Source organism: Sipha flava, unplaced genomic scaffold (genome assembly GCF_003268045.1).
Source record: "Sipha flava isolate LNK unplaced genomic scaffold, YSA_version1 127_pilon_pilon, whole genome shotgun sequence".
Classification (NCBI taxonomy): domain Eukaryota; kingdom Metazoa; phylum Arthropoda; class Insecta; order Hemiptera; family Aphididae; genus Sipha; species Sipha flava.
In genome coordinates, this window is record NW_020271753.1 from 1,076,080 (window position 1) to 1,220,258 (window position 144,179).

The 144,179-nt window shown below is 28.6% G+C and overlaps 8 protein-coding genes and 1 long non-coding RNA gene across 20 annotated transcripts in view; 3 read left to right on the forward strand and 6 right to left on the reverse strand.

Annotated features, from left to right (window-relative positions):
• Nucleotides 1-9,167, forward strand: part of LOC112694354 (L-asparaginase-like) — a 13,000-nt gene extending 3,833 nt beyond the window's left edge. For both annotated transcript variants that reach the window (XM_025569793.1, XM_025569794.1), the window contains exons 3-14: nucleotides 2,437-2,578; nucleotides 2,666-2,777; nucleotides 3,427-3,552; nucleotides 3,724-3,934; nucleotides 4,641-4,753; nucleotides 4,846-5,031; nucleotides 5,352-5,465; nucleotides 5,559-5,786; nucleotides 6,521-6,645; nucleotides 7,158-7,280; nucleotides 7,733-7,835; nucleotides 8,817-9,167. In XM_025569793.1, the coding sequence (XP_025425578.1) occupies nucleotides 2,437-2,578; nucleotides 2,666-2,777; nucleotides 3,427-3,552; nucleotides 3,724-3,934; nucleotides 4,641-4,753; nucleotides 4,846-5,031; nucleotides 5,352-5,465; nucleotides 5,559-5,786; nucleotides 6,521-6,645; nucleotides 7,158-7,280; nucleotides 7,733-7,835; nucleotides 8,817-9,059 (1,826 nt within the window). In that variant the 3' untranslated portion in view covers nucleotides 9,060-9,167. The remainder of the gene's footprint in view (nucleotides 1-2,436; nucleotides 2,579-2,665; nucleotides 2,778-3,426; nucleotides 3,553-3,723; nucleotides 3,935-4,640; nucleotides 4,754-4,845; nucleotides 5,032-5,351; nucleotides 5,466-5,558; nucleotides 5,787-6,520; nucleotides 6,646-7,157; nucleotides 7,281-7,732; nucleotides 7,836-8,816) is intronic.
• Nucleotides 9,168-20,789: 11,622 nt separating this feature from the next.
• Nucleotides 20,790-32,021, reverse strand: LOC112694317 (prostatic acid phosphatase-like). Of its 4 annotated transcripts, none has more exons than XM_025569750.1 (10): nucleotides 31,869-32,021; nucleotides 30,354-30,629; nucleotides 30,109-30,210; nucleotides 29,509-29,754; nucleotides 29,145-29,333; nucleotides 28,854-28,977; nucleotides 23,438-23,655; nucleotides 23,202-23,373; nucleotides 22,849-22,941; nucleotides 20,790-21,045 (listed from the first exon to the last, which is right to left on the reverse strand). In XM_025569750.1, exons 2-10 carry the CDS (start codon nucleotides 30,459-30,461, stop codon nucleotides 20,927-20,929), a joined length of 1,371 nt encoding a protein of 456 aa, XP_025425535.1. In that variant the 5' UTR covers nucleotides 30,462-30,629; nucleotides 31,869-32,021; the 3' UTR covers nucleotides 20,790-20,926. The 4 variants fall into 4 exon arrangements, with proteins under 4 accessions (XP_025425535.1, XP_025425536.1, XP_025425533.1 ...); XM_025569751.1 differs by lacking the exon at nucleotides 31,869-32,021 and adding an exon at nucleotides 30,804-31,726; XM_025569748.1 differs by lacking the exon at nucleotides 31,869-32,021 and adding an exon at nucleotides 30,691-31,726.
• Nucleotides 32,022-34,942: 2,921 nt separating this feature from the next.
• Nucleotides 34,943-51,144, reverse strand: LOC112694308 (putative fatty acyl-CoA reductase CG5065). The gene is made up of 9 exons (XM_025569737.1): nucleotides 51,003-51,144; nucleotides 50,218-50,414; nucleotides 45,591-45,842; nucleotides 44,434-44,579; nucleotides 43,978-44,087; nucleotides 36,960-37,152; nucleotides 36,191-36,439; nucleotides 35,288-35,548; nucleotides 34,943-35,193 (listed from the first exon to the last, which is right to left on the reverse strand). Exons 2-9 carry the CDS (start codon nucleotides 50,404-50,406, stop codon nucleotides 35,055-35,057), a joined length of 1,539 nt encoding a protein of 512 aa, XP_025425522.1. The 5' UTR covers nucleotides 50,407-50,414; nucleotides 51,003-51,144; the 3' UTR covers nucleotides 34,943-35,054.
• Nucleotides 46,779-87,614, forward strand: LOC112694310. 5 transcript variants are annotated; one of them, XM_025569740.1, is made up of 5 exons: nucleotides 46,779-47,191; nucleotides 76,475-76,587; nucleotides 76,696-76,765; nucleotides 78,583-78,898; nucleotides 80,515-81,967. In XM_025569740.1, exons 4-5 carry the CDS (start codon nucleotides 78,703-78,705, stop codon nucleotides 81,330-81,332), a joined length of 1,014 nt encoding a protein of 337 aa, XP_025425525.1. In that variant the 5' UTR covers nucleotides 46,779-47,191; nucleotides 76,475-76,587; nucleotides 76,696-76,765; nucleotides 78,583-78,702; the 3' UTR covers nucleotides 81,333-81,967. The 5 variants fall into 5 exon arrangements, 4 of the variants coding, with proteins under 4 accessions (XP_025425525.1, XP_025425526.1, XP_025425528.1 ...); XM_025569741.1 differs by lacking the exon at nucleotides 76,475-76,587; XM_025569743.1 differs by lacking the exons at nucleotides 76,475-76,587; nucleotides 78,583-78,898 and having other exon boundaries at nucleotides 46,784-47,191.
• LOC112694311 lies at nucleotides 53,172-57,765 on the reverse strand. Its single transcript, XR_003149561.1, has 3 exons — nucleotides 57,533-57,765; nucleotides 56,710-56,964; nucleotides 53,172-53,481 (listed from the first exon to the last, which is right to left on the reverse strand). It is a non-coding gene; the product is annotated as an uncharacterized LOC112694311 (long non-coding RNA).
• Nucleotides 59,370-72,206, reverse strand: LOC112694309 (putative fatty acyl-CoA reductase CG5065). The gene is made up of 9 exons (XM_025569739.1): nucleotides 72,021-72,206; nucleotides 70,701-70,892; nucleotides 69,128-69,379; nucleotides 68,378-68,523; nucleotides 67,617-67,738; nucleotides 67,156-67,348; nucleotides 66,367-66,615; nucleotides 59,668-59,928; nucleotides 59,370-59,598 (listed from the first exon to the last, which is right to left on the reverse strand). Exons 2-9 carry the CDS (start codon nucleotides 70,887-70,889, stop codon nucleotides 59,502-59,504), a joined length of 1,509 nt encoding a protein of 502 aa, XP_025425524.1. The 5' UTR covers nucleotides 70,890-70,892; nucleotides 72,021-72,206; the 3' UTR covers nucleotides 59,370-59,501.
• A 6,438-nt stretch (nucleotides 87,615-94,052) lies between the features above and the next one.
• LOC112694358 (protein MON2 homolog) lies at nucleotides 94,053-106,377 on the forward strand. Of its 2 annotated transcripts, none has more exons than XM_025569798.1 (27): nucleotides 94,053-94,659; nucleotides 94,765-94,938; nucleotides 95,046-95,228; nucleotides 95,329-95,709; nucleotides 95,793-95,918; nucleotides 96,805-97,104; nucleotides 97,423-97,696; nucleotides 97,805-97,961; nucleotides 99,014-99,379; nucleotides 99,477-99,862; nucleotides 99,968-100,104; nucleotides 100,217-100,573; nucleotides 100,670-100,882; nucleotides 101,139-101,314; nucleotides 101,447-101,609; nucleotides 102,023-102,275; nucleotides 102,339-102,460; nucleotides 102,540-102,737; nucleotides 102,878-103,012; nucleotides 103,109-103,611; nucleotides 103,727-104,258; nucleotides 104,314-104,451; nucleotides 104,526-104,842; nucleotides 104,960-105,192; nucleotides 105,373-105,724; nucleotides 105,905-105,984; nucleotides 106,107-106,377. In XM_025569798.1, exons 1-27 carry the CDS (start codon nucleotides 94,519-94,521, stop codon nucleotides 106,286-106,288), a joined length of 6,579 nt encoding a protein of 2,192 aa, XP_025425583.1. In that variant the 5' UTR covers nucleotides 94,053-94,518; the 3' UTR covers nucleotides 106,289-106,377. The 2 variants fall into 2 exon arrangements, with proteins under 2 accessions (XP_025425583.1, XP_025425582.1); XM_025569797.1 differs by having other exon boundaries at nucleotides 94,519-94,659; nucleotides 97,802-97,961.
• A 1,647-nt stretch (nucleotides 106,378-108,024) lies between these two features.
• On the reverse strand, nucleotides 108,025-117,172 carry LOC112694340. The gene is made up of 4 exons (XM_025569779.1): nucleotides 116,747-117,172; nucleotides 115,320-115,959; nucleotides 111,615-111,999; nucleotides 108,025-108,721 (listed from the first exon to the last, which is right to left on the reverse strand). Exons 1-4 carry the CDS (start codon nucleotides 116,843-116,845, stop codon nucleotides 108,154-108,156), a joined length of 1,692 nt encoding a protein of 563 aa, XP_025425564.1. The 5' UTR covers nucleotides 116,846-117,172; the 3' UTR covers nucleotides 108,025-108,153.
• A 10,937-nt stretch (nucleotides 117,173-128,109) lies between these two features.
• The window catches only part of LOC112694307 (venom dipeptidyl peptidase 4-like), a 27,733-nt gene continuing 11,663 nt past the window's right edge, over nucleotides 128,110-144,179 (reverse strand). For 2 of the 3 annotated variants that reach the window (XM_025569735.1, XM_025569736.1), the window contains 15 exons: nucleotides 138,710-138,914; nucleotides 138,459-138,553; nucleotides 138,304-138,378; nucleotides 138,124-138,176; nucleotides 136,781-136,983; nucleotides 136,058-136,227; nucleotides 135,904-135,998; nucleotides 134,702-134,843; nucleotides 134,301-134,521; nucleotides 134,041-134,239; nucleotides 129,944-130,134; nucleotides 129,681-129,875; nucleotides 128,841-129,001; nucleotides 128,570-128,775; nucleotides 128,248-128,346 (listed from right to left, as the gene is read on the reverse strand). In XM_025569735.1, the coding sequence (XP_025425520.1) occupies nucleotides 128,248-128,346; nucleotides 128,570-128,775; nucleotides 128,841-129,001; nucleotides 129,681-129,875; nucleotides 129,944-130,134; nucleotides 134,041-134,239; nucleotides 134,301-134,521; nucleotides 134,702-134,843; nucleotides 135,904-135,998; nucleotides 136,058-136,227; nucleotides 136,781-136,983; nucleotides 138,124-138,176; nucleotides 138,304-138,378; nucleotides 138,459-138,553; nucleotides 138,710-138,914 (2,310 nt within the window). Of the gene's footprint in view, nucleotides 128,347-128,569; nucleotides 128,776-128,840; nucleotides 129,002-129,680; nucleotides 129,876-129,943; nucleotides 130,135-134,040; nucleotides 134,240-134,300; nucleotides 134,522-134,701; nucleotides 134,844-135,903; nucleotides 135,999-136,057; nucleotides 136,228-136,780; nucleotides 136,984-138,123; nucleotides 138,177-138,303; nucleotides 138,379-138,458; nucleotides 138,554-138,709; nucleotides 138,915-143,882 lie in introns of all 3 variants that reach the window. The other variant, XM_025569734.1, reaches the window with a different exon arrangement.

A 144,179-nucleotide genomic window follows, 5' to 3' on the forward strand; every position in this document is an offset into this window, starting at 1 on the left:
TAATTGCCTTGGGGCCCACAAATGTTTAATCCGTCACTGATGTCCATCGCCGGGTGCCTGCTAACAGTATTTCCTTTATCGTCTTCCGCCGTCATAGGGCCTTGAACACGTACCAACGAGACCGTAACGCAGCCGATACGCACGGTGCGAACACGTGCTCGGGTTCGCGTTCGAATCGTAATCGTTACTCGTTTGTCCAACATGCGCGTGTATGCTTTCGTTGTGCGATTATTACTCAACTGTTGTGTTGCGAAACGCGTTACTGTCCCGCTAATTATAACCATTCATTGACCGCGGTGAGTGTTCAAGCGCATCCGTTTTCGACGGCGAAATCAACAGTAATTGCAACGTCGTTTGGAACGAAAGTTGCCTTTTTCACCGCGACAACGTAGCCCGTAGGCACCCCGTGCGTACATACATCTGTTACAGCGACACGCTGTACACTACGAATCGGCGACCCTCGCGGACTATTATGTCGTTACAATATACGTTCAGTGGCTGATCCAGATTAAAAAACTAGGGGGTCCTTAGCTCCTTTAAAACATTATCGAAGCAAATAAATAAATATTCAAAAATACTTTCTTAAAGTACATATTACGTTATAGTTTTTTTGTCATTTGATATTTTCTTGATTACGTTCATAATGCATTTATTTTACAAATTGATTTTTCTATTTTTTTTTTTTTTTTAGAAAATGTATCTATTAATTAATTCTTATCTATTTCTGAAGAAATTAATTGAAGGGTTGTTAAAATCAATTTAGAGGGTGCTTAGCATCCCCAAGCACTACCCTTGGTCCGCCACTGTATACATTTATGCTAAACACAATACGTTATAGTTTAACATTAATCGTTGATATTTTATAGTACACAAATACGCCATCCTATTGTTGAGATAGATAGCGGATACGTTTAATAAATAATTTGCATTCAGTTCGATGAAGACTGGTTTCCAACAATAAAATTATTTAAACGTTTTTTTCGTATTAACTGAGTTTTATAATTACATGGATAATCAGAGTTGATAAAAAATCATGGTTTTTTCTCGTATACTGGTATAAGAAAACAAATATTTGTCAACATGGTTGAGTGGAAAAAAATCTTATTAGATATACATAAGTATATATATTTATTGTCATCACAATATTCTTTTTAATTGGTATTATAAGACACTCAATGACCGATTCATAACAATAGTCGTAGCGATAATTATTCAATAAAATAAAATATAAATAATAGATACAATTAAATATTTATTGTTTATCTATCTGACTGAAGTACGCATCGATTACTAGGTGACCAGTGGTCTTCAACCTTTCATCTCGATTCGCAGTTCATATCGGCGACTGTATATTTTCATGACCCAGGTCGGACTTCATGAGCAAAAAAAAAAAAAAAATGCAATTGTAAGTACCTACGTAGAATAAAATTGGATAAATTAAAATGTTAATTCATGACATTCAGACACGAAGTATTTTTTTTAAAATCTGGACCTATATTACCCAATTATAAAGTTTATAATTAATTATATTTAATTATAAAGATTATCATTATACTGTGACATTGTATGCAGTGAAACGTATTGACGTACACCATAAACCTTACACATTTTGTCTTGTGAACATCTTAAAAGATTTCGTCAAAAAAACGCTTATGTACGTTTTATTCTCTAAGTTTAAAATTTTTTCCGTCAATAAAGGTCTCGCTAATGTTATAGACTTGTTAAATATGAGTTACAGTCGTCGATTAAATATCGAACTCATCACGCTGTCGACATAATCGATATTCCAAAACCATATAACGCTACTTGTTCCGAGTAATTTGAACTAATAAGACTAGATTCATTTATACCTATCAAAACGTGTATAAATGTTAATTCCGAATGTATCTACGTTTTGAAAAACATTACATTAAACATCAACTCGATATAACATTTGGCGAAATAAACTTGTATATTTTTAATCAATATATTCTAAATAGTTATTTAAAATGTGTGAAACAAAAAAAAAAAATTAATAATACTTACGTGTTTTCATTTCCACCTACGTGCAGTTTTATGAATGCCGTTTAATTTCCGTATATGCATACGAACCAGGTCTTCACCGAATCGGTCCGGATTTATAAAATCCCACGGATGAACTCAAAGACAACCGGTATTGTTCCTTTTACCTGCTTACCGAATAATTGTTTTTACTCCAACAGTAGAAAATATAAAAATTGTTTTCATACGAAGTATGTGTTTATAAAACGCGACTATTATCATATTGTCCCTTTATGGTTAAGTACATCATCAGCTTCCGAATTCAACGTCGTTCAGAACGTCGTAGTGCATTTTTATAAAATGACATCTGTATGTTTTTTTGGATTTTCCAGGGGGGGCTCTTATATTATTACCAATCGATTTTTATTTTTTATTTATTTTTTTTTCCTAATGCAGTGCTTGTGCCCACGTCCAGCAACGGCAACGTAACGGACTTCTTGATGGAGCACAAAATGCGTCGCGATCCCCGGCTCTACGACGCTGTGTACGCCCAGAATAAGTACGGGCAATCCATGAACTGCAGCCCGCTAGTGTTGCCGTTAGTATTACACGAGCAGTGTGTTGTCCATGAGTTTTAACATCATCGAGTGCTGATTGTAACGATTTTTCGTGCATCTTGTTACAGCTATGTCAAGGGATTCCGGCGAATCGTCTATTCGGTGTACCAGTACCCGGAGCTGTTGGACTCGAGCAACATGTGTATGCGTGACTGGCGAAGCATAGCAGAGGACATTTGGGTACGTGTTACAATATTATAATGATTCCAATCAGGAGACCTGATTTAGGCATTTTGAGGCCGCCCCAAAAAAATGTGTCATTTCCCGATGATTTTTTTGCTTTTTAATGTTATATTTTGCTTATAATCATTTTATACGATAAAAGTCTTATTCTAAAAACAAAAAAGGTTCATAAAAATCCTAATAACAGAGATCATAGGCAGTTTCTTATCTTGCCTAATGTTAAATATGACCTCGATTCCAACGTAGGTATTTAGCCGTAATCGTATTGGTGTGCAAATTGCGCAGATCCCCGTTTTTTGGTTTGAGTTCCAATGTTCGAGTTTTATTCTACCGTTGCGGATTTTACGAGTATTTTTTACTATTTACTAATTTTACTTTTTATTTCCTCGGATTGCATTCGACGTTCACGCATTTTATTACACAAACCGTTCAACAGTGACTTAAGGAACGCATCGAGTCGTTTTTCTTATACGCTTGGCGTTTACAAACCAAATCGAACGCTTTGTTTGTTTTCCATATGTGGACCGGTAAACGTAAAATATGTTCCACGATGACTTACGTTTGACACGATCACACGTGTCATACCGGTCCGCGAGATACGCACGAACCGACCCATCTTTACTGCAGTTGCTTTGTCGTTTTACAGCAAGCATACGAACTGTACGATGGCTTCGTCGTGCTGCACGGGACTGACACGTTGGCATACACCGCGTCCGCCTTATCGTTCATGTTCGAGAACCTTGGCAAGACGGTCATCATCACGGGAGCACAGGTATGAAACACGTACTGGTACCTGTTGGTTACCTGTTGGTATCTATCTATTAGTAGTACTGTTGGTAACATGTTCGTCCCGTCAACCACTCCGCGTTCGCCTTTGACCGAACGCGCACGATACGGCGGCGGACGTGTGATGTTCATCGTGATAATCGCCGCATTCTTCCAGTTGCCCGTGTTCGATTTGCGAAGCGACGGCAGTGACAATTTCGTCACCAGTCTGCTGATGGCCGGCAACTACTGCATCCCCGAGGTGACGATTCTGTTCCATAACAAGCTGTTGCGCGGCAACCGTACCGTCAAAGTCGACTGCGAGAGCTTCGCGGCATTCGACTCGCCTAACATGCCACCACTAGCAGTCGTCGGTATCGACATCAACGGTACGTACACGATTAATGTACCTGAGAAATATATAGCAACCGAAGTAGCAACGCGCGGTCGTAACTCTTCTTCTTTTCTTCTCCCTCGCCTCTCTCCAAACTATTTGTGGTCGTCGGTCACTTTTGTCCTAAGCCTCCTTCGTCTCGGTTTTCTACATTCCCTACGCACACACCAACATTAGCTTTCGTATCAATCGTATCAAACCATCTCTATCTTGGTCTTGCTCTTCCTATTTTCCCTTCAACGTTAATTTGAATAATCACTCTTACTGCTTTTGTTTCCTCTTGCCTCATGAATAACACACAAATACGTGGTTATAACTAAATCATGATTTAGAACAAAAAGTGTTTAAAACTATTTCATCTGATGTGTTCAATGTTACGTGTTAAAAATATCCTATAAATTATAAATAATAACATTGCCTGCACACATTTCTAAAACGTCGCATGTTCGCTAGACATTTTTCTTTAATATTAATTCTTTTTTTTCTTTCTTTTTTTCATTATAAAATATAAATAAAATTATTTTATGAATGACATTGTCACTGGTAGCCGTTAACTACCCAATTGACACCATCACCATTTAAATAATTTTACGTCTTTTGACTTACATTTAAAGCGCGTAAATAATTGTAATCCTATATCCGGTGTTTCATGTCATCGTCACCTGCAATCCTTGTGTCTACTGCGTTGTCATTGCATACAGTATCGTTCAGACAAATCTTCCGTCCGAGGTCGATTGAAAAGTTCACGGTTCACTTGCAACTCGACGAGAACGTCAGCTTGCTGCGCATTTTCCCGAACATAACCGCCGACACGGTACAGTATTAATTTTATTTCGTTCCAACGATTGATAAATATTATGTAATTCGCGGGGATCCCATTGTTCATGCGTATGTATGTGGTTATAGGTTCGGACATTCTTGCAACCGCCCATACGTGGAGTGGTGCTCCAGACTTACGGGGCCGGCAACTTACCGGGCAACCGGTCTGACATCATGGCCGAGCTGAAGGCGGCCACGGACCGAGGAGTCATCGTTTTCAACTGCAGCCAGTGCTTCAAGGGTTCGGTGACGGCCGTGTACCAGACGGGTCACGTAAGTGCACGCCCATATAATATATTATATGATATCATAACTTTACCAATGGAAAACAGGGTTTCCGAATGATCGAACGGACTTGTGTTTCCGTTTCATATTTCTATATCGAAGTTAATCTAGATTTTTTTACGAACACGTCTATATTATTGATTAAATATTACGATGTATTTTCGCTATAAAATTTCAACATAACTTTCGACTAGGTGTATTTAATACTAGAAAAACTCCGTCGATGGCTCTGATTACCACATTATATATTATTATGCCGATATGTTTATTACAGTTATAAAATAATTTTTGTGCGTATACACAAACAGGTGCTAAGCCAAGTCGGTGTCATTTCGGGCAACGATATCACACCCGAGGCGGCCCTAGCTAAGCTCTCATACGTATTGTCCAAGGACGACTGGGACCTCAGCACCAAGAGGATGGTAAGAATATGCGCAAACAGCACTGTCTATATGTATTATACAATAATTCGTTTGTTGAATTATACCATAAACGTGTGTGTGTCATATGTATAGATGCTTGGTGCAAACTTGAGGGGCGAAATGAGCAGTGGACCACCAAAGCCACCTCGGAAGAACCGTGCTGCGGACGAATGGGATCTGGTAGACGCCGTAGCCCGTACTTTACTGCATGTCAACGGTTCACAAGAGTTAACAGCTCTCGGGGGTATACTCTTCCCTGCTATGTTGGGCAATGCCGTTGTTCGGTCGGACTTGAATAAACTGGATGAGCTCAAAGGCTTCGTATGTATAAACTATACTTAATGAATCGATTTCCATGACTGCTTTAGTTATATTCATCGTAATATATATAATATACTATATTGTCACGTACAGTCAAAATTACTTGTATAGATTTTTTTTAAATGGTTATTTTACTACTTATACCAATAAAAAAGTTATTTGGTTAAAATATGAACTAAAAGTTCCTTATTAATTTATATATTTTTTCTCGTTATATCATATATTTCACAGTTTTCAGTATTGATAAAAATGTTTATTTTTGTCCATGATCAATGTGTCAGTGATTTTTAACTTTTTCTGAGTCATAAATCTTTTTAAAATATTTAGTATATCATCATAAATGAAAAAAAAAAAAAAGAAAAAAACCATTGGTTTTAGTTGTTCAATATTTTTACGGCAATTTGAAAGAATGTAACTATCTTTATGTAACAATTATAAATTACAGATTGTGACTAAATAGTAATTTGAAAAAATATATTATTTTCTTTTAATAAATTACTCAGACCGTTTAATGGTACCTTGAATTCCCATCTACGGGTACACGGACCACTGGTTGAGAAACCCCGCTTCTTGTACTAGTATAAAACAAATGTCATTTATTACATCATTCTTTTATGTTTTATTGCGAAATTATATATATCTATACATATATTTATTAAACAATGAATATAACGCGTCACTACAATAATATAACATTACACAACATGTATTCATATAGCCTGTTATGTTTTAAGGGTGCTGATTTTTCCGCACAAAACGCCGACGGCCGCACAGCTCTACACCTCGCGTGTGCTCTGGGCGATGTTCGTATTGTCCGATATCTATTGTTGAACGGCGCCAGCGTACACATTAAAGACCGGTAAATATATAAAAATAAACAATAATTCTAGATACTATTCGAATGCACTACCTACTGTCACTTGCCACACTATATTAAATAGTACATACCCATTGACAAAACTAGAGGCTGGGGCTAGAGTTCTAAAACTAAATTGTTTATGAGTAAAAAAAAAATAATAATAATTTTGAAGAAAATACCGTACGACTATTAATAAAAAAACTTTTTTTACAACACTATTTCAGCAAAATTATTAATATTATCGATATTTTTCATAAACCATTAAAATAATGAAGGATTGATGGTAATATATCGGAAACATATGTTTACTTATATGTTCTTATAGATAAATTTGTTTTATACGCTGAAAAAAAATGTGGTGGGTAAACATATAAAACGTTTTTGTGAGCTTTTAGAAAATAAAAAAGTAAATTTAGAGCTTCCCGAGTCCCCTAGACATGTCTTTATAATGTTTTTATGTATATATGTATGATGTAAGTATTCTTCTATATTTTACACGTGCAATTTTCTAGCTTTGACAGAACGCCGCTGATTGAGGCTGTAGAAAATGATCGAAAGGACGTGGTGGCATTGTTGCGAAGGTGTGGTGCCCATCTAAACTCACCCGCTAAACACGTAGCTCAGCAATTGTGCAAGTGAGTATAATGATTTCCATGACGATTTATTTAAGCCAAGGCTGAACTGATCTAGAATTTAATAAATTTATACCACGAACCCGTAGTTAAGACTAAATTTTTAAATAAAAACTACTGTAGTATAACAATCATATTACGGAAATAATGCTTATTAATTTTTCAACGGAAAATGTAATTGGAAAATTATTATATTATTGATCCGGATCAACTTAAAAGTACGAATTTATTAAATTTTTATAACCAAACTGTAGCTGTTTATAACATAATTTTGGTACCGATTGTCCGAATATTAGTTATCTTTATTAGTCTGGTGAATTAATTATTCACAATCGTATGGACCAATATGTATCAAATTAATAATGCTCTGACGATTTCATGACCGATAGAAGTTATTATTTATCTAATTGCAATTATTAGCAAGTAATCAATTAATTATTTTGTTTCTGGAATAGTTCCGCAGCTAAAGGAAACGTGCTTCGTCTTAAATCGTATGCATCTGCTGGGGCTGATCCGACTACAGCCAAGGACATGTATGGCAGAACACCATTGCACGCAGTACGTAGTGAATTTATTTATTTTTCTTTTTTTATTTATATATCATTATAACTACCTACCGATTGTGACTGTTTTCGCTGCACGTGAATTGCGTCTCGACAAAGTTTAATGACTACACGAATCGCGTACCAACGTAAAAAACATTATTTTTCTTTTCACTAACTTTGTTAATTCTAAAAAAATTTCAAAAATCACGTTTGATTACGTCTACGTTTCTACACGAATAAAAATTATAAAGAATACAAGTTTCCTTTCCACTTTATTTAAACTTAGGATTTATTTGTTTTAAGTTGTATTCTAATATTTTTTTATAAAATTTTGTTTATTTAATTTATTTTTTGAGGTCTATTGATATACGATGTACTTATTTTAATGTATGTATTTGTTTGAAATATTTTTAAAAATTCTATTATTTCAAATATATTAGGTTGAAAATGACAATTTGAGTTGAATTTGGAGAGAAAATGTTCTTAATACTTGTACTAGAAATAACACTAGTCCAAATACTGGTGGAAGTATTATTTTCCTTCATGTAATTTTTCACTAAATAATAGTAATGTTCGTTTATATTATTGTTTTCTGATATTTCAACTATGAAACATATATTTTGGTTTGTGTAGGAACTTACGTACCGGTATATTCTTTTTCATGTAGAAACTAACATATGTAAACGTTTATCTGTTATGCTTCGTGTGGAAAGTCACATTTTCTGTTGGAATGCCTACGAAATTCTTTTTCTGGTGTAAAACGTAATGGTAATCACATGGAAAAATAATTCACGTAGGTACAAGACCTTTGAACGATGGTAAAGATGAAAATAAATCGAAACTAATCGTAGGTTCCTTCGAATGACGTATTTTAAATCGTCCACACATTAGGACTTATCCGTTTCCCGTCAGGTTTCAGTTATTGCGTCTCAAATGCAATTTATTACAATACATTATTATTATTATTATTATTATCATCATCATCATCATATAGGCTGCGCTTACCAACCAATTGGACGTGGCCGAATACTTGCTATCGCTGCAAACGACCGTTAGCACGCTTGGACTCGCCGAGATTACGCCGCCGATTGATCTTATGGGAGCCACCCCGATAGACGTTGCCAGGGCGGCCGGACACACGTCCCTTGCTGACATGCTGCACCGGCACTTTTATGGCGACGAGCGGTTGCAAAACCACCACAAGAAGCCGGAACCACCGCAGCCGGATGATCTGTAAACAACTCGACTGCACACCACTATCACTCGATACCATCGATTATTATAAAATTAATGATATTATTATTATTATTACTATTATATTTATCAATATCAATCGTGTTCTGTATGTATTGTTATTTTATTTCATTGCATACAACGAGTGCCCACACATGTTGTTTTATACGCACGCGACTGTACAGGTCGATCGCGGCGCGACTGCGTACAGATGTCGGCCGACAACAAGATCAAACGAGATTCGAGTTGAAAGTTCTGTCGCGAGAAAATAGTAAACGCGTAGTACATGAACTAAAGAAAAAACGAACCTTGTATTCGTATTTGTTCGCCAACTACTCCGAGTCGTACTGATACATAATTACATGTATTTGTATAAAACTTTGTTATTTCAATTGTAAACATGCATGTATAAGTGCGTTAGATATGCGACTCAGCGGTACGCAATAACTATATTTAACCACGTACATTATCACAAGTTATAATGGGTTGCAATATTTTTCTTGAGACATGTGAAGTACATTACATAATGACAATTGAAATTCGGTGCAGTCATACTCGTGTGTACTCATAAGACAATCGATAATATTAATATATACAGTAAAAATAAGCTATAGATCATCATGTTTAGCATTTTAAATTAAATTAACACATAAGAAAATATTAAAAAAAATTAAGGTGAAATTAAAATAAGACTAAGGTAAGATTATATTATTCTATAGTAATTATTATTTAGCGTAAAATTAATGAAATTAGTTCAAAACATTTGTACATAGTTTTACGAGTATATTATTATTATATTAATTGTTGTCAGTTTTGCGATGGAGAAAGTGTTAAATCATCAAGAGATCTCCTTAGAATCCCATTGTGTTGGTTTATGTTTTAATGATATTCTATTTACGTGATAAATGAAAAAGGTGAAAAGTACTGGGAGTTAACAACTTTACTATAGAATTCAGAAAAAAATGCTCGATTCGTCTTGTTTATAATAATTATATGCATAGTACCAAATTAAGGGGGGGGGGGGCAATGGGGAAATTTCTCCCGGCGGCAATTTCTTAACGGTGAAAACGAAAATTTTCTAATGTATTAAAATTTTTAAGAAGAATTATTAATCATTAAAAAATGTTTATAACAAATAGTAATTATATCACTCGCCGCAGAGTTTTATTAGATGAATAAGCGTTCAGAATATGATAAGTAAGACTACCATATTGTGCTCGAACCGACGCATTTATATTTTTGTTCGTATTATTTTCGAGTGTAAATTGCAGCGTCAGGTTTACCTTCTAACAAAACAAGCAAGTGATTGGGGCGACAAATTTTCCACAATTGAAAAAAAAATAGGAAAATGTGTGTCTTTTATGACTTATCATTTAACACGTTGATTGCCGTGGCCAACGAGATAAAATATTGATATTTTATTTATTCATCTTGATTGCCATAATAGCATAATCAACGAGTATTTTATTGTTGTTTATATTAGCATTTATCAACTATTTAATTTCGGTGTTAATACCACTACCTATAAAATGAGTTATGAAAGATGTCGATAAAGTGGTGCAAAATATAAACAATTGTAAGAAGAGCGAGAAGAAAAAACGAAAGATCTTAAAAAAACAACGAAACTTGAGAATTTTTTTACTACGTTAAGGTCGAAAACAGATATAACAATTTTATTGTATTTTTATTAAATAATATAAATGGTTTAAGGAAATTTTAGTTTTTATCCGTTATCTATTATTTGAACAATTATGTTTTTTTATATAGGTAAATAAAACATTTGTTTTTAAATTTATTCACCTATCTGGTTTATTCCTCACAATATGTAATATTATCACCACAAAATAATTGTTTCAGTCAGTTAAAAATAAATTAACTTATTATTTCCAGTGACAGCTCGTTAGAGGGGATTATGAAACTGAGTCTGCCTTAAAAAAACTAAAAACTTGTAAAAATAACAATTAGTAGGAATATTTTTATAAGAATTGAAAAATATAATTTTTCATTATTTATTGACAACTTTAAAATATAAATCTGTAAATAAGTGGTTTAACTGGAAAATTATTTTCATGTCATCGAATTAGATTTAGTGTTAATAATTGATTTCCAAAACATAACTGACGAATTCGACTTTTGAGCCCCGTAGGCGTAGTCGTAATCTCGTGAACTTCCAAGTTATATTGACTGAAAAACAAACGGGCTTGATATTTTCCAACTAAAATATTTCTTCAATTAAATATTACATAGTACTGGTGCCCTAAATCATTGTTATTTTTCATTATATTTCAGTTTCTACAATAAAATTAAATAAATAGTATGCTTACATTTTTGTTGTAATAAATAAACAAAAATATTTAGGCAACTCAAGATTTTATTTTATTGCTTATGAAATATTTAATTACATAGATTTTCGTACATTAGTATATAACTTAATTTTTCTACAGTTAATAATTAATGATAAATTCCAATCATATGTACAATTTTATGTTATTTTATTATATCTAAGAGTTTTTAAATTGCAAATGCTAGTTTTACTCTTAAAGAAACGATAAATCACTTTTTCAATATTAAAGTCTATGTCTCTAAGAATGTGATTACGATGTTAACGTGAATTGCCTAAAACGTGGTAATTAGAAATTATAGAACTATAAATACGAAAGTTTACCGAAAATCAATATAATTTTTAAAGAAAATTATATCTTTGATATGGAAATATGTTATAAAAATAGTTTAATGTTTTTCTTATGTAAGTTTTGATTTTACCCTGTTGATGATAAAGTTAAATAAAATAATATTATAATTTATATATTATATAAGTATTATATATAGTAGCTATTATAATCATTTTCAGCACTCTTTTTTTTTTTTTTTTTTTGTTGTTGTCCTGGAACATGCGATTACATTTCACTTTTGATGAACGGAAAAAAATCGTAAAGATTTAAAATCCATTCCGAAAATATCCAAAAATAAAAAATTTTGAATCATAATTTTCCTGGCTATGAAGTGGGTGTTTCAAAAATAAAAAAATAGTTTAAAATCGTAGCATATAGCAGCTTCGTAATGAGGAAAGACTTTTTAAGCCTTAAATCATGCGGAAATATTTCGCTATTTATTGCGCCATTGCTCCCTGGCCTTCCCCTTGTATCCACGCGTGAGCAATTTCATCGTCAAACCATCACAAACCAGCATGATAGTAACGAAAAAATTATTCGATGGTGTACTTCTGTCATTAAAATTCTTATTGAATTATTAAATTATTTTTAAACATAAAATTGTATAATATATTCATTATTTCTATTCCCAGTGTCATTTTTAACATTATTATAACACTATAATAATTATTATAACATGTTGGTTTTTGATTTGATTGTAAGCAAACAGTTCGTTATACCTACTAGGTACCTATATTTAAATACAGGTAACAAGTTAACAGGTATAACTCGTATAATTTTCTATGAGTAATACAACCAACAACGTGCAATTATTGCAGTAATTTTTGTTAAAATTATTGAAACTAGGTGACTAACAGCTATTTACATGCGATAACAGAGCTGATTGGCTTAGAGGAATTAATTAACCATACAATTTATAAATCTTTATCGAATTATTATAAGTATTTTCATAAATATGGATTGAATAGGTTACAAATATTAAGTTTGAAGATTTGCTATTGTTAAGTTATGGAATTATTGAAATTGTACTATTTTTCTTATTTGATTTGACTCTTCTATAAAAAATGTTTGTCAATTTCACTCGTTGAACAACGAATCAAATAAATAGTTAATTTATCAAAAGTTTCTCGTCCATAATTGATAGTCTTACCGACGCAATGAAAGACTTGAACAAAGAGAAATTATAGTATTTCGGAAGTGATTCCAATTTGTTCAAAATGGGTATATACAGACCCGGCTCGAGGGTTAGGCGACATAGGCCCTAGCCTAGGGTGGCATTAATCATTTTTATACTGCAGATAATTTTTAAAAAAAGATTACAATTTCTAGTACCTACTCGTATCAAATTATGTGTAAAAAATGACTATAAATTGTTTTGTTTTATTTAAACCAGTAGTGGTTTATTTGTCTACAAATGTATTGATTAGATCAATACAGTAATATTTTAATAAATATAATGAACTCAGAGTTAAATATATTTTAGTATTGCTTAAGTAAAAAAAAAAAATTTAATGTACTATTTATGTGTAAGGCTGTAGCAAAAACTTAAGTTTACCTAGGTGTGAGTAAACATTTAAGCCGGGCCAGAGTAAATAAATTATATTTGAACTTATTATGCGATGCGAGTCGATATCGTGTTATTGCGGAGAACCATGACCTTGGTTTTAGTTTATAAATAACTAAAAAAAAAAGGTTTAAAAATACGCTACTGCTTATCACGCGCGCGCGTACCAATTCCATATCATCAACATAACGATAAAGTAAAATTATGTTAAGGCGCATAAAATTCACAAATGTATACAAATCTTGGTGCGCACGTTATACGAATAGGACATGTTACAGTAACAGTTCTAACCTAAAATATTATATAACGTTGATTATTATTTGTAATTATTTATCGTTATGGATTTATCGGAGATCAAGGAGACAAGGTCTGAGGTGAAAAAGGTCGCAGCGTTAGGAAATGCGTTATAGTAATCTAAACCGTGATCCGAACACGTAGCAGAGGCGTGGATACGAATCGTTGTTGTTGTTGTTGTTATTATTACTATTATTACTTCAATTCCGCTTCCTGAAAACCGTCGTTTACATTTGTGTAGATACGTCGTGTTTAATCCGACTCTGCACTGTTCTGTTGTTTCGTTCGTCGACACTGAGACCTCGAAGTATTGGAGAAAGCTTTTGTGATCTGGAAACCATTTTTCGCAGCAAATTCCTCCGTTTTTTATCCTATTTCTATTATATTGTTGAACAATCAATAGCGTACTACGTCTAAATAATCGCAACGATAGGTATTGCTCGCAATGTTCTATAACAATCTCTGCGGAAACGAACTTTTGGGTTTCGTGAACCTACAGTGAAAATCGAAATCGAAATCACACTCCTCGAAATATCACCGCGTCTTGGCTGTTCTACGCAAACGTAAAACGACGACTGGCGACCAATTATAACGATGATCGAATACGGGATCGCGTGATTTGAGAACTGCGACGGACTTGCACACATTTGAGCCCTTACGAATGCCATTACTATACGGGGGAACCATACATCACATAAATAATAAGCGTTAGTTAACTCGTATTGTGACGATCATACTTAGGCACCAGTAATACGTTGGTGACGGCTAAAAGATCGCGGGACAGACAAATACGTCTAATATACGTCACACAACGTTACTATTATTTATATGTGGTTTTTTTAATATTTTCATATTTTTCTGTTTTAAATTATTTTTAAAGATACGTTATTTATATTATGAATTATTATGGGGTGTTAAATATTTTCCTAAGCTATTAATTAATTTTGGTCATAATTATTATTATTATTATTACTATTATTAAATTCTATATAAGCGTATATTGTATTATTTTCCCAAAATAATTTATTTTAACAATAGACTATTTTATATAATAAAGTATATATTTTGATTTCAGTATTAATAGCAGGGATCAGAACCGGAACCTTTATTTCCAAAAATGAAAAACAGTAACCGTAACCATAACCTTAATTATAAAAAGGTTAATTTAGGTCAGTTATTTAGACTAGTAAAACTATGCTAATGACTATTTTGTTTGTCCATTTATCGGTCCAGAAAAATAAAAGTCAAATCTTTTTATATTTTTATTATTTTGTGTCATAAACTGTAATAGTGTAATGCATATAATAAGTAAATTTGTATTGTTATTATTATTTTTGTATGTTTATTAATATATTACAATTTACAATGAGTATATCATCCATCTTGTCTATTATGTATTAAATATAATAATGTTTATAAATAATTTGTAGCTAAAATAGTAGTCAGTATTAACTCTAATTCCTAATTAAAATTAAATTTTAAATTAAAACTATTTATTTCGTCAAATCATAGTATTTCACAATATTACAAAATATTTTACAAATTCTTACTATGAGTTGGAATAAAATAACTTAACCTAACTCAAGAAAATATAATAGGCTGATATAATATATATATTTAATATACTTATAATTATTTTTTTTAACTATTCATAATACCTTCTATTTCCATGAAATGAAACAATTACAATTTAAACAGGAATAAATAAATAATTTCATATTATTTTTTAATAAATCTCTAATAATTAGAATTAACCGAAATTAACCGATTCTAGAACCCTTACTCTTTTAAAAAACGGAAAACTTAAACCGGGACCCTCAAAAAAATTAATTGAACAACCATAGCCGAAACCGAAACCGAAAAAACCTATAGGTTCCAGTCCCTGATTAATAGCATGTTAACTATGTTTGATGTTGTTACATAAAAATAACAACTTTATATTGATAATCGCTTTCATTTTAGTCGTGATTAGTGAAAGAACTATTATTTGCTTAAAATGTCCTGATGATGTTCTATTTGTTGATGAATTGATCAATGAAAATTAAAATATTGAAAGTTGAAAAAAAATCAACTAATAAAAAGAAAATACGGTTTAACCCAAATCCTCATCTTAGACACCTTAAAATAAATAATCTAAAAAACCTGAAGACTTTACCCATAATAAAAAACGGTTTTTAGGCTGAGGAATTAAAGAGTTGTTTGATTAAGAACTTAGGAAAAACAATAATAAGTAAGTATCACTTATGCGTTTGATTCAGCTGCACCGATATTAATAGTTGCATATTGCGATTGTGTTAATTATAAAACTGCAGTCGATAGCATAAATACTATGTTTCTTAATTTCATTGCTAAAATAATAAAAAATGAAAATTTAGCAATGACATATTCGAACAGAACAGAAATACTTATTTAGTATACGAGTATAGTTTTGATATTAAGCTCTAAAATATACACTTGATTTAATATAAATTTCTTAAAAAAAAAAAAAAATCAATTCTTTGAAACATAAATAAACACTTAAATTTATTTGCAAATTAATATTTACAAATTCATTTTTATATGTAGTACAACCTTTTGTTATACTTAAAATTAAATTTATAAAATTGTATTTTGTTTATAGATACAATAGTATATTGTTATATAAAGTTATTGTTCAAATTTTAATAACTGTTGTACAAATTCATACATTTTAAATACCTACTAATATAGCATTGAAAAAAAATATACTTGACGGACAGTTACAATCAATTGAATACCATTAATTTTGTTTTAATATCGTGAAAGATTCAAAAATCACGGCAATTAACCTGCTTACAATTAACCTGTTACACACGGGTGACGTTCATTTAAGATCGCATAAGAGCTAATATAGTTGTTCCATGTTTAAATATCTGTCGTTTATAATTATATTTATTAGTTTATTATTATTGAAACCATACACAAGAAAAGACCAACAGGCAGACCACGAATGAGATGGAAAGATGCAGTAGAGAAAGATATCAAGATTTTGGGAAGAAATGCATCATTAGATATGGCATTGAGCAAAGAAAAGTGGAGAGGATTAGGTACTTGTGGCAGCTCAGGTTCTATAAGGACCGTTAAGCTAAGAATGAAGAAGAAATAGAAGAAGTTTATGATTATATTGTTTTTTACCATATTAAATATCATAATGACGACCAATCGTATAGTTTTATTCAGTTATATTCAGTGGCGCCTCAGACTTATTTTCGAGGAATAGCAAGATATTATTATAACCACACTCCAAAAAACTCAAAATTTAAAGAGAATTATTTTTTAATATTTTAGGTATTATACATATAAAAGCACAGAAATAATATGAAGCATGAATGATACAATATTATTAATATTAAAATTAACAATAATAATAATAAATAAATCACAAGTTTATTATTTTAACTTACATTTTATAGTACCCACCCAATTCTTATTTTCTAGGTGTAGCAGCTACTACAACTAGCAATAGAGTTAGGCGCCATTGGTTATATGTAGTGCTTTAGAAACGTAAGTACCTATCATATTATTGATAAACTTCAATATTTCCTTAAATATGATGTTTTATAAGAATTTTCGTTTCAACAACATAAATTGCACGACAATATTATATTAGGTAAGTTATTAAACAATAAAAACATTAAAATATCGTATACACGTTTAAATTTACAACATATTTCATAATTGTACATTAAAAATATAGTAGTTGGTTTGTTACATTTTAATTTCAATTCGAATTATGAGAATATAAATAAATTATAAATTCGTATTTTGTTTTTATATGATGAATATATATATATATATAATAGAAGTGCGTAAAAAACAATAACTATGAAATGAATGAAATTGGTGACATTATTCCAAATGTATGTATTCTTAAATTGGTTACAGATTTTAGAAAAAATAATATTACAGTAGGATAATAATAATATAAAAATAAATTAAATTAAAAATAACTCTAATATAAATTATGGTCAGGAAATATAATTAATATTCATAAGTATTATTATATTTTTGATGAATAAAAAGTATAAAATAAAAATCAACATTATATTAAAAACAATTTAATCATTGTTAAAAAATATTTAATCAATTATTTTCAAGAGTTTATTTTCAAGTACACGCACTTAGCGTTGACTATAAGTAATCGAGATGTAGATTAATAATACCTATGATTACAAAATAAACATAATTTTATAATCAATGATAGGTATTACGTTTTATTTCATTAAGTTAGTATTTAAGATTAAGAAATGAATTAGTGTAATAAAGTTTTCTGATATATGGTGATCGAAATTATGGTTTAACAGGAGTATTAGGCATTATTTTATTTATTCTACATTAAAATAGTTGATTATGTTCTAATTCCATTAATATATGATTTTTATAATATTATAATTAACACATGGAATATTTAACTTAATTCATTAACATTATTATTGAAAGGTAAATTATTTTAAGTTTATAATATAATATAATATATGTATAATATAATCTGTAAGTATTATAACTTAAATTAATAACTAATAAGTCGTAATAAACATTATGATAAAATGTTTGTATTTAATAAAAGTAATGTAGATAGGTACCTATAATATGTTTATGTATACAATAATTTTTGATATATTTACTCTCAAAAAATGATATAATAATCCATCAATATAAAATGTTTTACGACTGATTAGATACCTACTATTCAGTAGTTTATTATGTTTTTATTTTTTCAGAGAAGTATTAATAATAATTTAGAACTTTAATCAAGAGATGTGTAATAAAACGTGACTGACATACATTCATTAAATTGATTATCTTAAATTTTTTCAATTCAAAAATTCCCAATTTAAAATGAAATAATAAAACAGTAGAAAAAAATAATATTTTCTAAAAAAAAATTTATGATAATGTAAGTATATAATTTATATAATATAATTTAATAAACTATATTGACAACTTTAACATTTCATATTATTCCTATATGTTATATTTCATTAATAAATAACCGCTTAAATATAAACATATAAATACACACACACACACACACACACACACACACACACACACACATATATATATAAACCATTTACATATAGCAATATTTTACAATTGTGTTAGTACATAATTTAACATCAAATTGTGTGGTTATATAGATATTCGATATTAATATCGATTGTCAATTTGTATTAATAGCATAGGTATCACCAATACAATAATTACTTAGATATAAGTAGGTAATGAAAATAATAAATTCAACATGTTTAATGAGATTGATTTAAGTGGGCGAGATAACATATTTTGGCACCTATGCAAAAATAAAAATATTTCTTTAATGTATAAAAATCATTTGTACATTTACTGGAATAATACCTACCCATACTGTTTACTAAAAAATAAATATATTATCAAGCTACCTTCTTAAAATATATCTACTCATAAACAGTTGATAATTCCATTAATCTAGAACTCGAACCTTTTAGCTTTGTTATGCTCATACATTGACTGATATAAATTATCTCATAATTTAAAAAACGTAAGCAAAATTATAAGCAATGTTAAAACACATGTTTGTAACTAAATTTTAAGAATTATATTCATACCTACAGGCTACAACGCATAATATATGAGTACAACTATATATAGTCTCTTAAATAGTTCCTCGTATGGATTTATGAACATATATTTAGCATAAATAATATTTGATGAAAAAATTAAAACTCTTACACTTGCATTAATTAATTAATAGGACAAAAAGTAATATTAGTACCTATACATTTTGACGATACAATCAATCAGATTTGTCAAGATATCGATGTCAGTCAAACCAGAGTTATATAATACATTGGCATATATCACAACTTGCAATAAATATAAACAATTCATCTCATCATATTTACTTATTATATAAATTGTACATAGATAGTAAATTTTTCTTAAATAAAAAAAAAAATATATAAACAACAAAAATATCGTGTTATTCAATAACAAAAAAATATCGCCAGAAAGAATACTCAGAAAACTTAAGTTAGAATATCAAATACTTAGTTAGTTACCTAATCATTATTTAAGCTATAAATGCTTTATAAAATATAATTTAATACTTATTCTTAATACTTAATACTTATTCAAATAATAAATATATAGAAATAATAATTTTCATGTACTCATTATTGATGTATGAATTACAACATTAGCTAAAATTAGTGTATGCGTGGTCGTATAATAATAAATAATGGTTGTAGATGATTACAATCGTGATTCGGTGCTAAGAATATTGATATCGCGTGCTCTCACTTATCATATTATTCTAAACGGAACAATCAAACTTTTGCCTAATGATTTTACAATATTGTCTGTAGTGTGTATGTAGTTAATAACATAACAATTGGGTTTACGAAAACCAAGTGATAGTTATGAAGATTGATAAATTGATTAGAAACATTTTACAAGTCGCTTTCGAAATATGTTCCTGATATTTTGAGAAAACCACGAAAACGTAAATATAACTAAACGATAAGTTTTTGTTAAGCCAAACTCTTAAGAAATAGTACAATGATCTCGTTTAAATTAAAAATAAAATCATCGAATATAGTTTATTCTCTGACGAATTAAATAAGTGTAATTACTATAGAATTTGTTATCAGATTATTTTTTGTTAAATACGACAAGCTAGACGACTTATGATTAAAAATGTAAAGAAATAATAATTGTTTGTTGTTTAGTGGTCAACAATGGCGTATCTATATAAAATATATAATAAGTGATAGATTCTTTCAATGCACTTGTTTGTATTGTTTATTAACAAATTAATTATTGAAAGAATCTATCACTTATGCGTGTTCAAATAAAAGTGGAAATAAAACGTAAAAAATAAGACCTTTGGCCTATTATATTGGTTATTTTCGTTACTAGTATGAATTGAATCAGTTACACTAATAAAATTTTGTACCAGTGCCTTCTTATTAAATACTGATGTAAGTATAACAATATATATATTTAGTTAAGTCGGATGTATTTTTATTTATAAAGAACTTTAATTATGCTTAGCATTGTTGGAATTATTTGCTTAGTCTTAGTGTTTACCACATATAAGTACTATATCATGAATACAGCCTTTGAAGTTTTTATAATTTTAGTTTAACATGGTTTTACTTCTATAGATTTTTATTTTGCCTATAAACCAATATTAAAATTATTAATTATTATATTAATACAGGAGATCGGCCATTTGTACATTTTTTTTTCATATTATACATAAATAATGCTGAAGATTTTCTTAAACTTTGTTCAAACATTTTAAATCCTTACTGCTATGTTTTATGTAGCACGTATTATTTACACATCTGCAGAGGTTGATTCGACACCATTCATGCGAAATGAGACAGCAACACGGCTTCTTCCATCTTGATCGAAGTCGACTGTTTCTGTCTCTTCGCGAGGTACAGCATGGTACACTGAAACATTTATATCATCCATATGGGAGAAAAAAAAATAAATCATTTGAACAATAATACGTTGGAGATATTATGTTATTACAAGACATCTGAAATGTGCAGTATATACCATTAACTGACTCGTCACATTGTGTTGAAGTGTATAAAATTAATAGAAAAAAAGATAATTAACCATCTTATTTATAAATATAATGGAATGTCCAAAATTATAAGCTAATATTTATTAAGATTATTCACCTTGGTTAATTGCTACATTATTTTTCGGTATACTATCTGGGGAGCTGCATGTATCATTTTTTTTGGTACATTCCGTTTTTGCTAATAAGGTTAAGTGCACTATAATTGGTACAGTCTTAACTTATTTCAATTAGATAATTATAAAAAATAATTATTTTATAATTAATCAATAATTCTCAATTCTCAACTGTCTAGTGTTAAAATAACTGGTTATTTTAGTAACCTGATGAAAAATATTTTAAATGTTATAAATGCAATTTAACATTTATCATGTGAATGTTTAAAATCTTAACTTTTGGATATAATATTAATACTTATTCAAAATATGTATGTTTTTACAAACTATTAAATAATTTACTAATAGATTAAAATGTATCTCATACATTTACAAAACAGAACTAAATATAAAGTAACTCAAGATTATAATCTATACATTTATTGATAATCAATATAAATAAGATGATTTGTAATAAATGTACACAAGTTATATTACAAGACAAGTGTATTCTAATTAATTATATTTATATAGTAATAAAAAAAAAAAACTAACGCTATAATCACACTAATTAATTAAATAATTCTAATCTAAGATATTATATTACATTAATTATGGCACACATAAAATAAAAACTAAACTACCCATAAAATAATATAAAACTAATTTTTCATATTACCATGCTTAATATGTAAAACAAAATAAATTTTTTCTCATTACATATTTTGAGTCAATAATTTTAACATGATGCATTAAAAAATTTCACTTCATGCCAATAAAACTGAAATTAAAAATAAATTAAAAAAATAAATAATAACTACCTATACTTAATAAAATAAAAATATTTATTGATAACACATTCTTTAAAAATAATTTAAATTTAATTGAGATATTAGAAATAGATATTTTAAGTATAAAATAGATCTTTCATTTTACATTATTTTAAAAAATTTTAATTTAATAGGTGTTAAGTCTCAGTATTTTATTTTTAAAATATCAGCTTTAAAGGACCTTATACAACCTTTAAAAAAAATAAAAATTTAATAATTTACAAAATAATATGTTTTTATCAATACTATGAGATAGTTAAATTAATGAAAATGGACAAACTTATAGGTACGCAACTCATTAAACTCATTAAAATTATATAAGAATATATATTTAATAGTTAAATTAAATTTTACAGTGTTTTAAACTTAATATTATAAAGCAAGGAAAAAATTATTATTTCAATATTATTTTTTAGGAACAAAATGTATGATAAATATTTTAAATGAACTATCAATTAAATTAGTTTAGTTGATCCTATGAATTTGAAATTAACCAATCATTTAAATTTAATTACTTATTATAAACTGAAGTTACAAAGGTATTGATTTTAAAATATGTCAAATGTTTAAACTACAAAAAATAAAATAAATTTAAATAATAATAAAATACTACGTTTTTAAGTACGTAAATAAACAAGTAAGCTTTTGTAAACAATTCAATATAAATTCACACTGGTAAGATATATGGTCTTAAAAAACGTTCGTATTGGTCTTAGAAAATTGTGATCTTTTTGTACATACGTTTTTGATAATCTCTGCCACAATAACAAATAAAATATTTTTTGTTGAAAATGAAAAATATTATAGAAACAGCTACTAAAACTGAAATAATACCTAAAACAAAATAAAATTATATTAATATACATTAATACGGAATAATAAAATTAAACCATTAGCATTAGCAAACAAATTAGATGACCTGTTTAAATAATCAGGTATATTATATATAATGTATCACAATCAAAGAAAATTACATTTTCGAATTATAATTTTAAATAACTTGAACATAGATTTTAAATGTAGATACAGTAGAATAATATAACTAAATAAGCCATGTTTAAAAAATAATTATAAAATAATTTATAATATCTTACTAATATAAATGAAGAAATTATTTTCAGGGTCTTTTTGACATTCTTCATACCAATTAGTAACTAGAAGTGGTTTCACTACACTAATGAATTGGTCTAAATCACATGCTACTGAATCACATCCAGGAACATGAAGTAAATAGGGATCATGAGTACTACTATTTCTGTATGATACCTTTAAGACCATAATTAATCAATATAAGATCACTAACCTAATTAAAAATATAATATTGACTTACAGTAACAACATAAGTATCATTTGGATTTTCAATTTTTCTAAGTTCTAAAAACACTGCAGCGGTATATGGAGGTAATTTTTTATCATAAATATTTAAAGAATTTAATAATCCAGCTACATTGGTATCATGAGCCGAATATACCCATAATTTTACATTAGGGTTCAAAGTACCATTTCGTTTTCCATTCATATTCTCAACAATTTCATTCAGCAACACCCCTAAAAATTAAAAATAATAAATCAATTATTAAATTATCGTAGAAATATTTTATAAATTAGGTGTAATTTTAATAAATTGAGTAATTATTACCTAAATAAAAAAATAAATTACAAAATTATTAATTATTAATTATTTTCTAAGCAAGATTTATATGGTATTATTTAAGTAATTTTATTTTTTATTATATAAGATAACACCCTCGAAGGGTAATATAGTACAGATACTAAATATATAATATATACAATTAAAATTAACAGTAATATCGGAATATACATTTAAAGATATGTTAGACAATATTAAAAGAAGATGAATTTAAATAATTATAATAAAGATACATCGTTAAAATAATTATTATTAGCTAATATACATTTTAATTTGTTGGCGTAGTCATGAAAAAAATCAAAATTAGAAATATCATTACAAGATATTAACATCCGGTTAAGTGGGCTATACTTCATGAAATTATTTATTCCTCGGGAGTATATAACAATTGTTGGTGACGGGCGTTATCAACTGATATTTTGAAATCAATTTTGTAAATGATTTATTTCATCGATTGAATTAATAGTGACGTATAATTTTAGATGATTGAGTTGAATCTAGTTTAAAAGCACTAATGAGATAAATTAAAAAAAAAAAAATTGAGTTGAATTTAGTTTAAAAGTACTATTGAGAATATTTTGAAACGTCACACGCCCCCTTGTGTTAAATAAGAATTAAAAGAAGTATAATAATTGAGTTGAATGAGTATATAAAATAAATAAATAAATAATTAAAAAATAATTATAGTTGAGAATGAAAAGAAAATATAATACGAGAGTATTGAATTAAAATGAATAATAAATGGAAATAAAATATTGAGAATATTATATGAGATAAATTGAATTAAAAGAAATAGATATAATATGAGAAAAAATATGAGAATAATTGAAATAATAGATTTATATGAATAGAAATAGTGAAAGAGAAACACTGTCTCCTTCGGAAGTAGCTACTCCGCCGAAAAAAAATAAAATAAAAGAATAAAAAGTTATTAGAGAAAATATTAAAAAATATAGATAAAGAAATAAAATAATAATAATAATAATAATTACAAACGTTACAATAAACAAAATTCATAACAAAATAATAATAACGGAATGGTAGGAGGAAATAATAATATTAATGATTATAATAAAAATATTAAACGTTGTTTCATATGTAACCGAACAAATCATTTAGCAAATTAATGTTGTGTTAAATCAAATAACAGCTATAATAATAGACCGTCGAATAGAAATAATTTCACGCGGTCGGTAACTAACTATAACTCCAGAATAAAAACTTGTAATTTCTGTAAGAAAAACGGGCATATCGAAAGTGAATGTTTCACGAAACAAAATAGGAACAAACGTAATAATGAAAATAATCAGAATAATTCGGGAAACGAGTTGGGATCGAATGTGGTTCGAGGAGCACATTCGATAAACCAAATAATAGCCGCGGAACCACCTATTAACGTTGCTTCCACATCGTCGTCTCAGATATAAAAAATAATCACATAATAAAAATAAAATAATCAACCGCTAGTAAAACAAATTCCTTAAAATTACTAATATATACTGGAAGTCAAGTTAACGTAATAAAATAAAATTGTTTAAAAGGGGAATTAATGGTAAATGAAAATGAAAAAATAAATTTATGAAAGATAAATGAAAAATTAATAGAAATAGTAGGAAAAATAACAATTCCAATTAATATAAATAATAAAAATTTCGACATAGAATTTAACGTAGTATATCCAGATTTTCCAATACCAAATGACGGTATTTTAGGATATTCATTTTTATTATAGGATATTAATTAAAATAATTTTATCATTATATATATATGTAAAAAAAGAAATAATGTAATAATGTAAGAAATAATAAATATACAAATTATATTTGTATTAATATTTAAAGTTTAAAGAGCATAATATACTCAATAGAATAAGATACATATAAATTAATCTTGTAATCAATTATATTGTTATCAATTATATTATATAGTAACACTAACCATATATTGAAATATTATATAACTAATATAGAAATTATACTTATTAATATTGTAAACAATTATAATGTAACAAAACTTATATTCAAATGTTATATGAATAATTTAATCGTATTATATTCAAAAAATATTAATGAAATATTATAGACTGTTAATCAACTATTTATTGTATTAATAAAAAAAAAAAAATGATTATTAAATATTGTAAAATCACATAAATTTTGTAAACTTTGAAATATTGTAAATCATATCATATCATGTTAAAATGAAATTGTAAAACATAATATTAAAACTTAGGGAAAATGTAATAGATTTCCATTTAAGGCTGGAAATCTTTCTTTTTGTGCGGAGGTGTTATGGGCATACATATCATAATGTCACGAGCATACATTCTACTATATAATATTACAGATATATATATAAATGCTATAAAGATTTGCATTATAATAATACAATTGTTGCGTAGTTAGATAATAACAATAACATAATTTCAAATGAATATCAAAACCACATCCGTTGATAAGTTAAATATTATAGTTACTTATGGAATCATAAGTAGATCACATAGTCATTTTACACAGGAAATCTAAAATAAGAAATAGACAATCAAAGCAATAGTGACCACATCCTTGCGTCATTAATTATGGGCTGGACGGGAAATAGTACACACACACACATATACAATCGATAAGAAATTATTGATTTGTATTATTGTTTTTCATATTTACACACACACTTGCGTCCATCGGATATATAAGGTGTCCCGAACAGGCCCTAGAGTAGATATGTTTTAGTTCGACTTTAGCAAGCACCTTCACGCTAGTTTAATTGTCAATTTAATTAAATACTTATACTTAGAAATATTTCAATAAAAAGTTTAACTTAGTTTGAGTACTTTTATTGGAATTATCCTAACAAATGTGAACTGTTGAATTGACTGCACGCAAAATACCTAACAAGTTAAAAAAAGTCAGTAAATTTGTATCTGTAGATTTATTTTTGCGAAATCCATGTTGTTCATTGATTAAAGTATGTTTCAATATATCTGATAGTTTGGGTTCAATTAGTTTTTCGAAAAGTTTAGGCAGAACACTTAGTTTAGAAATAGGTCTATAATTACTAATAATAGATCGACCTCCTGCTTTCCAAATTGGTAAAACATAACTAGATTTCCATAAACTTGGGAAAATACCTGTCTTAAGAGATAGTGAGAATAGTTTGTGCACTGGATAAGTTAGTGGATAAGTTAAAAAATAACGGCATAAATTTAAAAATAAAGCAGGGATAGAATCCGTGCCAGATGTAGGGTCTAGTTTTAGTTGTGTTAATCCATCAAATACATCACTAATAGATATTGGACAATAGGTTATTGTTGGACGATATTGGACAATATCTACTAAATTTACTCTATTCAAAGGTATTTTTATATTATTACCAGAAATGTTGTGTATTATAAACTGATGAGAAATAAGATCTAAACATGCTTTCTATTGATGAGTCATTATCGAACACTTTATTATTATAATGCATTACACTAAAAATGATATTGTCAGATTTAAATTTTTTTACATAACTCCAGAAGTATTTTGGATTGAGAAATAACTGATTTTGTGTGTAGGAAAGATAATTATGGTAACACTCTTTTATTAATATTTTACATTTTTTCCTGACATCAGAGAATAACTGATAATCATTTTGATTATTTGAAATTTGAAATTTTTTGTGAAGAGATTTTTTAGAAAAGATACATTGTTTTAGTTCAGTATTGAACCATATAGGAAATTTTAATTTTCTTTTATTTACAAATTTAGGTACATATTTATTAATTATTACAAATATTATTTATAGAATGAATTAATATCCTTATTTATGCATTCCCCATTGATTAAATTATCCCAATTAATGTTGTTTAACTCACGACAAATTAACGAATAGTTGGCTATTTTAAAATTAAAACCAGTAATATGGATAGAATTTATTTTTGCGTAAAAATAAAACTAAAAAAATTAATTTAAATAAATAAACTATATTAAATTTCAACTATTTAATTCAAGAACTGTTATTAAAGCTGGGTGATAATTATCAATAGGAACTAGGACGTCGTTAGTTGTGGTTACCGGGGTGTTTAAAATATTGTTAAAAATCAAGTCAAAAAGTGATCCAGAGTTATTAAAGTTGTTGTTATATTGACGAAGATCATTCAATTGGCAATAATCAAAAATTACGTCAACTTTATCAGAATGCACTCCGTTAAATATAATACCGTCGCTATCATTACTGAAGGAAACATTAGGTAAATTATAATCGCCTGTAAGAATGAATTTTATATTATGGTTATTTGATAAGATTTCTTCCATTGTATCAACGTGTTTATATAGTATAAACAGATAATGGGCTATTAGGATTGATAAGTAATGAATTCATACTAATCTTATTAAAGTATTTTATGTGTTTATACTCTATAATAACTTATAAACGAAACATTAATAGATAATAAAATTGAAAAAGATTTTAATATGTATACATATAATACCTACTGTGATGAAAAATGAATATTGATTTCAAACATTTTTTCAGTTGGTTTTTTTATGATTACAGGATAATATTTTGTATTATTAAGTATAACGATTAAGCATATACAATTAATAATCATACATATTGTAAAGTAGTTTTATTACACAATTTAAGTTATTAATAATATTCAAAGATTAGCATTAATTATAACCAGCTTTTAACCTTGTATGAAAAATTGAATAATTAAATAAGTTAATTAAATAGATAGGTACCTATAATTACAAATAAGTAAATGTTAAAAAATAAAAAAATAAAAAGGTAAATTATCAATAGTGTACATAACCTATGATGGTTGATCATTAAGATTCATAAGATCCTTTTTTTTTTTTAATTCTGTGTTTAAGATTATAAATTTTAAAAAATTATATGTTAAATCAGTAATTAAAATTGAATGTATAATTTTAATACAACCATAGCTGTTAAATTATTCATTAGATATAATACTGTTTTTTTTTTTCATTCAGTTATTTAATTTCTATTATAAAATTGTGTGAAATTGTTTTTAATAATGAGTACACAAACCGAAATGCTTTTATTATTATATAAGTTTCTTCAGAAAAAATATATATTTTATAAGAATACATACCACAACTAAGTTTTTTCAGTAATGGAGTAGATGTTGGCATTAAAAATGAGAATTCTGCAACTTCTTTCAACTTTTGAGGAAATATGGTACTTGTCCAATTCGGTAGTGTATAATTGAACTGTGTCTAAGCATGGATTTAAAATTTATAAACAATTTATAAATAATTCTTATAAATACAATTTATGTAGTTATTCAAATTTAAAAAATTAATGTTAATTAGTAACTTTCTATAACTATGAATATTTGTGAGGAATAAACATTAATGGATTAATGTTATTATATTTTTATTACCTCAACTAATAAGATGTCATATAAAGTTGATGTATCAACAATTTCATTAGTTAAATTCAGTCCAGTATGTTCTCTTATATAATTGTATAATTCTTGATGATTTTCATTAAACTTTTGAATGTACGGTAAATCTTTAAGGCTGTTAAATTCTTCTACAAATCGTGGACAATTATTACCAAAAGACAGAGACTAAAAAATAATTTTATCTTTATTAATTTATATACTAAAAAGCATCACCATCAAAAATTATTAAAATATTAAATTTAGATTTAAAAGTTAAATAATAAGACACAAAAATAATACCAAATTCAAGTAAAATATATCTTTAAAGTTAAATAAAATACATTTCAGAAAATAATTTTACCGTATCAATATCTCGTGGGATTGAATGTATAGGAATAGGTTGCCATAAGTTTCCTACATTATTATTCCATTGTTGAACTTTGTTTGGTGGGTATAATCCTGCTAAATTGGAGGCAGCACTCATTAAAGCACGGTCTACACTGGTACTACGTATGTATATATCGTTGTTTGAATATTCTACAGGCAAAAAATCACTGTATCTATTTCTTATCCACTGTCCAAATTCATAATGTCTTTCTTTTCCTTGCTAAAAATGTAAAACATATTAAATATTCAAGTAAAATAAAAATTTTATATTCTTGAGTTAGAAAATGTAAAAGGTAATACTATAGAAATTAGTAATACAATAACTAAATATTTTATATAATTTTATAAATTTAATACATTGATGCCCAAAGGGGAAATAATTAAACAAAATGAATAACTCATATAGTACAAGTTATATACAAAGTACAAATAAAATGTATCGTAACATTACATTTTAAAACCAGTACTCTTTACAATGGTTGATAACTTGAAAAAAAAATAAATATTTTGAACCTTTATTTCATTATTTTTTGAGATCATTGTATAATGTTTTACTTGAAGATAAACAACTTACATTTGTTAACTGTCCATATCCCATGGGCCAGTAGGATTTATTTAAATATGGATCATTAGGGTAAGATTGATCAGTAATTGCTCGATCACCATGTCTATAAAGCTGAAATTAAAATTAAATATTAAAAATTATAATTATAAGAAAGCAAATAAACAATATTATATGAGAAACTATGATATTGCCAAGATAAGTAACCAGTAGACATAGTAAATTAAATGTTAAGAAAAATGTATTCAGTAACTCACCAACGAAGAGAATACTAATTTGCCATACTGTCGGGCTAGTGGATCGGTAGCTGAACATATTAAATCGTTGGGTACAAGCAAGATGGTTGCGAATACAATCAATAGCATTTTGTCTGGGTGTGCGCGTGTGTAGAGAAACGCACGGAAAACTAAAAAAAAGTTATGCCTTTCCTTCGAAGAGCGTTCGACAGGATTTCACGCGCACAAATAGGACGCGGTGTATCGATATTCACCTAATTGACGATTGTCGTAGTCGTCATCGTCGTTGCTCGTAACCTGTGGGGGAAAACATAATAATAATAATAATAATAATAATAATAATAATAAATAAACAAACGGTTTATGCGTTCGAGCGTGGCGGGCACCACGGGCATTCCGCGAGTGTCGTCGACCAAACGAGTTACATGGATGTCGCGCAGAACAAACGCTGAACAATTCAATCCCTCGTACCTAAAGCGTTTTTGAAATTCTACCCGTCGACACGGCGTGTCATGTCGCGGAGTCGGTGACCGGTGCAGCAAAACGACCGTTCGGGAATCCGATGGTAGACATCGAATAAACGAACGACATAATTTTAATGAGATATTAACATTAACAATAATAACGATCAGTTGTGGCCGTGATGATCGCTACGATCGTTAACAACATAAGTGTAATTATCGAAATCACAGTCGCTCTTATCAGTGCGGTGAACCCCGCAGACCATAAGCCGTGGCGAAGTGCTGTGACCCGTGGGCCGAGCGCGGCGGGAGGGCGTCGGCAATCGCACAAATTCCTCCATACAAAACACGTCGTACCTGTTTATTTTTTTTTTTTCATATTCGTCTCGAAATCGGTTCGAATAACGATGACCCGCAACTGATTAAACTACTCGCAAGCTGCGTAACCGTTCTCGATCGATAATTATTGACAATGCTTATGTCCCCTTGATGCTACAGAGTACTACCGTTGTTAATACTCGACGAGCGTGGTAATGATATAAAATGATTACATTGTTACAAGCCCATTGGCGTGTCAGCGGAAGTATTGATGTTTCACACCGAAGGCGCACAAGACGCTTGCCAGAGCGAATAAAATATATTAAGCGTCTAGTGCGTGCGTTTCGAGAGAGAAATATTGTTATCAAGAGCATTTCCATGTCGGCTCTCGGTTCCAAGGGAAAAATACAAAAACCAATGTCGTCTCTCGTGTTAAACGGATTACACCGCGTCGGCGTCGAGTTTCTTAAGGAATCGCGAGGTGTTCGTTCATAAACATGTTTTTAACCTACTGATTTCGTACCTTTTTTATTTGAATAATTAGTGTTGCGTTCGTTATAATGTATTATAATATTATCCCGGTACCTACAACATTAACGGGGAATAACAACTGTTTTTTTTTCTTTCCGAATGCACGTAACACATGTTATGTTTTTTAAATTACGTTTTGTAAAACAATAAAATGATAAAAATTAATGGGTCGCGTCACGTGCGTACTATATATGTATAAATATTGCTAGTATGATGTTATACTTACGCGCAGTGGCGGAGACGTGCAGTCGCTGCGGAGCCGGGAAGCTGTGTGCGCGCTTTGGTTGTCGTCAAAGGAAAAAAAAGAAAACGCTCTCTGGCGTTCGGACGACGGTAAACTCCGCACGTACTCGAAAACGTCACTCGAGTGAACACCGACCTTTTAATTCCTCCTTCCTTCGCACCCCTTCTCACCGGCAAACCCGCAGACGAACGATACGCGCGTTGTAAATAGTTATGAGAATAATGTGAATACAATACAACAACACTACGGCACGGTGGGAACGCGGAGCAAAGGTCGAACGGGGGAGCGCGATTGCCCACAGGAAATGTGTACATAGTGTCACAATGATTTTTCAACTAAAATAATGGTTGAAAAAAATCAAGAGGTGAAAAAAAAATGTTCAGAAACGAAGTAACGTAAGTATTACAGGAACCAAACGTTCGGTTTTTATTAATTTAACTCGAACGGTTGAAAATAAAATATATTTTACTATGGTTGGATATTCAAAAGATATATTCCTATGTATATATGTGTATACATGAATTTCGTTCATGCATAGATTTAAATAATGAATATCTACATTAAATTATATTTTATACAGTGGTTTTGTTTTTCGCGTGTGATTTGGGATGAAAGAAAGTAGGTATTTTTCGTTTTGTTCACATTTTACAGTAGGAATAGTTTTCCATTGACAATGGAAAAAACTGTTAGCAAAGTGATAAACATTTTACGATTCGTTTTTTTTATGTTTCTTACAATATAATATTTAATTAACTGTATAGTAAAAATGTAAAATTTCTTTTGCTAATTTCGAAAACCAGTATCCAGTATAGAAATCGTCGACCTGATCATTATTTTTTTCTTACTGTTGATATTTTCAATTCTACCAAATACAGATAGGTTTACGTTTCTAATACGTTTCTAGCAATTAAGTATTTTAGATTTTATTCTTTCTCGGTATGATTACAATTTTCCCTAGAACTTTATGACCAAATATAAATATTACTCTTTACTATAGTCTATATATAGACTTGTATGTTTTAGCTAAATAAAGGTATTTATAATGAATCTTCTTGCATCCAATCGTTTCAGTAAACTATTAAGAGGACTTTTTAATCGCGTCACAGGTTTGAGCAAGTAACAATAGATTCCTCCGAAAATTTAGTATTTTATACAACCACGAGTAGATAGTTTCTAATACCTATATATATATATATATAATCGATTAGTATTCAGAGGAAATATATAAGACTTAAGTATAAGTATAGACATTAAAAAAGCTCTCATCAAGGAAAAATACATGAAGATGGTTTATCTCTTCGTCTTTCTTTCTTTCTCTCTTTCTCCCACTTATTCTTTCACTCACTTGCTGCAATTCCTTATTTTCTTAAAGTTAAAATTCAGTAAAATAAATCTTATATCAATACGTATTAGTATATATTTTTGATTTTTATATTCATCAAAAACAATATTTGTGTCATTAATTAAGTTAAATTAAATTAAATTAATTAATTAAAACATTTAAAAGTATGAGTAAATTTTTAAAATCTTAAATAATCAAAAACTTTTTATATTGATAAATAATAAATAAATATCCAATCCTAATGATTTAGTTTAATAAACCAAGAAAGACAATCAAGTAATTTGTTATTGTATTAATTATACACGATTCAAAAATTCATATTAAAATAATAATTATTGATTTACACTGTACAAATCATCTTTTAATGATGTCACGTCAAATTATCAGAATGGGCTATGAATAAATTATTAGTATTTTGATGACATTAATGACTATTGTATAATTTCCAATATTGTATCATATAATTATTGAAATATAGTGGTTATTCATGAATGTAGCTTGGCCCGTGCGCAAGGAAGACCCCCATTCGAGGATATTTTTGAATACATTTTTACTAAGAATATTCTTAGTCTTCATTCTATAAAAATTTAACTGATTTGAAAATGCATACATAGTTGTCTATTTTCACTGGCAAGTGAGCTGTTCAAGCTGTTAAGACATATGTTGATAATTATTGATTTTCGATCCTGATATTTTTGATCATAGATTTCTAACGTATATTTTTTTATTGAATTTTTACCTAATATAACATAAATCATTTTGAAACCATCTTTAGACGATTCCTGCGCATAGGCTTGAATGCAGCATTACGCAGGTATTCGTACACTGATTTAAAACTATTATTTCAATTAATTTTTTTTATCTTTATTATCTATGTATTTTTTTCTTATTATGTATATTGAATATAAATGGTAGTTATATATTCCATATATGTATCTAACCATGAACCAACGGTTCTTTATACAAATTTGAGGTAGGTAAGTACAATTATGTATAGAAATAATAAAAGATTTGTAAGGAGAAAATAACCAATTTTCTTAACAATTTATTTATTTTATTTTGTAAATAATTGTAGAGACATACATTATAAAAACCCTGGGTCTATTTAAGATCATGGCGAATCGGACATATGCCCAGGACCTTCATAGAGGCTCGAAAACTAAGACATAGTTTGACATTTTTGACTTTTGATTTCCCTGTAAGTATATATTTTATGTGCAAATATTTCATATTAAATTTTCTTACCGTTAAATATCACCTTTCAAATTGTTGTATAAAATGGCATGATATAATTTTATTTTTCAATTATTTATCACTCTCAAATTTTATAAGCTAAAATATTTAATCATTAGATCAATAAATACTAGTATATTATTTTTTTTGTTCTTACTGTAAAATTTGTACCTGAAAATATTAATCATGCTTATTATTTAAACAGTATATTTATTCATAACTAATCATTATTTATCGTATACTTAATGTCATATATTGTACATAACATTTATGAATAAGAATACACAAAAAAAAAATACTTTAAATGTAATATAAATAGGTATACATATATTTTGTATTCATTTTCAATTACATTCATATTTTATTTTAAATAAAACGTGTGCATTATTAATATATAATATTGTTTAGGTATACGTTTTTCAAATATTATTTGTATGATTGATAAGAAAAAGTTTTTGTTAATATTAGATAAGTTGAATGAAAAAAAAACCAAATTTACTTATAATATAATTATACAAAATAGTTTGCTGTATTAATAAAAAAGTGACATTTCCCCACAAGTAAATACTCGTAATGCTTAGAATTGGTTTTCATTAAATCCATTTTAAACAACAACCCATGCTGTGTACCAATGTGCTTGGTATTATATTGAATTGTATTAACAAATGTACTAATAACAATGCAAATATTGAGTAGCCGATTACTGTAAACACTTTATCCAGCCATACAAATCTGAAAACAAGTTATCAATTTTATTCTATGAAATCGAACCAATTCTTAAATAGTTTTTAATTTTCAAACAAAATTCTATTAAAATTCTTCTTACCTTCTATATACACGTCTTGCAATTGGAAGTCTTTTCATATCTACATTAAACAGATATTTCTGTGAGCCAATGGTTGCATCTTCGAAAAACTTGAAAACGTCTAAATCTTTAAAATCGTAATCAAATTCTTTACGGTCAATATCTGGAATTTTATCAATTAATCCCAAAAAGTTTTTGTTTTCAAACTTCCATGTTTTCGTAGTAAAGTAAGATAGAGCTATCTGGATTACATAGATTTTTTGTTGTAAGAGTAGCAAACGTCTAAATAAAATAAACATCGAAGTTAATAAAAGATACTTAAATCTAAATTTATTTTTGTTATAAAATAATAAATGAACAAAAATATAAGTTTTAAATGCATATTATTGTAAAAATATGTTAAAATTTGAATTAAGAATGTTTGGCTAACTATATATATTTATTTTGAAGATATCTAATTAATAATTTATCATAGTCAATTCAGTTAGATAATGTTATCATCGTATTAATATAGTTAATAAAATGGTGATTAATGTATTGTCACATCGATATTAATTATTTTATTATTTACTTAAAAATAACAAATAAACAATTAAATAACAGATTAAAAATTCAAAAAAAATATTTTAAGCACATCTAATTAAGAAAAGAAAAAATCTGGGACTTTTTAAATTTATTATACCAATCAAAGTTCAGAGATCATACCTATTATTAAATATTTTATTAACTCTTGTACTCATAGAAATAATAAATGTATACAGTAAAATAAGTGACGATAAATCATAAATGTATAAATTATAAATGTAATAATCTAATACAGGTAACTAGTATTAAAGTGTTAAAGGCTAATAAAATGGATATTGAAACGAATAACGAAACATTCATATTTTCTAATTTTATAGAGATAAATAAATATAATCATACTTAGGTGGCTTTCCAATGATATACAAAATCATATCTAAAAAAATAGCTGGCAAGACTTGCTTGATTATAGTCGTTAAATAATAGTAGTAAATACATGTTGTGTAAATAACACCTGGAAGCCATAACATTTCTTCGAACGGGTATTTTTTAATAATTTTCATACCAAAATCCAATATTTCTACATTCGTCGCGGTTTTCGTTGATGATGATGCACTGTTGTAGATAGGAATCGGATTATCCTCCGGCAAACTATTTATCATAAAACAATTTATAACAATGTGAAAATAATAATTACATAGCTATATAACAATTATTATAAAAGTTAAACGGTTAATTAAAAATAACTAATATAAATTAGTTTTTAAGCAGTTATTTTAAAAAAATAACTCAAACAATAAAAAAACATTAATTAACATGCTAGGGCACAAATAAATAAAAATGTTTGTAGTTAAAATTTGAAATTCAAATGCAAATAATTTATAAACATATATAAACATAAAAGTGTACTTATCATAATATGTATCCACGTCACATTATTAACAATTTATAATCGAGTTGTAATATATTATCGTTGAGTGGGAGGGGAGCGTATACGAATTTTGAATAGGTACCTACTTATGTGTGCAAGAAAGTATCTTTTTAAACTTTTCCATAAATAACTCGCTTTCAAATAAATCAAACCAAACTTCTTTTATATTTCATTCTATTAAACTTAATATATATATATATATATATAATATAAATTGTAAGCTATTATAATTATTTATACTTTGATTGTGACCGATGCCAAGCTGCTACAATCATTGATTTTATGGAAATGTCAACAGGTATATAATCGGCAATAAGCATTTTATCACTATATGCAACTCGAACGACTCCTTTACCCACAGCTACCATAAGTCCAATTGGCCCATTAAAATTGTCAATCCATCCTTTAATAGGATCATTGATCGTTGATATAACTGCAAGTATAAAAATGTGCACAACATTAATTTAAATTATACATTATACCTACATATTATTATACGTATTATATTAAAACTCTAAAATATAGTTTTAATTATAAAATTTCTGTTTACAGTTTCAACTTTTACAAATATTACATTACAATATTCAACTATTACAAATAAATTTGTATGTTATATGATTAAAGTTAATAATAATATATAATATTCAACACGTTTTGATCCTTTCGATATTGTAATTATAAACATAAACGATTATGTAATAAATATATAGCTCATAATAATAATAATATAAGATTTCGTATTTTGTCTTGGATTTAGTCAGCTATAAATTAGTCATATTTGTTCATAAATTTTGCAAACAATGATGATGTTGATTAACAAACTTATTGTTGTTGTAAAATATTATATTATATGCTGGGGTGATAGCGATAAGGGCTTTTCGCTCACGGGTTTGTGAGTTCTTCACAATTTGTGCATCCTAAAAAATATTAGTTTAGTTATGTTGGTTGCATATTAGTTGCTTTCCAAAGATAACTACGAAAAAAGGTCTAACCCGAAGTGTGGCTTGGATTTTTATTATTCAGCTCGATTAATATTTGTTATATCTATCATACCTATATAATATTATTGTTTCCATTCAATAATAACGGCAGTCAGCAATTATGTAATATAGGTTTATAACCAGTGCCGTTCCTAGGTTCTGCGAGGCCCTGGGCATCATTAGAATTTGAGGCCCTACAATATTATATCGAAAACCAAGTACACCAGAATAGCGGTCCTCGATCCATATATCTATAATCTATTTATACATGGTATGTTGTATGTTGTATATATATTATTGTATAAACACGAGGCCCTTGGAGGCGCGAGGCCCTGGGCAAGTGCCCCGTTCGCCCTGCCCTCGGGACGGCACTGTTTATAACATTATAACCAGTAGCGGTACACCATGTAGCGGAGGTTGTAATTTTTGTAGTATATAATCTATTATTGACTACTAGTTTGATACTTTTAATTTCTTGACTGATAATCTGTTTAAAAATCAATAAGTATGTAGGTGTGATTATTCTTAGAAAAAAATTGTTGAGAAGGGTATTTTATTCTTGGTCTATGATAGGGCCAGTGGCGTATTTGAGGGGGGGCGATGGGGGCAATTGCTCCCCCGAGAATTTTTAGACTAAGACAATTTTTATATAAGTAATGGGTATTTTATTAAGAAACAAAAATTATAATTTATTTTATAGTATTACTACATTTGAAAACGTTTCAAATTTCACACTAATTTAAATAATGCAAAATGCTAAATTTTTCATAACGTTTTAATTGTCAATAACGGTAAATGGAAAATTTTTTAAACGTTTACATTTTTATAATGTTTAAACGCTTAAATTAAATAACGTTAAAATTATTTTTAGCGTTAAACGCTCAATTGCTTATAATGTTAATATGTCCCATAACGATAAATATTATATATTATTTTGATTAAAGATCCAGTCCATACTTAGTGAAAAATTAGATAAAACACAAGCGAAATTTTCAAAACACAGATAAGTGTTAAAAAAGAACTACACAAAAGATCATTCTAAGTGGATCCGGCATTAGATTAAAAAAAAAAAAACCACAAATATTAAGGACTCACCTGATATAAATATTACCAAAAATTTTACTTGTAAATTTTGAGGCTGAATTAAAGAAAACATTTGAGTCCCCCCCCCCCCTAGAAGTAAGTTTAAATACGTCCCTATATAGGGCGTAATTTAAACATTTACCTCTGGCATAAAAATTCCTAATTCTGCCTCTGAATACAACATGCTGATTTTTATTATTTCAAGAAGGTTTTCAATCTTGAATGATAAAATATAATGACAGTATAATTTTAGTACTAAAATGCACTTAATACCTTTTTCGCTTTACTACCGCCAAGAACATTTCGTCACTTTTTTTATTTTTCTGTACTAAAAACACTCGTAAATCATATAGCATATATTTAATTAAATAAAAACCTGCCTGTAGTACTGATGCTACTGTTAGTCCTAAGTTCATAAAAAAGTGAGAAGAAAAATGAAGTTTAGAATTAATAATTTTATACTAAAAAAACGGTAAATTAATATGTACTCGGGTCGCAATTCGGAAAAATTGTTACCGTGGAACGCAACTAGTAACCATCTGTTGTTTCCTATGGTGGGTACAAGCATTATCACCTTGAAAAAGCGATTCATAGTGGTCATTGGTTTAATATATTTTATGAAGTTATTTTACATCAAATATGTTTCGAAGTAAATTCATTGTTCATATCTAGGGCTAGAAATTTATAGTATTTTAACTTTTTTATAGTATCTACTTCAGGATAGGGCTAATTAAGAATACAATTCAATTCATACTTCAGACTATAAAGTTCATAGAATTCATATAAAAAAAGATTATGCTGCAATTTTATTTTTTCCATTTTTTTATGATTTTATGATAATATATTTTCTTTTGTATGTAGTTTTAATAACTATATACATATTAGACATTTTTAGCAAATTTGGGTACACCATACATTTATCTAATTATAGTAAAATGATCTCTTCATAAAGTTATTATAGATAAAAGAAATGCAAGTACATAGTGAAATATTATCTCTTCTTCTGTATATATAAAACAGTAAGCTGATTGACTGCTATCGACGCACAGCTCAAACCATTGGACGGATCTGGCTGAAATTTGGCATACAGATAGCTATTATGATGTAGACGTGCGCTAAGAAAGGATTTTTCGAAATTTTGAATTTAAAGGGTTGAAATCGGTTTAATATTTTTTGACCAGGTCAATAACTGCGCTATTGAAAATGAATTATATTAAATAAAACTATTAAAAAATTATTAAAAAACTATTAAAAACTATTTAAAAACAATTAATTTTATTTTTGGTAGTAAATGACGGGTATTACATAAATATTAAACAAAAAGATCCCGCAACAGGTGCCAAAACAAATAAGAATGTTAGTTTAAAAAATTATTATGCATATCGATTGATGATTAGACGCGATCAGGACTAAGTTATTTTACGATGCATAAGCTTTATCAACAATTCATGGTCGAAATATATATAAAGATAGATAGCGAACGATTTAGATACTTCGATTTCGATTCAATCAAAAGAAGCTGCGTGCAAAAGATTCTCAAAACAATTGTTAGATATTGGAGATGGGAAAGTTACTACAGATGAAACGGGATGTATAAAATTACCGAACGATTTCTGCACAATCATTTATTCGCAAGATGCTCTCATTGACCAGATATGTCCCAGTGTACACAGACAATACACAAATCATGAGTGACTGGCAGAAAGAGCAATTTTAGTAGCAAAAAATGTGGAGGTCAACGAATTGAATCTCAAGATACAAAATTTGTTACCAGAAAACTTGGTGTCATACAAATCTAGATACAGTTTGCGATGCTACTGAAGTTTTAAATTATCCAACAGAGTTTTTAAACTCATTGGATTTACTAGGCATGCCACCGCATAATTTAAAATTGATCATTACAATTTACCATCGATAAAATACCTTCTCCAGAGTCATTTAAAGTTGTAATACATGCAAATAAAAAACCACCAGAAGAACATAGAGGCAGGTATAATGCACCAACGGCAAATTAAGTTGCTTTAGTGTTAGTAGATCAGCAGTTTGATCGAAAAGACATCATCCTCGAAAACCGAAGTAACTCACTTCACCGTATCAGTGCATACGAAGCACTGCAGCATCCTTTAATGTTTTGTTGGGGGGATGATGGGTATGCAATCAATATACCACAATGCGATCCAAAAACCAAGTTACCGCTTAAAAAAACTGTCTCTGCATCAAGTTTTTACTCATATAGAATAATGGTCAGAGAAGGGAAAGACAACTATTTAGTTAATTATCGTTCGCTTTTCAGTCAATATTTGGTAGATGAATACGCCAAAATTGAAACTGAAAGACTAAATTACATCAAAAACAACCAAGCCAAATTGCGTGCAGATAGTTATATTCATTTAAAAGATGCGATTGGACGACGAGACATAGAAGCTAATCAGTGGTCAAAGGCCAATCGAGGCCAAGTGGTTATACTCTCGTCAACTTTTACTGGTGGGCCAAGGTACATGCACGAAAGAACACAAAATGCTATGACCTACGTTAGACATTACGGTCGTCCTGACCTTTTTATTACTTTTACATGTAATCCTCGCTGGGACGAGATAAAAGAGCTCTTACTTCCCGGTCAAAGATCATATGATCGACATGATATAATTGCAAGAGTGTTTCGGTTAAAAGTTAAAAAGACCATGAACTTATTGACAAAAGGTAAAATATTCGGAGAAGTGAGATGCTATATGTATTCAACAGAATACCAAACTGTAGAGAGGTTCAGGTAGTTGTAAGCTATAACTTATCGAATAGGTTATGATAATAATCATTATATTAAAAACTAAATTAATATGTATAAAATATTATTTCAAAAATCTTAACTAATTTAAATTTCAATAGATTTAACAAAATTTAATCTAGGCAGGTTACATACATTTATATACTTAAACCCGGCAATGACGGGTAATTCAGCTAGTCCGTAAATATTGTTAAAAATTATTTCAAAAATACATTTTTATATATAATCTGAGTGGCGATAAATTGAGGATTTAAATATGAAATAATAAAATCAACAGATACTTACAATTTAATAAAAAAAAATTGTATTTATGTGTTTAGGAGTTTTAAGAATGAATTTGTTTAAATGTATGAAAATGTATTCACAAGAAGGTTATATTTTGGTAATAAAAATAATTTTTAGTTTAACTTTAACATTTTCATGTTTAAAGATAATTATTTTATAGCATTATTCGTTACTTTTTTTATGTCTTTACTAAAGAATTTTTGTGCATAGTTTTCCTAACTCGAGTCATATTTGTGCTAAAATTACAATATTTAAAGTAAAAAATCGTCGTAATGATTGAGTGATGAATTGAAAATGCTGTTTATTTTATTTTTATTAAGGAGCTGAAATGATTTTGTCAACGAATAAAATGTACGCACTTAGACTATTAAGACAATTTTTCTCCTGGGAATTTATCATTGTTATTACGCCACTATAGAACATTTTAGTCGACAATCGGCTCTGTCATTATGAATTAATGCAATAAACACGTTTGATTATGTTGTCGATATCATTTACCCACGAAATAAAATGTGTTTAACTGTTAAGTCACCTACTGATTTCATAACTAAACATATATTATGCGTATTTATTACTGCACACCTGTCTAATTTGAATATACATATGTAATATAGCAGTATTAAAATACAAATATTTGTACACGAATGACCCTCTACCAATAAATTATACTAACGTTACATCGAATTACACACACATACACACATACATATCGTATATATACTAGCTGATTTACCCAACTTCGCTCAGGTTAATATTTAATAATTTTTAAAAATTTAATTTATCATTTGTTTGTTCTCGAGATATTTGTGCACAAGGCCGTATCTAGAAATTTTTTTCGGTAGGGGTCCAAAACATGTATATTGTAATTTTATTGAATTTTGATTTTAACTTTTAATATTTGGTTAAAAATAAGACAGAAAAAGATTTAATCTTCTTTTATTAAAATTAATATCATATTTTCATATGACATTATGATATAAAACTAAAAACAGTCAATGGTTAGTCGGATCTTAAGTCTATTTTGACTGAAAATATTTATGTTGGTATTAAAATAAATAATTATTTTAAACATTCGTAAAATATTGAAGAAATTTCGGGGGGGGGGGAGGTCCAGAAATCCTGGATCCCCCAGATACGGCCTTGCTTGTGCACAAATCTCTTTTATGTTGATTCTGAGCTGTGTTTCTTGTCTAGATTTAATCGGCCGATTGACGTTCTTTTTCAACACGTTTGCACCGTGCTTCTCTTGTTAGAGTAGTAGTAAACAACAAAAAAACAACTGCCCATTCGGGCCTTATCAGGTTTACTGATACATCCCTTTCCTTTTTTCACGACAAAAGGTCCTTTTCCAATGTCTAATCTATTTCTGTACCAAATTTCATCAAAATCGATTAAGTAGTTTTGGAGTCCATCTGACATAGACCGTCGAACACGTAATGTTTTTTATACATAAGATACATATAAATCCAAATAATTTACATTACAAGAAAACTTGTATTATAATGGTTCCTTATTTAACCTTAACCAAGAGTAAATTTTAGAACATTCATTTTTTTATTGTGGACACCTTCTTGTTGTTTAATTGGTCTTTTTATGATGTTCTAAATACATATATAACACAATCCATTTTTTATTTAATAATCTTTTAAAATTAAAATATTAATTTTCATGTAATTTTATAAAGTATAATATTATATTTATCTTTCTTAAAATGACTAACACACGGTGTTCTGACTAAAGTGTGTTCTGTTTGCGATTTCATTTTCAGTATTAGTATAAAACGTCTATAGGTGTTTATAACAAATATTTAAATCAGCAATAGTATCATATGAATATTTAGAGTTTCAAGTTTTAATACCTACTCAATACAAATTAAAAATTGTAGAGCTCTTTATAATTTTTCAAATATGATTTTATATAGGTAACATGACAGTTGTAATAATAATACTAATAGTGGCTTACGTCGGTAGACATGCAAAGCAAACATTAACTAAAACCTATTTATTTGATTATTATTATAATTATGTGTCGTAGCAAATATATTTTAAATTGTATTTTGTACTTATTCGTAAAATAGAACAATATTCTATTTGAATTAAAATTAAATAAAAATATATTTATAACTCACCAATTGTTGGTCTGAATATTACCATCGGCATATTTTTCGCTTCTTCGTTAATTATTTGTTCGGCTAGTAATTTTGTCAGTGTGTAAGTATTTGGATATTTTCCTAATAACCTATAATAGAAATAAATGTATTTAAATAGAATGAATGCACTATAGAATCAAATAATAATCATTAATTCTGCACTATGAATTATTTAATTATACAATATATAAAATAACAAAATACGGTTTTATTGACTAAAAATAATGAGTTTTTGATTTTTTATTATTTTTTAAACTATTGAAAATATAAAACCGAAAAAATCATGAACTATAAAAATTAGTATTTTACAATTTTACACTCTCAGCTTTTAAAAGTTATTATTGAAATTTTAGACATACATCTATTAAAAGAAAACTAATTAGTTTTCATGAAAACTATTTATTAAAGTAAATATTATTATTTTTTAAATTTTACTTTTTTGTTAAAATACTGCTCATAGTGGAGTCAATATTTTCTGCAATCGAAATCGCTTCTCTCCATCCAAAAGGAGCTTCATAAATTTTTTCTTCGATATGTTCTCTTATACAATTACAATAGGCAGTTGATACGTGTAGAAATACCTAAAAAATTATATAGCAGTTAGTATTTTAAAGTAAAGTAATTTTTTTTTTTTTTTTAATTTTTATTAATCCCAAAAAATCAATGATTTGTTGTCAAAAAAAAAAAAAAAAAGTTAAATATAATTGTTATTAAAATATTCATGTATATTGTATGTTTTTTTTTCCAGATATAATTTATACCTATTTGAAATTGAACTTAAGGTAAATTGTTATAAATAAACTTGAACAAAATTGTATTATTTTGTTCGTCAGATGCCATTTTGAATAGTAAGATTCTAAATTGTTCATAGACGTTAAATTATTAGATAGTTATATCAGCAAAGTTTATAAAAATTAGTTGTATAATTATATTTTAAAACTTTTCAAGCTCATATTTAAAACCATAATTAATCCAGGGGAATATTTAGACTTATTTCTAGGGGGGGGGGGGGGGGTTGACTCAAATTGTTTCTTTAATTCAGGCTCAAAATTTACAAATTTATAAGTCAAATTTTGGTAATATTTAAATCAGGTGAATTCTTAATATTTGTGGTATTTTTTTAATCTAATGTCGGATCCACTTAGAATCAACTTTTATGTAGTTATTTTTTAAAACCTATCTGTGTTTTGAAAGTGACAATTGTGTTTTATTTGATTTTTCACTAAGTATGGACCCGACAAAAAGTCCTATCCAGTAGTCACAGCCACGCGTAATTTGATTTCGTTATAAAATGATCCACATTAAAAAAAATTGAAATGTGTATCTCGCATACTCGTATAATCGATTCCTTAAATACGGATTCAGAGGGGGTGATTTCCCCCTTTGTCCTCCTTAAATACGCTCTTGAATTACTCTATAATAGGAACTATAATATCTAAAAAAAAATTTCCTTTCTATATGTAGTAGCTATTTACGGCAAATTTTATTTATTACGGCTATTTTCGTTTCATTGAAAAACATATAGATGTCCTAAATACTTCTGTACCATTATACTAACTCTTAAAAACGTATTTCCACATTTCCGCACTTACTTTTAAGTTTTTCATTTGCTTAGACAACTGTACAACTTCACGCGTTCCCCTTACATTCATTAAAGTTGCGTCTCTTATTGGTTCGTCAAACCGGACACTAGCAGCAACATGAAACACGACCGATACATTTTCAACTAAAAAATTATAATCAATATCCGATAATCCGAGCCGTAATTCAGTCATGTCGCCTAATATGGGAAATAGTTTTTCTTCCATCAATCCAGGTCTCTGTTCTTTTATCGTATCAAATAACTGCGAACAAATAAATTAAATATACAACTTTTAATTGAGTTAGCGATTAAAGTTCATTAATAAAAAAAATTAAAAATAAAGTACTGCAAAAAAAAAAAAAAAAACTAACACAAAAACGTATTGATTTTTCTCGATATTATATTCTTATTGATTTGTTTTGTGTGATAGAAATTATTAACAGTTATGTATATGTTACGGATAAAGTCCGAAACATGGCTAAAGTAAACAAATAACATTTAAAATCATAGTTTTGTACACATTACCCGGTTAAAGCAACTAAAGTCATCGTGTTATGGCATATAAGTTAAATATTAAATATTAATTAACTACATTTGATGCAATATTAAATTTATTTTTATCAGATATTATTAATACTATTTATTAAATAATGTTTTTTTATTTATTATTTATTTAACACGGTAAACTTTAATGACATTTTGAATTGCATAGAACACTCAATGCTTTGCATTTACATTTATTTGTTTTGCAATTTGATTTACACGCACAATACTGAATTTATTATTATTTAATTGTTAACTTATATCATTGATTATATATTACAATATTTGATATTATACTATGAATGCTTATATTAATTATTTTAATTGAAATAAAATATAATTATGAATTTATTGATAATATTTTACATTAGCCATAACATTATGGCTTAAGTTGCTTTAACCGGGTAATATGTACAACACTATGATTTTAAATGTTAATTGTTTACTTTATCCAACCGGTGTTGTTAGAGTGCACTATTTCCGAATAATGTGCACCTTAGCCATGTTTCGGACTTTAACTGTAACATATACAAAAATATTATACCTGTATTTACACATTTTAATGTTCAAATATGTAATGATGTGCATCATTCGATTGTAAAATATTGCACAAATCTTTTATAATAATGTATACCATATGATCTTAAACCATTTTAAAAAATAATAAATGATGGTTCTTTTGATACCCGCACGGACAACACAGATCAAACAATAAAGGCCTAACCCTACAATACTCCACTGACATCATAAGTAGGTCACATCTTGAAACGATCAATCCAAGATACATCCGGCCATACCCCTATATAACATAATACCCTTTTCCGAGGCTCTTGCTCTTAGGTCGTCAGTGCGTGCGCACGGACCGTCAGATTAGTAAAATAATCTTCTGTGACAAGTGACCACTGTGTACGAATATTTAACTTTAATAATTAATTTGTTTGATTTTCTGCGCGTATGTTGAAAAGTGTTCCACAAAATCCTGTGTTTGTCATATTACAAGCTCATTGCACTCCTGCAATAGTAGTTAGTGCACATCTCGTCGACATTTGAATAATTGCTACAATATAAGTAAGTGCTATTTTATTTGGCTTGCCATACTATGTAGTTGCGTTGTTTGGCTCTCGGACCTTTGCGACCCCGAGAGTCCTCCCTTAAACAAGGAGGAAGATAATCAATCACATACATTATACATATAATACTATACACCATATCTCCCCACATTTATAATTATTTTCGTTTTATTTTTTACTTTAGTATTTTCGGGTTATTACAAATAATATAATAGTAGTGCTTAAACAATGAAACGAAATAAATGTTTAAATTATATTTGGTACAATCAGTAGGTTATTTATCTTCTTACAAGAATTAGTTTACAATAAATTTAAGTTAAACCGATGAAGATATAATTTGAAATCGTCCAGAGTGTATTATTTATGTTAAGACGTGTCATAATATTAACAACAAGTAGTAATTTTTGATTTGTAATTTTATGAAGGTAAAACTGTATGATAGGCGGGAAGAGTGGTAGCAGTTATTCAATGATCGATATCGATGTAATCAAATTTAAATTAATATAATTATCAAGTAAATAAAGTATCAAAACTGTAAGCTAATATTGATTCTAACTATTAAATACAATATGGTTTAAATTGGGTATCACAATTGAAAACGTTACAAATGAGTTATTTAATGTTAGATAATATCAGATTTTCTTCAGTGAGGCACTCGAGTCACTATGTTATGCTTATCAATGATAATAGTTGTTAGCATATTTATTAAAAGTATTTATATTACCATAAAAATTAAAGTTTATAGTGTTAATTTAGTCATTTAAATAAGGAAAAATGAGTCGTAGATAATAAAAAAAAAATTGATTTTTAAAATCAATACAATTGACGTGATAAGGATAGTCGGCACCTCCTCGAAGCAACTAGAAAAGCCACAATAGGGTAACCGCATTGCGTTCTACCCTTTTATATATTTATGGTATTATTTAATTTATTTTTCGAGCGTGTATTAAATTTAAGCCTGTCATTTCCAATTCCCAAAGGTTGTTTTTAAAATTAAACAATGCGTTATATTACGGTTATATACGGTTTATTGACCATGTCGACTGATATCGATTGAAATAAATCATTCGAATAACTTAAAGCTAATAGTAGCTGGCTACTCTAATAATGAAAAGCCAATAAAATATTTAAGCAAAAAAAAAAAAACGATTGTTTGTAAAATATATGTGTAATGAAGTAAATTATTACTGACAGAAGCATAAATCTACTTCAAAATCTAGCTCTAAGGATTGATTGAGTATTAATGAAAAAATTGTTGTTTGTAATCGACATATATCTCTACATTTTCAAGCGAAAAAAATCAACAAATTGAGCAAGTACTATAGTATATTTAAATATTTTGCTGATGAAGTTTGATTGTTGAAAAATAAAAATATGGAACCAGCAAAAATATATAGGTCAGACGTTTTTTAATAAAACTGTACAAATCAAAAATACGTTTATACGACGGATTAAGTAATATAAAATACGAATTTAGAAGAAAATGTTCAGTCATCTAATAACTATATATTTTAAATTTTACAAGTTTTTTTTTAAATATTAGTTGATATTTTTTCAATAACATATTTGTTTTCATAACATATTTTATTTTGATAATCCTTTAGTATTTATTTTATTTATTAAAATATAAATAAATAATTAACAAATTAACCTCAATGGTCAGGTTAAATTATATGGGTAATTCAAGTATGAAGTGTATTCACACTAGTAGGTATTAAAGAAAATTAAATGTAGGAATATGTTATCAAAAATAAAATTAAAATATAAACAATTTTTACAAATACTAATAATTTTTCTAAATGAATACATTTTGAAGGTTTCGTGAGAATTGAGTAAGTAGTATTAAAAACAATAAACGAATTTTCATTTATTTAAATTTTAAATAAATATAATTATAATCATAAATTCAATATTTTTTGTTATTTTATTGACTGTTTTCGAATTCTATTACTATTTTATTGTTATTTAAGTTTTATTTAGTTGATACTTGAATATTTATTTAGAAGTATTATTTTCGTCATTTTACCAATTGCATTTAAAATGACCTTTTCATATACCAAATGCACTCTAAACATTTTAGATTGATATAACAATTGTGCTCTAAACACTTTAGAGTCGATTGTTCAATTTCGTTCAAAATTTCTTAATATACCCAAGGAAAACTTATTACCTAGTTAGTTATAAATGAATATATTAACCGATTTTTGTTCGATTATATATACTTAATATAATATAAATAAATAATTTATTTCTTCACTTTTAACAAGTTACTTTTTGATCGTCAATTATTCAAAATTAAGTTATAATTATAAGTGTAATAAAAATAAATAATACACTAACTAATTATTTTATGCGACTATTAATACATGATATAATATAAATGAATTAATTAAAATTTAAAGTTATAAGAGTTACATTATAATTCACATTTAAACTTTTTTTAAATAATAAATCAACTTTATTAACAACATTTTCATAATTAAAGGTAAGCAAATTTGAATAGCGCAATTGGTATATTGATCATAATTATATGGAGCGCAATTAGTACATCGACTCTCAACAAAAACTCTTTTTTTAGGTGCAATTGGTCCATATATTTATTTTCATACCTATTATCATAATCTTATAAAATATAATTGGGTAAAATCCATCCTTGCTATTTTTTATACAGATTATAGGTTAAAAATAAAAATTTTTAATTTTCCAGGTTGGTTAACTATTTTTCCAACTTTTTTTTAATATCTCTATCAACATTGACACAACAATATATCATTACGCCTGTTACCCTCATTGTTTCTAAATAGTTTTAAAATTTAAATTGTAATATGTATTTATATTGTATTTCAATATAATTAAAAAAATATTAAATTAATGTTATTTTTAATATACAATTACATATAAAACTAATACACCCACACACACGCATACACAAGCGCGCGTGCATATGAATAATATGTACATAAGAGTATACTAATATTATATTTAAAAAACAACGTTAGTACACTTATATTAATTAAATCATACTTTAGCGTTCAAGATTTCTTTAATTCTTGCATCTGTATCCTTTCCTTTTTTTTGTCTCACCAATATGCAAATTTTACCAATGTCTGGACATGACCGTACTAGTTTTTCAATTAAAACTTTGCCCATAAATCCTGTTGCACCGGTTACAAAGACATTTCGTCCCTTAAAGAACTCCACTATGGTACTCATTTTCTAAACTGAAAATTTAACATTTCAATAAATCTATGGAAAAGTAAAAATAGTTATCTTAATTACAACTAAGCTATACGCAACGGCGTGAATTAAAAATTCTAATACGTTTTTAATTATTCTGAAAATATTACCTTTGCAAGTGGTTAGTCAATTATTCAATAATAATGCTCGTAGATATTGCATTTTAATATTTAGCTTATGATAATTTATTTTGTATGAAAATTATATGGAAACTTTTGAAGAATATACAATGAGATTATGTTTTTATAAACTGTGTGGAACTCCAGTCATCAATTCGTAGTTTAAAGAATACATTTTTTTCAAAACTAGATTCATAACATTGTAGGTAAAGTATTTAAATAGAATCATAGTTAATCTTATAAAAATATGGAATTATAAAAAGTTATTATACTCATGAGCTTTTAGCAAAGAAATAAATTATACGACGAGATTTTTAGAATTAAGATTTAAAAAAAAAAAATTTCTGGTACAAAATATTAATTAATATTTAAAAACATAGTATTATAAAGTGTTATTATTAAAAACAATTTTGTAGTTATATTTTTAAATAATTATTAATAAACTTATATTACCTTTATTGTATCGAACAACAGCAGCGTCAACAAAATAGTTTCTTCAAACTATTACTGTCTGAAAGCAGTGCAATAATGGTAATGCGGTATCAATATTATAACTACTCGGGCACAATGTAATTTTTCAACAATCTATTGTGTCGAACATTAGGTTTCCTTAATTAAAATGCAGGGCAACAAATGTTTCTTCTAATGTGAATCGTACCGGCTGGTGTCAAATGGATTTAATTGTTACAGTATTGTTTACGAACATGATACAAAATATATTCTTATCATATTAATTAAAAATGAATAATAAAGCAATCAATAATTTAAATTTATATATATACATGAATTTTTTAAAAGAACGGAGATTTTTGTGAAGTTTTTAGTTTTATTATTTGTATGTTTGATTAAATTATTATTATCTTAAAAGCGATTAAAATAAACTTAAATGTAATTGTATTACATTTTATATAGACAAGACAAAAATCAATTTTAAAATAAGATATATAAAACACATTTCTGGAATAAAACTAAAAAATACTGTCCATAATAAAATTTCTTAACATAATTATACGTTAATTTACATAATTCAGTTTTAGAAGAGTTACACATACATAATAAAATAAAGAAAAATAATTTTAATAATATTTTAAATATACCAACACATTTTAAAAATAATATCTTATATCAATACATTTTAGATATTAATAAATAATAATAACTAACGTATTTATAGTTTCGAAGATTTCAAGGTCTAATAAGAACTCATTTTACATAATCTCTCTTATTAAAATGAATTATCTCTATGTAAAATGATCAATTTTTCTTAATACATATTTCCCTGAATTTGTTCATACTCAGTCACAATTTTATTGAATTTGTACTCATACATATCTGATGATGAATTTTTAATTTTAAATTGGTCGTACTTTACAAATACAGTGGATTCTACTTATTTTGGATACGTTGTGATTAAACCATATAAGCTGAACTTAGTTTAAAAATATTAACATTTTTAAGATCCAAAATTTTTTATTTTGCACACGTAAGTCATAAAATTGAGGAAAAAAAGTGTTTAATTAGATTAATAGAAAAATAAATATACCAAATAATAGTGAATAATATAATATTGGGACGAGTAATATAATCATAAAAATATAAGTGGTTTTACGTTATTTTTGTTAATATCATTGATTAATCATAATAACAAAAAATAAGGGATCTTTCCCTCTAGAACTTCATTTTAATGTTCATCTTTAATCATGTCATCCTTCATTATAATATAACACAAAGAAGGGTTGGTAAGAAAAAGTCCATTAAAAAAAAACCAAGTGACTTTTCTTCGTTAAACCTACTCAAAATTTAAAAAATTTGTCTTCACTTCATTTAAATCATCAAATCGTAATGAATACGTAAACTTAACAATTTATTTCTTTAATTTTTAAGTAACTTCCTTGTTAACAATATAATCATCGTAGTTATATGGTATAATATTAAAAAATATAAGTAACTTCATGTTACAAGGCATTGTAGGTAAATATACATAAATTAATAAATAAAAATCAATAAAAATTAAAAATTAAATATTCAACTACGCCAAATAAAATACTTAGTTCAAGGAATTTCCAGATTTGAGTCTTTTCAGAAAATATTATTAGGTTTATTAATATAAAAAAACTTAAAAAATGTCATAATTTACTATCTTTAAAATGTTTAACATGTATCATATAATTAATAATTATTACATTATGAATTCTTAATTTAATTACTTTAATGTTAATCATCTAATAGTAAATATTGATTATTTTATTTAAACAAAATAAATATATGTAGAAATTTGAGTATTTGAGTATAATAAATACCTATGAATATTTAATATGGAACGTGATTAAATTATAATTATTAATATTATCCATATGTACATTTTATTTAAAATATAATTAAAATGCTAGTTTTAAAGTAAATTTTTTCTTTGTAATATGTGTTAGTAAAGTATTTCATTAGATGTTTGTACTGATCATCCAAAACGTGACATATACATTTTCCCAAAATTTCCAAAAAGTTCTATTTCTTTCGGATGAATTAAAAAAGTATTATTTTTATTGTAAAATGTTCCTAAAATTTTCAATATTATTTCCTATGTGTATCTTATGTATAATAATTTTCTTATACCATAAGGGGAAACATATTATTTTATAAATATGAACAAACTTTCATTGAGGCACAGTAGTGCTGAACTTCTTAAATTTTACTCAGGTCAAATAAAAATACAACGACTTCAAGTGCCATAGTGGCCATAAGCCTACATTTTTACTTTGCATAGAAAAATAATTTGTGCTCTCAAATTACAATTATTAAAAATTTTTCATACTATCGACAGATACCGTACCATCCGTTCCGTAAAATATTTTATTATGTGTTTTAATTTAAATAATTCACATTTGAACGTTTCCGTTCTGTTCATACACGTACTGATCTGACAGATTCCTTTTTTCTAGGAATAATAATATAAATAATTATTAATATTATAATATTAACTAAATTTTTTCACCTTAATGTCGCTTTGAATTATTACTTATAGTATCATTATTTATTTGTTCAATATTTATAGATTATTAATACCTATAAGAAATGTTCTTTTATTTTTACATTTAATTAAATTGTATTTAGATTTAAAAGATTTAAAAGTATTTAGATTTAAATTTGAAATGCAAACATCATCTAGTCGAAAACGTTCACGGTCGCGCTGTAATATTCACGATAATATTGAAATGATAAAATTATTATTATCGAGTTAAGGAAAGAAAACTACAAGTTTATCGCTTTTTTTTCATGTATTTGATATATTTATTTATATATATTTCATATATTTTTCCCTTGATAACATTTAATAGAGATTAGCCGTTACGTCATAATCTATAACGATAACGCGTCTGGTTCCAAACAAACCATTATCATGGTTAATTTTATAAGAAAAGCACTGCCCATTTATTTTTTTTTGATTCATTCAGTTTTTTAATCCTTTTAAATCGTTTTTTTATTTTTTTAATTGATCTGTTAGTTTTATATGCATATTGAAATATATATTTAACCAATATTTATGTAGATAAATTCACTTTTATATTTAAAACTTATGACCTAAACCAGGCATGTCAAACGCCGCGTGGATTCATTTTTTCTTCAATTGCGATTTACATAGTATTATGTTCGATATTTTTGGCCCAGTTGATAGATACTTAATATTTGGCATGCTTGGTCGAAAGTTAGGTATAGCATATAATAAATAATTATATTTAACTGGTATACATTTTATTATATGTTCAGTAGAGCGTTTAAATTATTGATTATTTATCACAATAAAAATTAAATTTTACTTATTTATTTACTGTTTAGTGTTAAAATTCACACTAAACTATGTTGTGGAAATTGTTTTATTATATATACCTATTTTAATTATTACATTATAACAGAAATTAATCATTAGAAATATGTATGTAGTCTATTTATTTTATTAAAGGATTTCTAAAATTGCACATAATTGAAAAACAATTGAAGCTTTTACATAAAAATATTTAGGATAGGGGACAAAATATGGTACTCTTATAATCTTTGTATTGGACATTTCATGTGAATCCTAGCTCTTGCAATATTTTTGGTTTTTACAACTTCACTCGAGGTAAATTGAGGTGACGCTAAAAAAGGTGGAATATTCAAGTTAACTCCACTAGAAAGAAGATGAGAAATAAGGAAGCCTTTAATCTGCAAGAATCAGATCACTTGGTTTAAATATATTTAAAAATCCACAATCAGCTACAATATTTTTATCTGAAATAGATCCCGGATAAAGTTTATTCACAAAAGTTATGACGCCATTAGGTGTTATACCACTTAATCCTTTAAGAGTATATCTATGTTTGTAATTACTGTAAGTCAACTTTTGTTGATCTAATTGTTTAGGTATATCACACGATACCTCAGTGCAGTTAATAATCATACGACAATTTTGGAAACTTTAAAAATAATTAGGTAAACAAAGTTGATTTTTAAGTTGAGATGGAACATTATCCATGAGATACTTGAATAATATATCACGTAATAAAATTATAAACGTCATAGTAACATTAGTTACAGTTGATGAACTGGTATTAAATCTAAAAGCTAAGTATTTATGGCCTAAGTTTAATTTTAATTTCATTAGAGTTATAAGTATTTGATATTTTAATGAAAAGCAAGCGACATTTCAACCTAAGAAATAATTAAATGTAACATTTGAAGGTACTGGTTTAGTTAATGACCGTCAACTCGCATATTCTCCCATTACTAGGTATTTAAAAATAATAATAATAACAAAAAATAAAAAAGTACGAACAATTATATTAAATATTTTATTCATGAATAATATTATAAACGTTAAAATTAAAAATAAATAAACTTATGCAGGTGGCTAAAATTCGGATACATCTTTCAGTATTTCCTCAAACGGATCACGTCCGTTTAATTTGTTTAATTTAGTGCGCCACATAAATTCTGTCGAATATGAATCAAGCAAGTTTCTCTTAGTCCCTCTTTGCTTGTTGTTTTCCATTTAGCACTTCCCTACATCCTCTCAACATTATGGTATGAACTCCACTTATAGGGTCCACAAAATTATATTTGTGGTTTACTGTTGTGTGATTATAATCTCCAATTTTTTGGATATTATTATAGGCTCACCAGGTAACTGATAAAATAGTCGATCCAACTCGTATACGTTCATAAATTATTGGCAATAACGTATTTTTCGACTGATCAGTTACATAAATACATACGACGAAGCACTCCTTGTTCTCACGACATATGCCACTAAAAATCCATTGCTGCGGCAGTATTTGACCTGCATTATTTTTACGTCTGACAAACTTTCGTCAATTTCAACAATGCAACCAGCACCTCCTATTTTTGAATCGCCGCAAGACATTTTCCATACACATACTTCTCTATTATAATTGTTCCAATCTACTACAGTAGCTTTGCTCAGTCCAAATTCACGTTTACAAAAGTCACTGATGTAAGTTCATGAGTCCAACCATAAATAAAGTGAACAATAGTTGGTAACTTTACCTTTGTACTTTGTAACCAATTATTAATCTTAACACCTTTGTCTTTTCGACATGATCTTAAATGACATCACCACCGGTATCTAAAACAATTTCGTGTCCATTGTCACAAGTCCAAGTTGTATGAATAATATTTGCATTTCATAAAAAAATTATGACCGATGAATCATCATGCATTTCACTATAAATTTGTCAAAAATGCATGTTAAGTTTTAGTACTGCGGTATTACATATATGATATAGGTACTTCAGAATATTTCAGTATGACGACGACTGCATAACTAAAGTAGGTACTCTATAATATTATGCACAGTACCACTGTTATTACGTCTATATTATTAATTTTATTTGAAAGATTTTACCAAACATTATTTTTAAAATATCTAATAATTGAATTTCTGACGTATATATATATATAAAGATAATACCGCGGTTTTTCGTACCTTTTTTTTATCTGCAGTATAATAGAAAATACAAGAAATATTAGTGGCGGACATTAACTAAACCTGAGTGTCGGGAAAATACGTGGGTTAGCGGGCGTCAACTAAACCAGTACCAATTTGAACATAGTGTAACAATTATATCAAACATGTCTTCACTTAATCCAGTGTAATATTGAAACATACTATCATTTTTTGAAATTTAATGATGACCAAATGGATGTCTTTTTAAGATCTCAATTTCTTTTTTCGAGTCTTCATTTTCCTTTTCCAGAAAATAACATTCAAAATTTTTCTCCAGAGAAATTGTGTCTCCAGAGAATTGTGTTTTTCTCGAAAATTAAATCTGCACTATCAGTATTGGGTTCTTCATTAATAATTGGATCAATTTTAGCAGTTTTATCACATTCTTCGTCTACATTACATCTTAATGTTTTGGTTCTAAATCATAAGTTAATTTGAATTATTATTTATATTATTATTATTATTAGCCAATATAAATATTAGAGTAGGTAAATATAATGAGTAAAGTTACCAACTATTTAAATGTAAAATGTAGGACAGTATTTTTCTTAAAATGATTACAAAGCCCTGGTCAGTGGGTATTTACCCCTACCCCCCTTTTTTCCTGCTGGCTCTGGGTAAAAGAAATATTTTAGAAAGTTTGGAAAACACTGACATATACAGTGTACGTTTGAAAGTAAAATGAAATGATCGATGAGCAATTTTTCTATAAACTTGAATTTTTAAATTAGATATAGTATATGTTACAATAAAATTTAATTTTTACGTTTTTCGGCGGAAACATATGATAATACATTATTTTGTTTTCATTCCAAGCAAATGTAGACGGACCATTCTCTTTTAAACCATCTTTAAAATGACAACTACATAATCGGCTATTATTTGATGGAATAGAATATGCTCTCCTTATAAAACAATTATAATTATATGATTATAGTGTTAATTATATAAATAACACAATAATATATCAAACAATAAATCTTACCTAACTATATTCGTCCAAGAATTTCATAATTTCACATTTGTCGGAAAACGAAAAAACTACACGATTCTTTAACATAATTGTGTGAACACAAGGGTGCTCACCAGTTAACCATAATTAAAAATTATAATTACAGTATTTTAAAGTTAGTTAAAGTTATATTAAATGTAACTTTATATAAAACTGGGAAAATCATTGACTAATAATAATACAACAATTTAAAACATCTTTCAATGGATTTTCTTTGATCAGCGAATTTGACGAGGCCTTAGTTGCGACCAGGCTTTAGCACCACAGACTAGTTCGGTTACCTAGTAACCACTAATAATCAATAACGCTTTTATTGTAAACATTTTTTCAGTATATTTGTCCAATTTTCAATCGTAAAAGTTTAAAATGTGTTGCAATAATATTTATTTTGGGCATCTGCTGAGATTTTTAATGCCTATGTTTGTCCTTTGCTCTCAAAATCATTACATATTTATACTACTACGAATGAATCATAATAGAAAAATCCATCGAAACTTTCAGTGTTTTCTATATTGATTTCTTATACAATTTTTTTTTGGATTATAATAAGCATAGTAAACTAATGTAAATAATACGTAAACGTACATATTACTATTATACATATTATTATTCACTGAAATATTCAGCAGTATACCTCTTAACAACTTTTTAATTAATGTATTTCGTCTCCAACATTCGTGTTTAATTATAGGCTTCTTATTGTCTGCTGTAATGCATTTTTTATTAACATGGTACTTAGTCACATTGACGTATCAAGTTTGTCATATCAAATTCCACATTTTGAATCAAATTCTTTGAAATATAGTATTTATATTTATATCAACATAATTTCGTGGTAATAAATTCCAAGAAAAATATTGCCTGAAATAGTTCAAATTATATCATAAATTTGATAATCGAATAACAAAATAATTATTTTCCAAGAAATATTTTTATTATTTTAAATAGCTGCTTCAACAAAAACCTAATAAGCTCGTGAGTGTTAAAAATGCTTATTTTAAAAATATTTCAACGGTGTTTGTCCACCAAATATAGCTATACTAAATTAGCAATATGATGGTTGTAGCTTTCACTATAACTTTTGATACAGGTAGTTTAATAATTGAAAACTTCCTGTACCAAATTGCGTTTTCAGATCAAACTTGAAAGTGCCCACGTAACAAATAGACAGTAGAGTCTAGATCTTTAAGGCGATAATTAGCTAGAATAAATCTAACAACAAAAGAATCGAAAGCCCGACTGATGTCCAATGGAGATCGTGAATTATTTTTTTATAGATAGAAGATTTGGCAAATTTAAGTGGAAGCGTAATCTATATTAAACTAGGAAAAATCAAATACCTTAATTTGATCTAGATATGACCAAATGCCAAATAAATTAAACTTAAATAGAGTAAAATATTTAATATTTCCCATCTTGCTAATTTATTTGACTATTTGGGTAATATTTGTTATATTTAATGTTCTACAGGTATGTATAATTTATTTTTGTTCTAAAGGACTAAATTTATATACGATAAATTAACAAAACCAAACGTGAAAAGTATTTTAGAAAAGTTGTCTATAACTTGATTACTATTATTTTATCAAATTACTGGTTATATTAAATAATTCTAAATATGCTTAAAAATATACAATTTTTTTTTTTCAAAAAAACTAATTTATATTTCTATATATTTTTTTTTATACAATACCCATTCACAACAGTAATTTTTGCATTTACATCTATACATGTTAAAGATTTTGTTAAAAAACAGATATTTATTTTTTTTTATATATTTATAATATATTAGAATATAATATAATGTCGTTTCACCGATAATTTATTTGTTAAAAAATATTTGCAGAATTTAAAATTATTAAAAAAAAATTTTATTTAAAGCTTATGTATTAATCCTACTATATTTGCTTAATTAAACAAATTGAGGAAAATATAGTAGATTTTAAATATTAAAAAAAAGAACGAGAATTAACTTCAAAAAGCACCAAGCTAGTAAAGCAAAAAATAAAGTCCTTAAAATTCGATCCATCCAAATTAATCTGAAAAATATATACAAATAGTGTAAGTTTATTATTTAATTATAATATGTGTTTCATTATCTTGCTAACTTTTGCATCTTTTTTTTTGCATTCATCGTTTTTTTAGAATTTGTGTTTAATAAATATTTTTGGCATCCAATAACCACATTTTTGAACGTTTCTTCTGCATTGATGTTTTCAAAATTGAAATCAAAATCTTCTTTTTCGGAATCTGGTATGTGTTTAAGTAGACCTAAGAAATTTTCATTCGTGAACACCCATGTCTGTAAAGTGAAAGTCGACAGCGCTATTGTTGCTAAATATATTTTTTGTTGCAAGGTGACTAAGTCCCTGAAACATCAAAAACAATTGTTTTAAAAAATTTGGTTAGTTCAAAACTCTTTTTATAAAACATTATAAATAAGAAATTCAAAAGCAATGTTTTTCTTTAGAAAGTATATTTATTAGATTTCATAATGCTCTATTTCAGTGGTTTTCAATATTTTTATACTTGCGTATTACTTACATAATTTGAAATTGTTCACTTGACCAAAAAATCTTTTTCTTTTTATTAATTTTATTTTAATTTTTTTTTTATCATTACTATTTTTATTACATAATCGATAAAAAATAATGTTTATAATAATTGGAAGTGAGGGTATTGATGTTGGCTGTTAAAGAAGTTTTTGAGTGAAAGGACAACAATGAAAGGTGATTCTTTGACATTTTTCCTTTCCAATAATAAATGTGTAAATTTTTTTTCATGTATGGACAGTGCTTGACTTAAAAAAAATGGCAGTGGTACTCTGATGAAATGCAAATTTTGCACCTCAACATTATAAAAAAATGAACATAACCATGATCGTCCTTTATAACACCATTTATTTTTATTTTAGAATCGCAATAATGCCGAAAAAAGTTTATTTCTTCAGTTCACATATCGGGTTTAAAGGTTGAAAATAAAAACAGTAAGAACTGAACATTTTAACAATTTCAATAAAAATATTAAATGAATATTTTTAAAATTTATGAAGTCTTAAGGAAATTCTTAATATAAAAGTTATACCAGAGTTCAAGTTTATTAATTTTCCATGTTACAGTCAAAGCCTAGAAATAATCGTAAAGCTGGTTACGAAGTCTTCTATAAAGGTATGTAGAGAAAAAAACAAGGACGGTTTTATAAGAACAATGTTACTTTCAAAATCTGCAATGTGTTCATTCAATTAGAAAAAATAATTTAAAACAATGTTCTAGGAATGCTTAAAAAATAACTACTGACTGTACATACAACCACATACGTACGTATTTAATGACCAATATATTTTAAAAATATTAATTTTATAATTTTTATGGTGTTGTCAATTTTTTTAATTTATAACAGTTTTTTTCAAACTTTAAGTCCTGTCGTAGCCACTTAGTGAAATTGACCATTTCATGAAATGGAAACGGTTTTTTAACACTTCGTGAAATACGAAAATATTTCATGATATGGTCACTTTTTTATGAAACAGTCGTTCCAATTTAACATCGTGTCATTTTTTTCACAATCTGGTCGTTCACTTTGTGTACCGAAAATATATTTTATATTTATCATGGTCTTATAATAATTTTTATCAATAGATATGAAATGTGTTATAAGTTATAACTTATAACTATTGATCTAAGCACGAAATTCCTTTACCACAAATTGTATTATACAATAATATCTATTAAATAAAATTACCTGGTCATCTGAAATAAGCAGATTATATTTTATTGATTTTGATTTATCATATTAGATTTTTGTTAATGTTCAAAAGTATATAGTCGGTGAACGGATTGCATTGTGCTCGCACGTGCATTTGAGATACATACTTTAAAATAATTTTGTATAATCTTAATAATATGGAAGATTTTAATCAAAAAAGTGAATTTTACATTCGAATGGACAAGTATTATTTGGAGAAACCGGGAAAAAAGCCATAAACAAATATATGAAGATTGAGACAATTATGACCGAAATTACTGATGCTAAATTAAACATGTACCTACAAAATTAATTTGACTACCCATTAATCGTGAGTACCGGTAATTCATTTAAATTAAAAAATACACGCTATTTTTTTTCACAGAGGTGCAAAGAAAAGACGTGATTATTATATTTTATAAAAATATGATGTATTAACTGTGGCTGAGAAGAAATATTTAATTCTTAAAAAACTGATGATAAAAATGATATCAAGTAAGATATATTTATATTTATAAAGTAAATAATTAATTCAAAACAAATTGCGTACGAAAACTATACCACGATGGCTGAGGCACGACGGTCCGAGAGCGATTATTGTGCTCGATCGAGGAGAAGCTGAGAACGTGTGATGCCGTGGACCGAAGCCTTGCCAATTAATATGACGAATGTACGCTACAGCAAATAGAAATCCGACGCTATGGCATGTAGCACGTGAACATTTACACGTGTCGTAGCACACACGTAAATAAAATAAATAAATAATAATGTACAATAATAATTAATTTATATATTTTATAGGTATGTTGTGTCATACGAAAAAGTGTTCGAAATATAAATTTAGATAAATAAGATAAATATCGATTCATTATTTCTTCTGGTATAGGATAATTATAAGAATAAATAAGATATACGTCATTGTTATGGAAGTTTGTTAAAAAATGAGCACTTGTTTCAAAATACTATGAATAATACATACATAATAAACAGTACCTGTTTAACAGATTAATACTTTATTTTCAACAAAAATGTAGTATAAGATGCCTATACTTGTTCACTGAGGAACTATTCGTTCTCATTTTACTTTGATTACAACTTTGAAACTGCGAAATATATTCTAGTATACTTATACACATAGGCGTCGCAAGATGGGTGTCGCAAGAAACATTCTTGACCATAGAGAAAACCCAAGAATTCAGCACACCGACGAAACTCTGCTCACTTGGCAAAACAGATAGAACAACAGTTCCAAAGGCAGATAGACTTATTCCCTCATCAGAGAATTAGAAGCATGGGTCAAAAGGAAGCACGGGACTGTCAATTTCCATCTAACGAAGGCTCTGATCAGCCATGGATGCTTCTCAGAATACCTCCATAGATTTGAAAAACTAAATAGCCCTGAGTGTTAGTATTGCGGCCACCCAATTGACGACGCGATGCATACAATTTTTATCTGCGAAGCATGGTACCAAGTAAGAAGTGAAACAGAGGTAGTCCTGAGAACGAAATTAAGCCCCGAAAATATGATAACATGCATGCTATATCGATAACCTAACCTAACCTATCATCGACGAGGAATTGTATGACCATCGATACCATGGTTCTCACTATCATGACCAGCAAGGAAAATGAAGAAAGGAGACAAGCCGCTGTAGACTAATAGCGCCGAAGACAACACTAGTTAAGTTAAATCGATGTATACTGAATAGCAAAAATCAGGGTGGTTAGAGGCCCCCGTATTTGTAAAATTGTTTTTCTATGTAAATTGGTTTTCATTATGTAAATATAAAATATTTTATCCAATCAACGATGGTGTATGGAGGTAAAATGACCGGAAGGTTAGTCCCACTCCATGCATCGGTTCAATGTAAAAAAGAAAAAAAGGTAAAATTCTTGAAAAAATAATTAAAAATCAACTATTAGAATACTTGGAGAAAAATAAAATAATATATCATGTACAATATGGATTTAGAAAAAAATTAGGAACAGGAGATGCTTCAATTGATATAAATAACTTTATACATAACAAAAGGGATGATAAAAAAAAATACTACTTACGTTCTTGGATTTGGAAAAAAGCATTCGACTCAATTAGTAGACAAGTATTACTCAACAAGTTAAAAGAATTAGGCTTTGATGAAAATACAATCAAATGGTTCATTAGTTACTCAGTAACAGAAAACTACTAACTACCGTTGGATCTAATCACAGTAATTATTATGTTAATAGTATATTAATTGCTATGTTAAAGATTACGGAGTTACTCACAGTGGCGAAATTTCAGTTTTTGATAGGCGGGCAACATTTTTGACCGGCCCATACTACCAGAGGAAATATGGAGTTTTGGTTACACGTTTTAACTTATACTAAAGACACATATTTAATATATTATAATTATTATACACCTTAAATTTTTGAAAAATATAATTTTGTATTTTATAGACATTACCTAAACAAGGTTAACTTAATCTAACTTAATCTTAAATTAATCTAAGCTGTAAACGGATATCTTCTATTTTTCATTTTTGAAAATACATCTACTGCATCATCTAAACTGATTTTTGCAGCAATATCACTTTCAACAGCTATAACCAACAAATCACTCAGCCGATCATTTCCCATTGTCAAGCGTAGATAAGTTTTAATTAATTAAAGGGGGAAAAAAACATTCATTGGAAGCAGTTGTAACAGGCAAAGTTAAAAGAATATTTATAATTTTAAGAATTTCAGTAAAAGCTTTAGGAAGTTCAATTACAATTTTAGAAATAAAAAAAAATTATGAATTCCACTGTCCCGTTCTTTATTAGAATAATTTAAGTTAATGAAGTTCATTATTTTAAATTTTTTGCAGATAGGAATTCAGTTTTAAGTATTAAATTATCGATTTTAAAATAACTATAATTATTAAGGAAAGACATTAAATAGGGACTTTTGAAATTAAAATAATCAGGACTGAAAGATAAGAAAATATTACAACTAAAAATGATTTCATTGCTAGAATTGCTGAAACGATGGTTAAGAGGACATCACACCCCCATGTGTTGTCTCCGTCTGTCATACATACAACATAGCGAATTTGCGTTCAGTGATTCAAATGTAGTGATGTTAGCTTTAATATTAAGGTAAACTGCCTTACGATCAATCTTTAAGGAAAGAATATTATCTGTGTTTTGTTGGTTGTTTTTTCCGATATTTTAATTTTTAAGCGTGTTATATGTATGTAAAATATAACAATTAAAAAAACCATAACTCGCTAAAAAATTAAAATATTGGAAAAAAACCAATCACTAAAATACAGATCATGTTCTTTCCTTAAATTTTGATTATAGTTCAGTTTCTTCTTATATTAAAGTTAACTTCACTACATTTGAACTACTGAATGCAAACTTACTATGTTGTACGTATATCAAATGGACACAAAACATGCAGGTGTGGCGTTCTCTTAAGTTTATTCAAAAATCTAATATTCTTGTAAAATGTTCATGTGTCTATTTATAGTTTATACCAATTGGCAATAAATAATTATCGAGTACGCAGTATTTTCAAAATTATAAAAAAGAAAATTATTCATGTTTGCTGATGATATAGCATTAGTTGATTTCAAAGATAATTGGGAAAAATTAAAACAAACGGTCGAAATAAATTTATGGTACATGTATGGCTGGATGAAAAATAAATCTATTATCACTTTACATAAATAAATCGGTATGCATGCCAATAGTTACAACTCGTTCGGAGCTTCCATTTGGTTACAGCTTTATAATACATAATTTTGGAACTTGAACGACATATTGAAGTTGTACACCAATTAGAATGGTTCTATCATTCAAACATTTAGGAATAACAATAGATTTTAATTTAAAATAGTTAGAAAATTTACAAAGTATTAAAAATAAAATAAGGAGCTTAACTGCTTTATTCAACAAAATTCGATTTCTTAATAAATCAACTATAAGAGTATTATACATAGCATTATGTAATTCAATACTAATATACAATATAACATGTCGGGGAGGCTTTAATAGAATAGACATAAATATATTACATATAATCCAAAAAAATGATATTAAAAATAACGTACTTTAGGGGAATTATTCAACCATACAAATATATCATCTATCTATAAATTATACATTAGACAAATTTTAATTAAATCCATACAAAACCACACAATAAATGCTATCGACAGAAGTACAGGTAAATATATTAAACCTTCAAATACGTTTTTAACAAATTCAAAGCATTTCCCCAATCACATGGGGAAAATTATTTTTTATTCAACAATTGAAATAACAATGTGAAGAGTCTAATTAAAAGCTTATGTGAAAACCAATCTAATAATACCAATGATATAGTTAATAAAAATCAAATAAAAAAGACTATAAACAAAATAGTTAATGATCTAGATGAGAATGTATTAATGAAATTTTAAAAAATCAATAAATCTAATTATAAGATCTTATCTAAATGTGTATATGTTATATGTGTTATTCAAATATTTTCCATGAAATTTGTGTCAACTGTATAATATTAATTAATTAAGTCGCATCTTTAATTATATAAGTATCCTATTTAATGATCTTACTGCAGTAAGAATTATTATTTATAATAACTCTGTATACCAAATACAAGCTTAGTTCAGTTGGGTTAGGTTAGGGTTTCATTAAGAAAACATTTATTCTTAATGAAATAATTTACTCATTGTTATCATGTAATTGTAATTAATTTTTTGGTTGAAAGTAAATAAATAAATTGAAATGGTCATAATGGCTAACATTGAGTATCATAACAATATGAGAATGAATAATCAAACCTTAACTTTAAATGAATCACTCAGTGTATATGACAATGATAATGTATTGTTCTCAAAAATCTAGTTATACTGAATGTACACGTAAACTAAACGTAGTCAAAATTCTAACAGGATCAAAATACACTATTACTACCAGAAGTATCCAATCAAAAAGGTTTAGATTCTAATTGATAATAAGGAATTAAAAACAATAGATCTTCGAAAACTTATTCTATATAATATTGTTTTTATTTAAATATTTTAGACTTACACACTTAGTGATTTTCCAATTACTTTCATCACAAAACTGATTAACAAAGCGGGCAAAACTTGTTGAATAATAGTAAGAGAAGTATAAATGAATTTCGAATTCGTAACTCGTATCCTTGGTCGCCATAAAACTTCATCAAATGGGTACAATAAAAAATATTTCACTGCAAATTCCATCAACATACTGTTGCTCACAGATTTCTTTAATGACGAGCCGTTGTACACAGAAAGCTTACTGTCCATCGATGAGCTATATTAAAATGTATCTATGTAATAACTATTTAAATAGTGTACATATATAATAATATAACCATATTAGCATACGTCATTTAAGTGGATATAATACGAATTAGGTAAAATATAAAGTTTAATATTGTATATTTTTTTTTAACAGGAGCATCTGTTATTATTATTAATTCCTTTTTTTATAAATTTATTTATATAAGACATAATTTATGATTTCCATTATTTTATTATCTTATCTTAAATATATCATTGATATAAAAAAAAAAAAATGATTCCAACACAGTTATATGGTAAATCTTAACTGATGTTTAAAATGTGCTTCATATTTAACGTTGAAGGAAGTAATAAATATTTTCTTTTTTTAAGCCTTAGTACAATAAGCCTTATTAATTTTTCAACGGACAAGTTTTATTAGATTACATATTATTATATACATGTGTATGTATATTTGTATGTGATATAGCTGTAGCTATATGTTCTGACTTTATATTATTTATGGAACTTATGTTATTTAAATTCAAACTTGTATAAAATGAACAAATACTTGTGCGTCCCGCTGTGATAAGCGGCTACAATAATTGCTTTAATTGACACATCAACAGCCATAAAGTCCGGGGTTATATTTTTATCAGCATACGTGACAAGAGATATTCCTTTACCACATGCTGTCATAAGACCGACTGGCCCGTTTACATTATCTATCCATCCGACAATAGGTTCTTTGATCGTCGATATGACTGTAAGACAAACACAACACAATAATGAAGTGCATTAACTAGATGTTATTAAATAAAATAATACACTAGTTATAAAGTAGTAAATTTAATACGATAAAACATGAGATCGTGTAGGAATTTTAATTTAATTTCCACTAATTAAATAAATCTATATTTTATAATTATCTCAACATTTTAGCAATATTATAACACTATGTTATTTTAGACGAAACTTTCTCGCTAAATCACAAGATATAAATTTGAACTAAACAGGTTACAAAATATTTACCTATTGATGGTCTGAATATAACCATTTTCATTTTATTATCTTTTTTTTTAACTTCTTCATCAATTATATTCTCGGCCAATAGCTTTGTAAAAGTGTATGTATTTGGAAATGATCCTAAAAACCTATAAAAAACATTGAAAATTTAATCTACGCACTTAATTTTTTTTATTGTATATACATATATTACTTTATTTTTTTATATTTTAATAATAAAATTACATTACTACAATATACAATAATCACTATGTAGAAACGAAATAGGAATTATTAATGGGTAATTTCAGGTTCTTTATTGAAAAATGAATATCTCACAAGTATAGTATTGTATAGTGCACATAAAATATATATACTATATGGTCTTTAACATTCCAAGGGGATTTACTTTTTTTCTGTTTATAAAAAGATTTTGACATATTATCGCGATCTGGGATCCACTGTATATGTGTACAAAAGAAACGAAACATGAAATTACGATTAAAAATTGATATATATGTATAATACTGATCTTAAATATAATTATTATTACCTATATTATTTAGTTACAAGAAGTTTGGTATTTATGATGAATAAAGATATGAAAATATTCTGAGAATGAGCCAAATATATAAATGAACCAATACATAGTCAAAAATGTCAAAGGAAAAACTTTTTTTTACTAAAATTATATCATATATAAAAAGGTATTTATGCCGAAATAAACTTTTATAACTAACAAAATTTATTTTATTTTAACTAAACTATTTATGTATTCATGACTGTATTTTTTTGAACACGTTTGAGATAGTTTTGGATCTAAATTTTCTGAGATTAAAATTGCATCTTGCCAACTGATTGGAGATTCATAAACTTTCTCTTCCACAAAAACTCTGTTACAATTACAGTAAGTTGTTGATACATGTAAAAACACCTGTAATATTATTATTTTATAAAATACAACGTCATGAAATGCAGTTTCTCGATTAAATTGTATTATTGATTAATATAGTAGTTATTTATTCAACTTAACAACATTACATTTTTAATTGCATTAGAATTAACAAATAATTCATATATACTCCCTACAAGCCTGTTAGCCATACTTCTGAGAGTATTATATACATATTATAATGATATTAATATTATTTACTGAAGAAATACTATTAGAGTGTATTTTTAAAACAATAAAAAATTAAAGTTATTGTCCTCGAACATGAATTTTCAGATCATTTAAATCAATGAAAAAATAACGTATTTTATAAGTTATTAGAAAATTTAAAAATTTGTGTGCTATTTGTAATGAAATATATAGTAATAATAATATTTATGTAATAATTGAATTTTATCAACTAGGACTTTCTTCAAAACAAATAAATGGTTAGCATTAAATAAAAAAAACATATACACTATAAAACATTCGACACATTCGACAAGAACCCTAAATTGATTATATAATAATTATTAATGTATTATATTTATATATATTGACATATTATATTAATAAAATGTATCTGATAATATTTATGTTTACTTGCCAAAATATTTTTCATTTGTTTTGCCAACTGTACAACTTCACGGGTTCCTCTCACATTTTTTATAATTGCATCGTGGATGGGATCATCAAAACGAACTGTTGCAGCTACGTGAAATACGATTGATACATTTTCAGTCAACATGTTGTAATCGTCATCGCTTAATCCTAGCCGAATTTTACTCAAGTCACCTTTTACAGGTATGATTTTGTTTTCAGCAACACCAGGATTCTCCGTTTTTATCTTTTCAAACAGCTAATGCAATAAGAATCAAATATATTTTAAGTCAATGTTTTAAGGTGTTCTGATTATTACGATATATTACGATTATAGAAAATGTCATTTAACGATGGGAACAGTAAAATATTAAAATATAGTACTCGTTAATTGACAATATATTATTCAAAATAAATTAATCAATTTGTTTACTGCATTTGATTGTATTAATTGTCAGTAATCAGCAGTAAAAGACAATAATTTATTCTAGCACATATTTAAACTGCACAGATATTCACAAACCGAAATATATTTTACTTTTGTACGATACTGATTTCTTAATAAGGTACCTAATGTAAATTATTATTATAATTTTTAATTAATCATTAAATTAATTATATAAATTATAGATAGCTGTATAGTACATAACTCTTATTTTCTACTAAAGGCCTTGCCTTATTGCAAATCTGATTAACCATTCTTCTCTGTTAAAATCTAGTCTTTCATGTCCATGTATCGGTTATAGAAAGCTTGTCTTATAATTTTCTCTACATACGCCTTGTATAGTATAACAGTTTAACTAAATTTAAATAATGTTTTATTGTTGAATATTATTGTATAGGTACTTAATACACAGTTATCTTGTATTTTGCGAACATAAAAAAGTTATTTTTTTTTAACACTAATATACCATTTTATGTACCTATATATTATTGAAATAAACTGTTCTTTATTAAAATTAAATTTTTTCTAGTTTTTATTTAAAAATAAAATTTGCTATACTTAATGTTTGAACAAAAAATATTTTCCTACAATATTTCATTTATACATTAACAGGTAATAAAAAATGTGTGGAAATTACACAAGGAGAATATTTATTTTACCTATTTTAGATTCATAAAATCATAAAGTTTATCGAATGAGATATAAGGACCCGCGAAAATAGGGGAGGTTTCCAAAAATAATGAATAATTAATATGGAACACAAAAATATGGTTTAGACATTATTCGTAAACATACAATTTTGAATTCAAATTAATAAACCAATTAGTATTAGACACTACTTTGAATAAGCGAGAGCAACGATCGAAAATAAAATGTAATAAACTTAAAAACAAAAAAAAATTGTCATTAAACTCGCATGTACGAGTTCACGAATATTCCAACGGACGAATCAATATAACTATACATGTCAGAAACAATTTTGTTCATAGTTTTGCTTTGATTAGAATAAATTATATATAGATGTATGACTTTATGATATTATTCATATCATGTGCAACTAATATGTAGTCATAAAAATTATAACAGATTTTTTTTTTTTTTTTACACATAATTCATTTAAATTAAATTCTCATACTGGTAAGTTTAACATATCATTGACTCTTGTGGTAATGTCATAGCCTTTACGATGTCTTATTAGAACGTAGATATTTTTTATGTCCGGACAAGACCGTAATAATTTTTCAATTAATACTTTTCCCATAAATCCGGTACCACCTGTTATGAAAATGTTTTGTCCTCTATAGAATGTTTTGATCCCCATCATCGACTGAAATCATATACGATTTTTAATTAAATGAAATGAAATTTATTGTGTTAAAAATATGAATATTATATTAATCCTATAATTGGTGCGAATATCAATATTTTGAAGATGAATTAAAATTCATAAGATTAATAGAGATAAAGATTCAATGATTTAAAGACAAATACTTTTTCAGATTTATTGTACCAAAAATTAACGATTTATTTATTTTTTTTTTGTGACAACATTTTATTAGGTTCGGGACCAATTAGCTATTTAATTTATTATTGTTACTTTGTTACCTAGAAAAAGTTTTTTAAATCAAGTATTACTCTTACGGTCCTAGATGTATTTCACCGGTTTATCGCTGTAATCCATAAGATATAATGTCTACTAAGTAAAAAAAAAATCCAAAAAAACATGTTATTGTAAATCCCATTTAAATTCTTCGTTTTGTTCGGAATCTAAATCTAGAATATTATAAAATCTTCTAAAGAATTATTCAAGGTTTTTCAATGGACACAATCATTAAATTAACATTATAATATAATTGTGTAAACGAATGAGTAAGATAGTTTTTAGAGACCTACTCGGGGCTGGTATTTTAATTAAAAAAGTTATATGCTTACAAAAAAATATTTTTTAGGTAAATCATAAAATATGTAGAAAATTCTTTATTTTCTACTTTGAATAGCTATGTAAAATATAATTTGTATACTCAGATGTGCCCAATAAATAAACAAAGTATTAATACATTGATATATTTTTTAGTTGTTCACTAAACAGATGAGCAGTTAGTACATACTAGTACTTCAAATAAGTTCAATTACTGTGTAAAAATTATAAAGAAAATATTAATTTTTAAAAATGATAAAATACTTTACTGCAATTGAAAAAACCGAAATCTTTGTGATATTAAGTTTATTTAGTAGAAATAAATATTAATTTGCTAATTAATATAAGACTTGGATAGTATTGACTCATCTTTTAAAATCGTAGTATCAATTTACAAGATCAGCTTTGTTCTCTAATATTGCCGACTATTATGGTTTAGCATAATATTTAAGCCATTTTTGTATAATAAAGTGTCCATATATATACGAGTATTTATTGATTATAATATAAAAAATATAGTGTAAATTAAAAACTTACCTTTTATCAAATGAAAATTGGTGAATATAATTATAATGAATAATACACGATGACCAATAAAATAATTTATATTAGAACTTGACTTTTACCACGTTAGGCTTCCAGATAATCTAATTAATCTAGCTTACACGATTTTAGATATAAATTAAGTTGTTAATAACAATCCTGAAATGTGATGGGTAAATGTATTCGTATAATAATGAATGCAAATATTTGATGCTCCCTATTGTATATGATAATTTAATTCCTTATTTAAAATTCAATATCAACTCATTATATTTATATTTATTACCACGATATAATCATTTGAAATAATTTTCATTTTATATGTATAGTCCAATACTCTTCTTTCGGTAGTATAGTTAGCGTAAGAGCTTGAAAACCAGTCATTGTTTAAATGCATAATAATTGTAATTCGTGTCTAATGATTCTATATCATAGTTCGATTTTTAAATTTTTTTCGAATATCCAATTGTTTAGTTATATTGATTATATACAAGTATATATATATTTATATATATATGTTAGCGGCAACGTGTACAACCATGGCATTTTATATAATGACTAAGAATTTTATGTAATAAAAAACATATTCGGAAATCTGTATAATTAATAATTATAATAATTATTTAAACGACCTAGGCATTATATGAAATGCCAAAAAATGTATAGATAATGTGTTAAAACCTATACTTGTATGTTCTTTATTTGTAATTTTTACATTTTAGTCTTCAATAAAATATTATGCGTGGATAGTCAAGTGTGCATTATGTAACATAATTTCAATAATAACAAAAAATTATGTATTTTTAACTGATGAACAATAGCATAAATTAATATAATATGTTACTAATGCTAATTTAAAAACCAAAAAATAAAAGAAGGCCACATGATTTAAATTATAAATTTGTATGTATGCATATGTTCTGTAATAATTGGTATTTCTTAATAAATTTATTTTTGCACTAATACAATAAATTGTCTTTGATTTAATTTTTAGTATCATTATGATAAAAAATAAATCGTAATTTTATAAAATACCTAATTATTATACAAAATACCAAATAAATTGATGTAAAGATATAAATATTATATATTTCTTAAAAAATAACTAAATATTACATAAAATTCCACTATTTTACACATTGCTGCTAACATATATATATATATATATATATATTTCAATATGCACTGTAATTATTTTAACTTTTCATCATTTGTTTCTGTAATAACTCTTATAGAAATATCAAATAACTAATATATAATAACCTTTTACAATTCAAATAATTAATTACAATCCAGTTGATTTTTAGAATATAAAAATTGTTGTATGTCCAAAAAAACATACAATTATTCTATAGTGATTAATGTGTCAAATAAAGTGTAAACTTTTACAACTGTTAACTTGGTTGATTACATGATTTAATAAAATTCGATCACAGTTTCCTACCTTTCCGATGAAATACTATAATAATTCGTTCTAAGCAATATGGTAAAAAATAATAAAAACAATTGTTATTTGCTTGAAAAGTTGTGTGTATTTTTAGTTAATTATTACACTGCGCTAACTAGGAATGAACTAAAGAAATTTTTCTTTTATTAATATAATGTATACGGAGGCGCTCTACCATTGATATTACTTATAAGTTCCTATATCTAGTATCTAATTTAATAATTCGATCAAAGTAAATAAAAACAAAATTATGTCTATGTGACAAGTCAAGCTTAACTTTTAAGCCCTACTTCAACATACATAAATATGATTGCTCATCTCATTTTTTGGTACCAATATCGATAAAAAATAAAGTGATTTTGTTAATAATAATAATAAAAAACAAGACAAACGCATTAAGAATGATAAATTGTAAGTATATAATGTACAATAGTTTATATTCCCAGGCACTCAAGCAGTTGGTCTTGTTTTCACCTAAATATTTAGTAAGGTTTAAACAAAATAATATGTTATCTTAATGTGTAGGTAATATACGATATAGGCCGGATACTTTTTGTTGGATTCGAAAAAAAAAAAAAATGTTTATCTTGATGTGTTTCCTATACGCCGCCATATAACAGTCTGGGTCGCCTGAAGAGATAAAATGAGACGAGAATATATTATAATAAATCAGTATAATGCGTACTGTTTTTGTTAGCTCAAAGTATTATGTCTCGAATAACGTTATTTGGTTTTTAAACTAACTAATAAGTTTTCCTCTTGTAATAATATTTATAGTAATTGCAAAATGTCGTGGTTTCGATAGTTTCTTGTGTTTAGTGCATGTGAAAAGGTATCAAATGTTTAGACTTCAGGGAAGAAAATCTAAATTTATGTAAATAATACAATGCAAACTTTGATTTCTTATAAGACATGAATACAGAAAAACGTGGTAAATATACTTTCATCGAATATAAATTACAGAAAAAATAACAATAGCAAGTATATTTTGTTCGCTATGTATTACCTAACCAACAGTTCAAACGGGAATAAAAAAATAACAACGGTAAGTATGTGAAACATCACATATTTATATCACTTAAATACCCACCTAGTATTCATAAACGTATAATAATTTTTAACTGGCTATTCAATTAACATCAATATTAGGATGAACCGAAAAAAACAATGTTATGAATGAGAAATAAATTAAAATATTGAAAAATAAATTGGGAACCAAATTTTGAAAATGGTTAAATTAATTTTTAAAAAATATAAAACAAACAAAATATGTACTGTAGATAAATTAAATTTAAAATACATTCCAAGTTTCACAAAAAATATAAAAAATATATTGAAATTCTATACAATAATTACAATAATTTTCAGTGTGTATGTAGTCAAAAACATTTTTATTAAAATTAATTTAATGTGATAAATGGTTTGAATATATATATAAACTACTAAATATTTTTTTTTATATATGTAGAAAAAACAATTTAGTGGAATGATACAAAATTAAAATAACATTATTCTAGTGATGAAAAATAAAACTTAGCGAAATCAAAAATCAATTAATTTAATGAAGATTTTAATGATCACTAAAGATGCTAATGCTATGTCTAAATTGTCTAGACGTTTTTACATTATTTTAATATTGGCTTAAAAGAAATATTTGATATGTATTTGTCATGACTTTAATGGTATATTTCTATAGTAGTCTTAATTCTTTAAAAATATAAACTTATCTGTTCAAGTTACCAAAACTAATTTTCCGTGTAATAACATTATTTAACTTAAAATAAATTCTATACGTGTGAACAAAGCCAGATCAAGAAGTTTTGGCTTTTTGAGATTTATTTGTCATACGTGTCCATAATGCTTAAAAGACTCATTTAAAAATAAAATGTTTTAATCGATTTCATAAATTCGAATAAAAATAAAAATCTTGCAGTATTGGACTATTTAAAATAATAAAAAATAATATTATTTTATACAGTTTTAAATTACGTAAAATTAAACGTCATAATTGTAAATGCTTGTATATTTAGTTTAATCAAGATACCATATAATTAATAATATGTATACAAAACGTAATTCAGCTCGATTGAGATTTTATTTTCACTTGTAGGTTCTACATCCCAGAACGTATAATTTCATTACAAAAAAATAATAAAGGTTTAACATTAAAATAAAATACCTTATTATAAAATATGCTATGAAGAAAAAACAAAAACAATTTCTATAAATTTAATATTACCTCGACAAAACGCAAAATATTTGAACGAAATATTTTACCTATTTCCACTTTTTTTTCTAATACTAGTTATTATTATAAATATAATTAAGTATTTGTAGATTTTAAAAATATAGTACATTCTTTTTTAATATTTTTATCAAAATTTGATTATTATACATATGTAATATACAAACTGAACGATATTTCAAAATAATTACTTAGGGTATTTAATTGAGTAACGAAGTATTTGGGGTCACAAAGAAATACAATTAAAAATAATATATTTTTCCTGAGCACTATACGAAATCTGTGCATGTCAATGATTCTTTTAGTTTATGATCTATAAGTTATTAGAAATATAATATCAACAGTCATATAGTAATATATATATATATAGAATAGTTTATTAATTTACGATACGAACAATTTGAATATTTCACTCTCGGAAAGAGTGAAGATTTTACCATAATTTATTTTCAACAATATGAGTTTAGGTATACTAAGGATTGATGGTATTCTATATTATTAAAATCTATTAAAAATAAATAAGAATGTAATCTATTGTAATATATAGTGATTGTATAGAGAAAAAAAATCGATCAGCAATTGATTTTTGTGATTGTTACTTTTCAAAAAGTAATTTAGTTAAATATTGTATGTAGAATAATGATTGTGAACATTGGGCGCCTATATGGAATTCACCACTCAACCCTCACTCTTCTCTCCTATGTGTACCGAACGACTATTCGATATTTATTCTGTTTCTTTATTACCTACCACCAGGAAGATTTTACCAAAACTGAATTTTTTCCTACTGATCGGTAGCGAGCTCTATCGTCCCCCAGTCAGTTGTGTGACAAGTTCCATTCGGTGTGTACCCGTCTTCATTTTTTCAGGTACTTGAATCAACTCAACGTCCTTAAATTCGATTTATTTTTTTTAACCACTATTACATTAAATAACTTCGTTTTTTTTTTATTGATTGGGTATTTTTGTTTTCTCAGTTCTTCACTTTGAGGCGATTTTGAAGATAACATTTACATCACTGGACAGTAAATAGGGATATTACGCAATGTAAGTACTAACTTGTTTGTTTATGTATTTATTTTTATTTTTTTTTTTTTATGAAAAATGATCTATTGAGTATAAAATAAATATTATTTGGAACTCTATAATGATCATTAGATTAATATAAAATTAGCGAATAAGCAAAACTCTAATTTAATAATTTCAATTAACCACTACGATAATAATATCTTCTGTATATTTGTAATATGCTGATTCATTCGCTTCTCTTTGTTACACTACTCGTATTTTCTACTTAGTACTTTTTATTCATCTATAATGTCCCAAATTCGACTTAATATATAATTAATTTAGATTAAGATCTATAAATCAATATATATTATTATTATCTATGTATATCATGTTTCTATATCAATAATATATGTAATAATAATGAATTTTTACTTTTTTTTTTTTAAATCTAAAATATTAATATAGTTTTGAAACTGCTCTATTATCATTATTTTTTAATTTACTGAGATACGAAACGAATATATTTGTTATGATATTTTATTATTTGAAGATATTATAAGTAAAGAAAACAATTATTTTTTGTTATATCCTGATAATGAATATAGTATAATGTGTCATTATAATATTACATATATGTTAGATTCAGTGTCATTGCTGCAGTTACGAAGGGGCAGGTATAATTTTCAATTATCGTGAATGTATACAATGACGTTTCACGTTTATTTATTTTTTGCTTTTGATAATTAATGTTAATAATTGAATGTTTTTTTTTATTTTTTATTTTTTTTTTTTTTGAGACTTTTATACTAAACTCTGTGGTATTTCTAGCTCAGAAATATATTTCTTCAAAGTATGTTTGATTTATATAATAAATATATCAACGGAAAACTTTTTTTTCTTACACTTTCTTTAGAACGAATTAAAATATGAATGTCACTATTTATTATTAAGTTTGATTAACGTAATTACAATTAATTGGTTTTTGTTAATAACATTTTTACTCGTTTTCTTTTTCTTATAATTCAAATAATTGTTTTATATATATTTTTGAAATTAGATAGATTAATCCGAATTAAGACAACAAAAGTAATCCTTTTCGGCTTAAATATATTAATACCAAACTAAGATTTAAGCATTCAATTTCCAAAACCATAAATTAATATTTAATTTTTATTTCAATAGAAAAAATTTCTAGATCCACTGGATCCAAATACAATTTAACAAATTATTAAAATACTATAATTTTACCATTTTAAAATTACAACTTTCTACACTTGCATATAATGGAAATCCGTTTTAGAAAGACAAAAAAATATTAATGATATTATATTTTGTCAGTGATTCGACCGATTATTTAAAGCAGCGGTTTCCAAACTGTGCTACGTGGTGCCCTAAGGGCATCATGACCACTTTATAAGGACACCGTGGTCTATGGTTCATAATAAATAGTTTAAAATGTATAAAATTGTTTTTTCTTATGGTTTTCATAAAAACTTTATGGCAAATAATGTAATATTTTCTATTGTAAATCTGGATATTCTCATTATAATCTTATTATTATTTTAAATAATAATTATAATCATAATAACAATAATTTTTGTTTATTTATTTCTTAATTTTAAAAATGCATATAATTATAATTTTATAAAATTGGTTATCAATATTTTTTTTTTGTTCTGTTTTTAATGTTATTCACAGCAGAGCACCATGGTTAAATTGGGTTCAAAAAAAGGCATCTTGAAAAAAAAAGTTTGGGAATCGCTGGTTTAAAGGGACGGGTCTAGGCTAGCATGTTATAGACCTGTTAAACAAATATTTTGTTTTCTATTTTCTTTGGTTAATTCAAATTGTAGGGGTGTAATCGAAAAACGAAAACGTACGCTTTATATCAAATTAAACGACCAAAAAAATGCGTAAAGGTCTATCACAAGTGATTTGATTGCTCCGTCAAAGCACACAGAATTGCGTCAAGCATGAATAGCGATAGCAGGACAACAATGCTTGGTGCAACTATGCAATTAGTGCGAAATGAAATTCGCTTCATGTCCAAAAACCGATATCAGAAACATTGCGATGGCCTTGTCGACTGTGATCCGCGTCCCACAAGATCGATCCACCGAAACCAAAAAACACGTTCGCGCATGGGCGCCGGAACAACGGGAGTAATAGGTAACTGCCCCCACGGAAATTTTCCTAGATTATACGCTCCCGTGACTAAAATACATACGCCATCTTCTATATTGATTTTTATGTTGAATATAAAAACAAAACTCAAATATATTTAATATACTGTCCATTTTTAAATATTAAAAAATTATTAACATCTAGTAAACTGATAGTTTTATTTAAAAATAACAAAAATCCTGGGTGCGTGCCTGACCGCAATAATCAAAATAGAATAGTTTTCAGAATAGGAAATCCATTATCGCGATTGTACAATAGATTTGTAATCTAATTTATTTCAAGAATCATTTGGTTACCGACAACCGATGTGATCGGATACAGTCGTTATAATATATTTACTTTACCTTCCTCTGTATTTGTAGTTGTGCTCAGCCCTAACGGTTCAAAAATTGTTCCGGTGCCACTGCGTTTGCGTGAATCCGAAACGCTTAAGGTGCGATTCCTGAGCACGTCTGTAATCGCGCGACCGTTGTTTTCAGCCGTGCGGGCAAGAACGAATTACGACGGTGTGCCCACTGTAGTCCTACTGAGATAATTATTTCAGGTGGTCTTTATTAATTTTTTTAGCATTTGATATACGTAATATAAATTGTTTTTAAAAAAGTCGATTAGTATACATTTAAAATGTTGGTGTCACGTCGCAAAAAACAATTACTAGCAGTACTATGTTTACAAGACATTGACTAAGAACAAACGCTTGTACACCATTCTTTTTTCAATTGTATTATTAGCAATTGTTGACACAAATTATAAATTTATTTTTGTCTTTGTACAATTCATGTTCTGCATTAAATAAAGATGGATGGATTTTTGCTCACAGGTTCAACAAGTTTTACATCATCATCTGGTGAAACACAAATTTGTGAACTCTCGGCGGACATTTTAACTATTAATTTAAACAACGATGATATTGTAATTCGTAGGGTGCGACTGTAACTCAACTGCTCCCGGAGCGGTCATCGCCGAACGGCTGTAAACGCCTGTAGTTAAACCGATTCCAGCTTAATCTAAAACTTCGTTGAACCATTTCATAAATGTTTTCGATTAATATACTAATAAACCCTTCAATTTCCTCGGTTTAAAAAATTGTATGGGTTTGGTTTTATTTCTTTGACAGGTGATGGTGTATAAAAGCTTGTTTTTCGTTAATCTCTCGTAAACATAGTAATTGTTTTTTGCTACGTTAAATGTATACTAATCGATTTTATTAAAAACAATTTATATTATGTTCGTTAAATGTTAAGAAAATTAATAAAGTCCACCAGACAGAACTATCTCAGTAGGACTACACACAAGTGGGCACAACACTGTCGCGTTGCACTCGTCGGTTATAGGAATTTATTCTGGCCCGCGCGGCTAAAAACAACGGTCAAACAAAAGCAGACGCTCGCACAGGAATCGCACCTTGAAATGACTGTGCTTTGACTGCTTGTTCGAACTGATAACGATTCGATCCGTTCGATCTGTGTTGTTACGCTGTGCACGAGTGCAGGGTGCAACGGTTCGCTCTCGATGCGGTTCGATCGTTGTCGTGCGCGTGTTCTCCTCGATGTGCTCCTCACTGCGAAACGATTAGCATCATGTATGTGTGATTGTTACAGCGGACATGGCGGGTAAGTACGGAAAAGGAGGCGGCGGCGGTGGTGGCGCAGGCAGAGGAAGCGACGGCGGACGGATGGAGAAGTTTTCGCTACCCGGGCCGCGCGCACCGCTCTATCCGCTGTGCACGCCAGCACAAATCAGACACGCGGAACTGAGCGAGCTGCGCATGGACGACAGGGTGTGGGCGGCATACGAACGGGGCTGGTTCGACCTGATGACCTCATACATGAGCTCGCAGCTGATGCAGGGCGAGATGCCGGCCATGTACTGCAACGCGCCGCTGTCCATGTACCCAGCCGGCCAGGTGGCCGACAATCACGGCTGCGTCCCGCGCCCGCCGACCACCGCGGGCCCGCTCTGCGCGACCGAGCCCTGCCAGGGCGAGTGCCACGGCACCCGCGGCCAATGCTGCTGCAAGTGTGAGCAGGCAAAACGGGCCGCCGCCGGTCAGCCGCTCGCGCCGCAGTCACCCGGAGGACATCCACACCCCACAGCCCTGGTCCCCCACCCATTGCCGCGCCGCGCGGCTCCCGTCCCTCCCGTGAGCTCTCGCCCCGCGGCTTCGGCTCCCCGTGAAGGAGGCACGCGCCAGATGAACGAGATCATCATCACGGCTACTGGCTGCTCGCCCGACGCCGTCCAGGGCAGGTCGAAGGCCGTGCAGTCCATTGTCAAGATAAGGATCGTGTCGCCAGAATCGACCGCGATCGCTTTTACGAAATCAGCTGCGGAACCCAAGCAAGAGAAACCGATCCCCACGTCGGAATGCGATACCGAATCATCCATCGGATCTTATTCCGAATGCGATTCCGGGTAAACGCATTTAAACAGCGACCGTATTTCCAGCTCTAAATACGTCGTTCTGAAAATAAAAAAAAAACAAATAATAATAAAACTATACATTTATTTATCAGTATTCAACGCGATGCGTCTTACGTATATAAATCAATGGTCCCTAGTAGAGTCGATTAAATTTTATCAACATGATTATTTTCACAGGAATGGGCCGATGGGCCATTAACAACTATCAGCCAGACAAAATATAATAATATACAATTTTTACATTAGCAATTTTGTTTTTATATCTGTTATAAAGTACCACAAAAATTTGTCAATTTTTATTGACGTCGATAACTGTATTATCATTTATATCCAATGTACACTCGCAAAGTTGCAACGACTTTAAGGTATTCAAGGTTATCAGATTATGACCTTGTAAATTTGAATTCACTTCAAATTTCTTAAATACTTAAATATTTTTATCCATTTTAAACACTTGGTAGTATTTTATAACACTTAATATTTAAATTTAAAAATTAAAAAATGTTAAAATAAAATTTGGACTACTTGTTTGTATAAATCAGTACCAATCGAAGCGCCAATTTTTTAAAATATTTTTAGAAATTGAATCGATGAATAATAATAAATTTTCGAATTTTTCCATTAAAAATAACGGCGTTAAAAAAATGCAAATCAATTTAATGTATTTATAATAACGAATTAATGAATACAAAACAAATAATATATTAAAACTTTTTATGTAACAAACAGTTTAATATAAAACGCTTAGATATGCAATGTGCCAATAATTTAATTAATCCCAATAGAATTTAATATATAAAGTTATGACAATCAAAACCAAACATAGAAGTAATTTTGAAAACAACTAATTGTGTTGTGAAAATTGTTCGTCTTTTCTATCAAGGACCATTGGTTTTATATCAAGAACCGTGAATTATATTATTATTTAATAAATCTTGGTGTTTTTTTATTGTAACTTAATCAAATTATTTTAATGTTATTATTTATATTCCTATATTATTCGCACCATGAGAATATTTTGAATTCATAAACATTTTTTTTAATATTTTATGTATGCGTATTATAAACATATTATATTATACAATTATATGTGACAATACATAATTTAATAATTACATTACCAAGAATTGTTTTCATTTTGCATGTATTTTAAATGATTTATAAGTATAAATAGTTGAATTTCAAATTATTATTTAAAAAAAATAGGTAAATAAGGCAATAATATTAAGACATTATAATTTTGTTGAAACTATACATCACTATAAAAACTTTAATGATTATATCATTGAAATGTCATATTTAATTTAATAATAAATTATGTGAATTTTTATTCCATTGAATAATAGTATACAGAAAAATCTATATTAAAAATGAAAACGTTTGTTATATATTGTAAAATGTTATTGATTTATTAAAACCACATTAGATACTTTCAGAATAATTTTTGATTTTACCAAGAAATTTTTTTATAAATTATCCCACCTTCTCAAACAATGAACATAATATGTCGGGTAAAAGATTTTCTATTGATTTTAGATATTTATATTAAAATATTCAAGAGATTTGTAAAACGTAATCAGTTCAAATATGATATCATAATTTATAACTAAATACATGCTATGTTGCCGACTGATAACATTATACAATTTTTGTAAATGATATTTTTCATTTTTATGCTATTTAAATTTAAATATATTAATTATATATATTTAATTTCTTTATAATTTTTCAGAACTATTATTTGTACATGATTTAAAAAAAGGGTAATTCTCTTCCATATTTTCCTAGCTGCATTAAAAAAACTATTCAACTATACAAATTAATAATAGAGAAATTTCATCGAATCAATTAATAAATTAACTTCGCAAATAAAATAAAATTAAATATGTACTGTATAATAGTATATAATTAGGTAACAGAAAAATGGTATGGGAAAATATGCTGAACTATTTGATTTTTGTTTAACAATAAAGGAACAATAAGTGAAATCTTATAATTTATCAATGTAATTTTTCATATGATTTTATTTTAATCGAGTATCAAATCCAAAATATATTTACTGTCTCCAATAATTATGGACAATGTAATTTATAATCTCTGAATTCATAGGTATATTTTGTATTATAGTATACATGTGTTAATTATTTTAAGTAATTCAAAAATCAGTACAATAACTATAGAATGAAATAATTTATTTATATGATTGCCTTTATAAATTAACTTTATCCGAGAAATGTATTTATATTTTCAATGCTATTAACCAAATATTTAATTAAGAACTTTCAAATTTGTTTAGAAAATAATTTAATGTTTTGTGTTGTATACAGTAATTTTTTTTTATAGTTCTGAACTAAATATATGAAGAAACTCGACTGCTGGAGTTACAAGTTTTAAATTATATTTATATTCAAAAAAAAAATAACAGAAAATTCGAATTTTATGTATTTATTAATATTATTGATTTAAAATGTCTTAAATTCATTCCTACTCTTAAACACATATTAAAATTAATCTTTGCAATGCATCATAATTTATTTCCTGAGCTCATTATTTAATTATAATAATTTGTCTAACGTATGTTAATATATTATAATAAAATTATAATTAATATATTTTACTCGGATCGTTTTACAATCAAGCGTTTTTACAGATACTATTTTAATATTTTCAATGTAAAATTATACTTTACAATACAAACAGAACCGACATTGGTCAAATTTTCTGAAATGAATTAGTAGTTACCAAAACAGTGGTCGTAAAGTAATTTTTTTGTTTTTAATGTTATTAAATTACATAGATAAACACATATTTAATATTACTATGTGATACTGGTACATGGATATCAAGTACAAAAGAACAAAAAGGTAATATATTTTAATTATATTATTATGTTAACTCATCAGACAATAACTTATGTTAAGTGCCACTGGTTGATCTTAAATTAATGTCTAAAAGCTATATATTTATTTTTATTTTAAAATTGCTATTTGTGTAAATAAAACTGTTAATATTTATTAGTATTTCTACCCTTAAAAATAATGTATAATATTGATATGTTTAAAATTAAGGGTAGGTACTTAATATTTATACATTTTTATTTTTTTATTTTTCATTATTTAGTATATAATGTTTGAATAAATATTTTTTTTTAATAAGTTAATTTGTCTAAATAAATTGTATTTTCTTGATATCTCATAATTTTACAAAAAATATAACATTCTTACTTTATTTACAATTTTTTTTTTTCATTTCTAAGTTATTTATTATTGATCTTATTTTAATATTTATTTAAATTTTATATTTTATAATTTATTAATTTATAATTGATTTTAAAAATAATATAACCAATATATACAACATTGTGGCGAACTCGTGCATCCTTGCCATCATATATTGAAACTATATCATAGTTTCTGGGAAGAACACTTTGCTGGAAGGACTCTTAGAGACCAAATCACAAAATATGTAGAATTATTGATTCAGATCGACAAATAATTTGTACATAGTTATTCCAGTTTGACAAATAAATATTACAAGTTGAAATAAATCAAATTAAAGGGAGTCAACGGAAGAACTAAAGACTATCAACTGACTTGAATCAAATAATTTGCTATGTATACACATTAAAACACACATTTTTAGATCTTTTATTAAATTTGCCAATTTACGACTAAATTTTTTCAATAATAATTAAGCAATCGAAACTATATTATAAATTTAATGATTTTGTGAAACTAATAAAATTAAAATTATATTATTATTGTTTGTAATAAATTAGATTTAGATGAAATAATTTAACATTTTTTGGTTTACGAAAAATTTTAATCTATACACTTTATATATATCAGGTATGGCCAAACTTTTTTGGCCACGATCTACTAAAAATATACTTCACCTTTGAAGATCGACTTTCTTGAAAATTTTTTTTATAAACCAGTATAACAGATAAAAACTATACAGATAAAATTAATCGACAATTTGTTCATAATTACTACGATTAATTTTCGTGCACGTGACCTAAAAATAATATCTAACATGATCGACTCCGAAATTATCCGCGATCGACCGTTTGGCCGTCTCTAATATATATAATATTATGTGTGTGAATAGTTTCAAAGTATGTGGAAATAATTTTTATTAATTAGCATTTCATTCGTATATTATAATAAATTAAATCTTATATATTTGTTATATTAAATATATATATTTATTATTTAAATAGATTCTATTTTAGTGTTTTACCTAATATTATATTTTATCCGTTTTGTTTCGATCGTTTTTGTTACATTAACTCAATGTTTTCAGTTTTAATTATACCTATTTATTGTATTTTTTAGCAAGTATTCAATTTTTACTAATTATATAATATATATTAAATGTTTTGCTCATTAGAAACACAATGTTTTTTACGATAATAATATGTTCAACTATGACAAGAAGAACTTGTAATTTTGAAGTAGTTTCACTATTTTGATTATACTATATTGACAAATATCTTATTTTTATAATATAATATTATTTTTGTCTTAGAAGGTCATTTAATTTATCACTGCAATTTGAGTTAACTTATTCTTTATGAGCATTTAAATAATGACTTCCGTAGTACATTAATGCAGTTATCACTTTTTTTTATTTTTTTTTATTTATTAAAATTGAAATATTTATAATATTAACTCATAATAATAAACGTTTTATAAATTATTACTAATTTAACGATATATAAATTACTATAATTTATATTCATATAAATCGTCATAAGTTTGTTGAGTTACAGATATGGTAGAGTTTGATAATTAAAACATAGTCCACCAAGAGAAACCTGGATCAATTAATATTAGATAATATATATAAATATATATATATATATATATATATCCATTATTTAATTTAAAAAATAGAATTATCATAATATGATAGATATTAGTATATCAAATACCTAACTAACTATTGAGTAAAATAATGACGTGTTATGATTTAAAATTATTTGTTTTTGATTACGTTTAAATAACATTATTACTATAAATATTAGAATGTATCATTAATATTCAGAGGTAATATATATAATTACTCGTACATACAAATACAGAGGAACAAGGATTTTATTTTATTAAATTAATTTGAATTCTTATAAGATTAAACAACTAAAATATTCGTTTCAAACATTCTAGTTTAATGATACAATAATATCCTATAATATCTATATACTATAGTTTAGCATGCAAAAAATGTATATTCTCATTAAATCTAAACTACTTTTCACAAAATATAGTATAAACATTCTAATTTTTGAATGGTGTTTTTATTTTTTTTAAGTATTATTATTCATAAATTAAATTAAAATTGTACAACCTTCATAATACATGTGATTTTACCTAAAGCCTTACATATTTTACACCCATAGGTAAATATCACTTACCTACTTTAAATTTTTTGTGATATTTTATAGTATTTGTATTTATTAATAATGAATAAAAATAATTTTAAAATAACTTTTAGTATTTTCACTTATATTGCATTAGATAATTTTATTTTGGAGCCTGCTGTAATTATGAAATATGTATAATTGTAAATTTTAACCTCATAATCTCTTATATAGCTTTTAAAGTTGAACTATTTTAATGATTCATCAATGACAAAAAAAAATATTTTAATAATATATATATAATATTTAAGTAAACCGTTATGGTTTAAACTAGAAGTCTCGGTTTGATATGTGTTTTGTTATAGAAGTGTACACGTAGTTCGTTTCTTTAAATAATAAAATGTCTTAATATCTATTAATTCTATCTAATTCAATTGCATGTATTTTTTAGAAGTTCGTATACAAGTTTATAAAATATGTATCAACCCATGTACTAAAATTATACATGTATTTAGAGTCTAAAAGTTTTTATAAAATTTATTTTTATGAATTTATAGAAATATTATAATATTATAATTATGATATTATTGTCGTGTAATTTTGATATAGATATGCTATAAAATGTTCATGTGTTTTTTATTGTGTTATTGTGTCTTTTGTTATCGTACGAAAATTTACATTTACAGATATAGGTGAACTTATGCGGTATGACGGACAAAATCTTAAGTTAATACTCTAAGTTTTAATTGACAACTCGTCAACCTTGAAGTAACTTTAACGAGGACTAAATTATAAATATTAAATCGCGTACATAACCACCACATTATCGTAAATGCAACATTTTTCAACTGATCGAATTTTAATAACGTCCAAAAGGAACTGTTTGGTGCCAAAAAATGTCAGCATGTTAGTATATTTAGTATCAAAATCATTAATTATTGTTATAGAACATTCAATGTTAATTTCAATTTAATCGTTTATTATATTGTGATTTTGTTTAATTTTTAATTAAATTAATTTAAGTAAAATCATTTCATTTCAGTTTGTTATATATTATATAGTTGAAAAAATTGTATTTGTTATTATTTAATTATTTATATTTAATGAAAAGTTAAATATGAAAATATTTATAGTTTATATTTGTATAAATGTATTTACTAGTTGTGATAAAAAAAATGTTTTGATCATACTTTTCGAAATAGCTGTTTTGTTTTGCATATAGATGGTTCTCAGTGGTATTGAAACTAAACAACTCAGGTAGAGTAATCTAACCCACAACTGGATTTAGAGCCTAATAATATTTGTATTACATGAACAGAATTATAAAGGTAAATAAAACATGTGGATTAATCTACCAATTAGTGTTTACCAACGATTTGAATATCAACAGTGGTTGTTTATAATTCACCAAAACTAATAACTTGTTAACCCAAACACTGGTGACTGGACCAACTCATCCCCCCCCCCCCCCCAATTGAAATATTATTAAATATAGCATATACTACCGGAAAATAGGGTTTGGTGCCACTAATTTTTTTTTAAATTTATTTAGATTTTTCTATCATGATGAAATTAAAGTTAGTGAACATCGAAATATTAATTATTTTAAGTACAAAATAATTCTCATTATTACTATAAAAATTTTAAATATAATATATTTAAAATTATATATTTACAATGCTAAAATTTCATTTTTATTTTTTTTTTATTTTTATACAAATACAATATGCATATAATACTACTATATTCATATAAAAAATAAAAAAAAAATAACAAAATTTTAGTAGATATCATGCATTGATTTTTCTTAAATAACAATTGAAAAGGTCCGTGCCCTTGTACCATCTGAAGAGTTAAATACACTTTATGCGGATAAATGGACATTTAATAAATGGATACCGAGTACTTGGACTCTAAATACACATGTACACGTGTATTTTGTCAATACGAACTTTAACACAGTTTCCATAAAAACACGTATGGACGTATTCTATTATAGACGTGAAATAGAAACTCTTAGTTAAAATCTCCAAAAATCCATTATCCATTCTACCAAGCAGGGGTGGAACTAGAAGGAGGAAGACAGGGATTTATTCCATGGCATTAAATTATAGATGGTGTAATTTTTGTAGTAAATATATAATCTATCATTGTATATTAGTTTTATATTTTTTTAACTTTAATACTGATACGAGATGTATTTAAAATTCAATAAGTATGATTGTATGCTAATTATTAGAAAACATTTGTAGGAAATGGTATTTGATTCTTGGTCTTTGATTGGGCGTAATTTTAGAATTTTCCCTGGGCGTAAAAATACCTAGTTCCCCCCTTTGCTCTCTATCTCCTTTTATTAAAAATACCCGCAAATAACCCGAAAATACCTCACAAAGAAGTAAACTGTATGCTATATTAGTCATTCATTCACATTAACTATAATTAAAATATACATACTCGTATTGCATTGGTGTAATACAAATACAATAAATTAAATATTGCTATGTTGAACTTTTAAATTTAAAACCAACGTACCATTTATAAAATAACAACCAAATAATTAATATTTTAAAATCTAAATTCATTGAAGTACCCAATTTTATCAGAAATACATTTTCAAATGTTTATAAAACTTCTTACGACTTTCCGATGTATGAATGTAAAAATATGAATTTTAAACTATAAAATTGTGATGAATTCTCATCATTCTGTTAAAGTTTTATACTGAAATGCTCATTTATTTTGATTTTTTGAAAATAAAATTAATTTTTTTCTTTAGGCAGTAAAATATATGTATGTATGAAACTTTGTATACAATTTTCAATACTTTTCATCAAATCAAATTAATTTTATCAACAGCTTGAAAAAACATATATAAAAAACATGAAATTTTCAAATGTCTTTAAATAACTCATACATTTTTTTGTTAATTATATAATTTATAACAAAACGACAATATAAGCATCCACTAAATATTTCAAGTCTTAACGACTATCAATGTTTGAATTAGGACGAAAAAAAAAAATTAGTTTGTCAAAAACCTATTTTTCATACATTTCGCAGCATTTTTGTAATTTTTTTATCAATTTTTTACAATTATTAAGACTAATTAAAACTGTTTATAATCCACCACAAATCAATCTCAAATTAATATTTAGATAACTTTTCTTACCAGAAATATCCAATGATTGTGAGAGCTATTCTTCTGATCAAAATTGCATGCACAGACAGAAAAAAATTCATTTAAAAAAAACCAATGCATTCTATGTTTAATATATAATCTAAAATGTTATAGGTATTTACACAAACGATGTCAATGATAATAATATTTCACAGACTATGCCACTGTAAGGTAATAAATAGAACCTGGATATTGTGAATTCTAAAAAGTATAAAACATTTTATAGAATATTTAAACTTTAAAAAATATAAACAATAGGATACTTGAAAAAATGTATTATATTGAACTATAAGGGTTTTTTAAATATTCAAACTTAATTTTTTTTTTTTTTTTTTAAACAGTAGAAATTCGACATCATTTTCGGAATATTTATAAAAAAATAAAAGAACATGGTCACACGAAATACATGGCCTAAATAAATCAGGGGCGTAATTACGGGGGGGGGGGGGGAGGGGGGATAGATCCCCCTCCATGAGCTGTATTTATACAGTCAACTCGCGGTATAACGAAGTTCAATATAACGAAAACCTCGATATAACGAATAAAACTGTCGGATCCTTGAAAATCTCGTGATATAACGAATAATTAAATATATTTTGGTCCTCTCGATATAACGAAGATTTTTTGGTCAAAGTTCACGCAATGTAACGAATTTTTACAATTTTGGAGATTGATACTCCACGTCTTACAAGTTTGTTTCGGCTATTATTATGTTCATGTATCGTTTATATGATACACGTCTGTTAAATGTAAATTGTATTAAATATAAACATAAATTTGTTGTTATTGACAAAGATTTGGCTACCTGTGGAGTTCTCAATAATGATGAGATTTTGAATAAAACTGGCGATGAAGAGCCCCCGTAAGCTCGAATGTAGCAAAATTAGGTCGCCGTGCCGTCTTAAATTGTTTACAAAGACATGATATTGACGACAGTGTATTTTGTAATATTCTAAATTTGGACAACACTATTAATCGTGTAAGCACAAATAGATACACACACACAAAAAAAAAAACTGATTTTTTTGAAAAAAAAAAGTATATATGTAATAAACAAAAATGTATGAATGTATCTTATAAAATATTTAATAATAATCTAATATTATATGTCGGTATGTTATTATAAAAATCTAAAAAAATCTAAATTTTCTTTTAAATATCGTTTAAACAAATTTTGTTGATCTATGCTTATGATATAATGAATTTCGATATAACGTACTTTTTACTCGGTCCCTTGAAATTCGTTATATCGCGAGTTGACTGTATATTATCTTAAACCTACAAATAGCTCAAATATAAACTTATAAATTATTACGAAACTAAAAAAAAAACCAGGTTATAAATATTTATCCGTAAATGTCTATGTTTTCTTTATTACATCAAATTTTCAAAATGTTCTTTTAACCAACATTGAAAATAGTAATGAGGATCCTAAGGTTAAAACTTTAAAAATATTGTGTGCTACACGATGGGTGCAGCATTATGATGCGATAACAAATTTCATAGAACTATTTGTATTCGTAGTTGAATCATAAGTACAGAAAATATTCCTAATTTGAATGATTCCACTGCAACGTAAGCTAATATACTATTAAAAACTATTGATTCAGAATTTTTTATATCTTTACAAGTTATACAAGTAAATAGTAATTAATAAATATAATTTATTTTATTTTATAATAAAATATTTTTCCAATTGGTTTTTTCTTTTGGATTACCATTGTGTAAGTTGCTACAAAAAGAAAAAATAATTTAGGAAAAACAGTAAGCCTTGCTGAAGATATTATATTTTTATATTTATTTATTTTATTTATTTATTTATTTTTATATTTTTTTATTAAAAAATATCAGACTAAATTGTGATACTGAATTTCATAAGCATTGCCCCCACAAGTTTGCCATACAAATTTATTTTGCCCCCCCCCCCCCATGAAACATTCTCAATTACGCCACTGGAATAAATAACAGATTGTTAAATAATCATGTTTCAAAAATTATATTGAAGTATTAAAAATAATCTTATCAATATGGATTGTAAATACGACAAATCCAATAATCCTAGTAGGACACGACAAATAAGATTGGAAAAATAATCAAAGTATCGTGAAGACCATAAGCGAAACTACATAATAATATAATGATTACTACATATTATGTGGTAATCATATTATGATTGAAGGCGAGATTTTCCGCGGGGCTCCTCAAAGGAGCCTTGCAGTAAAATTCTGTAAGGTTTAATGAAATGTCAGTTCAAATAAATAAAATCATGAAATATTGAAATAATACTATATGTATACTGATTATTGATTACTGAACAGATTTTACTGAATACAAATCATCCGATGTTAACACGATAGTATACAGACTGCTATTCATAAATGTGAAAAATAAATTATACAATTATGCCCTTAATGTTATTTCCCTTACTTGTTAACGGAAATTATCGTTATATTACCGGTTACTACAGAAAGTGCTGAAAGGACATTCTCAAGACTAAAATTAACTAAAATTATCAAAAAAGCATCATATCCCACACACGGCTTAGTGGTTTTGGGATGATTTCGATAAAAAATGACCATGCTAAAAAATTTAATTTATCGTTGTTAGTGAAGACGTTTGCTCAAGATTATTGCAGAAAAAAACAATTTTCATTTCAAATACAAAACTATTATTATAGTTATGTACTTGAAATGAAAATGATTTTTTAATAATATCATACCTATTTTTTATTTTTAGAATATTAATTTATTACGAATATTTATTTTAATTTTTTAATGAAGATCTAAATATATACATCACCATTACCACTGTACAATCAAATTTAATGTACCTGGTCTCTGTAGTATAATATACAATGAATCAGGCCCGGCTCAAGGGGTAGGCGACATAAACCTTGAATGACATAAGAAGGAATTTAAAATTTTTAAACCATGGATAATTTTAAAAAAATATAACATTTCCTAGTACCTACTAATATCAAATTATGAGTAGTAAAAAACAAGACTCAAAAAATTGCTTTGTTTTATTTAAGTTAATAGTAGTTTACTTATCTACAAATGTATTAATCTAATAAATTTTTAACTTTACATAAATAAGTATAATGAACTCAGAATTAAGTCTATTTTACAATTGTTTAAGTAAAAATAATATTTGATATAGTATTTACATGTAAAGGGCGGAAAAACTTAATTTTGCCTAGGTTAGGTAAGTAAACGTTTGAGCCGGGTCTGCAGTAAATTGTAATTCGTGTAGGTAGTTAATGTAGGTCGTAGTGTAGGTATCCAATAGTTTACGGAAAACGTGAATCGTCATAAATGTCACGAAAATTCAACATAATACGCGTTTTTTATTTACCACATTCCAATCCATAATGTTATCACCAGTGGCGTAAATTATATCCAATTTCTGATGGTGCAGAGGTATATTCTCAACTTATAATTACCAACACACCAATTTTCCAATTTCCTAAGTAAAATGCTTCCTAATAAACTATAATTTTCCCATATATTTCTTTAAATAACAAATAAATTTTGAAGTATTTTAGCAGTAAAACCTTTATTATTATAATATTAAAAAAAAAAGCAATCAAAATTTGTTTTTAGTATGCTGATTTCCTTGGCTCTTGAAAATAATATTATAGGTATACAAATTTCAATAATTTTCTGGTGGTGCAAATACATATCTTTACACCACCACATTTTAGATTTGGTGTTGCAAGTGCCACATTTGCACCACCTAGTTTACGCCACTGGTTATCACGTAAATTACGAGGATGCACAAAGATACAATAATGCCTTATAAAAATCAATTGACATAGAAGGTCCATTGACATGAATCAGTCCACTAATAAACACTTTTTTTTATTAACTATTGTGTAACATATAAATGTTTTCAGTGTTATCACGCTTTTTTCAGTTGAGGATCGGAATATCGAAGTGCAACGGGCCCGGAAGTTTTAATCAAACAACAACGATGTTATTACTAATAACACATTATCTATCGCAGTATGACGGATATCATTGAAAAAATTAATATTTTTCTCGCCGCCGATGCCGATGCGTTATCACATCTCGGTCGTGGCGATATCACAGTTACCATTACTCCCACAGTACTACTTGTACCAACACTACGTCTGCGGACCTAGGACAATGGCTACGGCTCGATGTACTCTTGCACCGCGGGCGGTTAGTGCTATGACGACAACCGGCCACCTCCGAAACGATTGCGGCGACAACGTCAATATTACGGCCCCCGTCAACGAGTACGAAAAATTTTTGTTATCGCTGTTCGCTCGTTGTCAACGCGAGTGAACGATTTGGGAGGTTTTATTTTATTTGTATTTTTTTTGTTTTCACGTTCATGTTTTTCGCGTCTTTTCACGCACTACGTTGTGCGTTCAGTTTCGTTCATGTAGGCCCGGGAACGTGGTCGTCAAACGGCGTGTACCCGCGCGTGCGGTGAACAGTAGACATTCGTTGTCGTATCGCCCGACCACGGACACCGAGAAAATAGGTCGGTGCCGTTGTCGTTTCTCACAGCCGTCGTCCACTGTTCGGTCGTAGGTAGTCACCGACAGCAGGGCGGAACACGACGAGAACATTGGCCTCGCGTGCGCGTGTACCGCGGCTACCGACGACTGTCATGGCTCACAGGCGACCGGTTGGCGGTACGTCGTCATCCGTCACGGACAACGAAAATGCTATCAGACTCCTGGAATCGCTGCAGAATGATTTCAAATGCCTGTCCATGGAGACAAAGAAGAAATATCCGCAGATCAAAGAGGTGCGTGCCATTGTTATATTGGGCAGACGATCACCGAGTGTTTTTTTTTGATTAACTGCGTCTATTTTATATTATTGTTTTTTTCATGTACTTGTGTGTTTGCAGGCATCTGAAGAAGCTATCGTCAAACTGAGGAACTCAGCAGCAGTTGCGGCTGATCACTTATTGCAACAGCAACAGCCTCACTATCATCACCATCATGAAATCTACTATGTCGTCAATCAGATACTATATCCTGTGGTCCAAGGGTGTGAGACCAAGGAGCCAAAAATCGTTAAGGTATACATATAACACCCGATATAACAGTAAGATACATTAGTGCCTTGCTGTCTGGTGCTTAAGTATATTAATATAATTTTCAACGTATTATTTTTTACTACCTATAGATGTGTCTTGGAACAATACAAAAACTTATTACCAACCGAGCTGTTGATCAAAAAGGTGCACGTTACATCACCGACACTTTATGGATGTTGATGGAATCTGGTACTGAGCATGTTAAAGTATTGCAGAGTGTTACACTGTTATTGACAACTGATTGTGTTGTTCGTGGTGAAACACTGGCTCGGGTGATTATAATTATCATATATATATATTGCTATTGTGATTCATTGTTGGTAATCATAATGTTTTTAAATGTTTTTTTTTTTTTATACCTATGTGTTTTAGAATTTGGTGTTATGTTTTCGTCTTCATTTTACCAAAGATTCTCAGGCTGTTATCAATACAGCAGGTGCTACTGTGCGTCAACTTGTAGCTCTAGTATTTGAACGTGTTATACATGAAGACGAACAACTAGAGCAGCAACTCAAAGATCATAATGTAGGAAGTAGTAATGATAACAATGATTATAATGGTCAACAGCAACGGAACGGGGCTGATATATCCATACCATCTCAAGATCATCGGCAACAGCAAATTAATAGAGCTCAACAATTATCTTCCCATCATCATCATCAATATAATGGTAGTAATGTAAGTGGCAGTGATATCGCCACTGCAGTTGCTGCATTAGGTCCATGCGCTGCAGATGCATTTCTTATGTTCCAGGTATTATATAATTTGTTCAACAACATTTTAATTAATTTTTTTATACAAATTTGTTATTATTATCTTATTTTATTAATTTTTAGGATCTTGTGCGATTAGTCAATACTGATCGTCCTTATTGGCTAGTGGGTATGACAGAAATGACCCGTACATTTGGTTTAGAATTGTTGGAGTCTGTTTTGTCTGATTTTCAACCTGTGTTTTTCAAAGTAAATAGTTGTTATGTTAATGTTATTAATTTTTGTTGTATGTAAGACATATCCATGTGCCAATGTGTTCATTTATAGAGTGAATACGCTTTCATAAAATATTAATATACATAACAAATCATTAAATTAATTAATTAATTTTTTAATTGTTATATAGCAATTTTAACTAGTTTAATATAATTTAGATCTAATGCTACTCAAGATTATATAGTTTAAGTATATACATAAATAGTTTATATGTAGAAATAAAAAATAAAGAAATAAAATGAGTAGCGTAGAATATTAAGATATATTTAAGTATATATATATATATATATATGTATTTGAATTTGTGATTAACCTGATATTGAGTTTTTGATTCAAAATCAGTCGTAAAATACAGATATCTTGAATTTAGGATATACATTTTATTTATTTCTACATTTATACTATTTATTTATGATATTAATCATACATTTATTACATATTATTTCCTTCTGTTTATAATTTTAAATTTTCTTATGAATAACATAATAATAATTTTAAATATACAATTTTTGGTCTAAAAAATAAGTAACTAGTAGTAGTTACACTATAATATAACCTCATGGATTTTTTTTATTATCCAAGGTTGTGAGTTCTAATTATTTTATCTTTTAATATTTAATGATACATATGGTATATATATCAACCGTTTTGATTGCATATTTTCATAATATCATACAAAACAATTCATGTATCATATGAATATTGCAAATTTTATATCTCAGTGCAATAAAAAATCTAAATATTTATGGCAACATTTTCTATTTATTTTATTAGTGTCAAACAATCCTAAAACTTTATTTCTTAAGAATATTTAAATTATATTAATAAGTTTTTAATTTTGTATGTTATTAATTTTCAGCATTCAGAGTTTGGGTTTCTATTAAAAGAACGTGTATGTGCGTTAGTTATCAAGTTATTTTCGCCTAATATCAAACATCATAGTGGTAATAATACTGCTGGCAGAAGAAGTACTATCACCAACACTGGGACTTCGTCTGGCTCAGGCACTAATAATTCTTCAGTTATAATGATGGGAGTTACTGGTAGTACTGGTAGTCCTACATTAAATAACCGTGGTGATGACAGACCACATTACGCTATTACAGTTCGGCTGCTGCGTCTCGTATCCATACTGGTTCGCAAGTACCATAAACTTTTGGTATGTATTATTCATGTATAATTAAACAATTATTTAAAATGCATTGTTTTTTGATCAATTTATTAATGAAACCATTTTGACAAATGCAATACAATATATATAATATTAAAACTATTGAAGTAGTCATCAAATTTAAAGATACTAAAAAAGAATACATTTTTATATATAAATAAATAGTGTATAATAATACTCTATGCTTAGCATTTATTTATTTATTTCTATATGTAAAATATTTATTTATATATTAATTTATGAGTGTTAACAATTTATTAATTTTTATTATTTTATTAAAACATTTTTTCATAAATAATTATGTAGATCACTGAATGCGAGATATTTTTATCATTAATCGTCAAGTTTTTGGATGCTGATAAACCAGCATGGCAACGTTCAGTTGCCTTGGAAGTGTTGCATCGGTTAGTGGTTGAACCCGGTCTGTTGGCCGCATTTTGTGCATGCTACGATCTCAAGGTACATAGTACCAAAATATTTCGAGATATTATTGACTCGCTAGCCAGTTATGTACAATCGCTATTTAATCCTTCAATGGTGGTATCTGGAAGTGGGTCGATGAACAATGCATCAATGATAGGTTTGTATTTTATTGAATGTTTTGCATTATGTTTTTTTTTTTTTTTTTTTTTTTTTTGAATCAACAGTATTATTATTGACATTGACTACATTTTTGTCTTTGCAGCAGCAACAGCAAATGCAGCTCTTCAAGGACAGTCTCCATCAGTGTTAACTGGCATGCCAGTCGGACCAGGAGTTTCTCCCCAACCAGGGTTTTACAGCCGTAATGGTGTATGGCTACCAGTAGTGATCCAACTACCGACAGGTCAAGCTAAATCTATTTAGTAAGTACTATAACGTTTAAGAGGATGTCAGCGCAAAATAAAACATATGCAACGCTCCAGAGATGGCGTTACACACCACGAGCGGCATGAGTATTATCTTGACAGAGAGGTGCATTATTATTGTATTGGCGATCGTAACTTTAGGATCTCGCGTTTCGTTTCTACACAATATTACCAGGGTGCACACAACTCGTATAAATGCATAATAGGTAGATAGATTTCTGTATACAGAGAATTGCTTTTCTACCTTATTAGTCAGATATAGTAAAGTACATAGATAGTAAAAAAATGTTTAAAATTCAATCAACTATTTATGTAGTTCATTATTTTAATAACTTAGTTACATTATCAATATTGATACGTTAAATACAAAGAACACAATAAACAATTGTGTAATATTTGTAGCTTGAGTAGATCTTTTTCACTTGTTCTTCTTAATTAATATAAAAATACCATTCCATCATTTCAATTTAATCTCACACTTCCCTCTACATATATAGTAATTATAACAAAAAACTAATAAAAAAATTATTGATGAATTTAATAAAAAAAAAAAAAAAACATGTTTACGAAAAATGGCCAAAACAAAGGTCTAAAGTGATTTTAGAGAAAAATACCATATTTTCAAAAATAAAGATAACAGTATTATTTAGGGCATGACATATCCATTTTTTGATTAAAAAGGTGAAATTTTTAACAAATTAAAATGATCGTATTTTCGTTAAAAACTAATAAAAAGCTAAATGGATATGTCATTCCCTAGCTAATGTTGTTACCTTTAATTTTTATAGTAGGTTGTGTAACGCTAAGTCTAATCATTTTGGAATAAAACCTATTTTTCGAAAGCATGTTACTAAGAAGAAAAATAGCTCCGCTGACATCCTCTTAAGTATATTTTATTTATTATATTATATCTATAGTACCATTGTATATAATTATAATTAATATTTTAATAATTTTTACTTTACTATCTATCAATAATTAATATATATTTTATAAGGTATATAATTTTATTAATAAACATTCTTCTTTATTTTTATGTTTATAAATAGCCTAGAAATGAATGACAAACATGACGAACCACCACAGATAGCTGATGGTTATGGTATTTCTGTAGCATATGCATGCTTGGTTGACGCTGTTCGTGCCATTCAAATTGAAGTACGCCCTGATATACATCAGCCTGTTGCATCTTTGCAACCTTCTACTATTATACCATCATCTAGTGGGGATGATGATACTCATGGTCATCATCAACAGAATGATAGTACTGATCAAAAGACCTCAATTAAAGGTTACAATGATGATAATGAAGAGCGAAAAATATCAGGCACCAAGAGATCACCATTACATGAACAAATAATAAACAGTAGTTGGTGTGGACTATTAACAACGTTTTGCCCATTAATTGAATCATGGTAAGTTAAATTTTTCATAAAGAATATCATAGTAATGTAATTGTATAATAATGTGCGTATGATATCATTAACTATATTATAATTTATATTATTTTAGCACTGATGAAGGTATTACAGAAAACATGTTAAAAGCTATGCAAGCATACATTGGTCTATGTGGTCAACTGGATATGCGAGGGCCACGTGATGCTTTTATCACGGCTGTATGTCGTGCTTGCTTACCACCTCATTACAACCTTACTGTATTTAATGGAGCAGGTAATACTTGTTGTACAGCTCAACAGCCTTCAACACCAGTTCAGTATACCACTTCTTCAACAATGTATGATGACCATCATCACCAACAATACAATTCTACCACTAATAGTTCATATGGTTCAGATTCTACTGATTATAAACAACAACAACAGGTTGTAGTTGCTGTAGGTACACCATTGGCTACTCCGTCATCAGTACTGCAGGCCATGTCATCTTCAACATCTAGTGAGACTTTAATTACTACTTTCCATACTATATGACTGATATGCTATTTTGGTATTCTTTCTTAAAGGAATGAGTTTTAATTTAAAAGTATGTTTATGTTTATAGGTACCTCATTGCTAAACCATGGACCTGTGATGCTTACTGCCAAAAATCTACAGTGCATGCGTGCTTTATTAGTACTTGCACACTGCCATGGATCTATCCTAGGTTCTTCATGGCACTTAGTTTTAACTACTTTACAGGTAATTAAGAATGTGATCCATTTCTTTGATATAATTCATCTGTGCATATTTTGTTGTTTTATAAATTAAATTTAAAAATATTTGAGTATAAATGATTGGTTTTTGTCTGCAGCATCTTGTTTGGATACTAGGACTTAAACCATCGACAGGTGGCAGTCTTAAGGCTGGGAATGGAGGTGCTACAGCTGTATCAAATAGACACTCTGGAGTTAGCAACTCTGGTACTGCTGCTGATGGCACTGTTGTGGGTTCATTATCATCATCTTCTGCAGCTATTGCAACAACTTCATCATCAAATGTAGCAGTCATTACTACAGCTGTTATGGCAGCAGACCTGCCTGTTTTATCTACAATGCTAAGCCGACTTTTTGAATCCAGCCGATATCTAGATGATGTAGCTCTCCATCATTTAATCGATGCTCTCTGCAAATTATCACATGAAGCAATGGAGTTAGCCTATTGCAATCGAGTAAAAAAAATATATTATTACGACTATCTATGTCTAATGTTATGTACAAACTATTATTTATCTATATATAATTTAATAAATTATGTTCATGTGTAGGAACCATCACTATTTGCGGTCGCTAAATTGTTAGAAACCGGATTAGTAAATCTCTCTAGAATAGATATTTTGTGGAGACCAGTAACAAATCATATGTTGGATGTTTGCCAACATCCTCATATAAGAATGCGTGAATGGGGTGTTGAAGCCATTACATATTTAGTTAAAGCAGCTTTGCAATACAAGTATCAACCGCCATTAAAAGATAATCAAGTTAGTATTGTTTAAAAAATTTGTAATTATTTCTCATCAATGCCAAAAAAAATTTCTCATAAAAATATTATATTGAAGGAAAAATTTAATTTTATATTACATACCAGTAATTATTCAAATATCTGTATTTACTATCTTTTATAGATTTTTAATTACATTAGTGAAGTATTTATTAAAGTAAAAACTATTAGAAAGTTGTATTTTTTGTATTACCTTTTATTAATCGTTTATTTATCTATTTACATTTTAATCACAGAAATTACAGACATTATTGCTCAGTCCATTAGCACAGTTGTCTTTAAATATGCATGGTGATGTCAGGCAGAGACAATTAGAGTGTGTGTTGCAAGTATTGCATGGTTCAGGCGAAACATTATCTCATGGTTGGCCATTGGTTTTGAACATTCTTGGAGCCGTATCAGACCGTCATGGGTATTACGATATTATTTAAATATATTTTATATAAATACATATATATTATTTTATATAATATATTACAAATTTCTTATTGTTGATAAAAGCCGGTAAAATATTAGAAGTTAAAATAATTTTATAATTTTGCAGAGAAAACCTTATAAGAATAGCATTCCAGTGTTTGCAACTGGTGGTTACTGACTTTTTACCACTGATGCCCTGCAAATGTTTACCATTGTGTCTGGAAACAACAGCTAAATTTGGCATGCAGACACGTGAACTGAACATATCGTTAACAGCAGTTGGACTTATGGTATTTATTATGTTTTGATAAATATACCAATTAATTTAAATAGGTATAATATAAATATATTTAAAAGATAAATAAAATATTTTGTTAATTCTAGACTATTATAAAATATACCTAATTCAATATAATTTTAATTTTTAAATAAAGAATTCTGTTAACTATTTATAGTTTTTTAAAATTAAAATTATAATGATTATTAACATACATATAACCAATACACTGAAAGATTTTATGTGTTACTCTTTAAGTACTAAACAATTAAACTAAATGTTTTCTTTTATAATCTTAAATTTATCTCTTTATTCAAATTTAATTATGTTTTTCTATGTAAGGGTCTATATTATATTAGGAAATGATCTTCCAAACGTTTATTAAAAAATAGTCATATTATGCTTTGCATTCTATGTTTTTTTCAGTGGAACGTAGCTGATTATTTCAACCAAAACAAAGATAAACTTCTTTGCAACAATAGTGGTGACAACAATAAACAAAAAGAAACTCGAAATACCAGTGGCGAAGAAACTACTGAAAGTAATACAGAATTATCGGTGTCTACGATTACCTTAACTGATACACAAGAATTACTATATCCCGATTTCCCTGGGGTTGTCACATTAGCGGAAATGTCTGAATTTGATAAGTTGTGGATGTGTTTGTTTACCAAATTGGGTTTGTATACTTACTATATACAATATGATCTAACTTAATTTCATTGTTTCGTGTACGTTTTAGGTGAATTGTGTATCGATCCTAGGGCTCCTGTTAGGAAGTCAGCTGGACAAACGTTGTTCTCTACAATTTCGGCCCATGCCAATTTGCTAACACCATCATCGTGGAATGCAGTCCTTTGGCAGGTAATAAAATGCTAATAAAAGTTTTTCTCATTTTTCCACATCAATATTTAATTGCATTGTCATTTCAATCACGTCATAGGTTTTATTTCCATTAATGAACAAAGTACAGATGCTCTGTGAATCAGCCAGTGATTCAACGTGCAACACCGTTACAGCTTCCGACTCTTCTGGTGGTGGTAGTGGAGGAGGTAATAGTAGTAATGGAAGTGGTGGTGGTGGTACGATTTTAATACATCATTCCCGAAACACTGACCAGAAACAATGGGCCGAAACACAGGTTAGATTTTATCTTGATTTAATAATACTCTTTGAGATTATCTTAGTATGAAAAATAAGGCTCTAATGTACATACATAGTAATCCTTCCCATAATATATGTGTATATAATTTTAATTTATAATATTTATTTATTTTTAAGGTATCAACGTTGTATGGTTTAGCTAGGGTGTTTAATGCTGAGAAATACTCGATGACAGTTGGTGGAGATTTCATCAAAGCCTGGACACTTTTATTGGAGTATATGGAAAAAGCGTCTTCAAATAAAAACGTTGAGGTTCGTTTGTGTTGTAACACTAATATAATTTATTTTTTTTTTATTGATTTCTCTGAACTTATATACATTTCATTGTTCTCTTATTTTTTATTTTAGGTTTCATTAGCTGGGTTACGTTCATTGCACGAGCTTTTAATGGTATACAGTAGCAGTAATAGCGATGGTGATAGTACTAATAAGAGTACGACCGTAGCAAATGACAATAATCCTGGAGCTTCAGACCGTTTGCAGAAAGATGATGATTGGCAAAATAAAAACAGTAACAGTGAATTGCCATTCCCTACAACTGCTCAGAATTCACCATTACCATCAACACCATTGTCATCATCAGTGGAGGACGAGATTTGGGCATGTACTTGGACTGTTTGGATGCGAATCGCTACATCCGCTACTGCAATTACTGGAATTGATCACTCTCCTAACTCTACATCGCCCACCCCCACCAATACGAACTCTAATAACAGTTCGTCAACAACTTCGGTAGAAGATCGTTGGCGTCGTGAATACCAACAACAGCAACAGTCTTTGCAACATAAACAACAATTCTTAACAGCCCTTTTGCAAATATTTCCATTGATATTCACGCATATTAAAACCAGGTGAGAGTTCATTACCAGAATAAAATAATGTTATATTATTATCGCTGTTTTACTTGAATCTGAACGCCACTGTGATGATGTATTTTTTATATTTATTTTTTGTTTCCATATTAAGGTTCACTGACAAAGACTTGAAAGATTTGTTCCGCGTGTTGGATGCAGCAGCTGCTGTGGACGGATCGGCTGCTGTGGTTCTGTCCGATAGCCATCACCATCACCATCATCACCACTATCACCATCAGCAGCAACAACAAAATTACTATAGTGGTAGCTACAATCAACAACAGCTTACCCGGTTACAGGATGAAATTTTACAGTGTCTGGAAACGTTGGAGAGAGAAACTTTGATTTTTGATGATGATGAGTTTGGTAACGAGGACATCTCAACATTAGAAGCAGCTGAAAACAACACACCAAATAATTTTGAGATTGGTAAGAAGAATCCAACGATATCAGCAGAGCAACAGCAACAACGACGACAGCAGCTAGTTGAGAGATTCCTTTGTCCGCTATTTGATCAACTATTAAAGTTTTGTCGCTTTGTATGTCCTCCCCTACCATCCACCACACATAACAACACTGTTAATAATGCCGGTGACCGCCAGCAATTAACGAACGGTGTCGATCACTTCCATCACCATAATAAAGTATGTTTAACGATATACTAATTCTTATCATTTTTGCTGAATTTTGCGTATGTAGTTCGCAGCAGCAGTGGCGGTCGATTCAAATTACGTAGCGTTTGGTGAAAAAGCTGTGCTTATGGTAGTTGATTTATACGGAATGACAGCCGCTGAAAAATGTGTTGTTAAGGGTGAAATATTAAGAAGAATAATTGAAGTAAGTAATAACCTTTTTTACGTTTTACATTTCAGTTTGGTGTTTTATTTATTTTACTTCTTATTCATACACAGGTATTTTCTGTACCCCTTGCTGGTCGATATTCGTCTAATCCACCCCCCGCATCTTCATTTCATTACCATTTAGACGTGACCCCCTCGTCGTCGGGAAACACGCAACAACAACACGTACAACAGCAGCAACAGCAGCACCTTATGTTAGTCAGGAGGCGACAGCAACAGCAACAAAACACGTGGAAACTACTTGTGGTCGGTTTAATGAATGTGTTGTCAGTAGGCGTACCATTAGCCCGTGACTACCGGGGTGATGATTACCTTTCCATCTGGTCACCGTTGGGCTCCGTTTTGGAAGATATATTATTTCCGAAAAAGTTTGTTTTTAATTTGTAAATTAAAAATAGTTGCTCTTGGTTGATTTTTTGTGATAACTTCCACGACAAACGTGGTAACAAAAGAGTTTAACTATTTTCTTTGGTTTTGGATTTTAGCTTACCACCAGTGTCCGGTATGGTAAAAAATAACAAATTAATGGACGACAATGACGAAAACGAATCGGTGATTATTGACTGTCAGTTGGTAGAGTTCTTAAAGGACGAAATATTATCGCAGTCAACTAACGTGCCCAGAGAATTCATCATGCGCGTGGTGGTGTTATTAAATCGGGGATCGGTGTTATCTACTAGTACAGCATCAACGATACCCAATTACCCTTATGGTAGTGGTACGTATTTATGAGAACAAACATCAAACCTCTACAACCGTTATAAATATACTTTTTAAATTAGAAACCGTTGTTGTTTTGATGTGTAATATCTACTATTTTCAATGCTATTTCTCCCAAAATACATTTTTTGTAATTTATTTATTAAGATGTTATAATCTGGATATTATTAAAATTTAGGATATGACACTATGATGATGGTAGACTGTCGCGAAGGAAGTGGAGTTGTAGGTACTGGTGCTGGAAATGTCACGAGTGGGTCCTCACCGCCGTCCTTATTACGCGAACAGTTCGCTAAAGTTTGTTTCGAAACATTACTACAGTTTTCATTAGTCGACGGCATTTCGTCACCATCATCGCCTTCACTACACGAATTCACAGTGGCAGACAACGGTGGTACCAGCGACTGCACAGCAGATGCCGAATTGATAACTGGAAAACTGGCAGTTACTGCACTGTTACATCGGTTCCAAGAAGTGGTTGAAAAGTTTTGTCATGATCAAAACTTGACTGGAAAATGTCCGTTGCCGAGGTAAAAATGCGTATTTTTGAAAATAATCAATTGTTCTATACGAAATATATAACTCATTTTATATAATCTTACACTAATAATAATGGAAGTAGTTTAAAATTCAAGTATACGCATAAACTAAAAAATGGAGAAGTCGTATTACGTATTTACTGATAATAACATGTAACATCATGTTTGTAGGTACCGCATGTCGGAAATTTCATTCGTGTTGAAAGCTATCGCTACACTGATCATATCGCTGAAGAAAACTCCCGACAAAGGTAAGCATAATTGGATCTTTGTTTAATTGATTACTAAACACTTCTAGTACGTTTTAATCATTTTGCACATACAAATATCATTCGAAAGTGTAAAGTAATCTGAGTATGTTTTGTCTGTTCAGTCAATAAAGCTGTATGGGATCAACTGGTTAGATTATACCCTTGCCTTGTGCGCTGTGTGCCGTACACGCAACAATGTTGTTCATCACCTCAAGTTACGGACTCTTTAACTGAAGCTCTGCTTCAGTACGGCGACCTGTTGCTCAAAGCGCCGCCTATTGATGCCGATGCTCAACAACAATAATTTAAAAGTGACCTTCACAGCAGGATATTCCTCACTGCTGCTGATGCTGCTCGCGTACACTTTTATATAAATAAAAAAAAAAAATTATATATCATCCTTGTCATCGCTAACACTCCGCTTGCACGATCATCCGTCTGCGTAATCCCATGTGTTATTATTATTTATACATTATTATTATTATTATTATTAGATACCTATAATTATCGCGTCGGCGTTAATTTTACTATTTTATTTATAACCTAGTAATAGTAGTATTAGTACTGGTAATAACATAAATCGTAGATATTTTTTTATCTTAGTAGCTATTATAGTATGTATTATTATTATTTATATTATTATTATGATAACACGTTTTATCTCATATTAGGCATATGTGTATTTATGTATATTTGTGTGTGTATATTTTTTTTAAATTTAAGAAAGATACCGATTGAATGATGAGCTTATAGTGTTAAAGTATTATCACGTGATAATCGATTACCAACTAAAAATATCCTGCCACCAATGTGTACATTCTATATCTATAACCATAAAATGGTTATTTAAAATCATAAAAACGGTGGCCATTTTTATAGTAATAAGTTATTTCTAAATTACCAATGACAATTATATTACTATTGTCCTTGCTAATGATTTTCAGATATTTTATATGTATTTATAATTTTTATGAGGGGGGAAAATTCCAGAGTATATTTTTATTATTATTTTTTTTTTAGTATTATTATGTATTTTCAAATTCAAGATATTGTATTTATAATTTTTTTTTTCTTAGTAACATGTTATTTGCAGTAGAAATATTTATACTTCTGTTTTTCTTAAGCTTATGTTATCTTATATTGACGTTTTACTTCTATTATTTTATACTGTAATATATGCTGTGTAAATAAACGATATTAAATATTTACATAAATTAATATGCAATGTCAGCATACAACTCATTATTTAATCAATTATATGAGGGTGAGAATAAACAAAGTAATGATTTTATAATTCTAACTGTTGACCTGAAAGTATAATATCAATATAATTACTGCAAACAGAAGCAATGATTACGAACCACCTCTCACAAAAGTGTACTTGCGTTTTTCATAAAATTTATTTATACACGTATTCATTTATTTATACAGCCAATATTATTTTTGCTTTATTTATGTATTATATTTTTGTGATTATAGACAACAAATTAAAGACAGTGCAGATCTATTGATCATGGTGGATTTACCAAATAATAATAAATTCCATTATTTAAGCATTGCTGAATAGTTAAACACTTATTTTGGAATAATTAACTTATTCTATTTGTTTTCCAAAAAAAGTTTACTGGGGTAATTTAAATATTAAGTAACACGTTATTGTTTGGGTTTTATATACGCTATGAACAATTTTGTACATGGATACAAAGTTGAATTATGGTCGGTAGTAATGATTAATAATCCAAGTAAAATAAAAATATTATCACTCAAGATAGAAAATGTCTACTTTCATCTCAGAAAAAATGATTTTTTTATAGCTATCTATTCGTTATTCATAAGTAATACCTATGTGTAGAAATGTGTTCGTATGTTATCGGAACTGTTTGTTGACAAATATCGTCTGTATGGTATTTAAACGATAATTGTCTACATGTTATTTATTGAAAGGTGGTTGCGATGTTAGGTGTATTTGCCACTACTGCAGCTTACGTGTTGCATACCTTATTCAAAATAAACAATAAAATACATTTATTTTATACATGGTATGGTGCATTAAATGTTGTATATTTTATAAAATATTTTTACTTTCGAAATAAAGTTTGTTAACATTATTTAACGTGTGCGTCAGTGAGGCAGAGTAGGCCGAAAGTACATAGCGCTGTGTTTCTCCTCTTACCAGTCGTCATCATCTCCACTGATGGCTCCACTTGACTGTCCGTTTTTCATTGTTTTACTCGATTGCATTTTGCTCCTTCCGCCATTGTGTCCGTCATCTCCGGTCATCTTCCGATGACTCTTGCTTCTGCTCTTCTTTCTGTCGTCACTATTGCTATTGCTGTCGAAAATAGAGTTCCCGTTTCTCTTATTGCTTCTGGACGGTACCCTATCATTTTCGCTCTTATCGGGTCTGTTGGCTTTCCTCGACCGCGACTCTTGATCGCGTTTCAACGGTCTTGTCGTCGGTGCCCGAAACGTTTTAATTTCATTGTCATCATCGTTGTCGGTGAACCAAGAGTCCTCTTCGACTGGGGCTATTGGTTTTTTCACGCGGTCTCTAATTTTCTTTCTCCTTGCCGAAACTGACAGTGGTACCGAGGACGAGATCGATGACGATACCGCTGTTTTCTCGAGTGTCTTATCTTCGTTGCTGTCGTCACTTCCCATAAAGAAACTGGTCACCGAACCGAATAAAGACTTCGGTTTTTCCGGCTGTGTGGAGTTTGATGAAGCCGGACCGTTGCTACAGAAAAACGTATAAAACTAGTATAGTATAAAAAAAAAAATTTCTGATTGATACATTAGGTAAGCAATCATTTTACGGATCTTTCAAGAATTTTATTAATAATTGCAAAAAACTAATGAAAAGTAATAAGAAAACGGCAAAATTTAAATTGCATTGGTTTACGACAAAATCTAACTGTTGTTTTCATCGAAACTCATAAAATAACTACCAAATATAAAGACTTAACATTTTTACTGATTATTAATATTACTGTTCGCTGATAAATGATAGACATTTCTGAGATATTTATTGATAGTTAAAAATGTCATGTTTTCTTAGTTTTTTTTGAAAATGTTGATAAAATAATTTTGGTGAGACATTCAATTTATAAAACATAATACAAAATTCCTTGTACATATCTACTAATGACTAATGAAAAAAAAAATGTACGTTGAATACTCAATTTTAACTATATGAAAATCCAATACATTTCTATTGTTAAGGCTTTCAATTTTTATACTTAAGGCTTGAAAATTGGATACAATATTTTTATACTATTTTATAACAAAAAAAAAAATGTTTAACGATAATTCACAAAAGAGTTTAATAAACATTAGTGAAATGAAATTTTCACGAAATCAGCTATTCTAACGAATTTTAACTATAAGATATTACTGCAGGAGCGTACCCAGGAATTTTTTATAAAAGGAGGGGGTCCAAAACTTTTATTTTATCTGTTCTCTAATTGTAATCATACTCAATACCAACAAATTACTGTTAATATACTATAGTATGGTTTATACATTGTAGGTATATTATGTAATCTATAAACTTTGTATATTAAAGTTAATGGGAAATTAAAATACACTATATACTATTTATTATTAAACCGTTGAGTATGTAGAAATTTCAATGGGGGGGAGGTCCAGACCCGAACCTCCCTCCCTTTGGGTACGCATTTGTATTATTGGTTTAGTTGTTATTCAAACAATATTGCGAGTAATTGTAGCGACACGAAATGTTTACCGAGTACCTGACTACCTAATATTATATTTTTGAAAATACTTTATAATTTAGAAATATATTTAAAAAAATTGTGCTGTTTTTTGGCAACTGAAATGTTCGATGTTTTTAATTGGTTATAGTTTGATAACACAAGGACAATGATAACATTTTAATGTTTTTTACTTACCTACCTATATAGCTTTTTTTATAATAGAACATTAAGAGTTCAATCCAACTAGTTAAGAAATTTAATATTATACTCGACAACATGTATGGACCATCAGTGCATACGATAAATAAATCACCGATTCTACAAGTCGTGTACTCATGCTCAACACCGAAAACGGAATAACTAAGAAGGGCTGTCGTCTTCGACAAAACTCTGTGCACGCGAATCGCGTCCGACGAAGGGAACCGATTTTATTTTTTTGCGCGCCCGAACCGACGTTTAACCGTGGTCACGGTCGGACCTATACGACTGACGGTAGAGTTGATCGTTACCAGTAACGCGTGATGTGTTGACGACATCGCGGATATAGTCGGAAAAAAAGTAAAAACAAACGATCCTAGTCACGATGTTAGCTAAACGAGCGGCGAACGTGCGAGAGGATGATAATTAACTCGTTACTTCTTTTACAAATTAACTTTTAACTTAATAGGTTATTTTTTTTAAAGATTAACATGTTAACTTTAAGTTAATTGTATTTAAATGTATCTTAATTAAATTAATTTTAGTGCAAAAAATAATGCAAATTATTAAATGAGATTTTTAGTATATTTATAATTTACTATTTTAATATGAATTTCGTGTAGACGAAAATAATATTAAAAATAACTTTAATAGTCATTATATGGGCTATATTTTACCATTATATTTTTATAATATTTTTATTGTATAAACACTATAAACCCATGGAAATCCTAAGAATATTCTGTTAAAATAGTAAATACCATGAGAGCGAGTGTCGATGGGGGATTAATCACAAAACAGCTGTAGTATAATTTCCAATTTAATTTCATTATTCAACTACCATGTGGTCTTTTCACATCTCGTTAGAATTTATAATATATTGTTATTAGTTTATTACTTTATTAGCTTATCATATTTCTGTGAAAGTTTATTTCTCTATTGATTAATTAGTTATTAATAGTTATTAATTAGCTAGTTAATACATTTATGTATCATTTTAAAATAACTTAACTTAACGAGTTTAAAAAATCAAGTTAACTTGCCCAGTCTTGATTATTTGAATATTAACAATATTTTTCAACCACCTTTGTATCTCATTCAATCTAAAAGTTTCTCTCTTTTTTTAATTTAATAATAATTATTCGAGAGAATTTAATATATGAATGAATATAATATAATTCCTATAGGTAATAAACTTTTTGTTATTAATTTCTTAAAAGTTAAATTAGCGGTTCTTAAACTATGGTACACGTATCACTAGTGGTACATGAAGGATTACATGGTGGTACGTGGAAAGCCACATGGTGGTAGAACGGAAATTAAAAATTTGATATTTAGTTCATATATTAATTTAAAAACATTAATAAATCTGTAAAAACTATTATTTTCTTTTTGTTATAAGATTTTGTAAAATTATAACTTGGCCCCCCTAACCAAGGCTCTGGAGCCGCCCCTGGCAATACTCAATCATGGTAGGATTCAGTGTTCGATCAAAGCGAATAGAATAAATGGCATCGTGGACACATAGTCGCTTATATGTGTAAAATAACGCACAGATCATTCTTAACGGTTTCTGATATTATTCGTTTTGTTTTTTATAACATGTTAGGTGTATGGACAAATTGATGCGTTCAAACCGACCGTAGATACCTCTGTATAGGTAGACGAATATGTGTGACTGTATGAAAAATAGCGACAAATATCGTGGTGTGATACCTTTTGAAAATGGACATCATGCCCATGACCGATTCCAAAAATGCTCTCGTGTCCGGCCCCGTGGTCAATTCGGACAACAGCCCCGCGATTGTTTTCATCATAATTTGACCGTTGCTGCCGACGAACACTTCGAACGCCATCCGTATGTCCGATGGCGATAGCGGCAGCCTGTCCAGCAAACACGAGGTGGACGGGCTGGAATCCAATATGCTGATGATCATGCGCACCAAAGCGGAGCTGACCTTTGGGTTGGTCATCAACCTTTCCATCACCAAGGATATCGCATGGGTCACTTGGTCATCTGTGGCCATGAACGTAGATATCGTACCGACATCATCGATTATCTGTGTCGGACTGCCTTTGGTATTCATACCGACTCTCGATCCTTTTCCCGACAAACATAAAATGTATTATGATCGGACAGGCGTAGGAATTTTAACCTAGACCAGGGGTGACGAAACTTTTTTCGTTCAAGAGCCAAATTTTTTCGATTAAGGTATTGAAAATTATATTTTCTAAGAATAAAAATAAAATTACAGAATTATTACATTATTTTTATTAATTTTTAGTCATTTTTAGTAAAACACAAGCAGCAATCGTTTCATCGGTCTTTCCTTAGATTTAATTCAATTCATTATGGCAAATATGCTTTCGCAAACATAAGTTGACGAAAAATATGAAAGCATAAGGAATATTGTCATATGAATAATTTATTTTTTTGAATTTCTTATAACTTTTTGTGTACAATTTTTAATAATTACAATTTTTTACGCGTGCCAATTAAGTCTGGTCAACGTGCCACTTTTGGCACGCGTGCCATTGGTTTTTCACCCTCGACCTAGACTAAGCTCAGTTATTTCTCACTGTTACAATGTCTTTTTAGTTCAATAATATTACGATGATGATCGTTTCCAACTTCCTCGACAAGTCATGTCGAGTTGCGTTTTAACGTGCAATGTTAAAATACAATTATTGGTTTATTGGTTCGCGGTGCGGACGTTTCGCCATATAACGCGTGACAATATTTACAGTCGAAAATTTATTGTTACTGTTAATCGCGATTATCGTGTAGATCTATAACTAAAATCTGTCAAAATTAAATATGTAACAATAACAATTAAAGTGTATAGTAAACAACATAAACATATTATGTATTACGTACTTACTCGTTTTACTGATGCTAATTAATTTAAGAATCTATTGTTTTAATTTCTTTTTTTCTTTTTTTTTGTATAATTGTACTGCCATTATATAAAATTTCAATGTGCAATTAAAAGTTGCCTATACGCTTTTTAAACGACTGAGAAAAACCAATTAATGACTATGAAACAATGCTAATTATCATAATTGATATATCAATGTATATGTCAAACCTTGTATTTGAAAATGAAAAAAAAAAATAAAATACTTTTATGTATACGTTTGCACACAAAATATATTTTCAATGCAGTTCTACGCGTGTAATCCTAATCAATATAAACATATTCAAAATTAAAAACCATTCAACAAATATCGGTGTAATGTTTAATAATAGTTTGTTTTTTTTTTTTTTTTTTTTGACTTTTCGTCATACTAACATAGAGCAATCGAACAATTCCGAAAAATAATAAACTTGTCTAGTACCACTCGATTTGAGTATTCGCGTTCCGTACGGACAACGACGTCCCGGGCGCCGCAAGTTTTCCGAGACGAGCGAATGGCGACGGTGATTAGTTTTCATCGCATGACATTACGACCGACGAAGCGTGTTAATGGTAAGCTTTTATAGTTGTTTACTGTTTGCACACGTGTAGTATACGGCCGTCACCGGGTGTATTACGCAACGATTATTATACGCAACGATCGCGAGTATATAATTTTCCGCTTTAAACGTTCGCCGAGAACTCAGCACTTGGTAAACGTCTAACGTTCAACCGCAAAGAAAATTAACGACCGAGATTCCCTTGTCCGCGCGTACGAGGACAGATTTAAACTTCGATTAGCCAGGATCGCGTCCGATGTTCGCCGACCCCTGTCTCCCTGTCAAAAAGTTTACGAACTGATTAGGACCGCCGATCCTGGACGGGACCGATTCACGCACATAAAAACACGAATAACTACCGTAAAAAGGTGGATCGCATAACATCGGAAACTATTGTACTGCGACGGGCCTTAGTAGTAAATCGATTGGTTCACCGGGTTATCCCAATGGGCGTCTACTGAGGCAGCGTCGGCGGAAGGGCAGGGCATAAGGGGCAGCTACCCAGGAACCCGCGCCTTTCGTGGGGTTTAATGATTTGTATGCCTAGCGTATAATATTACTTTTAAAATCAACGAACAAGTTTCCTCTGCCGTGTGAAAATATATATGGTATTTTAATCTCCAATATTATGTTTAGTAGTGCCTTTAGTGTGCATAATTAGTATAATAATAATTAATTAATAAATAATAGTATATTTTCGACGCTTTGGTGATAAAATATACGTAATATTCAAACGAAGGAAAAGTTTTTCACATCACCTAGGTATGATAGAAAAACATGGCTTTCGAGCGCTAGGAGATCTGAGAAAAAATGTTTTGGCTTTACGAAAATCGATTCTAGTGACAAAATCTGCCCCGGGTCCCGTAAACCACCCATCATCGCTACACTGTGGCACAACTAAGTGATCAGGTATCATTTACGGATGTCCAGACTTCTGGCCGAATAAAAAAACCCTTATTGATACGTTGCTGTTGATATTAAATGAGTAATCCGAAACCGTTTAAATCGAAACATTATTTCCGAATGATTCACTGGGCTGAAAAACAATCAAAACTATTACGTACAAAATATAAACAATGTTCGTAATAGTGTTATATTCAAACACCGACTATATCTCATCATCCCGAAGGATATTTGAATTTCGATGATGATCCGTTTTCAATCCGTTATGAGTTAATGAAAATTGTATTTTAATTCGAAGAAGCTCGTAGTAAGATAAAATCATCATCAACCGTGAGCGGGTGAATCGTGTAGAACGTTTTGTCTTGAACGAGAGAATATATATCGTACAACGTTTTGACTTTCACTGTCAAAAAGTCAAAGTCAGGAAAAAAAAAAACGAAAAAAAAATGCTAAATATCATATTCGATCGAAACAGTGAAATTTTTATCTTTTACCGTCTGAGAATAAAAAAACATTGATTTATCCAACCCTGTCGCGTAATGCACTCGTACCGGCTACTCATATTAATTGCACCCGACGACAATCCGAAGTGTTTCTCGAACAAGTACTCAAGCATGTTCCGGACTCGCGCACACCCACCGAGAACCGCTAGCGCAATTTACAATATCTAACCCGACTCGTACGTATTTTAGGGGGGGTGAAGAGGTGATAGCCCTCTCCTCTGAATCCGTATTTAAGAAATAGATTATATGTGGGATACATATTTCGAATTTTTTTAATGTGGATCATTTTATAACGAAATCAAATTACGCGTGGCTGCGAATACTGAATTGGACTTTTTGTCGCGTCCATACTTAGTGTATGTATAAAATACAAGCGTAACTTTCAAAACACAAACAGGTGTTAAAAAATAACTATACAAAATTGGATCCGGCATTAGATTATAAAAAAACCACAAATATTAAGGATTCACCTGATTTGAATATTACTAACTATTTTACTTGTAAAAGTCACCCCCCCCCCCTAGAAGTAAGTATAAATACGCCCCTGTCCATACGTACCGATATATTTGACCAGTAGTTTGAAGATCTCTTGGTTGCCGTTATTGCCGTTCAGCCCGGCCCGGATCTTGTGCGTGCCAATGTTGCCCAGCAGCAGGCCCAGATCGGTGACCTGCTCCATGCCCGCGATTCCGGTATCGATCATGTTGAACACGGATCCACCAAAGTCCGTGGGAAAGCGTCCAGACCTCGGCCGGCCGCCGCCAGCCCTCGGCTCGTCGTTCGCGGGCTCCGCGCTGTCCGCGGCCTTCGGGACGACGGAACGCGAGGCGCTCTCGGTGGCGTTGCTTTTGGCCCTACGGGTCCGGTGCCGGGCTATCTCGAACATCTTGGACGACACGCCTTGGAACGTGTCCATGCTGCGCTGGACCACGTTTACGCCGGTCCGCAACAGGCCCCGGAACATGTTGGACGGTCTGCGGAATAGGTAATCGTGGAGCATCGTGCCGCCGTCATCGTTTGTCGCCCCGGGAACGCCGCTCGACACCGCTTCATCGTCACCGTCGCCGTCGGTGGTTGCCGGCTCAGCGACGCCCGGGGTTAAGGGTGGCATGCCATTGGTCACGAGTTGGGCTCTAGGTGCCCACGCCGAACTACTCTTCGTCCGCACATGGTCGTGTTCAGACTTCGCCCGTTCCTCCTGCCCATCGAAAACATTAAAAATATGCGTATTTTCATTTGCTCCCGTCACACACTTCGAATTCATTCGCCTGCGCAGTGATGGATAGCCCGTATTCGGAAGGGGGTGCGAGTATGAAATTAATCGGGAGTACGAACGAACTGAAAACAATACACGCAAAGGTGATGAGAAAATTCGAGCGACTGCTAGAAACGTTAATATGTATTCGAATACGGTATGATGAGTGCAAATCGTTACGCGTTCTTATTCAACTCGTCAAAAACAATGCGATTTGGTCTGCAACCCCTACCCGGAACGAGTAAAACGTGTAAGGCGTGTAAACCCGGTGTAACGGGAGGCTCCAAACGTTTTACGATAGAGTAAGAATTATGCTCAATCCACCTACGAACACGAAAAAGTCTATCGGTTCGATTGATCATCCACCCTTACTCGTCGGTTCCCCGAACCAGTAGCATCATCAGGAGGCAAATTTTCCGTCTGCTACGATTTAGAGTTAAACTGCTCCGAAGTCGGAACACCGTCAACATATAAATACCTACGTCTTTTATAAAGAACCGACGTAAAATGAAAATAATGAGATGCGCACTATTACGAGCACTTATAAATGCAAGCCCGTTATATTTTTAGACCAATTTGACGACCCCCTACAAACGTAAATCGGCACTTCAACAAGAGCTACGTGTGCCGTACTCCGGAAAGAAGCTGAGATGACACCACCGTTCCGAGCTAAGGGAAAACGTTCGAGACGCGCGTGGATGGTAGGTATTCCATCCGCGGCCAAACTCACGTGTTGAGCCGAGCAGTAACACAAGCAGCACAGCAACAGCAGCGTCAACGCGACGGCGGCGTTGGTGCCGGCGATGCCGTTGGTCGTCTCGGCGGACATGTCGGTCGGTCGTCGGTCCGTCGCGCCAGAACCCGAGCCCTCGCGTGCGCGTTCTCCGCGTAAGTGCGTATGTACAATGTGCGCGCGTCGCACGTGCAAGCCCCTGTCGGTGTCCGAACGGGGTCGGCTATGCAGTGGTTTCGGTTAATCGCCTCGTCCGTTCGTCCGTGAAATGTTCCCACGCTCTCACTCGCACTCACGAGTTGGCTGTCCGCGAACGGTCGCGCACGTTTTAACTGCACGACCGCGGCGACCACGACGGCCGTGGCCACGTCCGACTTGCGACGCGTGTCAATATTGGTGCGGAGCGTGTGTGACGAGCCACGAGCAGCCGCCAATGTATACGCAAGTGTTTCGGTAGTATGACGGCGTAGTCGTTAAACGTCCGTCCGTCCGTCGCTCACTCACTCTCTCTCTCTCTCTCACTCTCATCCTCTCGCACGTTCGCCACACGTTCGCCGCTCGTTTGGCAAACACCGCAACTAGGATCGTTTGATTTTACTTTTTTTCCGACTATATCCGCGATGTCGTCAACACATCACGCGTTACCGGTAACGATCAACCGTCAGTCGTATAAGTCCGACCGTGACCACGGTTAAACGTCGGTTCGGGCGCGCAAAAAAAAAAAAATCGGTTCCCTTCGTCGGACGCGATTCGCGTGCACAGCGTTCTGTCGAAGACGACTGCTTTTCTTGGTTATTCCGTTTTCGGTGTTGAACACGAGTACACGACTTGTAGAATCGGTGATTCATTTATCGTATGCACTGATGGTCCATACATTTTGTCGAGTGTCTGAAAACGAACATTATTTACGATTTAAACCAGCCATACTTAACCTTTTTTTTATTTGGGCCACATAAAATATTTTTAAATATTTCACAGGCCGCAAGTCAAAATTAACGAAACGGAAATTAAAAAGAAAACAAACTAAAAACAAATTTATATATTGTGTATATTGTATAACATATGAAAATTTATCAGAAAAACATTTAATTGAATAATTATTTTAAATCAGAGTGAATTTTAATATTTATATAATTTTTTCACTATTTTGGACAAGACTAGTGAATGCCCATCCTTGCAAATAATATTGCTGTACCTATGAATTTTTTAAACTTCAAATCAATGTACCTTTTTTCTCGAGTAAGCGATTATAAACGTGAGGTTGGGTGGAGTTTACATTTTTGAAGATAGTTAATACAGTAGAAATATTACATTTCTTAACTAGTTGGATTGAACTCTTAATGTTCTATTATAAAAAAAGCTATATAGGTAGGTAAGTAAAAAACATTAAAATGTTATCATTGTCCTTGTGTTATCAAACTATAACCAATTAAAAACATCAAACATTTCAGTTGCCAAAAAACAGCACAATTTTTTTAAAAATATTTCTAAACTATAAAGTATCTTCAAAAATATAATATTAGGTAGTCGAATACGAACACATTTCTACACATAGGTATTATTTATGAATAACGAATAAATAACTACAAAAAAAATTATTTTTACTGAGATGAAGGTAGAAATTTTTTGTCTAGAGTGATAATATTTTTTATTTTACTTGGATTATTAATCATTATTGAATTAGGAAAACTGAATTCTAACATATATTTTTATATTTTGATAACTAAGAAATTTTTTTTATATTAAATTTACCAACATCTATCTATGAAAAATATTTTGCGACCCATAGGTCGAAAAATATGGGCATCGCGAGAGGGGTAAAAGGGGTTGCACTTGCAGCCCCTTCGATTTAAAAAAGATAATAAAATTTAAAATGAAGGATAGTGGCTATTATTATATTTATTATTATTAACGGGCTGAGTCCTAAATTTAGGACAATTTAGGAAATTTAGTTAACATAAATGTAACATAAAAAAATATACAATTTAAATAATTAAATACAAATACACACATAAATTCATATAAGGTAATAAATAGAAACAATAGTAGAGATATAATAATAGTAGTATATAAAGTAAAATTAATAACAAATCATTATAATTTTAAAAGTTCAGATAACTGGTGCTCTCATTGTTCAGCCGATAATTGTCACTATCGGATTTTCTCGTAGCCTGCATTACTTTGTAGTCGTCAAAAAAAACGAAAATAATTTTATATTGTCATACAATTTGAAAATATATTCCTACGTATTTAACTTAAACAATTTAATCGTTATTTAGAAATCAGCATATATACTATGCATGATGTACTCCCTGACGAAATTCCTGGCTGTGCCTATGTTGAGAAATGCTGCCCTTGGAGAATACTAATGCTTATATGGTTTAACGTAAATAAGGTTTTATCGTGTATAAGATTCGGTGATAACTATTAAGATACTTAAGATACTCTTAAGTTCCATGACAAATTGCCCATAAAACTGGTTTAATTAGTTTTGAGAATCCTCAAAAATACTACCATTGAAAATACGATGATAAATAGGAATTATGGGTACATAATTAATAGACAATGAGTATTTAATTAAATTTAATAGATATGAACGAGAACGATTAGCAAATGTTATAGAATTTAATATATTTGTATAGGACAACTTCAATAATACAATTATCGTATTGTTATTTATTACAGAATATACAAATACACCATTCTATTCAGTGGCGGACTGATCCAGATGGTGAATGGGAGTAATCCACCGTGGCTGCTTTCGTGAGAGGCCCCTTCGTCATGGTGCATTTTTAATAAAAATATATTATATTAAAATTTTGTATTCAATTATGCTGTAGTTACTAAATTAACAATAATAGATAATAACACTCAAATACATAATCCTGGGGCACGAATTTTTTAGAGGTAATTAATACCGATGATATATTTAAAGAGTTTGTTACCCAAAAAGAAAGAAAAAATTATTTATATAAATAGGTAGCATTTTTATTTTTGTATTAAAAAAAAGCAAGAAATAAATTTATAAATTAGAATATAATTTTTTTTTGTGTCTGAAATATATTTATGAGTGGATATTTTGATTATGGTTATGGGCCTCTAAAATTGTTTGACTCTGGGCCCCAAATTATCATAATCCGGGCTTGGCCAATCATAAACAACATAGACGCAAATCCACTTAGTACTCTGGGGGTGCTCAAGTCCCTTCAGAATTAACTTATCAGTAATCCGTAGGAGGCTTTAAGACTAACACTCCCCATAAATCTCAAATACTCTGCCAAATCTTTAAAACAAATATTAAAATAAACAGAAAGAAATTCATGAAAATAGTATAGTATACTAAATATAATATAACTAATATAATTAAAATAGTATAGTAGTAATCAAGACTTTTATTATATAATAGTAGATCGAAACAGCACAAATGCACAATGATCACTATTTCATTAGTTATCTGAAAAATAGTTACCTAATAAATTGTTGTCTCACTAATATCCAGGTCCGTATTTAGGTATGGGTAGGCACATACCCGGGGGCGTTAAGTCTCAGGGCCGGTGAAATATTTTAGCAAAATTAATTTTAAAAATTATATACCTAATGAAAAAAAGAAAATAGTATGTTTTATTATGTTATAGTTTTTAAATTAAAAAAAAAATTGTATTTTTATTATATTATAATTTGTTAGTTAAAAAAAAAGGAAATGGTATGTCTTATTATGTTATAATTTGTTTAATTTGTTAATTGAAAAAAAGTATTAAACGATTTTCATTTATAAGTTATATTTTAATATTAAATAATCTCGATTATGGACAAAATAATAAGTGTTATATTATTATTTTTTATTTGGGGGGGAGGGGCATAAATTATATGCCCGGGGGTGCCAAATTTTTAAATACGGGCCTGATAATATTTAAATATAGACATAAAAGATTTTAAGTATTAAAAACGATATAAAATAATACTCGTATTATAAATAATGATACCTAAGTATTATTTATTTCTAGAATATATTGGCGATGCTAAACACCCTTTTAGGAAATTTTAGCTAATGATAAGCCAGCACAGCGAGCTGCAAATTTTTTGATCATACAAAAAAAAATGTGGATCACTTAAATCTTCTTCGCCCGAGCCAAAGTACTTTCAGTCCGCCTGATTCTATTTTTAAAAATAATAGCACACAGGGGCGGACGCAGAAAAAAATTTCGGGGGGTGGGGTCAAAAATTAGAATAATTATCGTCAGGCTCGTATTTAAAAATTTGACGCCCCTGAGCATATTATTTTATTATCCCCCCCTCAAAAAAAAAAAATAAATAAATAATAATAATAATATAACACTTATTATTTCGTCCATAATCGAGATTCTTCATTATTAAAATATAACTTATAAATAAAAATCGTTTAATACTTTTTTCAATTAACAAATTAAACAAATTATAATATAATAAAACATAATATTTTCTTTTTTTTATTGTTTTATATTTTTTTCATTAGGTACATCGTTTTTAAAATTAATTTTGCTAAAATATTTTGCCAACCCTGAGACTTGACGCCCCCGGACATGTGCCTACCCGTGCCCCCTTTAAATACGGGCTTGATTACCGTTATTTTGAAATAATTGACTATTGACTATAAAGATTGACTATTATCACATGACCATACAATATAAAATTTAGGGAAACCCGTCAATCATAATGTACAATTGTAAATAATATTATATCGATTACGTATATTTACTTATTTTTACTTACTGATAATAAGCGACTTACAAACACGCATTATTTTTACGAAGTATTGCTATCATGGAATTTCAAAAATTTGAGTTTTAAGTACCAATACCTTTTAGAACTTTGGAAAATTACAAATTATTACAAATTCACTTTTCTTAACAAAACATTTTTTTTCTAGCATATTTTAATCGTATTTTGAACAATTCATTTTTTTTTTTAAGGTACATAAGGTAGGATAACTATGTTTAAAATTAATCATTTATTTATTTCGGGTTGAACCCCTAAAACCCTTCCCTGCGTCCGCCACTGATAGCACATATACGAACACAGGCACTAAACACCTCTTTAATCGTTTTCATTTAAATTGATAAAAATTGGTTTCCAGCAATAGAATGTGAAAAGCCGTTTCTCTTCATAATCGTGAATATTTGACGATTAGTAAATTAGATTTAATTTATGTTCTAATTCATTGTCAATTAAATTTGAGGTTTCATCTGGCTACGGGAGTGTGTCACTAAAAATCCTACTAATTCTACTTCTCCCGTTTTACGTATGAAGTTTACACGTTGACTGCCATGTTAGCCGCCGGCGTCCGCAGGCTACTAGCATACAACAGTATTTTTACGGACTCCGGCGGTCGCACCTTTGTATTATTTATACGCCATATGACCGCGGGCTGCCATAAACACACTTATTTGTAAAGGGGAATATTTTTCGTGGCGTTAAAGTTATGAAGATAATGTTTAAATGATGGCGTAGAGGAGAAAATTTCACGTAAAATGATATATTATTCGCCGCAAACCTATTATTTTATATACATTTATTATTATACGTAAAATATCACTACAATAAGCATATAAAAAAAAATTCATTCACTTTTTTATTCAAATAATATGTTTCCAATTTCAATTCTTAAATATACACATAATAAAAATTATAAATTTAATACAAAACATAATTATCGAGACATATTTATAAATAATATATGTAAAAAATAATTAAAATCCTTAGTCTGTGTGATGCAGATTGAAACAACTTATACATGTATAAGATTTACATGGTGCGCAGAATGTAGTCATCTTTTTTACTTCCTTGATGCCTGTTTAGATCCAACTATTACTGTTCTACTTTGATAGCAGTGGAAACATCTCTTTCTGATTTTTCTGTTTCTACTACATTTTTCTGTTGTTTCTTGGAATATGTGTTTGCTGTTAACTTTTGCTTTTTGAACTTCTTGTGGTCCTTGATTGTCTAATCCGAGTATTGTATCAACTAATGTTTCTCGAAATTGTGTTATCTTCCTTTTTTTTATCAGAATTAATTATATTGTAAACTATTAAAGCATTTACCATAGCAGTTTCAAACAGTATTTTATGGAATAACATCGAAAATAAAACGTGGCCTTGTAGAAAAGATAGCCATGCGACTGCCGGCAGTCGCATGACAGTCAACGTGTTAAACACCGTTTGTGTCAATGTTCGTTATTATTATTATTTTTGTAACTATTTATGTAATGCATTTCCGTCATGTTATACGTGTCACGCCGGTGAGATGCCACTGAACCGCCCTGTATATTTAGTTGCTTAACTCATCTGAATCCGGAGCTCTATAGTGTTAACTAGTAAATTTAAACTGAATGTGCAAAAACACTTTGTTTCTTAGCAATCAGAATATGAATAAATATATATGAATAAATACTCTCAACTTCAATGCAATAACTAATTTATTATGAAACCGTTCTAAGTTCAAATGATTAATTTTATTATCGACTGCGCAAATTTTGTTGCGTGCCAACCGATTGATCAAAATTCAGTGTCTTACTCAGTCTGTTCAACGCTTAGATGTAGATTTATGCTGTAAATAATCAGAGCTTTGCACCCGAATTAACCCGAACCCGTAACACCTCTAAAAACCCTTAAAAAATCAAACACCCAAAACCCATATAACTTGAGTGATTTTTTCTTTTAAACACCCGAATTAACCAAAACCCGAATAAAATATTGGTTTTAACCCGAAACCAGTATAATTTTTTATTTTACAATCTTTATGTGATATATCATTTTATGTATTTTTGTGGTTATTTCAATGTTGTCATTGTTTGTTTAATAGTAAAATTATTATTCACAGAAATAATTTCACAAATAATATAGAAAATTGTTATTTAATCTAAATTTATCTAAATAAAGGTTAGGCATGCGATTTTAGTGTATGCAGTGCACACTATGCACGCACCACAAACCATAAGTGGAAATTTGGTGAAATTTGTGGGGGGGCTGAGCATTATTTGCTTATTATACCTATAGATACCACAGTGCGCAATTATTTATTTCAACAAAGCAATATACGAAGTTTGGCAATTTGACATTTTTAATCAACAATTTAAACAAAAAAAATAATTAGGTGCCTTATCTTAAACATTTTTGGAGTAGGTATTCTAAATAAATATTATTAATTAATTAAATTAAACAACCAATATGGGTATTATTACATATTATTAATATTACATTAATTGCGATCGTTCCAAGTCATGACAAGAAGTTAGTAAGATTTTACAAATTTGATTTAATTTTTATCACAGAATATTTATTTTTTTTTAATCCAGTTATTAAAAATGCATTTTACAATTATAATAATTATTGTATTTTTAGTCACTTAACAATTTTTAGGGCTTGGGGGGTAGATATGTACCTGTACTTCATATTTTTGGGGGCATTAGTCCCATCAAGCCCCCCGCCGATTTCGGCCTATGCCACAAACACAAACGCAGAATACAAAATAATTTGTTTTTTGTCGCATGCGATATGCCCGCATTAACTAGGAGTAAGATATAGTGATAATATTTTTAATCTTAATAGATATTATAATTTATAAGCTTCATACACATATAAAATAATCCCCTCTTCCCCGAAAATAAATCGTAGTTATACCATTACTTGAAATAACATAATGATAGTTTGGTCTAAAAAACTGTTGCAAAATTGTATAAGAAATTAATATTTTATTACATAGACAGGTAACAAAAAATATAAATATTTCATTAGTGGAGGGGGGCTCACCACACCTACCAATGGAAAATAATATTTATCCTTGACTACTTAACACCCGTATTAACCAATATTAACCCGAATAATAACGGTTATTAACACCCAAACGTTTGTTTAAATGTTGTATTGCGGTGTTTGAACATCCGAATATATTCAACACCCGAAACCCGAAACCCGAAAAAATTATTCGGGTGCAAAACCTTGTAAATAATTAATGTTAATTGTGGTAAAGTGATTTATTAAGCTGTTAACAATTATTCTAAGTACAATTAATTAATTTAGCTGTGAAAATTCTAAGTCCTAATATAAAACTGTGATGAAAAGTATTCTAAGTCCTGATATTTAAACTGTTAGAAATATTCTAAGTCCAAATATTTATTTAATTTCTTCTAAGTCCAGACCATGACATACAGTGGCGTGAAGATGCTCAGTGTCGCATACCAAGAACTCGTCTGATTTTCTCTTGTTTCCAGGTCCCTTATATGGCTGCATTTGAATCGTGTCCCGAATTTAAAATTACTACACTAGTTAGGTCCCGAATTATTTTAGGTATTACACTAGTTGGGTCCTGAATTATTTTAGGTTTATACTAGTTCCTGAATATTTTTTGGTAAGTACTACATTTTACTAACATTTTCCTTCCCATTTTAACAGAATTAGAACTGTCTATGATCTATTTAGACCACAGGACCACATTTTTTAAAATTCCATAATTTTTGTAATAATATAAAGTATTAGTAAGTAATAAAAATATTACACGATAATTTTAATACAATTTTAATATTTTTACTAACACAATTCTTATCATTTATATTTTAATGGAAAGGAAATTACAAAAAAAAAAAATACTATAAAAACATTTTTAACCATACCTGAGGTCTAAATAGATCATAGACAGTCCTAAGTCTATTAAAATGGGAAGGAAAATGTTAGTATAATGTAGTACTTACCAAAAAATATTCAGGAACTAGTACAGTACCTATAAAAATCCGGGACCCAACTAGTGTAGCAGGTACCTATAAAAATCTGGGACCCAACTAGTACCCTACCTGCGATTAGCCCCTAGTATTCAGGACCCAACTTGGTTGCTCCATCTTATATATTCGATGGACGCAAGTGTATGTGTAAATCGCAAATGTGAATGTGTATATGAAAAACAATAATAAAAATGATAATTCCTTATTAATTCTGTATGTGTGATAATTAATGATGCAGAGATCTAGGGTGTGGTCACTACCGTTTCGAATAACTATTTCTTATTTCAATGACTATGTGAACTAGTTACGATTCGATATTTAATTATAATAGAATAATTGAACTTATCCGTGGTTGTGGTTTTGATATTCATAAGAACTCATTTATTATGTTATTGTAATTATTTAACTACGCGGGACGCGACAGTATCAAAAATATTCTAAATTCATACAATTAAATAATTAAATAAATTTATTCATTAAACAAACTGACGTGAAGGTGCATACAGTAATCGGATTCAATATACACTCAAATTCTCTCGTGTGAACTCCTATTGTTTTTCGTTCTGTCACACATTCCCTAATATCCATTTCAGATGTGGTATGTCATACATTTTTGTCTTTTTATACTGAACATTCTCTATTTAACATTTGCTGTGTGAAAAAGGATGTAATTGTGTACTTGTTTTTACAACTACTGAGTATGAATTTGGTGAAATTTGAGTATACACTATACACAATGAGCGTTTTCAAAACAATTAAGTTAATACAAAATTGTTCAAAAATAGTTTTGATTATACGGTATTAAATATAAATATCTCAAATATACGTTGGAAATGTCATAAGGTGAATTGTTCTAGTAAAGTAACAACAGATATTAATAAACCGGTAAGTGTTATTGATAGTTAATTATAATAGTTGTTATAGATTATTAAATTACCTAGTAATTTTTTAATATTGTACCAAATATACTTTTCAGCATGAATTATTTACAAACATAACACACTAACTATAACCGTGTTGCTAGTGATAATTTTGGGATTGAAAAATGTTGCCTATAAAAACAGCCTTATATATTTATGTTCTGATTATTAATTCGGTTTATTTAATAGGTTGATTTATTACTTTCATTTTTCGGTTTGTCTAACAGTTACTATATTTTAATATTTTTTACTGTTTAAAATGTAAATATTTTAATACTAGCTGAATCGACAAACGTTATTTTGTCATATCAATTATTTCTAGAGAATATTTTGCTAGAAAAAAATAACTAATTTAATATAAGTGTGTAAGAATGTGGTATATAAGTGGAAAAGGTATGGAGTGGTGTGAACGGTGACGGAATATAATTACATAGAATATATAATAATATTTTTCAATAACCAGCACCGCTTAATCGCTTGCGGTTCATAGTAAATTAAGTGATAATACAGAAACGCATAAAAATACACAATATAAGTAGGTAACGTAGGTATAAAAAATTAAAATAAGTACGAAAATAGTTAACGTTTACCTACACTTTAACAAATTAATAATGATTAAACAATAAATAGTTCGATCACTGAAAACACTCATGTACAGTACACGAGTGCACCACAAAAATAATTATTAAATATATATATAGACAAGGTTATTGATTCATATTTAATTGTACTGTTTACTCACTATCGAGAACATTGAATACTAGTGCTCGGCTTATCTTGGGTAATTTTAGATCTAAAAGTTGTTTAAATAACTCTCTACAGCCACTCTTTTGAAGCTATTGTATACAATATCGCTAGTTACTATCCAGTTATTAATCATTGTTTTTATTTGTTATTATATTATTTTGTATATTTATTATGAATTTCATGTCAAAAATCTGTATCCATCTATGCTAAATTATAATTAGAATCTAAAGGCATAATGATTAATTACAATTATAACAAAAAAAAAAAAAATGAAAGAAAAACGAAATATAAAACTCGTCAGTTTAAATTAAAATACTCCTAGGACAATTATACATTGGCACTTTTTCCAGGACCACGATTGCCCCCTGAAATCTGCCACCCGGTGCAATCGCACCCATTGCACCCCCTAAATGCAGCCCTGCCTACAACCATTGTTTTTTTATCATATGTTTTTTATTTTTTGTCAATATAAATCGATAAAAGTCCTTATGAAACTTATTAACATTTAAAATATATACCAAAATATTAAATACGTTTTTAACATGAAACATAAAAAATAGAAAAACTTAAATTTTATAGAAATACTAGTGTAAAAGTACATAAAATATTTTAGTGTTGAATAATATTCAACTGCATTATAAATATTTATGACGAAAAATAAGCTTCGTGAGATTTTAGACAAGGTGATAGGGAACTTATATTTTGAGGTTCAAATTTTTTTTTTAAATGTTTTAATACGCTTTATAAAAGCAAGTTTGTATATTTAAACAGTTGATTTAATAATGGCATATACATAAATACAATGAACATAAAACATTAACACAATTATGTATAATAATGTAAATAACTTAATAGTTAATGCAGTATAATCGGAATGCTATTTTATTTTGAATTTATTTAAATAAAATGGAAATATTCTACTTAAGAAATTTTGTAATTATTTATTCGTTAAAAACAAAAACATTATTAAACTGAAGTTTTTATCCATTGGTTATGATGATCAACCAATATTCTAATAATTCAAATACAGCAGTGATATAATATGAATATGAAAAAAATTTGTTAAAAATGATTATTTGAGATCACAACTTATCGTGGAAACAATCCAACAAAAATGCACTAATTGTTTGATATACATGGTTGCGAACGCTTGACAAACCATGCGATTCATCTGGATAACTCTGTAAAAGAGAATATAAACACATCATTATTTATTTATCTATTCCTATATTAAAATTTAACTTAAATATACTTAAAGATATAACTATTATAATAAGTATAATAACTGCATAGAATAAGTAAAACTTTAGTATACACATATTTATTGATTGATGAGTTGTACCAATTATAGTTAGCAAAATTAGTCAGTTCATTAAAATAACAGTTTCCAACATTTATACTCACTTGCTGTCTGAAAAGTATTACTCTTCGTTCTAATTCATAGGAAAGCATCATTGACTGTTGATAATGTACATTGTCGTCATAAGTGCCATGTATCACCATGTATTTTTTGTTGCGGAATTTTTCCGCGTGGGTTAATAGACTGGCATTTTTGTAATTATCCATGTTATCTGAGAGCAGACCCATATAACGTTCGGTATAAATCGTATCTGAAAAGAGTATAGACATATTTTATTATTTCGACGCACAAAAAAACATAATTAAAAGTAAATACCATAGTATATCCAATCGGTAACAGGAGCAACAGACAGTCCACATTTGAATATATTGTTATTGTCTTTTGTCAACACCATTCCGGTGGTGTAACCACCATAACTCCAGCCCCAAATAGCCGTTTTTGATTTATCGATGAATGAAAAATGATCTTGAAGATAACTGTAAACCAATTATTTATTACTGTATTGTATAAGTTTACACCAAATGCTAATAACATTTGGAATAGAAAAAACGAGATTTTAGTAAATTTGCATTTGCACTCACTGCGAAGTATTTAGAGTCGTACCGAAGGAGGGTTCGGGGGTGTTTAGACCCCTACGAAATTTTAACAAATATTTAAACATTTAATACAAGTTAAGTTAAATTTCATGAACTTCCATAGAGATTATTTTATTATAAAAACCATTGCGGTCGCGAATAAGATTACGGATGTATATTGATTATTGTATTTCCCTATTAAGTGAAAATTATTAAACCCCCCTCCCAAATATCTAGATCCACCCCGGGAGTATTTACTAGTTGTTCATCTCCTTTCATATTGATTATAGGAAGGACAAATTTGTGCACGGAGGATTTATCGATTATGTAACTAATACTTATTGTAATATTTAAGTATAGGAAGACGGATCATGTGACAACGATTAACGCGATGGAAAAGAATAAACAACTTAGTATAAGATTGTATATTTTATAAAAAATATTATGTTCTCCTATTAATTCGTTAATGTTTTTTACATTGTTGATCAGGAATAATGTTTTTTTTTAAATTTAAACAATAACTAATTCGAGATTTTTCATAAATCCTTGTTAACAAGTGTATAAGAAAAAAACTATTTACCTTGCAACGTATATCTGATCCTCGATTTCATATGTACCCAATTTTCTGTAGTTAGCGAATAACATGTTATTGCCCTTCCTCCCTGATCCACGGCCATCAATTTGAGCTATGACTACATTATTACTTGAACTAAAGTATGTGTTCCATTCTACTGCAAACTTGTTCAACGCTAAATTTGATCCGGGTCCGGCATAACTGGAAAACAATTCGTTTATTTCAAATCTGCGACCTAGTCAATATTGTACAAATAATTGAACACTTACGTGTTGACCAGCATTGGATATTTTACATCCGAGATTTGATCGAGAGATGGTGGTATAATGAGTCTAACACGAGCGCTGAATTTAGTACCCGCAATTGGTACGTCGATGAAAGATATCCGTGGAAGTGATATAGTGGATAACATATATTTAACTTCCGTGTTCATTTCCCAATCCAGTATTTTTTCTCCAGTCTTTAAATTTCAAAAATTTCAAATATAAAATATGATAAAATCGCGTCGGAGTAACTAAATAATAATTTAAAAATCATAAATATTTTAATTTTGTTCAACTAATATTTATCACAATTTAAATAAGGTGAAGAGGAGTAAGTTCCTAACTGGGATAGTTGTGATTTCTAATATTATGGTGAGAAAAATAAATTCTATCACTCATATCAATAATGAAAATTAATCTACAATATAGTGGGAGTTTAAATATCTAGTTTGCAACACAGTACGTTTATCCGTTTTCGTGTTATTAGAGTTAATGTCAACAATTGAAATCCCATTTTGAAAAGCAGACTTGTTATCAATTATTTTTTTGGGCGATTCAAATTTATTTTGGAGAATACTATTTAAAATAAGTTATGTAATTTTATGTGTGGTTTAAGTTTTTAGATGTATTTACGTCTTTAATATAAAGTTAATATTCGTTAATTCGGATTATGCTCTTTACCCGTGTAATATGACCAACGGAGTAAATTCGTTTATGGGTAAGTGCAGTGGCGGATTAACCTTCTCGGCGCTCTTAGGCTCGCTCAATTATTACCGCCCCTTTTTCTAAGTACTGTAACAACCAGTGGCATAAATTAAATCCAATTTCTGATGGTGCAGGGACATATTATCAACTTATAATTTCTAACACACCAATTTTCCAATTTCCTAAGTAAAATCCTTTCTAATAAACTAAATATTTTCCCATATATTTCTTTAAATAACAAATAAATTTTAAATTATTTTTGCAGTAAAACCTTTATTTATATATTACCATTAAAAACAACAATCAAATTTTTTTTTTTTTAAATGCTGATTTCCTTGGCTCTTGAAAATAATATTATAGATACCTATACAAATTTCAATAATTTTCTGGTGGTGCGAAAACATATCTTTACTCAACCACATTCTAGATGTGGTGTTGCAAGTGCCACATTTGCACCGCCCAGTTTAAGCCATTGGTAATAACCCAAAAATCGGTAATCGGGTATAGCCGTCCCGGGAGTGAGAAATGGTTCAAAGGTATTATGGTTGAATAATTAATACTCCACACTTTAATTCAAATATTGTATACATATAATTACAAAGTTAGATTTTTAAGAATCTACGAATTCGTAGGTATCTATCTAATACCTATAAATTGAGCTTAAAACGATACTTTTACTTCCCTTAATTTTTTACTTCTAAAGCATACCCCCTTGGAAATTTACGATACCCCCCCCCCGGGATAGGCCTGAAATAAACACAGGATGCAGAGACGTATATAGACTTACTTCTAGGGGGGAGGGCGAATCAAATTTTTTCTTTAATTCAGGTTCAAAATGTACAAGTATAATGTTTGATAATATTTAAATCAGGTGAATCCTTAATATTTGTGACTTTTTGTTTTTAATCAAATGCCGGATCTATTTAAAATTGAATATTTTATAATTCTTTTTTAACATCTGTGTTTAGAATGTTACGCTTGTGTTTCATTTGATTTTTCACCAAATATGGACCCGACTAAAAGCCCAATTCAGTATTCATAACCACGCGTAATTTGATTTCGTTATAAAATGATCCACATTAAAAAAATTTGAAATGTGTATCTCACATGTAATCATTTCCTTAAATACGGATTCAGGAATGTGATCGCCCCTAAAATACGCCCATGAATTGATGACTACTAGATTTTATAATATATTATTCATATTATGTGTTATTTTCGTGACGTATATATTTTTCATTTTATTATTCTAATAATTTCAAAACTGGACAATATTTTTTTTTTTTGTCCTAGAGGGGGAGGGAATTATCCCGAACTCCTCCCTCATTTATATGCCACTGCCTACGTAAAAATACGCTGTAAAATATATAATATACATTATTATTTTTATAATATATATTTTATTTTAATAAGTAAAAGTACTTATAGGTACCTAATAAGTACAATACAATATAGGTTGATTACAATAATATTATAATATATACTGATAAATAATTTAATAGACCTCGAAGAAATAAAGTTGTAATTGTGATTGTTCAAACTACGCTGCAAAGAAACAACCACTATCTTTAGTAGGTATACAAAACTACAAAAGATGAGGGTGACCATTGTGTTTAGATGTTCACAGTAAAATAAATTGAAAAATAATAATAATATGATGGGTACTTATGTGTTTAAACACAATCAATTTATAGTCATAATAATAAACTCAAATAAAATCATTACGATTACGACCGTCACTGTGTCAATTAGTATATACGTATATTGTATTATATGGGTTGAAAATAATTATCTTTTCGTCGATTCATATTTACTCGCGAACTCGCCTACAATATTACTGTCAATCAGTTTATATATCAATGTTTAATATTCTCAGTCGTCTCATTAGTGAGAAAAATTCGACGATTTTGGCTTATTCTTTAGTGGCCGCGTATTTCTCATGCGTTACGCGTAATGCATAATAATTCAAGTTATAACTAAAAACAAGTGGCCAATAATTTCTCATCGGGCGGTTTGTCATTACGTGTTTTCGAACTGCTGCGGTCGTTCACGCAAATCGATGTTTCAAGAATAGACTCCCACCAGGGATTTAAATTATTAAATTTCGAATTTTCTGATACCAAAATTAATGAGTTTTTGAATGTCATTATTTTTTTTTCATTTTTGTTTGAGATAAAAAAAATAATACATACAAAATTTGCCACCCCCTACAAATTGCCACCCTAGGCTCGAGCCTCACGAGCCTAATGGTTAATCCGTCATTGGGTAAGTGAAATATAACATGCTACAGTTGCATCTTTTAAAAATTAATATTAATTATTTTAATTACTTGAGCTTAACATTTTTTTTAAGTAGTTACTTAAAAGTATTTGATTTGTATAAAATTATTAATTAAGTTTTTCATATTTTATTATTATTTATTTTTAAGTGTGAAATTTGTTCACTTTTTGTTTTTTACATAGGTACATAAAAATATGCTTTTAATAGTTTTTAGGATATGAAAAAAATGTATAGTAATAATATATTTTAAATTATTACAATAGCTGTAATTTCTAAATTATTTGAACAAATACAGCTTGTAAAACGTAGTATTATAGCTACAAATATTTAGTTTACGGCGTTAATCCCAAGTTTAAAAACAGTGATATTAGTATTTTTAAACAGTCCATTTTGAACTTTTCAAGGGGCAAGTGCGCTTTCTGTTTTTTTTTTTTAATTTTCAATCGTAAAAATATTTCACACAATTTTGACAGTGTATTTAGATATAATAGTTCTATATCAGAACATTGCAATAATCATCATATTTTTAAGATAATTATTTCAGGAGAAATTAACAGTTTAAGTCGAACTATTCAAAATTTTGTTGCAGTTAACCCACTTTACGTTTTTTTATAAAATAAATAAATAAATAAATATTTGTCTAAAAGATGAATTGGAAATCCAATAATTTTTTACTTACATTATGGTATATTAAAATACAAATAATGCAAGAAACAAAATGAAAGTGTATAGATATGAATGAAAAGTGAACATAACGATTAATGTGTAAATTGTATAGATTGGCGTTTATTATGAAAGGTATATTTAAATATAGTAGTAAATATAGTAGATTTAAATGTGACAAGATCACCGAGTGTGTTCACTTTGATTTGTTCATAAAGTTTGTTTACAAAACACGATTTATACAGTTTATTGATAATCAGTGACGGTGCTAGAGTTTGCGAGGCCCTGGGCAAAATTAATGTTGGGTCTTATAATTTATATTAATAAAATATTTTAAGTTCAGTTAAATCAGAATCGCGGGGCCTTAATTATAATTTAAGACGCGGGGCCCTGGGCAACTGCCCCTATTGCCCATCCCCTCGCGCTGGCTCTGTTAATAATATTTTATTAAATACCGTTTTAAATATTTTGACTTCCGGTATGTTTGGTCCAAGACATAGAAGTGCGTAATGACTATTTTCAGTGCTCATCTCTGCTTTGCTAAATTTACAGCTTTCCTTACATGACAAGCACTCCGGAATGCTATTTTCTTTGACCTGCGTTCGATATAAATACTGTTCCTCGGGGTTCTCCTCTTTGTTAGCCAAATAATATCTAGGTACATAAAACCAACAATACACTCAAGTTTTCTGTGTAAATAATATGAATCATTTACATGTAATTAGATTGGATGTCCCATTTTAGCAGTTCAATGACTTCGAATTTTCCACTCGTCAGCGGTACTAAATGGCTATCAGATTCCACTATTACGATGTGCTTAAACATATCTCCATCGAATTGTTGTACAGGATATATTATAGCCAGACGATTTTTGTCGTCGACCAATGGTATTTGTGTAAAATCTAACCAACCACCACGTTGACTGAATGTCACAACCTACATAATTAAATATATTTTTTTTATAATAATATACATTTTGACGTTCTTAACTTAATATATAGGAAATCATGTTATCCTATTCACATTTTATCGAAGATATAAAAACGTTACACACCATACGGATATAAGATTTCAATATATTTACAAGGGCTTTTTTTATTTTAATTTTTAACTCACCATTTTGTTTTCAGCAAAATCTTCAGTCACTAAATAATGCACTAAATATGAAGTATTTTGCACTCGATTCATCCATATAACAAATAAATTTGTATCATCCGACCATACAACGGTATTCAAAATAATATCTGTACTGACCGAGCTACAATAAAAATGAATAATTTAATTTTAACAACGTTTTTTTCCAAAAGATAAAATTAGTTATCTCAAAAAATATAGTTTTCAAACTTATTAAACAACAGTGATGATGAGTGTAGTGGTTACTCATTAGAATCTATTAACCACCCATATAATTATTAGGCTTTAAATACATTTTAATTTGTTTTTATTTTAAAATTGTACTGTATTTTCTTTTATCATTCTTATAAGCTTCATTGATTGGAATAATTATAATCTAGAGATATTTTATTTTATGTATTATAACGTTAAAAAGTATTATTGTGGGACACCGATTTTTTAAAAATCTATTTTTGATAAATAACATCCAGTACTATATCGATTATAATCATTCCATTCTTGTTTTTGCCCAGAAAGAAATGTTTTTACTAAAAAAATGTATAATATTGCAAATCACATCATAAAAACTTTACTCCTATATATAACCTTAATATTAAGCGTACACTTAAATTGTGTAATTTAGGCTAAAGGTAAAATAAGGATGGAAAAAAAAAGTTTTCTTTTTCCAAGAACTGAATTTTTTTTTAACCGAGTATATACTAATAGTAACAAATAGGTATATGTAAATGTATACATACATTCATTTTAAACGAGCAATATTAATTTACTTTAGGTACTTTTAGACAAAAAACTGACTCTTCTTTAGTTGGAAATATATATATATATATATATATATATATATATATATATATACACACACAATTGCGTATGAATTGCATTGATGTAGTCCGTATTCATTATCATATAAATGTATAAATGTGCATACAAATGTCTATTTTATAAAACTAAAAACACTCATTCGCGTATTAATTTAAAAATTATTCGAAAATAAGGCTATTTATCTACTGTACAATAGATACATTTGTTTATAATATATACAACTGCTCAAATAAATGGTCGAATAGTTAAAACAATATGTACCCACTTTTTGAAACTAATATAATTTACACCATGAAAAACAGATAAGTCCAGTTAAACTAGGTTATTTGTTAATTAATTATGATAATATATTATATATAACTCACGTCAATTCGGTTGGTGGATCAACAGGTATAGGTTTAGATATTGACTTTTTAATACTTTCAACGAACAATTGTACAATTGGGTTAGGAACACCGACCTAAAAAAAGCATATTTTCATTGTGTTTCAATACATTTATTGAAAAAATTAAATCTCACTTTTGGGTAATGAACACCAACAATTTTAGTGTACTGATATTTTAGATTACCCGGTACACCATATAAAGGTATTTGCATCGTTGGTACTTGGGTATCGTTGAATGATGCGTACGCTATATAACTTCCTTGTTTAGAAAACCACATGGCACTATTTGAACTAAAAATTTCCTCTTCGAACAGAATAATAAATTAATTTAAATGTGTATTAATAATTTTATACTTAAAGATTAAAATATAATATTTAAATACAATAAAGTTTAGTAACAATGAAATAACAACTTAATATTAACACACATATCGTTTCAATATTAAGCTGTCTATTATTTTATAGCTCTGCCGTTCATACGCTCGTATTACGTAAAAATATTTGTTATGAGGCGATGACTTATCTGAATCATTACCCGTACCCAATTCAAAGTTAAATTCTGGGGACTATGAAATAAGAAATCATCTATTTAAAATAAAACAGAGCAAATTTTAACTTTGCAATCTGATAATCTATTATATCTAGGTATCGTACACTGTACAGTCTTAAAAATGCCTACATACTTTGAGTTAATAACTGTATTGTATCAAAATGTCATTGCTACTCAATTTTTTCAAAATTTTAAATATAATTTGAGACTACTTATTCATAATTCATCTTAAACTATAAAGATCATAATATCTTTGTAAAAAAAAAAAAAAAAATGTAAATTAAATACATAGAAATAATGCACTCACCCTCATATACCCAGTCAGGAATGCCATTGTACGATCCAAAACTACCAGTGATTGAAAATTGCAACATATTAGTAAAATTAGACACATCGTGTATGTAATATACTTCGTTCAGCTCTACAATCGCTAAACCGTGACCAGTGGGCGACCACTTAGCCAACTGTAAATTCCAGGGTTGTCCATTAGTTTGCAAAGTGAATTGTTCTCTAGAAAAATCATTGTATCATGAGTTCCATAAGTAAATAAATGTTAAACAACTAAAAAATAATTAAATTATATTATGGTGTATGATATAATTGTATGTTATTTTCTTATTCGATTTTCATTAAAAATTACGATTGATATCAGTTAAATTGATTGATTATGCTTTAATCTAAAATCACCTACCGAACATAACAATTTTTAATAATTAGAGCAAAAAAAAAATTTCTAAAAAAACATTTAAGTATTAAACATTAATACCATTTTTATTATAATTAATTGTCTATATATTATATATATGTATTATATATAAAATATTTTAAAATGTGTAGTTTAATTATACAATTATAATCTTATAAAGAAAAATGTATTATATTTTTGCGATAAGATATTAACTTATGTAGATGCCTAAGATAAAACTCATAAAATATCCCTGTACACATAAATTATTTGTTGGAAATTATAACCCTTTAAAAAATGTCAGATCTCTTAGTATTGTAATGTAACATATATGCATATAAATTAGTATGCAAATTATAATATTGTTACAACTAACACTGTATTTCTTTGATCTTCAATAATATCATTGACATTTTTACTGTACATTAATTACTATGTGCATAAAATTATATATTTATATACAGTATAGAATGTATTATTTAATTCTGAATCATAAAATATTAACAAATTTGTGGATGTATGTTTTTCACATGTACAGGAGGATTTACATTGTACAGAGGTTAAGATTTAAAAATGTTGAACGATGGAATATATAAGAATCTATACTGATGTTACATTATTAGTAATATTTTATAAATAATTCGATTTCCGATAAAACGTAGTAAGCAAAAAAAAAAAAAATGGTTAACTAATTATTTCTCTCTAGTTATTCAGTAGACGATAGGTAATCAAAAATTAATTGATTTTTGATTATACTTTTTAATAATCTAAAATATAATATAATATAATATGTTCCTAATATGATTTTTAATTTTCTATTGAAAATATTTTATTATATTAGCGTTAAAGACCCACATAATCAAACATATTAATGAACAAAGAAAATTTATTTAAGAGATATATTAAATTGTAATCTATCTATACACGTACAAGCGACTAAACATAATCCATTTTAATTTACTCACCCTGTCTTAATTACAATACAATCGTAGTGAGCTATGAACGAATGTCTATAAACCTAAATACACATAATAATAACATTGTATTAAAAATCACATAATATTACTTCATATCACTTCATATTTTTAAAAAAAAAAATAATAATAAATTTCACACAAGTTTAATACTTAATAGTTTGATTTTACCTTTCTATAGTGATAAGCCAAAAGGAGATATTCTTTGTCAGCAGATAAATCGTACTGAAAAACTTTATCAATATTCTAAAAAATACGTACATAGTAAGAATGTTTAAGTATACAATAAATATTAGTAAAAAATAGAAAAACAATCTAAGTATTACTCGAGTCAAATTATTGGCTAATACAGTTATGTCTGAACTATTCACATTGAACAATACAATATTCTTATAAGCGTCTTTCATCAATATTTCATCATCTATAATAAAAAAACATAAATAAAAACATGTAATAAGTTACGCCATTTTAATAGTAGGCAGTATAACAATTATTGATGAGTATACATATGTTTGTACAATGGCATGTAATTAATGGTATCAGATACATAATAAAGACGAAATAATTGACAGTGTACCTGAAATCCATGTTCCGTTGAATCGATTAGGCTCGTAGTCACCTTTCATAAGATTTTGAAACTCTAAAGGTGCCAGTGTTCTAGCTTCAGGCTTGTAGAATGTGTTGGTTTCGGAATAAATTAATGCACAGATTATCGAAGATATCAATATTAAAATCAACAGAAACACCAAAGGTCTATGTTTGACATTCCAAATACATTTTTCCTGAAAAAAATAAATACATAATATTGTTGATGTCAATCTAAAACATTTGGTACAACAATTTTAACAAATAACAAATCATTAATATTCGAATATATTTAAATAAATTGTATTTATAATTATATTTCAAAAACAATAATATGAAGTGGTGTAAAAATAACTAAAAAAAAAAATCCGTTTTGAAATGGTTAGAATTAAAAATAAATACATCATAAATATTTTAACGTTGTATAAAATGTAGTACCTATTCGTCAATTATGATGGAATCACGAAAACGTTATTTTTTCCGAGAAGGTATAAAAATAGACAATTGATATTAGCATAAAAACTAAGTTTACAATTTAATACTTTTTCCCCTAGAAAAAAATTGAATGTAATGCGACAAGTACGCCACTAATAATTAATATAACATATTATTGAAAATTATTATTATAATTTAAATTATTTAAATTATTAACACGTGTGATAGTTAAACGTTTATGAACTATAATACTATCTGCAAGATTAATTTAGATAATTTTAAAAAATATTCCCATATTAACAAAATTTGAGTATTATAATAATTTGTTTTGAAAAATTATTTGAACTTATAAAAAAACATTTATTAATATTACTCAATATAAAGTTTCTTCAAGGCTTGACGAGTAAAGATAATTTTTTGAGTATGTCGAATACATTATTACGATTTGCATTCATATATTCAGACTGCAAAATGGTAAGAGCAAATAAATCTGTTTAATTATTTATCTATAAGTAAACTTACATTTTTCTGTATGAACCCATTGGGGGATATCGTTTACTCTCGGTGGCAATATCATATATCACGTATACATAAAAAAAAAGTTATTCACGAATAGTACATAATCAAGTAGACATGCCACACGACCGTATGTGCTTAAGCAAAGAATTCAATCAAAGTTATAATAATAATAAAATTTTAACACATAGTACAAAAAATACATTTTTACAGAAATTATGTAAAAGTGAAATGAAAAGCTTGTTAAAATTAATCAATTATTATTATTATTAGTATTATTATTGTTATTATAACATTATTTTTAATTTTTAAGATCACCATATATTTCAGCATTTAAGTTGCTGCAGGTACAAGAAAAATTATATGTATAAAATTATTAATTTTTTAATTAGTTTTCGTATTATTCTAGTATTGACTTTTTCTCAAATTTTTCTCAATTTTTAGAGTAATATATTAGATGTCACCATAATGTTACAAGGTAATTGACAATGCAAATGACTGTGCAATGTGTATGTCTAATATAGGGTCATAATTTAAATCTGTAAACATTTCAATACTCGTTTAACATTTTTTTCACTTATGCAAGACTAGTTTAATTTAAATATAATATACCTATATCTTACTGTATTAATTATTTCAACATAAACTTAAGAAATCGATATGCACAAGTTTTACATTTGTTAACAAACTAGCGACTAGCGTAAAAAATATTTAGTACTTTGAACATACAGTATAAAGTTTAAAGTACTGTATAAACATACAGTACTTTAAACATACAGTATAAGATTTATAAATTCAATTAATGATTAAAGATAATATTGTATACTATAATACATGGATGAGGAGAGGGCCATAGCCCCTGAGATTTTTAACTTAATTACAAAATGAAATTTTTTTGGTAGATTAAATATGTAGTGCTAATATTCAATACAATTTTATTTCCCTACCCCAAACTACATTTTGGGAGCGTATCTCTGAATAAATGTATAGTATATTTTATTGAAATGAACCGGTATATACGGCCCGCAGTATAAATATATATTTTGAATGTGGCCCGCAAGTTGAAAAAGGTTAGGCACGCCTAATACATACTGTCTAGTATGGTTTCAGATATATTTAAATTATTGCTATGTTTTTAGTTGTTATCATTTGTGTTAAGTTTTATGTATATTTCACTATACTAGAAGTACTTTTAAAAAAAATCAATATTTTTTAATTTTTTTTTTTCAAATATACAGTAAAGATAGAAAATATTTGTTTCTACTTTTCAATTTCCAAAATAAAATTATGAGTACGAGACAAAATTAAATATTGTCAACAAATTTTGTTGTTGTATCAGTAGTTACCTAATATAATTTTTAATAAATTGTCCATTTAAATATATGTAGAATATAATATATTACATTTATTATTTGTTCAGTATAATATTTGTTGTGGAATAATAGTACATTTAAATATTAAACAATGTATATTATCAATATTATAGTAAATATGAAAAAAAAGTGGTGAAAATTAGTACAATATTAGACAGGTTGTAAGTATAATATAAAATATAGGGCATTAAGAGCTGTCAACAATCAAGAACACTAAAAATTATACCATAGTTACTAATTACGATAAAAATCAAAAAAAACGTTAAAAAGATTAGATACAGCTGTGTATATGTTTTTGATATTTTAATGGTACATCAAAGGAATACATGCTGCTTGTCATAAAGCTAGATGATGTTTGATTTTTTATGATCTTATAATATTCTATAGGTATTATGTCATTTATCTATTAAAACCTAACCTACATTTGTAATGTATTCATTTACTATATTTGAAATATTTTTCATCTTTTTTTTGTAATTAAGTATAATTATTATTTGTACGTAGTATTATTGTTATTATAATTATATTTAGTTGGATAACAATGATGTATTTTAAATAAATTAATAAATTAATTATTATGACAATTAACAAAGGGTATCTATGTAGGATAAGAAATAATTAAATTTCCATTACTACTGCGTCATTTCAAAAATAAATGTTCTAAGATTCACCAATTTGTTGAAATTATATAATAAATAATATACCCATGATGCATCATTTAATCAATCTAATAACAATAATGTGATTTAAAAAGATTCAATTTTAATTGGTGTTTGGTCAACTATTTAATCTACATGATAAAAAAAAATGTCAATAACAGTTTACTAAATCTGTGGAAAGCAATAAATGTTTATGAACACAAAAATGAAAAAATGTATTAAACTACAGTTATACTCGTACGTGTATACACGATTTTGAGGCGGGAAAAATGTGATTCTGACCTGAGAATTCCTATGAGTCGATCACAGTCCATTGACGACAGACCATAATAACAGCAGTTGAACACAATAACATTTTAACGTTTCGCTATCGTGTTTTTTGCTACGTAAAAATAATTTCGAATTTTTATAGTTTATCCAAGTTTTAGAAAATGTATATTATATTGTTATATTTTTTTTTAAACGTTAATACGGCAAACTCGATACGTGTGTTTCTTAAAATTCGCCATTTCCGTAATCAATATGAAACGTACAGTTATATTAATATACACATCGTTCGTCATACAACTTGTGTACAATGTTCCCCGAGGATTTACTAATCACGGTAATTGGTATTGAAGTGTTAAATTACATAACGGTTTCAAATTAAAAATAAAGGTAAATTTGAATGTTTTTATTACCAACGACGATCACTGGTATAATCTACGGCTATGTGTAACAACAAAGGTTCTACGACATTTAAGCGTTGTTCTTAAAGCATGCTGTGATAATTTAGCGCAGTGTTTTCCAACCTTTGTGCTTAAGCGACTCATAAATGTATTTTATTTTGAGTAGACGGCTCTTAAAAAAAAAAAAAAACTCTCACACGCTTATTGATAATTTTACTATAAGGGATTTTATCATATACTGCAAAACTGAATTATAATACAAAAAACTATATTTTGATAAGTAAGATATTTTTCTTATCATATATTTACGAACCCATCAAAAATATTTTGCCACCCAATGTTGAGTTACGACCCATAGGTTGGGAAACGCTGATTTAGCGTACCTATACATTTCGATGAACGAAAATACGACATTGACGTCTCGCGTATTTTTTCAATTACAAATAATTTATTAAATAATGTGGGTAGTAAAACCTATACCATTATTCTTAGAATTGGACATACTTTCAAAAAGGAAAAAACTATTGTTTTGTGTTGTGTGCTCTTTTAATAACATAATAAGTAAATTTTATTTTTTAGGAATAACTTCTATTAGAACCTATTTTCTATGAATCGATCGAGTATTTTAATATAAAATGTAGATAATAAATCTTAATTTTTAATAAACTAAAAACGAATAGAAGGAAGTACCTATATGATTCGTAGTAATGATTATGATACTAATGAAGGAAAATATTTCTTATATATATTTTTCTCAAGGTTAGGATGTGAAAACATTTTTAAAACAATTTATGTAAACACAATAATTGAGATGTTTACAACGGAAAAATACAGTTTTTTATACCATAATTATTTCATCGATTTCATATAATATGAACATAACATAAATAGACATGTTTTAAACAATAACCAAAAAAAATGTCGATAACATTTTTGATGATTGACAAAGCTCGTATATTAAATTTGGAAGGGGCGGTTTAGGACATTTGTTTGTACACCGTAGACGGCCACGAATTGATCCGAGGAACCGATTATTTCGATTGTCTACTGTAACGACAACGACGAAACAAGCGAACAAGTAACAATCGAGCTAGAACTCGACGGTCCGTCTGAACGCGATGTTTTTTTCGCGTGCCAACCAGACGGCGCACCTGCCGTCGACGGCGGTAACGGGTCGCGGAAATATTGTGCGTGCACGTTGGTGTCGGGTGCATCGCGAAAACGTGACGCGCGTGCGAACACACATCGTCGGCGCTCGGGGACACGCGACGATCATTACATCCCGGTGCTTTCGAACACGGTGAGCGCAGGGCCGCCGCCACCGCGTACGACGAGGCCTTCGCGTCTCGCCAAACCGACGGAACGCGTCTGAAATCGACCGTTGTCCGTCGGCCGTGCGACGGCTAGTCTATACATAGAACGAGCCGATTTAATAAAAACGTTATAAAAATAATGTCACCGGCCGCCACCATCGTCGCAGCAGCGCAGTACGTAACGACTTGATTTCGTCTTACCCTGACGTTTCGGTCGCGCAATTTCCGCGGTTCAGCGGTGTCCAGCACCGTTGCGGCGTTGGCGTTGGCGTTGCCGGCGGTGGTGGTGGTGGTGACGGTGACCATGGGGGCGTCCGCGCGTTCACCGTTACTGGACGAGAACACCGTTTCCATGTTGCGGCGGTACTCGACAACCGGACGAATGGAATGTTGTACACAGGTGGTGTTGATACACTATTGGTGGTGCACTGGTGGTGCGCTACCGTTACGATGGAGCGCGGTCCTCGAAGAACCGCAGAATACCCGCACACGAGATTT

Coding starts and splice junctions, on each gene's coding strand:
- LOC112694317 (XM_025569750.1), bottom strand. CDS start 30,461: ATGCTATTGATTGTATTCGCAACCATCTTGCTTGTACCCAACGATTTA. Junction 23,374..23,437: donor ATGATACTTATGTTGTTACT/GTAAGTCAATAT, acceptor ATGGTCTTAAAG/GTATCATACAGAAATAGTAG. Junction 22,942..23,201: donor TAATTTCTTCATTTATATTA/GTAAGATATTAT, acceptor ATTTTGTTTTAG/GTATTATTTCAGTTTTAGTA.
- LOC112694308 (XM_025569737.1), bottom strand. CDS start 50,406: ATGAGTACCATAGTGGAGTTCTTTAAGGGACGAAATGTCTTTGTAACC. Junction 44,580..45,590: donor AGCAAATGAAAAACTTAAAA/GTAAGTGCGGAA, acceptor ATAATTTTTTAG/GTATTTCTACACGTATCAAC. Junction 35,194..35,287: donor GCAAGACGTGTATATAGAAG/GTAAGAAGAATT, acceptor ACTTGTTTTCAG/ATTTGTATGGCTGGATAAAG.
- LOC112694309 (XM_025569739.1), bottom strand. CDS start 70,889: ATGATGGGGATCAAAACATTCTATAGAGGACAAAACATTTTCATAACA. Junction 69,380..70,700: donor ATGATATGTTAAACTTACCA/GTATGAGAATTT, acceptor TTATTGCATTAG/CTGTTTGAAAAGATAAAAAC. Junction 59,929..66,366: donor ATTGGAAAATCACTAAGTGT/GTAAGTCTAAAA, acceptor TTGATGTTTCAG/GGACTTAGTCACCTTGCAAC.
- LOC112694310 (XM_025569740.1), top strand. CDS start 78,703: ATGAATAGCGATAGCAGGACAACAATGCTTGGTGCAACTATGCAATTA. Junction 78,899..80,514: donor CGGAACAACGGGAGTAATAG/GTAACTGCCCCC, acceptor TGATTGTTACAG/CGGACATGGCGGGTAAGTAC.
- LOC112694358 (XM_025569797.1), top strand. CDS start 94,519: ATGGCTCACAGGCGACCGGTTGGCGGTACGTCGTCATCCGTCACGGAC. Junction 94,939..95,045: donor AGGAGCCAAAAATCGTTAAG/GTATACATATAA, acceptor TACTACCTATAG/ATGTGTCTTGGAACAATACA. Junction 95,919..96,804: donor TTCAACCTGTGTTTTTCAAA/GTAAATAGTTGT, acceptor ATTAATTTTCAG/CATTCAGAGTTTGGGTTTCT.
- LOC112694340 (XM_025569779.1), bottom strand. CDS start 116,845: ATGTCCGCCGAGACGACCAACGGCATCGCCGGCACCAACGCCGCCGTC. Junction 115,960..116,746: donor GTTACTGCTCGGCTCAACAC/GTGAGTTTGGCC, acceptor TTCGATGGGCAG/GAGGAACGGGCGAAGTCTGA. Junction 112,000..115,319: donor ACTACTGGTCAAATATATCG/GTACGTATGGAC, acceptor TGTCGGGAAAAG/GATCGAGAGTCGGTATGAAT.